This window comes from Tamandua tetradactyla, chromosome 9 (genome assembly GCF_023851605.1).
Source record: "Tamandua tetradactyla isolate mTamTet1 chromosome 9, mTamTet1.pri, whole genome shotgun sequence".
Classification (NCBI taxonomy): Eukaryota; Metazoa; Chordata; class Mammalia; order Pilosa; family Myrmecophagidae; genus Tamandua; species Tamandua tetradactyla.
In genome coordinates this window covers 92,001,158-92,145,336 of record NC_135335.1, presented here as the reverse complement: position 1 = coordinate 92,145,336, position 144,179 = coordinate 92,001,158, and the positions used below count along the sequence as shown (strand labels likewise).

Sequence of the window (144,179 nt, the reverse complement as noted above, 5' to 3'; positions counted from 1 at the left end):
CCATTGACTAAGATGTACAGTTTTCAGAATTTTTAATAATATAATTAGTGGAATGTATGATTGTGTACTTTCTCAAAGTCAGGGCTGTAAAATGGGAAAATAACAGTTTTTATTCCCCAACTAGAACATTTACTAGCTATATTTTTTCAGGCAACATAATTAATTATTTTACCTTTTTTCATTTCACATGCAAATTGGATATTATTAGTACTAACTATGTGAGCCTCTAATATACAAGGTAGCAATGAGTGTTACAGGCAGGGGTATAAGGAATCTTGCAAAGGAATTGTCGCTCCTTGCAGTAAGGAGTAATGATACCTCTGGGGTTTTAGTACTGGAAAATACATGTCCTACCTGAAGGCTTTCTAGTCCAATCGACTTCACAGAGAGTTCTATGACCCAATGGACAAAACCACAGCAGTGTGTATTCTGTGCTCTTCAGAATGACCTAAGAAGACTGGAGGGCCCTCTACAAGAAAGGCCATGCATTCAGAAACAAGAGCTATTTCAATCCACCTGAGTGAAATGTCTGAGGACCCAGACTGTCCTCCCCTGATCCTTCGGTACTAAACAAGAACCTAAGTAACTTCCAGCCATGGAGAAAGTAGAAACCTGAAATTGGCCTTACTGGATTTATATCATCCAAACAGAATGCAAATGTACCAGTTAGGAAAAGCTAACTGCTATAACAAATAGACCCAAAAATGTGTAATAACTAAACATAACAAAAATTTATGTCTTCCTCAGACCAGGACTGGGTGGGCAGACATGTCACCACACAATCACTCGGGGATCCAGATTGAAGTAGAAGTTGCTGTCTTCAACATGTGTCTTCCAAGGTTGCTGTAGACATTGTTTCTATTCCAACCAGCTGGGAGAAAGAAAAGCATGTGGAGGAGGTTTTAGGAGCCAGCCCTAGACTTAGCACACATCACTTCTGCTCACATTCCCTTTGCAGGACTGCAAGGGAGGCTGGGAAATGCAGTCTACCTGTGTGCCTAGGAAAAGAGAATATGAATTGGGGTGAGCAATGTGCTTGAAAATAATGTATGGAAAAATAAAAGTTATTTTTTCATACATGAATTTAGGTACTGAAAGTCATACTCACTACAACTGCATTTTTAAAAGACATGAAGAAAAATTCCAGATATTAATGGCAATAACCTATGCATAATGAATTGAGGGCAATTATCTTAAGGTAACAAGCCAAAAGCTTTCAGGACTATTCAGCCCAACTTATTGCTTTTTTATGGTGTTCCTAGCACACAGATTTAGGCAAAAACTCAATTTTATGGTGCTAAAATGCAGAATAAGTATAGATTCAACTAAATTTTATTGTACCTAGTATGTGATTGTCATTAACCTCTTTTCCATGAGAAAAAACTAATTGCTGATTATCTAGTACTTTGCATTTTCAAAAGCAAAAGCATCAATATTTTTCTAACGCTTTTCTCCTACTTAAAAAAAGACACCCATGGCTTCTGTTTTTAATAAAATGAAATAAAAGCTATCTTCAGTTTATGGTTTACATTTCTGTAGTCTCCTAATATGGATAAATACATCTCTTCCCAGGGCAGACCTTAAACAAAACAGTAATTCACCCCTCTCTTATCCACTTAAATTCTGATCTTTCTTATGAGAATCTAGTTTCCTTGGTATTGCAAAACTTGTTCTGAGACCCATATATGTCCTTCTCCTAGTTTATATTACCAAAGGATCCATAATAACAGCTATTAAGTTGAGAAAACTAATTTCAGTTAGAGTACTAGCAGAAAGGGCCAGCAGAGAAAACCTCAACCAGGTAATATAATTATATTTAGCTGTAAGTTTTAACTGAATCAAAAATTCAAGTTTTATTTTCTACTCAGAGGACTGATTGCTATGCTGGAAGTTTCACTTCAGTTAATAAGGGGATATCACAACAAGGAAGGAGGTCAAGGAGATATTTTAGACAAGTGAGTGATTACTTCTCTAAGAAAACAAACCAACAAAAACACGTGCATTTAAAACATTAGCAAACAAAATAGGTGACTAGAGGCCAGCACTGGTTTACAAAAGTAAATTAATTGTACAAACTAGTAAATTAACTAAACGTACTCTGATTCATCCCTTTTTCTTGCTAGGTTACTGGATTTGTAAAGCAAATGCCATAAACATAGCTAATCTTTGTTTCAAGAATATAACAAAATATCTCATGGATAGAATGGACTCTGTGGAATGTGGTCTGGATGTCAGTACAATTAAGGAGATTCATATCAATTAACTAATCTTATCTTAAGAGCAAAAATTAGCAAACAAATATCAGAAGTCTAAATTTGGCAACTGTTTGCTTTTGTAAGTAAAATTCTATTATAACACATCAATGTTCATTCATTTCTGCAATTGTCTATGGCTATTTTCATGCTAACTTGGCAGAGTAGATTAGTTGTGATAGAGACCCTGTAGTCCACAGACCAAAAATATTTACCATCTAGTCCTTTACAAAACAAATGGCTGATCCTGCTTTAAGAGAATTCATTAATATATTTATCCCAATAGGGTAAAGGCTGTCATGGAATATATCAAGAGGACTTTGCCCTTGATTTCAAGCTCTAAGAACAGAAACATGCTGGATGACAGAATCAAGATTAAAGGTAGCCTCAGAAAGTTGTAATCATGGCCAAAACCAACAATTTTGAATTATATGGAAAAAAACAAAGCGCTCAAAGTTAACTTTGTAAAATGAACATAAATATATGTTTATCAATAGTTCATGAGAAAAAACTTTGGAAAGTTAGAAGACTACAACTTAAAAATAAAACAACCTGGGCGGGCCGCGGTGGCTCAGCGGGCAAAGTGCTTGCCTGCCATGCCGGAGGACCTCGGTTCGATTCCCGGCCCCAGCCCATGTAAAAAACAAACAAACAAACAAAATACAATAAAACAAGAAAATGTTTAAAGATGTTTCCCTTTCTTCCTCCCTTCCTTCCTTCCATCCTTCCTTCCTTCTCTCTGTCTTTCCTTCCCTTCCTCCAAAAAAAAAAAAAAAAAAAAAAAAAAATAAAACAACCTGACCACTAAATAAGGCCAAAAAAAAAAAAAAAAAACTTATGCAATATCAACAGAAGCATAGTAGATTAAGAAAAAATTTCATTCAAAAATCCTTTCAGTGTCATTCTAACTAGAAACGCATGCATATTTAAATGCTCAGAAAAAAAAATACTAGAAAGATATTTGCCAAAATGTTTAAAGTTGTTCAATATGGGATTGGAGATTATAAATTATTTCTACTTTCTTCTTCCTATTTTTTTCCCTTTCAAAATATTTAACAGTGCATATGTATTACTAAGAACATATTAATTTCATAACATTTTCTAAATTTAATTGTAGTCTCCAGATTATAAAGGTAGTAGTAAGGGTACCAGTATAGTTCTGTGAGATGCCAGCTCCCCCGTTACTACTATATGATTCTGAACATTTGGTTTACCTCTCTGAGCCTTGTTTCCTCATCTACAAATTAAGGTTAATAATAGTACTTTGTATGTATTTTATAAGATTATGGTAAGGATTATATGAAGTAATATATGTAAAACAATGCCTGGAATTAATATATATATGTGTGTGTGTGTGTGTGTGTGTGTGTGTGTGTGTGTGTGTGTGTTAAATAAATAGGGATCTTATATATAATCCTGGTGAAACTACATCTGATCTGTAATGTTTCACTTTGTACACAACTCTTTAGGAAGATATTAACCAATTGTAATGTCTCTAATTGAGAATTACTATGTGAAATAAAACAAACTGGCTGCCTACACTGGCCTGCCAGGAGCAGCCCCCTTTTTCCAAGAAATGATGGGAACTTTGGGGCTTTCCAAGGAAACAGAACATATCTTGAAAAAGTTGCAATTTACGCAACAAATGAGCTGGGTTTGGTTCAGTAAAGATAACTTACCAGAAATTGACCATGATACTGTAATAGCCAATGCTTGACCATCCCCCACTTTGTAAGACCCTCCTTATAATAAGGAACTTAAATGTCAATCAGTGGTTGAAATTTCCCCTTTTGAAATCCCCTAATTGTCCTTATAAGTTAATACAACTTGCTAAGTATTTTGAGGTTCTTACTCCAGTTTGAGAGCTCCCCGTTAACTGTCCTCTTTTAATAAGCCCATTACATTGATTACTATTGGTGCTCAGTTTTCTTTTGAGGCTCCTGGTGTCAGAAGTGGGATCTGGAGAAGACCTTCCCCACTTCTGACAATTTCTGTGTTTGATGAGTGACCATGTGTCAGTAAACACAGGATCTTTGTGTCTGTTGCTCCCTCACCATCTGAAAAGTATGAGGTAAGTTTCTTCCCCGTTGGAGCTCTATTCTCTTTGCATTGAGCTCCTCTAATTTATAGTTAGGCTTGATTTTGGTTTGGTTTGGTTTGGTTTGGTTTGGGGTCCAGTCCGGATGTCTCCTTGGTGAGTACCTTGTTCTGACTTGTGGGGAGGTTTTGGTTCATTTAAAGGGAGCTGCTTTTCTGTTTGTGGGGAGGGTCTCTTTATAATTTTCATTTGTCAGAACCTTTGGTCAGACATGGGGTTTCTCAGTATGGCCCTAATTCATGTTTGTTTTTAATAAATGGGTAATTCTCACCAAAGATGACTTGAATTTGCAGTGCCCTCTTTGGGAAACATTTGAGGCAGCATTTAAGAGGTGCACTTGAAAAGGGAATTTCCTGAACTCCACAAAGGGAGTGGGGAGCATTTTTTATTGGTATTCATACATTTCTAAAAGACAAAGTGATTCTAAAATAGCCTCTCTGACAGATTTCTGAAAGCATCCAGAAGAAAAGCTGAAAAATATCGATTGTAGTCCCGCTACTCACCTTTTTCCACCTGATCCTCCAGAACCTGTAATTCAGCTGCCTCCAAAAATTAGATCATCTGCTGAGCATGATGCATGGGCCGAATTTGACCCATTATAAACAATTTTCTAGAACCCAAGAAAAATATAAGCCCAAGTAGACCTACCCTTAGGGACATATCATCTTATAAATTGACTCTTCCAGGCTCCACCTAAAGTATTCTCAATCAAGAAAGTTTTGAGATGTGCTTGCTGTTGTGACCAGTGAGTTTCAGATCTTAATGCATTAACTAAAACCTCAATTCCAAAATGGTTACATTACTTGGAAAAAGAGTTTAATTATTAGGCTTATCTAACTGCAATTTACCCATGGGAGTCCTCACACAGAAGTATAGAGGTTGACAGAGACCCATTATCTGCCAAGACAAAGACAAATTGCCACTATGTTTACATAATTGGGTAAATTTTGTTTTTCTGTGTTTTGCATTTTCATGTTTGTAAGAGTCAAATTGTTCAACTCAAGGTTAAAAGTTTAAATTGTAAGTTGTCATTGTGTTATATGTAGGTAATATATTTTATAACCTATGGTATTGCCAAAATAAGTTATACAATTCCTTGCAAGAACTTAGTTCAAATTGGCTTAAGGAAAAATGAGCACTAATTTAATGAAATAGTCCTTAAACTCAGGAGTTAAAGAAACCAAACTTTTAAAAGTTAAAATGTTCTTAAAAGTTAAACCAAATTTTTAAAAGAATTCAATTATACATATTCTAGATAAGTCTATGATAAGTGAGACTATATTGTTAGTTAAATTTGGGTTATCAGTGATAGAAATAATAAAAGCATACTTTTATTTTACTTTTACTTCTCTTATGTAATCCCCAAATATTCAGTGATTAGTGCAAGGTGTCACAAAAGCAGCATTATTAACATTATGTGACATTATGGACCTAACAATTCTGTGTCGTATGAAGCTGTCTTGTGCATTGCAGCATGTTTAGCAGCATCCCTGGCTTTCACCTACTAGATGCCAGTGGCACACACAATTCCCAGTCATGACAATCAAAAACGTTTCTGGACATTTCCAAATGTCCCCAGGAGACAAAATCCTCCTGTGCCGGTTTGAATCTATTATGTACCCCCAGAAAAGCCATGTTTTAGTCTTGATCCAATTTTGTGGGAGTAACCATTTCTTTCAATCCTAATTCAATACTGTAGATCATGAACTTCTGATTAGATTATCTCCACGAAGCTATGGTGCACCCAATTGTGTTTGTGACCTAAGATTAGATGGAGATGTGACTTCACCCATTCCAGGTGGGCTTTGATTGGTTTGCTGGAATCCTTTAAAAGACGAACCATTTTGGAGAGAGTCAGAAATGACGAGCTGACAGAAACTTCAGAGCAGAGCTGACAAGCAGAGAACAGAGACATGGATGTTTGGCGATGCTTGGAGCCCAGCAGAAGTCGCCATGAGATGTTAAGCAAGCCAGAACCTGAAGAGAGTCAAGGGAAGCCAGAAGATGAAAACCAACCCCAGAGAAGCAAAGTGAAGAACCCCTTGGAACAGAGGCTGAAAGTAATGAATCCCAGGAGCTAGAGACCAGCAGATTCCAGGCACGTGACTACCAGCTGACAGACATGTTTCTGACCCATCGGTCTTCATTGAATTAAGGTATCTTTCCCTACATGTGTTAGTTTCGACAATTTTATAGGCTTAGAACTGTAAAGTTGTAAACTTGTTAAATTCCCATTGAAAAAGCTGTTCCAGTTCGGGTATATCGTATTCCAACAGCTTGCAAACTAACACACCTCCCCACCCCATTCCAAAGTTAAGAATCATTGAATTAGTGCTATTTTAGTACTTATCAAACTGACTGTGATTAGTCTATTTATCTGTTTATTAGTTTATTTTAGACCATTAACAACTGTGAGGGAGAAATTATATTTTCTTTCTGAAGCCCAGTACCTAAGCCTGACACATAAGTAAATACCTATAAATATTTGCTGAAGAAATAAATGAATATATTTATCATATTGCTTTGAACACTATTTTGTTTACAAATCTTTGTCAACTTTCCTCTTCTTTTCCCCTGTGGATTGGGACCCTCTTGAGAACCAGGGGCCTTGTTTTATTCACATGTATGTTACATGACTCATGCACAAAGTGTCAATGTTTTTTCTTTTCATGATAAAATCAATCAGCACAAGAACTAGTCTTGTAAAGATTCAGTAGAATGGAAAGGTTCAAATCCAGGCTTTCGAGACAGTCGGAGGAGGAGGTGCATGTTTTCAAAAACACATAGATTTAAAAAAGAAGTAAATGGGAGCATTAAAAAACTGTTCACACAAAAAAGAAACTATTCACATCATAGATAACTGCCTGCATGTAAATGCTCCTGATTTGTTTTTTAATAAATCTACTTCCACCATTAGTAAACTAAACATAATACAACACATTAAAATGATGGAGCTAAAACTGCAAAATCATAGGACAACAGAGGAAGAGACATATTACCTATTTTAAGGTCCATATTAAAATGCACATAACCAGGAAGGACTAAGAGGACACTAGATCTTTATGACCCTTTGGAGTGGTCATTTTAATAATAAGGCAATAATTATTTCCAGGAAGATTATCAACATATAAGATGTTAATCATGAATAAAATTACTATTAAGCAGAAAAATACGTGTCTTTTATATTTTGGTTTTTACTAGGAAATATAATCCATTAAGAATTAATCAGTTAAAGAAAACTAACCAGTTACATTGAATTGCTTTTTATTTTCAAACATATTGATACAAAAGCAGCACATGTGCCTTGTAGAAAATTAAGAAAAAGTAATTAAATCAATCCTTCCTACTAAGGACCATCACTGCTAATCACCATAACGCCTATATTTCCTGGTTTTTATGCACACAAACACATATACACACACCTTTTTTATAACTGGACATCAAAATAAAATTGCATTTTACACTCTTCCTCAAAATGCTTTTTTCAGTAAGTGAACTTCACCTTCCCTTACAGTGAATTTTATCTCATCTAATACAGAGATTATAGTCAAAATAACACCTTCAACCCCAAATTATTACATAAATCTTGTTTAGCCATTCAAATATCAAATGTAGGACCAAACTTTGCCTTAGGTTGTAAGGTCCCTTGAATTTTTTGCAATCAATCACAATCTCCTTTTCAGAATATTAACTTTTTAAAGAACCCAGGTCAATTATCTCTTATAAGATGTCCCTGGATTCGTGTGATTGCCTTGCTAATCTCTAATTTAACTTGTTCATCTTTATTGTGTATTTCCTATAAATTGCACATTATATTAGAGATGAAATAAATTTGGCTTAAATATTTTGCCTACAATAAAGCATAAATAATGGAGAATACTGCATGTAGCATCATTTCAAAACTTAATAGCCGGTTAACCAACTTGGCAGTGCTAGCATTGGTTCTTTTTTTTTTTTTTTCTAACATGGGCAGGCATTGGGAGTAGAACCTGGGACTCTGACGTGGCAAGTGAGAATTCTGCCACTAAGCCACTGTCACACCACCCTAGCGTTGTTCTTATACTGAATTATTTTGGTTTTCCCCTCCATTGTACAGATAAGTTTTTCACATTTGTAATTAAAAAGTAATCCATGAGGTTTCCTATTAGCAATTAACCACTGACCAGCTTTCCATCAACCATTTAATTAATGATTTTGACACAAATTAATACTCCTTTCTTTGATCAATTAATATCATTTGGGTCTGTGATTTTTTTCTTTTCCTAATTGTAACACTCCTTCTGCATTTTCTAACTATCATTGTGCTATAAAATAGCACTTTTCCTCAAAAATTGGGATATTTGATTACCCTGTAGGTGAAAATATAAGCAAGGGAATTCTCATACACATCTGTGGGGAATGTTTGTACCACCCCTTTGGAAAACAACTTGGCATTCATTTTCTAGCCAAATTGAATATATACCAATCTATGACTTAGTATTTCCATTTTGGGGTGTAAGCATTTTCCACTTGAAATTAGAAGTCTATTTCTGTAAATTAGGTATTTTATAAGTAACCAAAAACTGTAGCAACCAAAAATTGCAAAGAGTTGAATGTCCAATTACAGTAGCATGAATAAATTGTCGAATATTCATATAATGGAATGGTACATCACAAAGAAAATGATATATTCAAATGCTGTAATACAAGTGACCCAGAAAACACTGTATTAAACAACAGAAGACAGATTAAAATAATTCCAACTGTATCATTCCAGCAATATTAAGTTCAAAGTAGGCAAAACAAGACTATTGTATAAAGATGTACACAGAAATTGTAAAAGTATGAAGAAAAAGTTATGATAACAACCAAGCCAAGTTAGTAGATGTCTTCATGGTAAAGAATAGCTTATAATTAGGGAGGAAACCACAGGCTGGATGAGCATGCTTCAGTACTGTCACTGTTCTATTATTTATCTAGGTTATACCAGTGTTTGTTTCATTAGTATTCATTAAATAGTACATATTTATTTTAATCAACTTTTTTGTAAGTTTTTGTTTCACAAGAAGAAAAGGAAAATGAGTGAGTGTAAAAATCAAATTTTAAGCATTAATAAGGGAAACAATACAGGATGCTGCTAAAAGGCACTGACACCTGCTTGCTTTATCTGATAATGTGTCAACACATGTATAATTGAGCTGCAGAAGATACGTATAAAGACCACTAAAACAAGCAAGAGACAAAGCATTTACAAAAGGCCTTGCACTCACAAAATGCAAAAAAGCAAATTGAAACATGATGGATGGAAAGTTTTCCATATGAACAAATATTATTTTAGACATTATCCATGATGCCCAATAGATGGGGGGAGCCAAAGGGTACAATGGCTGAGAAGCATAATAGTGAACTTACATGATATGTGATATATTTATATGATGGAATACGGTGTGGCTTCAAAAAGGAAGGATATTGAGAGGCACAAAATGAACTGAATAAACCCAACAATGTGTGGTGCAAAATAAGCCAAAAATAAAAGAACAAATATACCAATATCTCTTTCAGAAAATATTCATAAGAAATTTGGAGCCCAAATTGTAAGCCCTTATAGCGGCCAAACTTAGTATGAAGTTGAAAGTGTATTTCTAGATTCTGAGATACTGAGCTCTATATGTATCAGCTGGTATTTATTTCCCTGGAACTTTGAGTAGCTCTGTGACACCTAAGACCCAGAAATGGAATGCTGCATCCCTGAAAATTAGCCTAGCTATATACTATTAGTTAAAGTAACTGGAAAAGGAACAGATCTTAGAGATATAAATGAAGCCAATCTGGCTGGGATTAAAGTAAATCAGAATACAGGGTAAAAGATGGTAGCTTATTTACTTTAGACCTTCACCTATTGTATGAGACCAAAGATTTCTTATGTCTAAAACCTAAATTTTCTGTAACACAATCTAAATCAATCTATCTGGATAGCTCATTTAAACAACCTAAACTCATGGAGCACAGATGGAAATGAGGCCTTGTAATTCCATATGGCTTAATGTAATACCTGATACATCTCAGACAAGGTTGGGCTGATAATTTCAAAGTATTGGTTGAGTCCCCTGAGGGTCCAAATTAAAAAAATGGAACTTTCCCATCTGGGAAACCCCAGCATCCTCTCAACTATTGGGGACTCCCTAGAAAATGGGCCAAGCCCTTGAAATTGACACTTATCCTTAAGAAATGTATTTCTCTAGTGGAGAATACTACCTATAATTATGCCTGAGGCTTACTTCCAGGAAACCTCTTTGGTTGCTCAGATGTGGCCTCTCTCTCTCTAAGCCCAATTCTGCAAGGAAAAACATGACACTCTCCTCTAGGTGAAACATGACATTCAGGGCTGAAAATCTCCCTGACAACATGGGACATGACTCCCAAGGATGAATCTGGCCCTGGCACCATGGTATCAACAATGCCTTCCTAGCCAAAAAGGGGGAAAGAAGTGTAATAAAATAAGGCATCAGTGGTTAAGAGAGATCAAATGCAATCAAGAGGGTATTCTGGAGGCTAGACTTACATAAGCCTCAGTTAGATAGTCCTAATTGCCAGGGTTTGCTAATAACCAACTCCACTCCTGTTAACTCTTAAGAACACCCAGGGCTCAAACAGAGACTATGTAAAAAGTTTCATGCGCTAAGTTTGCTTTCCTGGAACCTACAACTTTTAGAGGATTCCTAGGCCAGATAAATCCTGAAACCCAGAGGGATAAGCCTCTCCAAGACTATCAATTAATTATATCCCCCTATCCTTAATGTCAATGCCCCTTCTCAACATGAAAAAGTCAGACTGGGAATTGCATAAATTTCCCTACAGATTGGGAGGAGGATCTAAGGAGAAGGAGGAGTTATAACAGAGAAAATAGGATTTTCAAATGGCACGACTGCTGAATCACTATATTGATATCTCTTCTGGCTACCAGTGTTTTGGAGCAGCTAGAAGGAAAATTATGGCTTCTTCTTTCTCTTTTTGTATATATATATATTATATTTCACAATAAAAAATGTTTAAAAATACATTCTAAAATATAACTGAAAATTAATATGGACATGAAACTATAAAATGAATAAAATCATAAAACATAAAAATCATAAAATCATGAAATGAATGTGCAATAAATATTGAAATTTTCAAAACATGGGGCTGCTGGTGAAATTCCAATGTCACTTTCAATAGTTGAAATAAATCTTATTTTACACAGAAAGCAGTAAACGTGCAGTAATTCATTACTCTTTTATATACTAAGACTTTCATTTTTTGACAGAAACAATCAAATAAGCAGCAAATTAGTATATTCAGCTTAAAAAGAAAATGTTCCATCATGTCACCACTGTTTAAAATTCAGTTTAAAATAAGTGTTTTCTTTCTCAACAATTCCACCAGGCTCAGGTATATAAGGCAAAAAGTTTGAAAGCATTCTGCTAGGCCCTCTAATTTCCCATGAAGCATTGCCCTTTCCTGGGAATGTTGTGTCACATCTGCTCCTACGATTTTCCTATGGTACCAGATGTTTGCAAACATTTCCACCTTCTTTTTTTTTTATCATGAAACGGTTCTATCTTCCTCCAACAAAATTTCATTTAAAACTCCTGTCAGTTGTACACAAAGTGAAGATTTCTATGTCTCCAAGTAAACTAAACTGTTGCAACCTATTTTGCCTTTGAAAGAAAACAACAAAGCAGTAAAGCATATATTATCAAATTTTTCAGATTTTTCAGATTATTCAAAGTACAAGAGGGTTACAATTTAAAAGTTTTAAATTCATTTGTATTTTTTTTTTTTTTTTTTTTTTTTTTTTTTAAAGAGAGAGGGAGGAAGGGAAGGAAAGACAGAGAAGGAAGGAAGGATGGAAGGAAGGAAGAAAGGGAAACATCTTTAAACATTTTCTTGTTTTATTATATTTTGTTTGTTTGTTTGTTTTTTACATGGGCTGGGGCCGGGAATCGAACCGGGGTCCTCCGGCATGGCAGGCAAGCACTCTTGCCCGCTGAGCCACCGCGGCCCACCCTCATTTGTATTTTTAAAAACAGGTATTCAAGATTGTATCTATGAGCAATGAAAATGGATTTAAAAATTACGTGTTCCAAAATTTTTAGTTTTGAAAGTATTATTCCATAATTAAGCAGTTATTAAAAGAAATTATTTCCTTATTCCAATGATGCCAACATCATCCAAAGCTAGATTTAAACTGCTTCTATAAAATTGCTTTCAAAAGATGTTTAAGGAAAACACAAAAGCCTGTTTATTTCATAAAAAGAACATTTTTTTTATTTATAACATTACTCAGTTTTATCATCAACAAAACTTCCAAACTTTGGTTCTGAATGTTGCTCTTACTTTAGAACAGATATGAATTTTACAACTAGTTAAAGGTTTCAACTACTGAGGATGGTTTGAAGCTCTGTGTACCTCAGAGAAGATCATATTCTTAAGTTTAATCCATTCCTCTGAATGTTGACCTATTGTAGGGTGGGACCTTGTGATTAGATTACTTCAATTGAGATGTGACCCACCTCATTCAAAGTGACTCTTAATCCTCTTACTTGAGGCCTTCATAAGAGGGTAAAAGAGAAAACAAAGGAAAAATTTCCAGAAAAATTGAGAGACAAGGACACAGCACTCAGAAATGGAGCCACTGAAGCCATGAAGCTGGGGGGAAAAAAACAGGAGAAAAGAGAGAGATAAGAAGATGTCACCATGTGCTTGGCCATGTGACAGAAAAGTTGAGAATTACTGTAGCCAGTGTTTGGGGAAAAGATATCCTCTTGCTGATGCCTTAATCTGGACATTTTTCACAGCCTTAGAACTGTGAATTTATAGGTTAATAAATCCCCATTTAAAAAGCTAATCCATTTCTGGTATATTGCATTTCATCAGCTTTAGCAAACTAAAACAGAGGGTATTCAAAGGAATATGATATGTGAATGTAGAAATGCAGCCACTATGGAAAAAGTGTAGTGGTTCCTCAAAATGTTAAACAAAGAATTACCTTATGACCCAGCAATTCCTCTTCTAGGTATATACCCAAAGAAACTGAAAACAAGGATTGAAACCAATACTGTATACCAATGTTCATAGCAGCTTTATTTGCAATAGCCAAAAGGTGGAAACAACCCAAATGTCCATCAACAGATGAATGGATTTTTTAAAATGTGGTGCATACACACAGTAGATTATTGTTCAGTCATAAGAAAATGAGATGTTCTGAGACAAGCCGCAACATGGATGAATCCTGAAAACATGCTGAGTGAAATAAGCAAGGCACATAAGGGCAAACGCAATATGATTTAACAAATATGAAGTATCTAAATGTAGATTAAAGTTTACCAGGGTTTGGGGGAAGAGGGGAAGTGAAGTTGTTGCTTGGTAGGTGTTTTGATTTGCTAAAGCTGTCAGAATGCAATATACCAGAAATGGATTGCCTTTTATAAAAGGGATTTATTAAGTTGCAAGTTATAATTCTAAGGCTGTGATAATTTACTCATTAAGGTGCCAGCAAGATGCTAACTTCTCAGAGGAAAGGCAACACCCAGGTCACCTCTGTCACCTGGGAAGGCACATGGCTGGCATCTGAGTTCCTTGCTCCCAATTTGTTGCTTTCAGCTTCTTATTCCAGTGGCTTTCTCCCCAGTGTCTGTTGGCCTTCAGTTTTCCCTGGAAAACCCTGAATTTCATCTCTTAGCTTCCCTTGGCTCTCTCCAGGTTCTTATTATTTCTCTGAGTCCTTGCTTAGCACCTGGGGTATACTGTCTGTCACCAAACATCTACACTCTCTGCTCTCTGTGTGGGCCCTTTTAAGGACTCCAATAAACTAATTGAGACCCACCTTGAATGGGCAGGGTCACGTCTCCATGGGGAAACAACCTAATCAAAATATCCCACTCTGCAATAGGTCTGCCCCCCACAAAATAGAATTAGGATTAAAAGAAGATGGCTGTTCTGGGGTACATAATAGTTCAAATCAGCACAGTGGGTATAGAGTATTTGTAAATGTTGGAGATATTTAAATAAAATTAATAATAATGAAACTATAATCAATACTTTTAATAAATTTTGAAAAAGGAATTCCAAAAGGAGTTATATCAACAAGAGAGTCATTAGAACATGTGTGTGTGTGCGTGTGTGTGAATTAAATTCCAGAAAGTTACAAATCTCTTTTTGAAGTGAAGAGACAAAACAACGTTATTCATCATTGGTGGTATAATCGGAAAAGAAGAAAGCTGTCAGAAAAATGGCTAAGAAGAAAACTGCCAAAATTTAAGAAATTTTCATAGACCAAGTGCAGGCTAGTATGAGGGTTTAGAATTCCTAGAACAGAAAGTGCACCCGCCCACCAACTCTTTTCCATAGACCTTCACAGAGTGGTCATGAAAAATATTGGAATTAGGCCAGGATCATTGAGAGAAACCTTAAGGCACTTTGGAATTTACGCTGATACAAAGCAGTCAGTCGATACCTACGTGTGGTAGAATAAAGACAGAAATGCTGAGAGCCCTGCCCCACCAAGACACAGGCATTCAGAATCTCATGAAATGTGAAAGCAGAGAAAGAGAAGTGGGAGAAAACTCTAAGTACTCTGACTTTATACGGATGTGTTAGTTTTCTGTGACTGCTATAACAAACTATCATAGCTTAAGTAGCTTAAAACAGCATAATTTATTTTCTTACAGTTCTGGAAGCCAGAAGTCCAAAATCAAGATGTCAGCAGTGCTGCACTCCCTTTGAAGGCAGCAGGGGAGAATGTGCTCCTTGCCTCTTCCAACTTCTAGTGGCTCAAGAATTCCTTGGCTTGTAACTATTTCACTCCAATCTCTGCCCCATGGACACATTACATCCCCCTATTCTGTCTCAAATGGTGTCTGTTTCTTTCTTATAAGGATACATATGACTGCAATTAGGGTCATCTAAATAATCCAGGATAAATTCCTTATCTCAAAACCCTTTACTTAATCACTTCTTTTACTTTATAAGGTGAAGGTCAAAGGGTCTGGGACTTAGGGCACAGACATATCTTTGGGGGGGCACCATTCAGCCCACTACAAGTAAGGAAGAGACTGTGATGATCTATGTATGGAGCATAAGTACAAGGGGCTTATCCATGACTGTAACTGAAAGCAATTCTCTAGTCACTTGGGGGCCTTAGTGAAACAAAAATAGTGATTAATTTTGACTGTGACGATGGGTTGAGAGATATCCCTCTAAGAGGCAGAAAAGCAGAGCTGGAAGAGAGCTTAACACAAAACAAGAGAATGGAAACAAATTATCTAGACCCTCATGTCACAATTCTTGCTAAAAAAAGAAAAGTTCTGGTCCCATACTCAAAACATTTGAAGCCTGCAGTGAAAGAAATCTAACTAAAAAAAAAACTAATCCTAAACCCGAGTCATATAGGGACTATATTGACTCATCTCCTCACATCCATGGCATGACAGAAGAAGTTGTGTGCCCTTTTCTGGGTGCAAACATTTTTTTTTACCTCATTTCTATTGTCCTATTACATACAATGTCAAACTGCGATTCAAAAAATGAGAAATGGAAAATAGAAAAAAATGTGACCCATTAACAAGAAAGGAAACAATCAATAAAATATGATCCAAAGATGGCCCAGGTAGTACAGTTATCAAAGAAAGACATTGAAATAATAATGATAAATATACTAGAGAACCTAATGGAAAATGTAGACAGCATGTGTGAACAAATGGGGAATTTCAGCCTAAAGATGAAGACTATAGAAAGGAGTCAGATGGAAATCCTAGAAATGAAAAATTAAATATCAGACGAAGAATTATTTTATGGGCTCATTAGCAGACCGAACACTACAGAGGAAAGAATTAATAAATTTGAAGACAATAGAAATTATCCAAACTAAAATACAAAGAAAAAAATTAAAGGGAGGGGGACCAGAGCATCCAAAAACTGTGAAACCGTATCAAATAGCTTAACATGTATGTAGTTGGAGTATCAGAACGAAAAGAAAGTACAAGGCAGGATAAATATGGGAAGACATAATGGCTAACAATTTTCTAAAATGGATGAAAAACATCAACCCACAGATCTAAGAAGCTCAGTGAAACACAAGAGTAAATACAAAGAACAGCCCATCTTGGACTAATATGGTCAACATGCAGAAATATGACAGAATGTTTTGAAACCAAAGAACAAAGATATGTCACATAAGGAATAATGACAAAAATGATGGTTATTATCAGCAAAAACTGAAGGGATGCAACAATGGTGTGGCATCTTTAAAATACTGAAGGAAAGGAAAATGGTTAATTCAGATTGCTACATCCAGCAAACATCCTTTAAAAATGAGGACAAAATAAAGACATGTATGGGCAGTAAAAAGCTGAAAGAATTTATCACATCTCAGGAGACCAGCACTATGAAAAAATATTTTGAAAGTTACTAATGTTCTATGTGTTTCTTTCAATCATTTCTCTCTTTCTGTTTCATTTGTGTAGATGCAATTGCTGCATCTTTAAAATCAGTCGTTATTTATTCTTCCTTGGGTAATATGTCGTTAATCCTACCTAGTGTGTTTCTCATTTCAGGTGTTGTCATTTTCACTTCTGGATATCCAATTTGGGTCTTTTTTATATCTTCCATGTATTTCCTTAACATGCTCAATCTTTACTCCAGCTTCTGAAGCATAGGGAATGGACTGTCACTGAATTGTATATTTTAAGATGGTTGATTTTATGTTATTTGAATTTAAACTGAGTTAAAAAATAAAAAGTTAAATTATCAGCTACAAAGAAGCAAGATATTAAGATTCATAAGGATGAGAAAAACCAATCAATTGGAACCAATTCAGATGTGACACAGAAGGTAGAATTGGCAGACAATGACATTAAAACAATTATTGCTTTCATCCTCATTAATATTTTCATCACCCTACAAAAACCTATACCTATTGAGTGTTGACTTCCATTTCCCTATTCCCCCAGCCCCTATAACCACCTATAGTAAATGGAGTTACATCCCCGCTGGGAAAAAACAAACAATTCTTTATTTTGATCCACAGTCTCATGGGAATGAGCCCACTGTAAATAGGACCTCTTGAAGATGCTATTTTTAGTTAAGGTGTGGCTCATCTGAAAGAGGATGGGCCTTAATCCAGATCACTGGAGGCTTTGTAAAGAGGACACAGATGTCAAAGAAGTAAGAAAGGAGTGGCCTTCACCATGTGATGGGAAGCAGAAATAATGTAAGGAACACCAAAGATTGCCAGCAGCCAGCACCAGAAAGCTACAAACTTTGGTAATAAAGCATTGCCTTGCTGATGCTGATTTTGGACCTCAAAATCATGAACAAAAAAATTCCAGTTGTTTAACCCAAAATCAATGGCTTAAACTGGTTTCTGTGATATTTTTGATGGTTGATTGGGGCAAACTAACACATCACTAATCTGTTTTTGTGTGTGTGTGTGTCTCTAATTATTTACCTATTCTGGATAGTTCATATAAATAGAGTCATACAATACATGACCTTTTTGTATGGCTTTTTTCAGTTAACATAATGTTTTCAAGGTCCATCCACATTGTAGCATGTATCACACCATTCTTTCTTATGGCTGAATAATTTTCCATTGTATGTATATACTGCATTTTGTTTGTCCGTTCATCGGTTGGTAAACAATTAGGTTGTTTTTGTCTTTTGGCTCTTGTAAACAGTACTGCTGTGAACATCTATGTGCAAGTATTTGTTTGAGTTCCTTATTTCAATTCTTTGGGGTATATAACTAGAAGTAGAGTTGCTGGGTTATATGGTAATTCTATGTTAAACTTACTTGTTATCTTCTGTTTTATTTTATTAAAACCGTTCTCCATATTGTGAGATTTGGACAAATTGGAACACTTGTACATTAGTGGTAGAAATGTAAATGTTGTAACCACTGTAGAAAAAACAGTTTGGAAGTTCCTCAAAAGTTTACCACATCAGCCTATCATGCTTCCAGTGTAGTTATAATGACCTGAATTGAAGGTGAGAAAGAAAACTCAGCAGATGGAAAGTACCTGAAGTCAACACATACTGGCCCCATCTGAGAGATGCAGGAACAAGTGTTCTTGGCCAGTAGCTATAGTTTGCCAATAATCTGCTGAGCACCCCATCAAAGAACACTTCGGGGTCAAATACACGTCAACAGTGGGTGGCCATTTTAAGAATATCATAACTTTCTTGAACAATTCACATAACATGAATGTAAAGTGCTTACTTGTTTCTTTCATCCCTCCCTAACCTCACTGAGAATAAATACACACTACTTTATTTATGCCTAACATGTCTCAGAAGCACATGCTTATTCTCCACTTTATTTTGCTTAAGAATAACTAGTCTTAATACTGCAAAACACATGTAATCATCATTTGAAACAAAATTATTATTATTAACACCCCTGGGGATCATTTTTATTTCAGAAACATCAATCTGTCATTTATCATGTACCAGTGACTCTTTCTGGGTCATGGGGGTATTGCAAAGGATAGAAGAGACCACCATCCTTACGCTGGCATGTGTTAGTGGGAACAGCACAGTTAAGAACCACTGCTTCTGTTTACGTGTGAATGGGTATGGATATGCATGTATGTGTACACTTCTGTGTACATGTGAATAGCTATACATGGACATGTGTGTTGCACACACATACATTTTTATTAGCCTAGTCCTGTTACTACAAAGCTACAAGCCTAACACCTAGAAGTATTTGAGTATTGAGGATACGGATGAACTACATTGCCATTTTCTAACACGTTGTGTTCCAGTGATGACACAATATGTGGGTCTGAGCACTGACTCTGCCATTTCCTATCTGTGGGTCTATGAACAAGTCACTTAATCTTGATGACTCTTACATTGCATATATGGTTTCTATTAGGATTTATTGAGGTAATGTGAGGAATGTAGTGGGTAAATTAGAAAATTAAACATAAATATCAAGACGTTTTCATGTTATTGCCCCTATTTGTGAATAAAATAGTAGTAATCTTTATATTGTTTTTTTTCATTAAATGTTCCTTTGGCACCCAAATGCCTAACTCTTTGTTGCATATACTTTCTCTTCTAGGCTTAGGTTTATATTTCTTTCTGTACCCAAAGCTACAGGTTAGCTTCTCCCCTTTCATTAGATATGAGACCATATGGAAATGGGAGTGAGGAATACACTGGATCAATGCATCATTTAGCTTCATTCAGTCCTATTTTTTTGTTTTCACCAATAAGAACCATCAAAATAAGAAAGATTTTTCTCAACCCTATGCTCACTCTACCTTCTCAATTTCCATTGCCTCATCCAATTTTTCCACATTCCCCTATCATATTCCTATTTGAACCACTTAAGTACACAATACCCTATGTGAAATTTTTTGCAACCCTAGGCTTTTGCCCCATCATTACAAAAAAAGACATGACTCTGTAAGTGCCACATAAATAAGAACAAGCAGAGAGATATTCTTTTGCTTTCAACAGCATTCACTTTGCAATGTGAGACTACAAATTAAGAAATTCATAAGTGCTCAAATTCACACTCTACCTTCTGCATTTTATTTGCTATGTTTGGTTAGGGACATTTAGGCACATTAGATTCCCCAAGTCAGTATAAATATTTGCTGTATTAGTGAATAAGCCAATTGATGTTTATGCTTTGTTGAAAGCAAAATATAAAATGTCTTTCATTTCCACTTTCAATTTTCCTTTAATTCCTTACTTAAGCCTTTACGTCTGGAAAAAGGAAAGCAATTGCGCTAAAAATGAACATTGAATTGCTAGTGTCATTTCTTTCCAATGTTAATAATAATATATTCAAATTATGCTGGTAAATACACTATGGAAGGCAATGTACCTGATGAGTTAGCATCACTGATAAAGAGAGAAATCAGATGGAGGAAGGGATGACTTGAAACTACGTAATATGAGTAGTGGTTGAAAGATCTATTGATGTTTACCCACAGAAAAGATTTTTTTCCCCAGTATATTGCATTTTTAAAACTTTTTTATTGTATACTATAACATATATACAAAGCAAAGAAATAACAAAGCATTAGTTTTCAAAGCACTCTTCAAAAAGTAGTTACAAGATAGATCCCACAGTTTGTTATGGACTACAATACAATCTTCTCATATTTTTCCTTCTAGCTGCTCCAGAATATGGGAGGCTAGAGGGTTTAAATGCTTTTTTATCATCACAAGTGACATTTTCCCCTTCTTTTCTTGTGAAAAATAGCATATATACAAAAAAAGCTATAAATGTCCAAGCACAGCACCACAATTAGTTATACAACATATTTCAGACATTGACATGGCTTACAATTTCACAATTTTAGGTTTTTACTTCTAGCTGATCTAAAATACTGGAGACTAAAAGAGATATCAATTTGATGATTCAGTATTCACACTCATTTGTTAAGTCCTATCTTCTATGTATAATTCCACCTTCACTTTGATCTTTCAATGCCTCTCTTTGGAGTTGTTTGGGCTATGACAATTCTAAATTTTTAATATTGGAAGGGTCTGTCACAAATTTGGGGTAGACAGATGGAACTATCTGATGTGCTGGAGAGGCTGGGATAGGTTTCAGGACTTGTCTGAACCAGGGACCCATCTAGAGGTTGTAGGTTTCTGGCAAGTTACTCTAGAGCGTGGAACCCTTCTGATATCTTATTGATTGTCCTAGGTGTTCTTTAGGATTGGCTAGAATGGTCCTGGTTGGGAGTTGGCAGGGTATGATAGGTAGCAAGGGCTACCTGAAGCTTGCTTAAGAGCAACACTCACAGTAGCCTTTTGACTCTGAACTCCTCTGCAACTGATACTTTATTAATTACACTTCTTTTCCCCCTTTTGGTCAGGATGGAATTGTTGATCCTATGGTGCCAGGTCTGGATTCATCCCTGGGAGTCCTCTCCCATGTCACCAGGAACATTTTCACCCCTGGATGTCATGTTCCCTGTAGGGGGGAGGGCAATGATTTCACTTCCAGAGTTGGGCTTAGAGAGACCGAGGCCACATCTGAGCAACAACAGATGTCCTCCAAGTTGTCTAAGCTTCTATGCTACCTACATAAGCATCACAAGAGTAAGCCTCATGGTCGAGGGAATGGCCTATTGATTTGGGTGTCCATAAAGTTTGAGACAGTATCAGGGGATTCACTGATGATAAGGTTTAATAATTCCGTAGTCTTTCTCCCCTCCCTCAGGGGACTTTGCTAAAACTGTTTGATTATCTGGTTAATATACTCTAGGATGTTTCCAGACATTACAATAATCTATACAGGATTAAAGGACCTCCTTTTCATTCTGTGCTTTCTGTGTTTCAGTTGTACAAATGAGCTATACAGATAGGTTAGATTAGATTATGCACTACAGAAAATTTCAGTTGCATATCAAATGTATCTTTCTTCCATTGGTCTCAAAGAGTATGTGTGGTTCTAAAATATAAACACTGTCTTCCTTACCCCTATGTCCAGAATTACTCTAACCCCAACCTGTCTGTCTTCATTCTTATCTCTAAATATAAGGTTATATATATAAAGCAGCCTTTCAAAATCCAGAAATAATAATCACCACTCAGGACTTAATGTGTCTGCTCTAAAAGCTTGCAATCTAGGCCCCTGTTTTCTTATAAGCATTTTCTAAAGGTAACCATACCACTGCTGTTTTTTTGTTTCTGGCTTATTTTGTCTCACCAAATATCCCACATGTTCATTCACATCCTGGTATGCCTCACATTGTTCATTTTTGTAGCAGCACAGCCTTCATTCATAAGTATACACCATTGTTCACCATTCTACTGCTCCATCAGTGCATCCTTCAGTCACCTGCATTCATCGGGCATCATGCAAGAGGGCCCAAAGTCCACAGTCCATCAACATTCTCAATTTTAGATAATTTCATTGTTCCCAAGAGAAGGAAAACCAATACATACACCCTCACCAAGTAAGAGATCTAAATGTCCTCTTAACTTTAGTCCCTCACCCCATTATTTACCTCTGTTGTTGCTGTGGTAGTGCTGATGGTTTGCTTTTGAACACAGCTCATAGCATGCAATAGCAGTTTTCCCCCTGTAGCCTGAACTTAAACACTCTTTATACAAGAATCATATCTTTGAGCAAGATGGCGGCTGAGCAATGTGCGCATTTTAGTTCGTCCTCCAGAACAACTACTAAATAACCAGAAACAGTACAGAACAGCTCCCGGAGCCACAATAGTGACCAGACACACAGCATACCCCAGTCTGGATCAGCTGGACCAGCTGCGAGTCTCCGGAACTGTGAGTTCCTAAAGCCGTGTTGGCCGGCGCCCGGCGCCCCTCCCCCACAGGCGACTTCCTGGAGGGAAAGGAAAGAGACTCTAACAGTAGCAGGGACTGAGTCCAACCAAACACCAATTGTGGCATTAATAAACACATTCTGACTACTAAAAATAGGCCCCCAGCTCAGGCGAAATTGGTTAAGGCAGAGGTCGCTTATTGGGCTTACTGAAAGGGGATGAAACAGGTTTTTGTGGCTGTTTCTACGGAGGCTTGGCTGCCTCTGGATTCAGCGGTGGGACTACTCAGGCTGCAACTGCCCCAGGAATAGGGAGAAACAGACTGCTTTCAGGGCATCTCCCACGTGTGCCTTTCCCAGGGAAGGGGTGAAGCTCAACTTAGGTGGAATCCCTCTTTCAAGGAATTCAGACCCCCGGGCTTGGCAATTTGAAGCCATTAAAACCAGCCTACGACCTCTCCTTTATCTCCACCATGCCTCCAGCAGGGAGAGGCTTCCAAAGTTAAAGGAGCCACAGATCTTTTGCTGATGGGACCCGCAGACAGACAAGTGCCACATACTGGGCAGGATAAGAAAAACAGAGCCCAGAGACTTCACAGGAAAGTCTTGCAACCTGCTGGGTCTCACCCTCAGGGAAAACTGATGCAAGAGACTCCTTCCCCCTGATAGGAGGCCAGTTTAGTCCAGGAAAACCCAGCTGGAGTCTTTAATACCTATGTAGACCCTCCTAAGGGTGGGGAGGGAAAAGTCACCTTACAAGCAGGACAAGAAAAAGAAAACAAGAACTGAAAAATTACCCTCTGTTAAACAAAACTTAAGCTAGAGGCCCAGAAAAAGCTGAACTGAAGGTCAAAGAACAGATAGACAACAAACTCATCTAGCAAGAAAACCCTAGGTAAGATAAGTGAAAGCAGTCTCCAGAATAAACTAATTAAGGTAATTAAATGTCTAGACACCAGCAAAAAATAACAAATCACACCAGGAAAATTGAAGATATGACCCAGTCAAAGGAAAAAAACCAATAGTTCAAATGAGATACAGGAGCTGAAACAACTGATTCAGAATATATGAACAGAAATGGAAAACCTCATCAAAAACCAAATCAATGAATTGAGGGAGGATATGAAGAAGGCAAGGAATGAACAAAAAGAAGAAACAGAAAGTCTGAAAAAACAAATCACAGAACTTATGGGAATGAAAGTTACAGTAGAAGAGATGAAAAAAAAATGGAAACCTACAATGGTAGATTTCAAGAGACAGAGGTTAAGACTAGTGAACTGGAGGATGGAACATCTGAAATCCAAAAAGAAACAGAAACTATAAGGAAAAGAATGGAAAAATATGAGCAGGGACTTAGGGAATTGAATGATGACATGAAGCACACAAATATACGTGCTGTGGGTGTCCCAGAAGGAGAAGAGAAGGGAAAAGGAGGATAAAAACTAATGGAAGAAATTATCACTGAAAATTTCCCAACTCTTATGAAAGACCTAAAATTACAGATCCAAGAAGTGCAGCGCACCCCAAAGAGAATAGATCCAAATAGACGTTCTCCAAGACACTTACTAGTCAGAATGTCAGAGGTCAAAGAGAAAGAGAGGATCTTCAAAGCAGCAAGAGGAAAGCAATCCATCACATACAAGGGAAATCCAATAAGACTATGTGTAGATATCAGCAGAAACCATGGAGGCAAGAAGATAGTGGGATGACATATTTAAATTACTAAAAGAGAAAAACCACCAACCAAGAATTCTATACCCAGCAAAATTGTCCTTCAAAAATGAGGGAGAAATTAAAACATTCTCAGACAAAAAATCAGTGAGAGAATTTATGACCATGAGACCAGCTCTGCAAGAAATACTAAAGGGAGCACTAGAGACAGATATGAAAAGACAGAAGAGAGAGGTATGGAGAAGAATGTAGAAAGAAGGAAAATTAGATATGATATAAATACAAAAGGCAAAATGGTAGAAGAAAGTACTACCCATACAGTAATGACACTAAATGTTAATGGATTGAACTCCCCAATCAAAAGACATAGACTGGCAGAATGGATTAAAAAACAGGATCCTTCTATATGCTGCCTACAGGAAACACATCTTAGACCCAAAGATAAACATAGGTTGAAAGTGAAAGGTTGGGAAAAGATATTCCATGCAAATAACAACCAGAAAACAGCAGGAGTAGCTATACTAATATCCAACAAATTAGACTTCAAATGTAAAACAGTTAAAAGAGACAAAGAAGGATACTATCTACTAATAAAGGAACAATTCAACATGAAGACATAACAGTCATAAATATTTATGCGCCAAACCAGAATGACCCAAAAAACGTGAGGTAAACACTGCAAATACTGAAAAGGGAAATAGAAACATCTACCATAATAGTTAGAGACTTCAATTCCCCACTCTCAACAATGGAAAGAACATCTAGACAGAGGAACAATAAAGAAATAGAAAATTTGAATATTACAATAAATGAGCTAGACTTAACAGACATTTATAGGACATTACATCCCACAACAGCAGGATACACCTTTTTCTCAAGTGCTCATGGATCATTCTCAAAGATAGACCATATTCTGGGTCACAAAGCAAGCCTCAACAAATTTTAAAAGATTGAAATCATACACAACACTTTCTCAGATCATAAAAGAATGAAGTTGGAAATCAATAATAGGCAGAGTGCCAGAAAATTCACAAATACATGGAGGCTAAACAACACACTCTTAAACAACCAGTGGGTCAAGGAAGAAATTACAAGAGAAATCAGTAAATATCTCGAGGTGAATGAAAATGAAAACACAACATATCAAAACTTACAGGATACATCAAAGGCAGTGCTAAGAGGGAAATTTATTGCCCTTAATGCCTATATCAAAAAAGAAGAAAGGGCAAAAATTCAGGAATTAGCTGTCCATTTGAAAGAACTGGAGAAAGAACAGCAAACTAACCCCAAAGCAAGCCAAAGGAAAGAAATAACAAATATTTGAGCAGAAATAAATGAAATTGAGAACATGAAAACAATAGAGAAAATCAATAGGACCAGAGGTTAGTTCTATGAGAAAATCAATAAGATTGATGGGTACTTAGCAAGATTGACAAAAAGAAGAAGAGAGAGGATGCAAATAAATAAGATTAGAAATGGAAGAGGAGACATAACCACTGACCTCACAGAAATAAAGGAGGTAAAAACAGGATACTATGAACAATTTTATGCTAATAAGTACAACAATGTAGATGCAACGTACAACTTCCTAGAAAGGTATGAACAACCAACTTTGACTCAAGAAGAGATAAATGACCTCAACAAACCAATCACAAGTAAAGAAATGGAATCAGTCATTAAAAAGTTTCCCAAAAAGAAAAGTCCAGGACCAGATGTCTTCACATGTGAATTCTACCAAACATTCCAGAAAGGATTAGTACCAACCCTGCTCAAACTCCTCAAAAAAACTGAAGCGGAGGGAAAATTACCTAATTCATTCTATGAAGCCAACATCACCCTCATACCAAAACCAGGCAAAGATATTACAAAAAAAGAAAACTACAGACCAATCTCTCTAATGAATATAGATGCAAAAATCCCCAACAAAATTCTAGCAAATCGAATCCAGCAACACATCATGACCAAGTAGGATTCATCCCAGGTATGCAAGGATGATTCAACATAAGAAAATCAATTAAAGTAATACACCATATCAACAAATCAAAGCAGAAAAATCACATGATCATCTCAATTGATGCAGAGAAGGCATCTGACAAGATTCAACATCCTTTCCTGTTGAAAACACTTCAAAGGATAGGAATACAAGGGAACGTCCTTAAAATGATAGAGGGAATATATGAAAAACCCACAGCTAATATCATCCTCAATGGGGAAAAACTGAAAACTTTCCCCCTAAGATCAGGAACAAGACAAGAATGTCCACTATCACCACTGCTATTAAACATTGTGTTGGAAGTTCTAGCCAGAGCAATTAGACAAGAAAAAGAAATACAGGGCATCAAAATTGGAAAGGAAGAAGTAAAACTATCACTGTTTGCAGATGATATGATACTATACATCGAAAACCCTAAAAAATCCACAGCAAAACTACTAGAGCTAATAAATGAGTACAACAAAGTGGCAGGTTACAAGATCAACATTCAAAAACCTGTAGTGTTTCTATACACCAGTAATGAACAATCTGAGGGGGAAGTCAAGGAATGAATTCCATTTACAATTGCAACTAAAAGAATAAAATACTTAGAAATAAATTTAACTAAAGAGACAAACGACCTATACAAAGAAAACTACAAGAAACTGTTAAAAGAAATCACAGAAGACCTAAATAGATGGAAGGGCATACCGTGTTCATGGATTGGAAGACTAAATATAGTTAAGATGTCAAGGCCACCGAAATTGATTTACAGATTCAATGCAATACCAATCGAAATCCCAACAACTTACTTTTCAGAAATTGAAAAACCAATAAGCAAATTTATCTGGAAGGGCAGGGTGCCCCGAATTGCTAAAAGTATCTTAAGGAAAAAAAACGAAGCTAGAGGTCTCACACTGCCTGACTTTAAGGCATATTATGAAGCCACAGTGGTCTAAACAGCATGGTACTGACATAAAGATAGATATACTGACCAATGGAATCGAATAGGGTGCTCAGATATAGACCATCTCATCTATGGACATGTGATCTTTGATAAGGCAGTCAAGTCAACTTACCTGGGATAGAACAGTCTCTTCAATAAATGGTGCCTAGAGAACTGGATATCCATATGCAAAAGAATGAAAGAGGACCCGTATCTCATACCCTGAACAAAAGTTAACTCAAAATGGATTAAAGATCTAAACATTAGGTCTAAGACCATAAAACAGTTAGAGGAAAATGTAGGGAGATATCTTATGAATCTTATAATTGAAGGTGTTTTTATAGACTTTACACCTAAAGCAAGGGCACTGAAGAAATAAATAAATAAATAAATAGGAGCTCCTCAAAATTAAACACTTTTGTGCATCAAAGAACTTCATCAAGAAAGTAAAACGACAGCCTACACAATGGGAGACAATATTTGGAAACGACATATCAGATAAAGGTCTAGTATCCAGAATTTATAAAGAGATTGTTCAACTCAACAACAAAAAGACAGCCAACCCAATTACAAAATGGGAAAAAAAACTTGAACAGACAGTTCCCAGAAGAGGAAATACAAATGGCCAAAAGGCACATGAAGAGATGCTCAACATCCCTGGCCATTAGAGAAATGCAAATCAAAACCACAATGAGATATCTTCTCACACCCACCAGAATGGCCATTATCAACAAAACAGAAAATGACAACTGCTGGAGAGGATGTGGAGAAAAAGGCACACTTATTCACTGTTGGTGGGAATGTCAAATGGTGCAACACTGTGGAAGGCAGTTTGGTGGTTCCTCAAAAAGCTGAATATAGAATTGCCCTATGACTCAGCAATACCACTGCTAGGTATCTACTCAGAGGACTTAAGGGCAAAGACACAAATGGACACTTGCACACCAATGTTTATAGCAGCATTATTTACAAGTGCAAAGAGATGGAAACAGCCAAAATGTCCATCAGCAGACAAGTGGCTAAACAAACTGTGGTATATACATATGATGGAATATTATGCAGCTTTAAGACAGAATAAACTTATGAAGTATGTAACAACATGGATGGACCATGAGAACATTATGCTGAGTGAGACTAGCCAAGAATTAAAGGACAAATACTGTATGGTCTCACTGATATGAACTCACATTAGTGAATAAAATTGGAATATTTCGTTGGTAACAGACCATCAGGAGATAGAAATAGGGTAAGATATTGGGTAATTGGAGCTGAAGGGATACAGACTGTGCAACAGGACTGGATACAAAAACTCGGAAATGGACAGCACAATACTACCTAACTGTAATATAATTATGTTAAAACGCTGAATGAAGCTGCATGTGAGAATGATAGAGGGAGGAGGGCTGGGGACATAAATGAAATCAGAAAGAAAGATAGATGTTAAAGATTGAGATGGTATAATCTAGGAATGCCTAGAGTGTATAAAAATAGTGAAATGTACAATGTACAAATTTTAAAAATGTTTTTGCATAAGGAAGAATAAAGGAATGTCATTATTGCAGGGTGCTGAAAATAGATGGTAATTAATATTTTAAAATGTCACCTATGTGTGAGACTAAAGCAAAAAGTGTTTATTTGTTACAAAATTTATATTTTACTAGAGCATTTTCTAATATAACTTATGTAGATAGTTTGATTGAACATCATAAGTACTTGGAATCTCAGGTAGGATATGAGATTTTGTTGGTTTGTCCAGAGTGATGCCCTGATGAATCCCAGAGTGATTTGATCAGTGAGTGGAAAAGTATTTGCAAGCCCCCTTTGGGGAATGGTGAGAGTGGGGAGAAATTTAACCTCCCCAAGTCGAATTCTTGGTATTCTCGCAAGCAGTGTGGACAACCAAAGTTGCAGGCTGAGTCCCCAGTTTTGGGGTTTGTTCATATGAAACTTAACCCCACAAAGGATAGGTCAAGTCCACTTAAAATTTAGGCCTAAGAGTCACCCCCAAGAGAGCCTCTTTTGTGGCTCAGATGTGGCCTCTCCCTCCAGCCAACATGACAAGCAGTCTCACCACCCTCCCCCTCTCTGCGTGGGATATGACTCCCAGGGGTGTGGACCTTCCTGGCAACATGGGACAGAGATCATTGAATGAGCTGAGACTCAGCATCAAGGGACTGAGAAAAACCCTAGAATGAGCTGAGAATTAACATCAAGGGATTGAGAGGACCTTCTTGACCAAAAGGGGGAAGAGTGAAATGAGACAAATTTCCAATGGCTGAGAGATTCCAAACAGAGTTGAGAGGTTATCTTGGATGTTATTCTTATGCATTAAGTAGATATCACCTTGTTGTTCAAGATGTAGTGGAGCTTATAAGTGAAGTTGCTTATAAGTGAAGCAAACTTCAGCTTATAGGTTTCTCACCAAATTGTACATTCTGTTTGCCAAGAATTCTCACACTAATGGGTTTCCATCACATCATGTCTATAAATGGGTGCACTTTACTGTTTGAATTTGTAACTCTGACAAATACTGGATATTTAAGTGTAAGTATCGTCTTCATTAGAAAATAGCAGAACCACTCTTGTCTTTTAGTGTATTTTTCAAGGGAAAAAGGAAAGAAATCAAGCAGTGGATCACAACATTTGTAGCACAAGATAACTGTTGTATATAAGCATCAAAAAGCTTAAGAATTTTTAAATACAAAAAAAATTAATTAATTAAAAAAAAAAGATGTAGTGGAGAGGCTGGAGGGAACTACCTGAAAATGTAGAGCTGTGTTCCAGTAGCCATGTTTCTTGATGCTGATTGAATAATGATATAGCTTTCACAATGTGACTTTGTGAATGTCAAAACCTTGTGTCTGATGCTCCTTTTATCTACCATATCAACAAAAGAGTAGAACATACGGAATAAAACTACATAATAGGGGGAACAAACGTTAAAATAAATTTAGTTTGTAATGCTAGTGGTAAATGAAAGCGAGGGGTAAGGGGTATGGTATGTATAACTTTTTTTCTCTATTATCCTTTTTTTTTTTCTGTTGTCTTATCTCTTTTTCTAAATCGATGCAAATGTTCTAAGAAATGATTAATGTGCAACTATGTGATGATATTAAGAATTACTGATTATATATTTAGAATGGAATATCTTATTGTTTTGTTTGTTGTTAATTTTTTTTAATTAATAAAAAATAAAAATTAAAAAAAGCCTGCCAGTGATAAGATTAAGCATAACTCATTGCAGAAGTCACTCGTCAGCTGATTACAATGCAATCAGCTATGGATTCAGCCGACGTAATCATGATTTCAGTCCATGAAATGTCCTCTTAGCAATAGATAGGCCAGTGCTTGCACAACCAGACAACCAGGCACAATCACCTGGCCAAGTTGACACATGAACCTAACCATGACAGTCTACCCCTTGTCAACTTGGAGCTATACATATCACCTTAAACCACATTTACTCTTTAAATAGAAAACAATAACAGATACATTTTTTCCTCGCCTAACAATACTCAACTGTCCTGCATACAACTGGATACACATAAAATCTTCCCAGAATAGGGTGCAAGTCCTTGGATAATATTCACTCTTAAATTTGATATCCTACAGCTTAAATTCTATAACATGAACAAAACAATGTTATAGTCCTCATTTCTGTAACTGATCACATAGTCATAGTTCATATTTATCACTACCTTCTTCCACTACCAATTCCATGTACCCTGTACCCTCAGCAAGCACTTAAGCTGACCATGGTTCGTTACCCGGTGGTGTGATCCAAACCTTCATTCCTGAAGTTTGGGAGCCATTGGTAGTCCTGTCTGGACTGGGTTGTTCCCATTTTCCATTGATTTTAATCACAGGGCATGTTGGTACTAAAAGGCGCCCTAGGGGATCTCCTATATTCCAGGAAAACTTCTCGGGAAAGATTTGGAGGAAGAATAACATATAAATTTGTGGTAGTGTAACAGGGCCCTCCCTCCAAAGGGACCTAGCCTTTCCCTCATTCAGGGGGCTCTGGGTCTCTAAACTGTCTCAAGTCTGGAAATTAAGGGGCCATGACTCTCTGTTTTTGTAATTCAAGCTAGGCTTCTGTTCACTTGACCTAGAATTCTTTTGCTTATACAGCTCAAACAAGAATTTAGTAGACTGCCCATCTACTGTACTTCCAGGTACCCTATGATCTACTAGTCAACATCGCAAGTCTCTGTGAGTCAGATTATTTTGATTATTTTGACTCTGCTTTGAGTCTGCTGTCCATTATGATAGCCACATCCACTTTGTCTTAGGGGATTAAGTGCTGCCACCTGGCTTCTCCCAACTTGGGATCTGATCATCCCTATTGTGTTTAAGTATTCCAGCTCAGTAAAAGTAAACTTGACCTACAGAGAAGGGCAGTTCTTTTCAGGGATGATAGAGCTAGTCTCACAACTTTATTTCTCACAGTTCTGGTAAAAGATGCATCCTCCAGACATTCCTGGGGTGTATGAACAGGCCCTCCATAATAAATCCACTCTAACATTCCAATCTCTGTAAGCCATTGGATCCCCTCATCTACGTTATACCAAGGCAGTTTTGGCATTTCAACCTCAGGTAATGACGGCCACCTTTTGATCCATGCTTCAGCCAACCATCCAAATAAACAGTTAATGACTTATCTAACCCCCTCAAGCTCTAACATCGAATGCAGAATCTCTGCTTAGTGGACACATATCAATAAATTCTACCTGATTCAGCTTTATATTCCTCCCACTATTATCCCACACCCTTAAAATCCGTTGCTATACATATTCCCCTGATTTCTGTCTATACAAATTAGAAAACTCATGTGGTTCTTTTGGAATATAATGTATCTCCTCATGGATGAAACTCTGTACCTCACCTATTAGGCCTGTTGGGACTTTAGTCTAGTTATAGCTCTGGAAGAAATGAGGGGTGGTGAGGGTGGGTCATGAAAAGAATTACAAGTATCTTCCAAAGTCAATTGCTTCAGGGCATTCCTTTGCACTTTCATCTGGTGAAACACGACTAATCACACTAGGGTTAATCCCTTCAGGTGGAGGTTGGGTAGCCAACTCCTCAGGGCAGGCTGGAGGTGGAATGGCTATGTCCTCAGGGCAGACTATTACAGGGTTATCTAGAGAAGACTCAGCATGACCTAGGGTTTCAATCTCTCCACCTACATCATTATCAATCTATGTGTCATTATTCCATTTTTCAGGATCCCATTCCTTTCTAATCAATGTCCACATTTTAATGGCAAATGCCATGCAAGATTGAGATTTCAGTTTATGTTGTAAAGTTCTACTCTAATAATAAGATTCTGAATATGATTTTTGGAGATCTCAAGTCTGCAGCTATAGGGAATAAGATTTTCTTTCAGGGCACTCATAGAAATGTTTACAACTATTATATGGCAAGTAAGCTTCTCATTTGAAGCCTTCATCTCATTCCTTTCCCTCATTAATGTATACAGCATATCTAACAATGACCAGCCAATATCTCTATATCACCTATTTCCACAAAACTCCATAAAGGTGTCAAAAACATTATTCCCCAGAGCCTGGCTTCATACAAGCAAAGCATTAGAAGAATCCGATGATGATATTTTGACTATCTTTTTTGCCATCTCACTGCATGGATTGGCAGTGTCATTCTGATAGTGGGAAATAGTGCCTTTGACTCCAGTCAGAGTAGAAAATCAATCATAAAAATCCATCTTTAAGATTCTGTTTTTTAAGAACCACTCCTGATACCAAGCTGTATTAGCTAGGGTTCTCTAGAGAAACAGAATCAGCAGGAGATATCCATAGATATAGAATTTATAAAAATGTCTCATGTAACTGTGGGAACAAAGAGTCCAAGATCTGTAGGGCAGGCCATAAACTGGTAGCTGATGAAGGTCCTCAACGAACTCTCAGAAGAGGCTGGCTGGACAACCATGGGAATGGAAGAGTCCAAAATCTGTAGGGCAGGCTATGAAGCTGGTGACTACAATGAAAGTTTAGGATGAACTTCACAGGAGAGGTTCACCAACTGAAACAGGAAGAGTGATGGTCTCTTCTGAATCCTCCTTAAAAGCCTTCCAGTCATGATATTAAGCATCACTCATTACAGAAGACTATCCCCTTAGCTGATTACAAATGCAATCACCTGTGGATATACCCAATGTAATCATGATTTAAGTCCATGAAATGTCATCATAGCTACAGAGAGGCCAGCACTTGCATGACCAGATGATTGGGCACCACCACCTGACCAAGCTGATACATGAATCTGACCATGACAAGTACTAGTGGCACCTTAATGATCATTATTCTTCCAATCCATGTACACAATATCCTTCCCCTTATTTAGGTCTTCTTTGATTTCTTTGAGCAATGCCTTGTCATTTTCTGTGAGAAGATCCTTTGCTTTCTTGGTTAAATTTCTTCCTAAATATTTGATTCTTTTAGTTGCTATTGTGAATGAATTATTTCATTTCTTCTTCCAATTTTTCATTGCTTGTGTATAGAAACACTGATTTATGGGTGTCGATCTTGTAACCCTCCACTTTGCTGAATACATTTATTGGTTTTAAGAGCTTTGCTGTGGATGTTTCAGGGTTTTCTGTGTACAGAATCATATCATCTGCAATAGTGACAGTTTAAATTCTTCCTTTCCAATTTGGAGGGCTTTTGTTTCTTTTTCTTACCTAATTGTTCTGGCAAGAACTTCCATTACAATGTTGAATAACAGTGGTGACAGCTGGCATTTTCACCATTTAGTAAGATGTTAGCTATGGATTTTTCCTATATGCCCTTAACCATGTTGAGGAAATTTCCTTCTATTCCTAGCATTCTGTTTTTATCAAGAAAGGGTATTGTATTTTGTCAAATGCATTTTCTGCAACAATTGAGTTGATCATGTGTTTTTCTTTTCTTCATTCTATTAATGGGGTGTATTTTCATATGTTGAGCCAACCTTGCATATCAGGAATAAATCTCACTTGATCATGGTGTATAATTTTTTTAATATGTTGTTGGATTTGGCTTGCTAGTATTTTATTGAGGATTTTTGTACCTATGTTCATAAGAGATGTTGGTTTGTAGTTTTATTTTCTTGTGGTATCTTTCTCTGGATATGGTATGAGGGTGATGCTGGCCTTGTAGAACGAGTTAGGGAGTGTTCTCTCCTCTTTAATTTTAGGGACAAGTTTGAGCTGAATTGGAATTAAATCTTCCTGGAATGTTTCATAGAATTCCCTCATGAAGTCATCTGGTCCTGGCCTTTTCTTTGCTGGGAAGTTTTTGATTACTCATTCAATCTCTTTACTAGAAATTGGTTTGATGAGATCTTCTACTTCTTCTTGAGTCAATGTAGGCAGTTTGTGTGCATCTAAGAATTTGTCCATTTCCTCTAGGTTATCTAATTCATTGGCATATAGCTATTCATTGTATCCTCTTATAGTCTTTTATATTACAGTGGAGTCACTGGTAATATCCCCCTTTTCATTTCTGGTTTTCATTATTTGTATCCTCTCTATTTTTTCTCTTTGTCACTATAGCTAAATTTGTCTCCATTTTTATAGATCTTATCAAAGACAAGTTTTGGTTTTGTTGATTTCCTCTATTTTTTTTCTACTCTGATCTTTGTTATTTCATTTCTTCTGCTCACTTTGGATTTAGTTGGTTCTTTTCTTGTTTCCTAGTTCTTCCAGATTTGAGGCTGTCTTTGATTCAAAGGCTTTCTCTTTTATCATGTGAACATTTTGAGCTATAAATTTCCCTCCCAGCACTGCCTTCACTGAATCCCAGAGGTTTTGATATGTTGTCTTTCATTTTCACTTGCCTCAAAGATATTTCATAATTTTGTTTCTCATTTTCTCTTCAACCCATTGATTGTTTAAGAGTATGTTGTTTAATTTGCACACATTTGTGAATTTTCCATTTCTGCCTTTCTAGCAATTTCTAGCTTGATTCCAGTGGGGTTGGACAATATATACTTGTATGATTTCAATATTTTGAGCCCATTGAAACATATTTTATGTCCAAACATATGCAGAATGATCCATTTGCACTTGAGAAGAATGTGCATTCTCTTTTCATTGGGTGCAGTGTTCTATATAAGTCTCTTAGATCTAGGTTTAGTTTATCATTCAAGTTCTGTACTTCTTACTGATCTTCTTACTAGAAGCTCTACCTATTATTGAGACTGGTATGTTAAATCCTCCTACTATTAATATTGAGCTGTCGTTAGTATGGCCACACCAGCTCTCTTTTGGTTACTACTCACATGGTAAATTTTTTCCCATCCTTTCACCCACACCCTACTTGTATATTTGACTCTAAGGTGAGTCTCCTACAGATAGGATATAATTGGGTCAAGCTTTTTAAATCCAATCTGCCAATCTCTGCCTTTTGACTGAAGAGTTTAATCCATTTAAAGTTACTATTGATAATATGGGATTTTCTTCAGTCGTCTTTTAATTTAGCCTTTGTAAGTCTTATATGTTTTTTGTCCCTCACTTCTGTTCAAACCTATTTTTTATATTTATTTGCTTTTTTGTGTGGTACCATTTTGAGTGCCTTCTCATTTCTACCTGGATATATTTGCCATGTGCTTTCTTTGTGGTTACCATGTGGTTAAAATTTAATATCTTAAATATACAGCAATCAACTTAACTTCCATAGCATGCAAATATACTTTTCCTATACCTCTCTATCCCCCCACCATTTTTTATTTGTTCCCACTAATATCTTTCTATATTATAAATCTAAAAACATAGGCTTATCATTATTTTTTGTGTATTTGCATTTTAGATCCTGTAGGAAATAAGAATTAGATTTACATACCAAACAATAAAATACTATACTGGAATATATCATTAATCAAATGGTTAGTTTTATGACTGGTCTTTATTTCTTTATGCTGCTTTGAGGCAATATCTAGTGTGCTTTCAATTCAGTCTGAAGAACTTTTAGCGTTGCTTACAGGGTAGGTCTTGTGGTGATGAATACCCTCAATTTTTGTTTATTTCAGTATGTCTTAATCTTTCCCTAGTTTTTGAAAGAGAGTTTCACCAGAAATAATATTCCTGGCTGGCAGTTGTTTTTCTTCAGCAATTTAAGTATTTCTACCCCCTTCCTTCTTGTTTCCAAGGTTTCAGTTGGGAAATCTGACCTGATTTTATTGGGGCTCCCTTGTATGTAACAAGTTGCTTTTCTCTTGCAACATTCTGAACTCTCTCCTTTTCCGTATTAGTTTGTTAAGCTGCTGGACAGCAATATACCAGAAATGGAATAGCTTTTAAAAAAGGAATTTAATAAGTTACAAGTTTGCAGTTCTAAGGCCAAGAGAATGTCCAAATCAGGGCAATAACAAGAGACTGCATTCTCTTAAGAAAGGCTGATGCTATCCAGAACACCTCTGTCAGCTGGGAAATAATGTGGCTGGCATCTGCTGGTCCCTTGCTCCTGGACTCCATTGCTTTCAGCCTCTGTTCCTCTGGAGGTTCCTCACTTTGCTTCTCTGGGGCTGACTTTCTTCTCTTGACTTTTCTTAGCTCTCTTCAGCTTCCAGCTTGCTTAACATCTCATGGTGACATCTGCTGGGCCCCAAGCATCTCCAAACATCTGTGTCTCTATTCTCTAAGTGTCAGCATCTGTGTCAGCTCTGTTCTGAAGTTTCTGTCAGCTCTCTCTCTGTCAGCTCTGAGGTTTCTTCAAAATATTCCTCCTTTTAAAGGACTAATCAAGACCCACCTTGAATGGGTGGAGTCACATTTCCATCTAATCAAAAAGTCACACCCATTATTAGGTTTGTTGCATCTCCACGGAGATAACTTAATCAAAAGTTTCCACCCTACAGTATTGAATCATGATTAAAAGAAACAGTTTTCCCTCAACAGTGGATCAGGATTAAAACATGGGGTAAATAGTACTTTAAAACTAGCACATTTGTCCTTTTCAATTGATAATTTTATCAATATATGATGCAGCATATTTTTCTTCTTTATCCTGGTTGTCATTCTCTGAGCTTCTTAGATGTACATACACCTTTTGTTAAATTTTGGAAGTTCTATGTCATTATTTATTTGACTATTCCTTCTGTTCCTTTGTATCTTTCTGCTTAGTTTCTACCATAATGTGCATATTTTTGCACTGATGGGGTCTGTAGCTCTCTTAGGCTATTTCTACTTTTGATATTTTTTTCTTCTGCTTCTCAGCCTTATAGATTTCAAATGTCTTGTCTTCAAGTTAACTAATACTTTCTGCCCATTCCAATCTGTTCTTGAATCCCTCCTGGGCATTTTTAAAATTTCAGTCATTGTGATTTTCAAATTTAGTAGTTCTGTTTGGTTCACTTTTAAAATTTCTATCTCTTTCCTAAGTTTTTCACACTGTTCATTCATTGTTTTCCTGATATTGATTAATTGGACTTTTCTTCATCTCCTTGAGCATTTTTATGAGCATTTTTAAAAAGTCTTTGGTATGTCCACATTCTCTTCTTCATTGGTGCATTCTGTATTTTTATCCTTTTCCTTTGGATGGGCCATCATTTCCTGTTTCTTTGTCATGTACTCTGTTGCATGTTGTTCATTTTAATATTTTCATACGTTAACGCTGATATTTACTCCCTGGGGTGACTGTTTTCCAGTTTTGTTATAACTGATGATAACACAAACATTTTCTTGACCTTCAACCCTCCTATTCAGAGTGTCTGCTCAACACAAATGGAGTGGACAGTCTTCCCTGTTTATCTGGTTTTTATTTTTTTTTTATTTTAGGGGAAGGCACTGTTATTGCCTTCATCTGAGCTTTTGCTTATTAATTGTTTTGGAGTTCCCCCATTTATAGGAGTTTGATTGTACCCTCTGCTTCTCAGAAGACAGACTCCCCTCTCTCAGGTATCTGAAGCAGGCAGGCCCCTGCCCCAGAATGTCTACCTTTCTATACCTTTATCAATTTTCATACCTTTTTGTTATCTCATGCTGCTTTTGCCTGGAAGGCAATTCTGGGAGGAGCGTCACCCCAGAGGGGACTTTCCCAAGTCAGTTTTCTCCAGCCAATACAGGGCCAGGGACCCATGAAGGGGGTGCAGACTGGCTTGAAAGTGCTCCAGGTATGGGATCAGGAAGGGCACCAATATCTTCTACAATGGTTCCCCAAAACTGAGCTATCCTGGCCTTTGCAGAGAACGCAGCCCTTCTGCTAACAGTTTCCCAGAGCCCTGAAAAAATGCTGCATCGTTAAATCTCTACACTTTCTTTCCCTGTCCAGGGAGGGTTGAAACAATGGCTGCCACCACCTCTGCTGGGGCAATTTGAAGCAGTAGCTGCCCTCAAAGCCAGAACCCAGTGATCTGAATTCACTAATCAAAAGCCATGATCAGCAATTAGCTGTTGCCCACTCCTGTTCTTGCAGAAAAGGACTTTTATGTCCTTTTATGACACCAGCAGCTAGCCAGGGACTGGACTCCTTAGTGGCCTGCATTGAGGATGAGGTTAGGTGTTGATAGCCACCACGTGGAAAAAGCAATTTACAGTTTTTTACCGTAATTTATCTGTCTCTAACTCCCCTTCTTCCATGGGCGCTATATAGTGTTCTTCTAGCCTCTAAGGTTTCAAAATAGTTGTTTCAGAGAGTTGCTGTCTGTTTAATAGCTGTTTTGATGGAAGGATGAGACCTGGAACTCCTTAACTCAGCCATCTTTCCTGGAAGTCTCACTTGATTCATATTCCAATTCATATTCCATATCAGAACTTAGAGGTTCTGAGAAGTCCTGAAGTAACCTGTTTAACTTTGCTTAATCCACTAAGCACCAAGATTATGTGGACTCAGATATCAAAGAAGTCAGTATATCTTTATAAGTTAAAATCCTACCAAAAATTCAAAATCTAATCAAAAGTGTAAAAGTTAAGATATTTTGAAATAGCTGGTTTTTGGCCATAGATTTCTTCTTCTTGAATATAGCAATATTGCCACCTTCTGGAAACAAAGGATAACACTGCCATGATTTTCAGAATTTGAGAACAATCTTATGTTAAGTATGAATTCATTTGGCAAATGAAATAAGACTTCATTGTTTTAGAATCCTTTATCTCAAAACCAAAAAAAAAAAAAATTAAAACTTTGAGCGTATGATATAATTGGTATTTATTACCTATAATCAAAAGGAACTAAATAACTATTAAAATATTTCAGAGAATGAAATTATAAGATTGCCCTTGAAAACTGAGTCAAATTACAGGCAAATTCTTAATTGACAAATCTTGCATTTTCCTAAATAAGATATATAAAATCTGTAAGAATACAGTCATAGGCCAAAGTATGTAGACAATAGAAAATGGCCTACAACACACCCTGGTGTATAATTGATATTGCTGTTGATGGCAAAAAGAAAAAATTAAATGTTCTCTTGTCAAATTACTATTTTAAATTTACTTTATTTCTATTAAAAAGAAAGACCTCATTAATCCCTTGGAATGGTTTTATTAGATCTAACTCTTGACAAGTTTTTTTTTTACATTTTTTATTGTGAATATAACATTTATACAAAAAAGCAATAAATTTCAAAGTAAATTGTAACAAGTAGTTATAGAAAAATTTCAGAGTTTGGTATGGGTTCCTGTTCCTCAATTTTAGGTTTTAACTTCTCGCTGATCCAAGACACTGGAGACTAAAAGTCATATTCATTTGTTAAATCATATCTTCTTCGTTATAACTCCTTTTCCTTTGATCCTTCTTCTCCCAGTCTTTAGTGAGATTATCTGGTCTATGTCCATGCTAACTTTTCATGCTGGAAAGGGATGTCAATAATATAGGATAGGGGGATGCAACTGTTGATGTTCTTCAAAATACGGACACCTCTAGGTTTCAGGACTTATCTAAACTAGGAACCATCTGGAGATTGTAGGTTTCTGGAAAGTAACTTTAGTGCCTGAAACTTTTATTGTATCTCAGATAGAGCCTTAGGGTTTCTTCAGGGGTGACAGGAATAGTTTTGGTTTAGGGTATGGCATACTGTGGTAATTAGCATTATCTAGCTGAAGCTTGCATAAGAGTAGCCTCCAGAATAGCCTCTCAACACTGTCTGAACTCTCTAAACCACTGATATCTTAATTTGTTACATTACTTTTCCCCATTTTGGTCAGGAAGGCATTGTTAATCCCATAGTGCCAGGGCCAGGCTCAGCCCTGGAAGTTGTGTCCCACATTGCCAGTGAGACTTTCACCTCTGGATGTTATGTCCCATGTAAGGAAGAGAATAATGGCTTTCCTTGCAGACTTGGGCTGAGAGAGAGAGAGAGGCCACATCTGAGCAACAAAGTGGTTTTCTAAAAGTAACTCAGGCGTAAGTATAGGTAGGCTTATTTTTCTGCTACATAAAGGAGCTTCATAAGAGCAAGCCTCAAGATCAAGGGATTGGCCTATTGACTGGGGAGTCCCCAATGTATCAGGGGTTTCCCCAGTGGTAAAGTTTAATAGTTCCATATTTTTTCTCCCATTGGACTTTGCCAATACTTTAAAAAATATCTGCTTAACATACACTGGGATGTATCAAATGTACACAGAATTACAAGTCATCATTCCCTTTCTGGGCTCCAAATACTTGGGTTGTTTAAATAATCTATCCAGCCAGGTTGAGTTAGATTACGTGCAACAGGAAAGTTAGGTTTTGGCAAAAATAAACCTCTCTTCCTTTGGTCTCATAGACTAGGTGAAATTATAAAATACAGATAATGTCCTCATTACCCGTGTATTCTGATTTACCTTAGTCACGACCCAATCAACTTCATTCTCATACCTAATTGAACCTTGATCTCCTTTTCTATTTCTTTAACAGTTGTCATTTGTGGCACTACTGACCTTGAGAACTGCTCCAAAGGGAAAAATAACTGTAAACGCATCATCACCAAATAGAAAATCTAAACCTCCCTTAACTTTTGTCCTCCCACCCCCAATTATTTACCCCTGGTATTGCTTTGGTACTCTTGAGTTAAGAGTTAAATATAAATATCAAGAGTCAAATGTAAATATAGACCATAGCAAGTAATAGTAGTATCCTCCATATTCCTCTATTATTGACTCTTTGTACACGGGTCATACCTTTGAAGTAGTCCATGCAAGAACATGTGTTAATTTGTGGTGTGGTGTTAAATAGTGGGATACATAGCTCTATACAACCCCTTTCAATCTGTTCACCTTCAATATGGCAACATTACTTATAAACCCACTAATGAACTGCCTTCACTTCTATCCATTCCCTTATATTCCAGTTCAACCTCATTAGACTGTTCACCTATCTCCAGCTTCTGTGTATCTCTAGGTTCCCTATGCTCTACTTTATAAGCTTCTGAGTCTACCTTTACCAAGGTCATAAGAGCAAATTGTAAGTATTTATCCTTTTGTGTCTGGCTTATTTCACTCAGTATTATGTCCTGAAGTTTCCTCCATGTTGTCATATGCTTCAGGAACACATTTCATCTTACATCTGCAAAATATTCCATTGTATGTATATACCACATTTTATCCACTCATCCATTGAAAGGCACTTGGATTGTTTCTATCTTCTGGCAATTGGGAATAATGCTGCTATGAACATCAGTGTGTAAATGTTTGTTTGTGTCACTGCTTTCAGCTATTCTGGTTATATACTGAGTAGTGTATAGGCGGGTCATAGGCCAACTCAATACTTGGTTTTCTAAGGAACCATCAAACTGTCTTCTATAGCAGCTGTCCTATTATACATGCCCACCAGCAGTGAATAAGTGTTCCAATTTCTCCACATCCTCTCTAACATTTGTAGTTTCCTACTTGTTTTTTTTTATTAATTAAAGAAAAAAAAGAAATTAACACAACATTTAGAAATCATTCCATTCTACATATGCAATCAGTAATTCTTAACATCATCACATAGATGCATGATCATCATTTCTTAGTACATTTGCATCGATCCAGGAAAAGAACTAGCAAAACAACAGAAAAAGATATAGAATGTTAATATAGAGAAAAAAATAAAAATAATAATAATAGTAAAAAAAAAGAAAAGGAAAAAGAAAAAAAAGACGAACAAACAAACAGACAAAAAAAACCTATAGCTCAGATGCAGCTTCATTCAGTGTTTTAACATGATTACTTTACAATTAGGTATTATTGTGCTGTCCATTTCTGAGTTTTTGTATCTAGTCCTGTTGCACAGTCTGTATCCCTTCAGCTCCAATTACCCATTATCTTACCCTGTTTCTAACTCCTGCTGAACTCTGTTACCAATGACATATTCCAAGTTTATTCTCAAATGTCGGTTCACATCAGTGAGACCATACAGTATTTGTCCTTTAGTTTTTGGCTAGACTCACTCAGCATAATGTTCTCTAGGTCCATCCATGTTATTATATGCTTCATAAGTTTATCCTGTCTTAAAGCTGCATAATATTCCATCGTATGTATATACCACAGTTTGTTTAGCCACTCATCTGTTGATGGACATTTTGGCTATTTCCATCTCTTTGCAATTGTAAATAACACTGCTATAAATATTGGTGTGCAAATGTCCATTTGTGTCTTTGCCCTTAAGTCCTTTGAGTAGATACCTAGCAATGGTATTGCTGGGTCGTATGGCAATTCTACATTCAGTTTTTTGAGGAACCGCCAAACTGCCTTCCACAGTGGTTGCACCATTTGACATTCCCACCAACAGTGGATAAGTGTGCCTCTTTCTCCGCATCCGCTCCAGCACTTGTCATTTTCTGTTTTGTTGATAATGGCCATTCTGGTGGGTGTGAGATGATATCTCATTGTGGTTTTGATTTGCATTTCTCTAATGGCCAGGGATGTTGAGCATCTCTTCATGTGCCTTTTGGCCATTTGTATTTCCTCTTCTGAGAGGTATCTGTTCAAGTCTTTTTCCCATTTTGTAATTGGGTTGGCTGTCTTTTTGTTGTTGAGTTGGACAATCTCTTTATAAATTCTGGATACTAGACCTTTATCTGATATGTCATTTCCAAATATTGTCTCCCATTGTGTAGGCTGTCTTTCTACTTTCTTGATGAAGTTCTTTGATGCACAAAAGTGTTTAATTTTGAGGAGCTCCCATTTATTTATTTCCTTCTTCAGTGCTCTTGCTTTAGGTTTAAGGTCCATAAAACCGCCTCCAATTGTAAGTTTCATAAGATATCTCCCTACATTTTCCTCTAACTGTTTTATTTTGTTAGACCTAATGTTTAGATCTTTGATCCATTTTGAGTTAACTTTTGTGTAGGGTGTGAGATATGGGTCTTCTTTCATTCTTTTGCATATGGATATCCAGTTCTCTAGGCACCATTTATTGAAGAGACTGTTCTGTCCCAGGTGAGTTGGCTTAACTGCCTTATCAAAGATCAAATGTCCATAGATGAGAGGGTCTATATCTGAGCACTCTATTCGATTCCATTGGTCGATATATCTATCTTTATGCCAATACCATGCTGTTTTGACCACTGTGGCTTCATAATATGCCTTAAAGTCAGGCAACGCGAGACCTCCAGCTTCGTTTTTTTTCCCCAAGATGTTTTTAGCAATTCGGGGCACCCTGCCCTTCCAGATAAATTTGCTTATTGGTTTTTCTATTTCTGAAAAATAAGTTGTTGGGATTTTGATTGGTATTGCATTGAATCTGTAAATCAATTTAGGTAGGATTGACATCTTAACTATATTTAGTCTTCCAATCCATGAACATGGTATGCCCTTCCATCTATTTAGGTCTTCTGTGATTTTTTTTAAACAGTTTTTTGTAGTTTTGTTTATATAGGTTTTTTGTCTCTTTAGTTAAATTTATTCCTAGGTATTTTATTCTTTTAGTTGCAATTGTAAATGGGATTTGTTTCTTGATTTCCCCCTCAGCTTGTTCATTGCTAGTGTATAGAAATGCTACAGATTTTTGAATGTTGATCTTGTAACCTGCTACTTTACTGTACTCATTTATTAGCTCTAGTAGTTTTGTTGTGGATTTTTCCAGGTTTTCGATGTATAGTATCATATCGTCTGCAAACATTGATAGTTTTACTTCTTCCTTTCCAATTTTGATGCCCTGTATTTCTTTTTCTTGTTTAATTGCTCTGGCTAGAACCCCCAACACGATGTTGAATAACAGTGGTGATAATGGACATCCTTGTCTTGTTCCTGATCTTAGGGGGAAAGTTTTCAATTTTTCCCCATTGAGGATGATATTAGCTGTGGGTTTTCATATATTCCCTGTATCATTTTAAGGAAGTTCCCTTGTATTCCTATCCTTTGAAGTGTTTTCAACAGGAAAGGATGTTGAATCTTGTCAAATGCCTTCTCTGCATCAATTGAGATAATCATGTGATTTTTCTGCTTTGATTTGTTGATATGATTGTATTACATTAATTGATTTTCTTATGTTGAACCATCCTTGCATACCGGGGATGAATCCTACTTGGTCATGATGTATAATTATTTTAATGTGTTGTTGGATACAATTTGCTAGAATTTTATTGAGGATTTTTGCATCCATATTCATTAGAGAGATTGGTCTGTAGTTTTCTTTTTTTGTAATATCTTTGCCTGATTTTGGTATGAGGGTGATGTTGACTTCATAGAATGAATTAGGTAGTTTTCCCTCCACTTTGATTTTTTTGAAGAGTTTGAGGAGAGTTGGTACTAATTCTTTCTGCAATGTTTGGTAGAATTCACATGTGAAGCCGTCTGGTCCTGGACTTTTCTTTTTAGGAAGCTTTTGAATGACTGATTCAATTTCTTTACTTCTGATTGGTTTGTTGAGGTTATCTATTTCTTCTTGAGTCAAAGTTTGTTGTTCATGTCTTTCCAGGAACCCGTCCATTTCCTCTAAATTGTTGTATTTATTAGCGTAAAGTTGTTCATAGTATCCTGTTATTACCTCCTTTATTTCTGTGAGGTCAGTAGTTATGTCTCCTCTTCCATTTCTGATCTTATTTATTTGCGTTCTCTCTCTTCTTCTTTTTGTCAATCTTGCTAAGGGCCCATCAATCTTATTGATTTTCTCATAGGACCAACTTCTGGTCTTATTGATTTTCTCTATTGTTTTCATGTTTTCAATTTCATTTATTTCTGCTCTGATCTTTGTTATTTCTTTCCTTTTGCTTGCTTTGGGATTAGTTTGCTGTTCTTTCTCCAGTTCTTCCAAGTGGACAGTTAATTCCTGCATTTTTTCCTTTTCTTCTTTTCTGATATAGGCATTTAGGGCAATAAATTTCCCTCTTAGCACTGCCTTTGCTGCATTCCATAAGTTTTGATATGTTGTGTTTTCATTTTCATTCGCCTCGAGGTATTTACTAATTTCTCTTGCAATTTGTTCTTTGACCCACTCATTGTTTAAGAATGTGTTGTTGAGCCTCCATGTATTTGTGAATTTTCTGGCACTCCGCCTATTATTGATTTCCAACTTCATTCCTTTATGATCTGAGAAAGTGTTGTGTATGATTTCAATCTTTTTAAATTTGTTGAGACTTGCTTTGTGACCCAGCATATGATCTATCTTTGAGAATGATCCATGAGCACTTGAGAAAAAGGTGTATCCTGCTGTTGTGGATGTAATGTCCTATAAATGTCTGTTAAGTCTAGCTCATTTATAGTAATATTCAGATTCTCTATTTCTTTATTGATCCTCTGTCTAGATGTTCTGTCCATTGATGAGAGTGGTGAATTGAAGTCTCCAACTACTATGGTATATGTATCTATTTCCCTTTTCAGTACATGCAGTGTATTCCTCACATATTTAGGGGCATTCCGGTTCGGTGCATAAATGTTTATGATTGTTATGTCTTCTTGTTTAATTGTTCCTTTTATTAGTAGATAGTGTCCTTCTTTGTCTCTTTTAACTGCTTTACATTTGAAGTCTAATTTGTTGGATATTAGTATAGCTACTCCTGCTGTTTTCTGGTTGTTATTTGCATGGAATATCTTTTCCCAACCTTTCACTTTCAACCTATGTTTATCTTTGGGTCTAAGATGTGTTTCCTGTAGACAGCATATAGAAGGATCCTGTTTTTTAATCCGTTCTGCCAGTCTATATCTTTTGATTGGGGAATTCAGTCCATTAACATTTAGTGTTATTACTGTTTGGATAATATTTTCCTCTACCATTTTGCCTTTTGTATTATATATATCATATCTGACTTTCCTTCTTTCTACACTCTTCTCCATACCTCTCTCTTCTGTCTTTTCGTATCTGACTCTAGTGCTCCCTTTAGTATTTCTTGCAGAGCTGGTCTCTTGGTCACAAATTCTCTCAGTGACTTTTTGTCTGAGAATGTTTTAATTTCTCCCTCATTTTTGAAGGACAATTTTGCTGGATATAGAAGTCTTGGTTGGCAGTTTTTCTCTTTTAGTAATTTAAATATATCATCCCACTGTCTTTTAGCTTCCATGGTTTCTGCTGAGATATCTACACGTAGTCTTATTGGGTTTCCCTTGTATGTGATGGATTGTTTTTCTCTTGCTGCTTTCAAGATCCTCTCTTTCTCTTTGACCTCTGACATTCTAACTAGTAAGTGTCTTGGAGAACATCTATTTGGGTCTATTCTCTTTGGGGTGCGCTGCACTTCTTGGATCTGTAATTTTAGGTCTTTCATAAGAGTTGGGAAATTTTCAGTGATAATTTCTTCCATTAGTTTTTCTCCTCCTTTTCCCTTCTCTTCTCCTTCTGGGACACCCACAACACGTATATTTGTGCACTTCATATTGTCCTTCAGTTCCCTGATCTCCCGTTCAAATTTTTCCATTCTTTTCCCTACAGTTTCTGTTTCTTTTTGGAATTCAGATGTTCCATCCTCCAAATCACTAATTCTATCTTCTGTCTCTTTAAATCTATCATTGTAGGTATCCATTGTTTTTTCCATCTTTTCTACTTTGTCCTTCACTTCCATAAGTTCTGTGATTTGTTTTTTCAGTTTTTCTATTTCTTCTTTTTGTTCAGCCCATGTCTTCTTCATGTCCTCCCTCAATTTATCGATTTTGTTTTGAAGAGGTTTTCCATTTCTCTTTGTATATTCAGCATTAGTTGTCTCAGCTCCTGTATTTCATTTGAACTATTGGTTTGTTCCTTTGACTGGGCCATATTTTCAATTTTCTAAGCGTGATCCATTATCTTCTGCTGGCATCTGGGCATTTAATCAGATTTCCCTGGGTGTTGGACCCAACAGGTTGAAAGATTTTTCTGTGAAATCTCTGGGTTTTGTTTTTCTTATCCTGCCCAGTAGGTGGCGCTCGTGGCACTCATTTGTCTGCGGGTCCCACCAGTAAAAGGTGCTGTGGGTCTTTTAACTTTGGAAAACTGTCGCCGTGGGGGGGTTTCGCCAGCCGAAGAGGCTTGCAGGAGTGCCAATCCGAATTTCCCAGCCGGCACGGGGATCCGAATGCGGGGAGGGTCGCCAGCCGCCGCAGCCCGGGAGAGCACCCATCCGAATCTCCCAGCTGGCCCGGGGCACCAAGCGTGGTGGGAGGGCACCAGCCGCCGCAGCCCGGGGGAGTGCACCGTTTCCAGCCGGACCGGGAAGCCACGTGTTTGGAAGGGACCCCGGTCACCATTCTCCGCGGCCTGGGGATCTCCGATCCAATTCTCCCAGCTGGTCCAGGGTCCACGCGTTGGGGGGGCGCCAGCCACCGCGGCTTGAGGGGACTGCCTGTCGAATTCTCCCAGCCAGCCTGGGAAGGAGGGAGGGAGGGATTCCGGCCGCCTGCCGCCCCAACCCGGGGAAGCCCGCGCCCCTCGGCGATCTCACCGGAGCGGGTTCTCCCAGCCAGTCAGCCATTCCAGAATGGGGTACACTGTCTTTTTTTTTTTTTTTTTTTTGGCGCCATTCTCGCTGTTCTCTTAAAGAAGCACCAGACAAAACTACGCTGTCTTCTTGATCTCTGTTGTGGCTCTGGGAGCTGTTCTGTATCATTTTTACTCCCCTAGTAGCTGTTCCGGAGGAGGAACTAAGACCCGCACGTCTTACTAGGCTGCCATCTTCTTCCAGCAGTCTCCTATTTGTTTAACAGTAGTTATTATTAGAGGTGAAGTGTCATTGCAGCCTCGATCTGCATTTCCATTTTTAGGTAATTTCTTCATGTGCTTTTTAGCCATTAGTATATGTTTTTCAGAAAAGTGACTATTCATTGTAAAATATATGCCAGATTATATACTTAGTATGGGAAAAAAAGAATGGGAAAGAGTTCATTAATATTTTATATTGATATTGTGTTGAAATACTGCTGTTCTGGATATTTGGATTAAATAAACATATTAAAATTCAAAAAAGAAATGGAAAAGTGTCTATTCATATCTGTTACCCATTTTATATTTAGGCAGTTTGCTCTTTTGTTGTTGAGTTGTATAATTTATGTACACAGGATATCAAGCCTTTATCCAGTATGTGATTTCCAAATATTTCCTCCCATTGAGTTGGCTGCCTCTTCACCTTTTTGACAAAGTCCTTTGCAGGGCAGAAGCATTTGATTTTGAGGAGTTTCCATCTATCTAACTTTTCTTTTATCGTGCTTTAGGTTTAAAATTTAAGAAGCTACCTCCTATTACTGTGTCTTGAAGATGTTTCCCTTTATTTTCTTCAAGAAGTTTTATGGTACTGGCTCTTATATTTAGGTCTTTGATCCACTTTGAGCTAATTTGTGTATAGGTGCAAGGTAAGGGCACTCTTTCATTCTTTTGGCTATTGATATCCATTTCTCCTATGACCATTTATTGAAAAGACTACTCTGTCCCAGTTCAGTGGATTTGGGGACCTTGTTAAACATCAATTGACCATGGATTTGGTAGTATATTGCCACACTCTCAATTTGATGCTATTAGTCAATACTTCTTTCTTTTTGCCAGCATCATACTGTTTTGACTATTGTGGCTTTATAATAAGCTCTAAAGTCAGTTTTAGTGCCCCCACTTTGTTCTTCTTTTTAGGATACTTTTAATCTATTCAAGGCCTCTTTCCCTTTCATATGAATTTTTTTTTTTTTTTTTTAACATGGGCAGGCACCAGTAATTGAACCCAGGTCTCTGGCTTGGTAGGTGAAAACTCTGTCACTGAGCCACCATGGTCTGCTCTCAGATGAATTTGATAAATAGTTTTTCCAAGACTTCAAGGTAGGTTGTTGGAGTTTTGATTGTTATTGCATTGACTTGTAGATCAATTTGGGTATAATTGACATCTTAATTTCATTTGTCCTTCCTATCCATAAGCAAGGAATGTCTGTCCACCTTTTTAGATTTTCTTTGCTTTCTTTTAGAATTTTTTGTAGTTTCTACATGTATACAGGAACTTTACATCCTTGGTTTATTCATAAATACTTGATTCTTTTAGTTGCTATTTTGAATGGAATTTTTTCCTTAATTGTCTTCTTCCTTTCTGATATAAATGCCTTTTATGTCTTTTTCCTACCTGAATCCTCTAGCTAGAACTTCTAATACAATGTTGAATAATAGTGCTGACAGAGGGCATCCTTGTTTTATTTCTATCTTAGGGGGAAGGGTTTCAGTCTTTCACCATTGAGTATGAAGGTGGCTTTGGGTTTTTCCTATAGGCCGTGTATCATATTGAAGAAGTTTCCTTCCATTCCTACCTTTTGAAAATTTATATCTGTATTTCCTTGTTGATCTTCTGTCTGGTTGCCCTATCTATAGATGGGAATGGTGTATTGAAGTCTCCCACTATTATTGTTGAAATGCTGAAATAATTACCTTCAGTTTTGTCAATGTTTGCCTCATGTACTTTGGAGTTCCTTCATTGGGATCACAAATATTTATGACTAGTATTTCTTCTTGGTGAATTCTCCCTTTTATCAAAAATGAAATTTCCTTCTTGTCTCTTATGTTGTCTTTACATTTAAAGTCTATTTTGTCTGATGTAGTTACACCTGCTTTCTTTTGGTTACAGCTTGCATCGAACATCTTTTTCCATCCTTTCATTTTCAATCTATCTGTGTCCTTGGGTCTGTGATGCATCTCTTGTAAGCAGCATATAGATGGAACATATATTTTAATCCCTTCTGCAAATCTTTATCTTTTTAATTGGTGAGTTTAGTCCATTAACATTCAAAGTTATTACTGCGAGTGCATTTCTTGATTCTACCATCTTATCTTTGTTTATTATTTTTCAAGTTTATATATTCTTTTCCATCTTTCTCTTTTTATCCTTTAAGTTACCCTTACTGGTACTCTTCAATTCTGTGCCCTTCTCCAGACCTCCCTCCACTGTCTTTTTTTTTTTTTTTACAGCTGATGGAACTCCTTTTAGTATTTCTTGTAGGGCCTGTCTCTTGTTGACAGGTCTCTCAGCCTTTGTCACTGTGTGAAAATTTTAATCTCTCCCTCACATTTGAAAGTCAATTTGGTTGGATAAAGAACTCTTGGCTGGAAGTCTTTCTCTGTCAGGATCTTAAAAAATATCACACCACTGCCTTCTCACCTCCATGTTGCCTGTTGAATAGCCCAAACTCAGTTTTATGTGGCTTCCCTTGTATATGGTGAGTTGCTTTTCTCTTGCCACCTTCAGGACTTTCTGCTTCTCATTAACATTTGACAGACTGATTAGTATGCGTCTCAGAGTAGGTCTGTTTGGATTTATTCTATTTGCGGTTTATTGGTTTTTCTTTGTTTGTTTCTGCTTTTGTTTTGATGTCTTTTATAAAAGGGCTGGGAAAATTTCCCCTGTTATCTCCTCAGCTACTCTTCCTAGACCTTTACTTTTCTCTTCTCCTGGGACACCAATGATTCTTATTCTTGTGTGCTTCATGTTGTCCATCACTTCCCTGAGATCTGATTCGATTAAAAATTTTCCTTTTTTTTTGCCATTTGTTCTTTTGTGTGTTCGAATTCAATTGTCCTGTCCTCTAGTTCATTTATTCTTTCTTCTGTCTCTTCAAATATGCTGCTTGGGTATCTCTAGTATATTTTTAATTTGGTCTATGTTATCTTTCATTTCTGTGAGATCTGCTGTATTCTATTTATTCTTTCAAATTCTTCTTTATGCTCTTATGTCTTCTTGATATCTTTTATGTCATTAGCCAACCTATTGAATTTACTTAGGAGATTGATATGAACATCTTTGACTATTTGTTACAGAGTCTGTGTCTTCTCTGGTGTTTTAATTTGGTCATTTGACTGGGCAATATATGCCTGCATCTTCACATTCTTTGTGACGTTCTGTTGGCTTTGACGCACTTGATTCCTTTGATAGGGTTATTTTGAAAATTGATATTCCTCAATCATCTGAGGTTTTGTATTTGGTAGGGTTTGAATTGAAGTTTTCCTTCTGTGCTTAGTTTGTCAGTAATTCCCCACCAAACAAAGGCCCAGACCTCATGCAAGGAATACATCTGTACTTGAGAATCTGTTTGAAGCTAGACAGATAGGCAGTTTGTTAGACTGCACTTCCCATTTCTTCCCAGCAAATGGTGCTCTTGGGCATCCACGTCCCATGAGACCTACCTCTCCCTGATGGCAGCAGGTGGGTGAGCTAGATGAAAACCTGGTGCAATTCTAGTCAGGTGCATTGGTCCTGGTGTGACCTGAAAGCTGCCAACCCCAAAGTTGGGGGATGGATAGTGTGCACCTAAGTACACCTCTGTATGTGGGTCTGATGGGTCTGGTGGCCCCAAGGCTCCTGCTTGGAATGACCTTGGTCTTTTGGACTGGGCATTTCAGCTACCCCATTACATAGATTACCTGGAAATGTCTTCTTGCTAGGCCTGGCACAGGCTTATGGGACATGACATGGCATGGTCCATGGGTATGCACTGCACGAGGGTGTAGAGCATGACTCAGGAGCATGAGGCTTGGGTGTGAGGTGGGATGCATGTGCATGGGGAGTTGTATCAGGGTACAGGGTGTGGGACAGGGCATTGGGAGTGATGTAGGTACACAGAGCATCGGCACAGGGCCAGCTTGGGGATTTTGTGTGGGGCATGGAGATCAAGGGAGTAGGGCATGGGACATGAAGCCTTGGGGGTGTGGGGAATGGCATGGAGATGCAGGGCATGAGGGTGTGGTGTGTGGTATGGGGCATAGTGGACAGGGGCATGAGGATGAGGGGCACTTCGGCATGTGGGGCATGGATGTAAGAACTAGGCATTGGCACAGGGTGTGGCTCAGGGGTGCAGGGTGGAGCACAGGGCACAGGGTTGTGGGGGTTCTGGGGCATGGGGTGGGGCATGGTGCATGGGTGGGGGTTACAGATGTGGCACAAGGTGTGGTATGGGGCACTGTGCACAAGGGCATGGGGTTGGCAGAATCATGGTACATGGCTCACGGCTGTGGGACACGTGGCATGGTGTGGGGTGGTTGATATTGCATAGGATGGGGCATAGTATAAGTGTTTGTGGTTTGACACGGAAGTAGGGGGGTGCTGGGGTTGTAGGGTGCAAGAGCCTGGTTCATGGGCATGGTGCTTAGGGGCACAAGGTATGGTTCCTGGCAGGACGTGGGTTGTATCTCGGGTGGGGCATGGAGCACAGGGACTTGGGGTACCAGTTGGGCAGGGCACAGCGGCGCCAGAGCTAGGTGGAATGAAGCATTGCACACAGGGTTGCTGTGGCATAGGTACACAGGGAGCAAGGAACAGCACGCTTTCCCTATCTGTGCACTCCTGAGGGCTCCAGCCCCCATATGGAAGGTGGAGTGGTAAGTTCTGTGCACTAGCTGGATGGTCTCCCTGAGCAGAGAAAGAAAATTTCTGACTTCCACATTCTCCAAGGGAGTGCCAAGCTGCAGAATTGAGGGAGTGGATCTTTCAAGCTAGGTGCAAGGACAGGCACTTTCCTGGGCACATTCTCTTTTCCTTGGTGGAATCATGATCAAGCCTACTCACACTGTTCTGTGTGTCCCAATTCCTCAGCCTTTTCCTCCAGGACCTCTTATATAGTATAGAAGACCCTCTCAGGGATTTCGCACCCTGGAATTGCTGTCCAGGTTGTTTTTCTGTCACTTCTATAGTTGTTGCATGGAGCAGGGAGAACTCAGCCTATTCTATTCTGCCATTTTCCTGGAAGTCCTTATGATATGTTCTTTTATGCTTTCTTAAGTACATGGGCTTTCATAGCAGATTGTTCTTATCAGACTGAACATAAAAAGTTATTTTGACAATGGTATTATCCTGAGCATCAAAAACTTATTAATGGAGCAAAACCTTTTATACAACTTTTTAGTTACTGTCAGTGTCCTTAATCCTTTAAAATATTATTGATTTAAACCCCTTACAAACCTTATGTGGCAGGTATTATTACTGTTTTTATTCATTTTACAATTCAGGAAATGCACGCATACAGAGTATAAGAAACTAAGTCACTCAGTGATAAAGTTAAGATCTTGTCATGGTCAGGTTCATGTGTCAACTTGCCAAGTGGTGGTACCTGTTTGTCTGGTTGGGCAAGTACTGGCCTGTCTGTTGCAATGAGGACATTTCATAGAATTTGATCATGATCACATCAGCTGCATCCACAGCTGATTCCATTTGTAATCAGCCAAAGGGAGAGTCTTCTGCAATGAGTGATGCTCAGTCTAATCACTGGAAGTCTTTTAAGGAGGATTCAGAAGAGACAGGCTTTCTTTCTGCTTCAGCTGGCGAGCCTCTCCTGTGGAGTTCCTCCAGACCCCCCATTGGAATCAACAGCTTCACAGCCTGCCCTGCGGATTTTGGACTCTGCATTCCCGTGGTCACGTGAGATACTTTTATAAATTTTATATGTGTGAGTGTCCCCTGTTCATTCTGTTTCTCTAGAGAACCCTAACTAATACAGATCTGAAGACAGATTACACTGGTTTCAAGGTCCATGAACTTAATGACTAAGTTGTACTGATTCTGACAACTTCCTAATACAGAGATTTTGAAAGAATAAGTAGCTATTAAAAGATAAAAAATTGACTTTATTGAGACTCTAACAAAGTTCAGACCTCATGTATAATGCAGATTTGCTAATGAGTTTTTCCAAGTATCAAAGAATATGAAGGCAAACAAATTTAATTTGCCATCACAAAAAAAGGGGAAAATTATCATACCATATAGCAAAAAATTAAATGATAATAATAACCATGGGAAAAAACGAGATTACAGGACAACTTTCCACAATATTTAATGAAGAGAAAACAATAAGTAAGTTTTGTACAGCCAACAAATCTAGGATAATATAATGTATATAAGACACAAGAGTTAAAACCACTAGGAGATTTGTTTTTATACAGATTATATAAGGTCCCAAAAGATTACTGCTGCAACAAAAAGACAAAAGATAAATTAAAATAGCATTTTATGCTACCAAAGAATAGTAGATAAAGCATAAGATAAACTTGACTTTAAGCCATCAATGAACAGAAGATGCAAAGAAATCAAAATTAACTAAATTCCAGAGAGCAACCAGTTCTTCTTTAAGCCACCAATGAACAGTAGATGCAAAGAAATCAAAATTAACTAAATTCCAGAGAGCAACCAGTTCTTCATAGCTAAGCAAAGAGTAATGCTGCTTTCATGGAGTCAGTTGACTATTCTGAGTATTGGTGTGTGAAACAGCAGACCTATCAATGACAAACAGATTTACTGGGAATAAAAAAAATACCACCTACATCTTAAGGCATAAAGGGTCACAAATGGAAGAATTCTAAAATGCCAAATGAATCCCTCAGTCCAATAATTCACCACAGGAAATTGGTATGCGGCAAAGGGTGAACGTGGAGAGCAGAAATTTTCTAACAGCTTCATTCAGTTCTTAGGTTTCACAGACCTGCTGGAATTAAACTAGAGGTGAATTTAAACTGACTGCACAGGCAATTAAACCCTTTTATACCTAATGAAGTCAAAGAAATCAATTCCTTGGTTGTGGCACAGGTTGAAAGTGAAAGGATGGTAACAATGTTCCATGTGGATATTAACCAAAAGAGAGCTGGAGTGTCTATGTTAATATCAGACAGAATAAACTTTACGTTCAAAATTGTTATAAGAGACAAACAAGGATAATATATATTAATAAAAATGTCAATCCATCAACAATTATAAACATTTATGCTCCTAAGAACAGAACTATAAGATACATGAAGCAAACTCTGATAGAATCAAAGGTAGAAATAGAAATTCTATAAAATAGCTGGAGATTTCAATATACCACTTGCAATAAGGGCTAGGACATCTACACAGATCAATAAGGGAATAGAAGACTTGAACAATATAATGAACCATCTAGATTTAGCAGATAAATACAGAACACTCCATTCAACAAGAATAGAATATACATTCTTTTCAAGTGTACAGAAATCGTTCTCTAGAATAGACTATATGTTAGGTCACAAAACAATTCTCAATAAAGTTAAAAAGGTAGAAATCGCATAACAGATCTTCCCTGACAACAGTGAAATAAAGGTAAATATTAATAACAGAAAGAAAGCTAGAAATTCCATAGATATTTGGAAATTAAACAACACACTCTTAAACAATCAATGAGCCAAAGAAGATATCACAAGGGAAAGCATAAAATTCTTAAAGGTGAATGAAAATGAAAGCAGAAAATTCCAAACTTTATGGAATGCAGCAATGAAAGTGCTCAGAGGGAAATTTGTAGCTGTTGATAGCTAAATTGAAAAAGAAGAAAGATGATTGTTCAAGATGGTGGCGTACGACAATTCAGAGCTCTGGCCCCCACAGAAGCTTTGAACAATGAGCAAGAACTGGAAGAAACATCTTTCCACGGCTCCAGAAAATAATTAAAGGATTGCAATAAAAGGATGAGTGCTTGTTCTAGATTGCTAGCTGCCAGAATGCAATATACTAGAAACAGAATGCCTTATAAAAGGGGAATTTAATAAGTTACTGGTTTACAACTCTAAGGTCGAGAAAATGTCCCAATTAAAACAAGTCTATAGAAATGTCCAATCTAAGGCATTTGGGGAAAGATACCTTGGTTCAAGAAGGCCGATGAAATTCAGGGTTTCTCTCTCAAGTGGAAGGGTACATGGTGAATACAGTCAGAGCTTCTTATCTGGAAAGGCACATGGTGAACATGGTCAGGGTTCTTCTCTCATCTGGAAGGGCACATGGCAAACACGGAGTCATCTGCTAGCTTCTCTTAGCTTCCTGTTTCATGAAGCTCCCCAGGAAGCATTTTTCTTCTTCATCTCTAAAGGTCACTGGCTGATGGACTCTGCTTCTCATGGCTATGTCGTTCTGCTCTGCTCTCTCTGAATCTCTTTCATTCTCCAAAATGTTTCCTCTATTATAGGACTCCAGAAATTTATCAAGAACCACCCAAATGGGTGGAGACATTATGTTGTCACCTAATCCAGTTTAACAACCACTCTTGATTAAATCACATCTCCAGGGAGATGATCTGATTAGTTTCAAATATGCAGTATTGATAGGGATTATTCTGCCTTTATGAAATGTAATTTAGATTAAAACATGACTTTTCTAGGGAACATACATCCTTTCAAATCAGCACAGTGCTGAATCAATTTTAAAAATGACTTTAAAATAGTAGGATCTCCTGTAGCACTGGACTGGCCACTCCACAACCCTTGACTATTTTTGTGCAAATCCAGCCCATGCTCCCACTGCAGATCTCTGATCCTTGTTCTGGAGGGAGCAGATAACCCTGTGTGTCTGTCCATTGGGAGCATTTTTGTCTGGTCCAATCTGTCTAGTGGTTGCCTTAGGCAACTTGCCATCCCAGAACTTACCCATGTGTAAACGGCAGCTCACAGACTTCTACAGAATGTTACTGGAGAGCTGTCAAGTTGTGCAGTCTGGATCAAAGGATAGTAGATTGTATGATATAGAGTATAGTGCCCGGGGCCACGAAGAAAGTGTTCCTGCCCAGGACCATGAAGAAAGTGTTCCTAGGGAAGAGGGCACATTTGGAACTGTGTAAACAGAGAAATTCCTATGGCTACATGTGCATGTCCAAGACAAGATGCAAGTGCAGAAAAGACCAGGAAGGCCTCAAACTATTTTCTAAATTCAATGTATGGATAAGCCTTGAGAAGAGCTCTTGCACAGGTCAATCTGCTAAGACTGAGAAGGGTATTTTCCATTTTCCTTCTTTTCTTTTAGTTCCTGACATTCAAGGAAAGCTCTATCATAAGCATAACATAGAAGCTCAAGTAACAGATGCTTCAAAGTCTAAATTCTAGTGATAACACATTAAAATATCAAAATGTCTAGGTTCCAAAAAAAGATCACAAAACTTACTAAGAAACAGGAATTGATGCCTCTGGTATTAGAAACAATCAATGAGGAAGATCTCGGATACCAGAGAACAGCTTATAAAAAATGGTCCTAAATATGCTCAAAGAGGTATTGGAAAACTTCGACAAAGAACTTAAGGAAATCAAGAAAACAACAGATGAACACAAAGAGAACATCAAAAGAGAACTGAAAATTATGAAATGAAACCAAGCAGAGCTGAAGTCCACAGTATCAGAAATTAAAAATTCTCTAAAGGGGTTCACCCACAGATTGGAGAAAGCAGAAAAATCAGTGAACTTGAAGATAAGGTAATTAAAATCATCCAGTCTGAGACGCAGAAGGCATAAAGAGTGAAGAAAAGTGAACAGAGCCTGAGGAACTTTGGGATACCATCAAGTGAACCAATATATGCCTTGTGGGAGTCTTAGAAGGAAAAGAAAGAGAGGAAGGGGCAGGGAATATTCAAAGAAATAATGACTGAAAATTTTCCAAATTTGAAGAAAGACATGGATATACACATCCAAGATGATTAACAAACTCCAAGCAGGATAAGCCTAAATAAACCCACACTACAGCACATTATAATCAAACTATCAAATGCCAAAGATCAAGAGAGAATTCTGAGAGCCACAAGAGAGAGACAACATGTCATGTCATGTACAAAGGACCCTCAATAAAATTGTGTCAATTTATCATCAGAAAACATGGAGGCAAAAATGTAGTGAGATGACATATTTAAATGTTGAAAACAAAAATTGTCAACTAAGAATTATATATCCACTAAAACTGATTTTCAGAAATGAGAGAACTTAAGACAGTCCCAGATAAACAAAACAGGGAGTTCATCAACACTAGACTAACCCTATCACATATGCTGAGTTCTGCAGATTGAAAGGAAAGAATAGTAGACAATAAATCAAAACTGTATGAAGAAATAAAGATCTCTGATAAGGGTAACAAAAAGGGTAAATCAAAATGCCAGCATTATTGTAATTTTGGCTTGTAATTCCACTTTCTACTCCCTACAGGATCTATAAGGCAAATGAGTAAAATGTAATGAGAAATGAGTGGTTTTGACTCATAATGCATGATCATGTAATCTGTGACAATAACTACATTAATGTGGGGGGTATAGGAACATAGTTTTTGTATACCATTGATGTCAAGTCAGAATTAAAGCAAAGGAGATTATTATGAATTTAGGAGGGGTTTTGTCTTAGAGCCATATACTCCAGAAAAATGTTCTTAAATGTGCCAGTTTGAAACTATTATGCACCCCAGAAAAGCCATATTTTGATTTGATCCAATCTTGTGGGGCCAGACTTATTATTTAGGGTGGAAAGTTTTTATTGGGTTATTTCAAGGTAGATTTAATTCATACAATTGTCATTGTGGCCTTTGATTAGATAGAGATATAACTCCACCCATTCAAGGTGGGTCTTGATTAGTTCACTGAATTCCTTTAAAAGAGGAAACATTTTGGAGAAACCTCAGATGCAGATGCAGACAGACCTTTGGAAATGCAGAAGCCCCAGGAGACATAGTCACTTGAGGGCTGATAGAGATGTAAATATTTGAAGTTGCTTGGAGTGCTGACAAAGAAAGCAGATGCTTAGACATGAAAATCTGGAGATGCAAAGCCGAAGGGACATCACCGTGTACCTTCCATGAGATTCTAAGCAAGCCAGAACCCAGAATTGTGTCTTGGAGCAGCTAAGTGAAGGCCCACAGCTGCTTAGAAAAGAAGCCACTGGAATCAGAAGCTGGAAGCAATGGAACTGGGAACAAGGAGCCACAGATGCTGACCACATACTTTCCCGTGTGATGGAGGAAATTTGGATACCCATCAAGATATCTTTCTCTGGATGCCTTAGTTTGGGCATATTTAAGGCCTTAGAACTATAAACTTGCAACTTAATTCCCTTACTAAAGGCTATTACAGTTCTGGCATATAGCATTATGGCAGCATTTAGCAAACTAATGCATTAAACTTAATCCATTCCTGTGATGTGAACTCATGTAAGTAGGACCTTTTGATGAGGTTACCTTCAGTTAAGGTGTGGCCTAAGTGAATCAGGATGGGTCTTATTCCTTGCAGAAAAGCCAAGGACAAAAGATCACTGTCAGCCAGCCACAGAATGCAGAGTCTTCTTGGAGAAAGCATTGCCTTAATAATAGCTTGATTTTGGACTTCTAGCCTGAAAACCATAAAATAAGTTCCCACTGTTTAGGCCAATCTATTGCACAGTATTTGTTTTGGAAGGCAGGAAACTAAAACAGGATGTTAAATATAAACCTATGGTAACTACAAAGAAAATATCAGGGCATGTGTAAGTTCATAGAGATAGAAATTAGAGCATAGCTTACCAAGGGCAGCAGGCAGGGACAATGGGGAATTAATGCATAATAGTGTAGGATTTTTTGGGGGGTGATGGGACAGTTCTTGTAAAGAAATGTAGTAAGTGTATGGCAACAATGAGAGTGTGATCAATCCCACTTCATATGGGTTGAGATGTGAAAATTTACATTGAATATATTTCCCCACAATAAAAAAAGAATTAAAGAATGAGCAACTAAATAGACAACAACAATTAAAGGCAATGTATCATTCTCGATGGGATCTAACAAGGAAGGAGAGAAGGCTAAAAGGGGCATTATTGGGGCATATAAAAATAATTGAAATAAGTTCAATTTTATATCAATGTTAAATTTCTGGGACCTGACAACTGCACTTAAAGTGAATACATAAGTGAATATCCTTGTTCTTAGGAAATGTATAAAAGAGTATTAAGTATTCAAGGCACATAATGTAAACAACCTACATCCAAGGGTTCAGAAGATGGTTTGCTACATAGATGGGTACATAGAAATTGACAATGATAGATTGATAGAGAGAGAGAGACGATAAACCAAATACAGCAAAATGTTAAAAATTGGTGGATCTGGGTGTCTGGGGGTGGGATGAGTATATATTGGCATTCCCTGGATTTTTTTTTTTTTGTAACCATCTTGAAAGTTTGAAAGTATTTCAAAACAAAAAGTTCAAGGTGAAAAAAAAGTATTGGCAGAAGCAGAAGCCTAAGACAAGGGATAATAGTTGGGAAAAGCAACAGGTAGACTAAAAAGTTTGGGATGAAGGGGTTGGAAAAGGAGATGCATGGGGAAATAATGTCTTTTACAAGCTCCCATGTATACCTAGTAATTGAGAAGTTCGGGTACATGCTCAGGGTAGACACATGGTCAAAAAATGTCTGGGAAGGCTCTAAGCTTTCTCCTCTGACTAACCTTCAGGCTGTAAGTAGGAAGTGAAGGCTAAGTCAGAGTATTATATGCCCTGTCTAAGCTGTTGAAGAAGTGTTCCAACATAGAGCCAGATCAGCAAAGAAAACTGAAAGGTTTTTTTCTTTTCTTTCTTTGGCTCTGGGCTTTTAAAGAAACTATGAAAATACTGTGTGACCACTAAGATCACAGAATACAGACTTCAGTGGCCACATACAAGAAATACAGACTTTACATAAATAATGTAGAAAGTCACTGAACAACTACCCATTAGTAACATCAACAAATGCTGGGAGGAGAGAGAATGAATTCCAGAATTTCCACATTTTAACATACAAAATGTCTGATTTACATATAAAGAAACAAGAAAGCACAGTGCAGTCCCAGGAGAAAAACAGAAACTGTATTTGAGAAGGCCCAGGAACTGCACTTACTAAGCAAAGATTTTAAACCAAAATCATGGATAAAGAACTAAGGAAATAAAAATAATGATATCACACCAAATAGAGAATAAATAGTAGAAACAAAAAATAGTAGAAAATACAAAAAAAAGAGAAACAAACAGAAATTCTACATCTTCAAGTATAACTGAAATAATAGTTTCTTATAGGGTTTCAAGCAAGCAGAAGAATCAGCAAACTTGAATACAATAAACTGGAATTATCTTATTTGTGGAACAGAAAAAGAAAAGAATGAAGAAAATGAGCAGCCAAAAAGACCCATGGGGCACTATCATGCACACCAAATATGCATAATGAAAGCCAAAGGTGGAGTGAAGAGAAAGGAGCAAAAATGATTTTTAAAGGAATAATGGTCTCAAAACTCTCAAATTTTGAAAGACATGAACCAATATTTCCAGGAAGCTGACAAACTCAAGCAAGATAAATTCAAAGAGATCCACGCCAGACACACTAAAGTCAAATTGGCAAAAGACAAAGACAAAGAGAGAATATTGAAAGAAACAAGAGCCAAGTGGTTTACCATGTGCAGGGGATATTCAATAAGATTTACAGGTAATTTTTCTATAGAAACCAAAAAAACCAGAGATAGTGGATGACACATTTAAAGTGCTAAAAGAAAAAAAATAATTTGTTAACCAAGAATTCTACATCTGGAAAAATAATGCCTTGAAAATGAAGGAGAAATTAAGACACGGACAAATAGACAAAAATAGAAGGAGTTCACACTAGTAGATCTACCCTACAAAAAATGTGACAAACCGTTCTTCAGGCTGAAATGAATAGATGCCAGTCAGAAATTTGAAGCAACATGAAGAAATAAAGAACATCTAGAGAGATCCCTAGATAAATATAAGAACTAGTATTATTACATTTTGTTAGGTTTGTAACTCATTTCCTGTATGATTTAAAAGACAAATGCATAAATAATAGATATAAATCAGTGTTAATAGGCACACAGTGTGTAAAGTTGTCATTTGTGACAATAACAACATAAAGAAGGCAGGATATAGCTGTAAAGGAGCTGAGTTTTTAAGGTGATATTACTTCAGATTTGATTGTTACAAAGTTACGCTATTAATTATAAATCCCAGGGTAACCACTAACTAAAAAATAAACAAGTTGGAAACCAAAATGGTACACTATAAAAAAGTAATCACAAAATAAAGACAGTTGTGGATGAATTCAGGAACCAAAAAGATTTAAGATATTGTTGGGGATTGCATCATGTCCCCCTCAAAGGCCAAGTTCAGGTCCCAACCCTTGATCCTATGGGTATGATCTTATTTGTAAATAAGACCTTTAAAGATGTTACTACTTAAGGTGTGCCTAAAGTGAATGAAGGTGGCTCATTCCATATTCAATATGGCTGAAGTCCTTATAAGCAAAGGAAATTGGGCATGGAAGTAGAATACACTACTATGTGCACTGCCACATAATGGAGGAGTCAAGGAACACCAAAGATTGCCAGTCAACCTGAAGAGTCTGACCAGGAGTAACCAAGCCTTGTAGACTCTGAAACTGTGAGGCAATACATTCTTATTGTTAAGCTAACTTATTGTATGGTATTTGTTTCAGCAGGTGGGAAATGAAAACAAATGTAAATAAATTATACTCTTCAATTAAAAGGCAGAGATTGGTAGAATGGTTTTTAAACAATATGATGCAACTATACACTTTCCACATTATACCCACGTTAGATCCAAAGACAAATAAGTTGAAAGATGGAAGATGATTTCCTTTGTTTTAAATAAAAGAGACCTGGGATAGCTATATTAACATTAGACAAGACAGACTTTCAGGCAATAATTATTACAAAGGACAAAGAATATAGAAAGAGAACTACTTCCCAAGTCATTTTACAAGGTCAGCGTGTTGATATCAAAACCTGACAAAGATCTTTATAAAAAAAGATTATGGGGGAGTGCAAGGGTAGCTCGGTGGTAGAATTCTAGCCTGCCATGCAGGAGACCCAGGTTCAATTCCCATTCTATGCACTTTCCAAAAAAAAAACAAGTGAAACAAACAAGGAAACCAAACAAACAAAAATTCAACAAATGGTGCTGCAATAATGGGATACTCATAGGGAAAACTAACGAAATGCAACCCTGCCATACAGCATACTAAAAAAAAAAAAGATTATAGAACAATATTCATCAAAAACATTGCAGCAACTCAGGGGATGGGATCCCCTCCCTTAGGAAAAAAAGAATGAATGAAGCCTTAAGCACACAGCAGCCTGTATGACCAGAGTAGAGATGTGAAATGTCTCCCCCACAATCACTGTTGGTAAGCAACTCTTGCAAGACTCTGATGAACCAAATTTCACTAGAGTCTGCTGAAACACCATTGTAACCAAATCTCAAGGGACGCTGTTAAACTTTATAAGCTTCTCCCTTGGCACACCTCCTCCATTTTGGTTTTGTGTGGAGTGCTGGCTTCCATTTCCCAACTGGACCTCACTGGTAAGAATTTTCTCCTGTTAAAAATTAATGTGTGGTGAGGGCAAGGTAGGAGCCAGGTCAAGATGGCGGCTTAACAAGGTGTACATTTTAGTTCGTCCTCCAGAACAACTACTAAATAACCAGAAACAGTACAGAACAGCTCCTGGGGCCATGTCAGTGACTGGACACACAGCGTACCCCAGTCTGGACCAGCTGGACCGGCTGCGAGCCCCCACAGAACCGTGAGTTCCCCAAGCTGCGGTGGCAGGCGCCCCTCCCCCACAGGCTGCTTCCCAGAGGGGAAAGGAACTTTACCAGCAGCAGGGACTGAGCACAATTAAATGCCAATTGTGGAATTAATTAACAATTCTGACTACTAAAAATAGGCCCCCAGCTTAGGTGAACCTGGTCAAAGTGGAGGTTGCTCATTTTTGCCCCAGCACCAAGGGGGCAGGGCTGACGGAAAAAGGGGGAAAAAAAAAGAAGGAAACAGACGTTTTTGTGGCTGTGTTTCTACAAAGGCTTGACTGCCTTTGGATATAGCGGCAGGACTTCTCAGGCTGCAACTGCCCCTGGCATAGGCAGAAGTGAGCCCTTTTGGGGGCTTGTCTGGAGCCTGTGCCTTCTCCAGGGGAGGGGTGAAGCCCAACTTGAGGGTGGAATTCCTCCCTCAAGGAATTCAGACACCAGGGCTTAGTAATGTGAAGCCATTAAAACCAGCCTACAACCTCTCCTCTGTCTCCACCACGCCCCCAGCAGGGAGAGTCCACCAAAGTTAAAGGTACCACATCATCTTATGCTGGTGGGACCTGCAGGCAGACAAGCACCACATACTGGGCAGGATAAGAAAATCAAAGTCCAGAGACTTCACAGGAAAGTCTTTCAACCTGCTGGGTCTCACCCTCAGGGAAAACCGATGCAGGTGACTCTTTCCTCCTGATAGGAGGCCAGTTTGGTCTTGGAAAATCCAGCTGGGGTCTATAATATCTAAGTAGACCCTCCTAAGGGTAGGGGGGAAAAGGCACCATACAGGCAGGGCAAGAAACAAGAAAACAAGAACTGAAAAATTCTCCTCTGTTAAACAAAACTTAAGCTAGAGGTCCAGATAAAGCTGAACCGAATGTCAAAGAACAGATAGACAACAAATTCACCCAGCAAGAAAACCCTAGGTAAAAGAAGTGAAAGCAATCTCCAGAATAAACTAATTAAGGTAATTAAATGGCTAGATGCCAGCAAAAAATAACCAATCACACTAGGAAAATTGAAGATATGGTCCAATCAAAGGAACAAACCAACAATTCAAATGAGATACAGGGGCTGAAACAATTAATTCAGAATATACGAACAGACATGGGAAACCTCATCAAAAACCAAATCAATGAATTAAGGGAGGACATAAAGAAGGCAAGGAATGAAGAAAAAGAAGAAATTGAAAGTCTGAAAAAACAAATCACAGAACTTATGGGAATTAAAGGCGTAGAAGAGATGAAAAAAAACAATGGAAACCTACCATGTTAGATTTTGAGAGACAGAACACAGGATTAGTGAACTGGGGGATAGGACATCTGAAATCTGGCAAGAAAAAGAAAATATAGGGAAAAAAAATGGAAAAATATGAGCAGAGTCTCAGGGAATTAAAAGACAATATGAAGCACACAAATATACGTGTTGTGGGTATCCCAGAAGGAGAACAGAAGGGAAAAGGAGGAGAAAAACTAACGGAGGAAATTATCACAGAAAATTTCCCAACTCTTATGAAAGACTTAAAATTACAGCTCCAAGAAGTGTAGCATACCCCAAAGAGAATAGATCCAAATAGACATACTCCAAGACATTTACTAATCATAATGTCAGAGGTCAAAGAGAAAGAGAGGATCCTGAAAGCAGCAAGAGAAAAGCAACCCATCACTTACAAGGGAAACCCAATAAGACTTTGCACAGATCTCTCAGCAGAAACCATGGAAGCAAGAAGACAGTGGGATGATATATTTAAATTACTAAAAGAGAAAAACTGCCAACCAAGAATTCTATATCCAGCAAAACTGTCCTTCAAAAATGAAGGAGAAATTAAAACATTTTCAGACAAAAAATCACTGAGAGAATTTGTGACCAAGAGACCAGCTCTGCAAGAAATATTAAAGGGAGCACTAGAGATAGATATGAAGACAGGAGAGAGAGGTGTGGAGAACAATGTAGAAAGGAAGACTATGAGTAAAGGTAAAAAGAAGGAAAATTAGATATGACATATAAAATCCAGAAGGCAAAATAGTAGAAGTACTACCCATGTAGTAATAACACTGAATGTTAATGGATGGATTAAAAAACAGGACCCATCTATATGCTGTCTCTACTCAAAGGACATGAGGTCAAGGACACAAATGGACATTTACTCACCAATGTTTATAGTGGTATTATTTACAATTACCAAGAGAAGGAAGCAGCCAAAATGTCCATCAACAGACAGTTGGGCTAAACAAACTGTGGCATTTACATAAGATGGAATATTATGCAGCTGTAAGACAGAATGAACTTATGAAGTATGTAACAACATGAATAGACCTTAAGGACATTATGCTGAGTGTGACTAGCCAGAAACAAAAGGACAAATACTGTATGGTCTCACTGATATGAACTGACATTAGTGAATAAACTTGGAGTATTTCATTGGTAACAGAGACCATCAGGAGATAGAAATAGGGTAAGATATGGGGTAATTGGAGCTGAAGGGATACAGATTGTGCAACAGGACTGAATATAAAAAGTCAGAAATGGACAGCCCAATATTACCTATCTGTAATACAATCATGCTAAAACACTGAATGAAGCTGCATATGAGAATGATAGAGGGAGGAGGGCTGGGGCATAAATGAAATCACAAAGAAAGATGATAAAGATTGAGATGGTATAATCTAGGAATGCCTAGTGTATAATGATAGTGACTAAATGTACAAATTTAAAAAATGTTTTTGCATGAGGAAGGACAAAAGAATGTCATTATTGCATTGTGCTGAATATAGATGGTAAATAATATTTTAAAATTTCAACTTATGTGTGAGACTAAAGCAAAAAAATGTTTATTTGTTACAAATTTATACTTTGACTAGTGCATCTCCTAATATGACTTATGTTGATAGTTGGTTGAACACCTTAAGTACATGGAACTTTGTATAGGACATGAGATTTTGTTGGTTTGTCCAGGTGATGGCCCTGATGAATCCCAGAGTGATTTGATCAGTGAGTGGAAAATTATTTGCAAAGTCCCCTTCAGGGAAGGGTGAGAATGGGGGAAAACTCAACTTCCCCAAGTTGAATTCTTGATATTCTCATAAGCAGTGTAGGCAACCAAAGCTATAGGCTAAGCCCCCAGTCTTGGGGTTTGTTCATATGAAACTTAACCCCACAGGGGATAGGTCAAGCCTACTTAAAATTAGGCCTAAGAGTCACCCCCAATAGAACCTCTTTTGTTGCTCAGATGTGGCCTCTCTCTCCAGCCAACACAGCAAGCAAACTCACCACCCTCCCCCTGTCTATGTGGGACATGACTCTCAGGGGTGTGGATCTTCCTGGCCACGTGGGACAGAAATCCCAGAATGAGCTGAAATTCAGCATCAAGGGATTGAGAAAAACTCTAGAATGAGCTGAGACCCAGCATCAAGGGATTGAGAAAACCTTCCCAACCAAAAGGGGGAAGAGTGAAATGAGACAAAGTGTCAATGGCTGAGAGATTCCAAACAGAGTTGAGAGGTTATCCTGGAGGTTATTCTTATGCATTAAGTAGATATCACCTTGTTATTCAAGATGTAACGGAGAGGCTGAAAGGAGCTGCCTGAAAATGTAGAGCTGTGTTCCAGTAGCCATGTTTCTTGATGATGATTGCATAATGATATAGCTTTCACAATGTGACTGTGTGATTGTGAAAACCTTGTGTCTGATGCTCCTTTTATCTACCTTGTTAACAGATGAGTAGAACATATGGAATAAAAATAAATAATAGGGGGAACAAATGTTAATATAAATTTAGTTTGAAATGCTAGTGATCAATGAAAGGGAGGGGTATGGAGTACGGTATGTAAAATTTTTTTTCTGTTTTTATTTTTCTGTTGTCTTTTTATTTCTTTTTCTGAATTGATGCAAATGTTCTGGGAAATGATGATGATGATGAATATGCAACTATGTGATGATGTGAACTGTTGAGTGTATGTGTTGGTAATGTTTGTGGTTCTTTCTTATAAGTTTTTTTAATTAATAAAAATTTTTTTAAAAATTAATGGGTAATTTTCTGTTTGGCATGTTCTTTGGTCTCAGGGTTTGGTTGGGGTGGAACAACCATAAATTCAAAAATTCTAAACAGACTCTCCCTTTTCCTCTTTCCTTCCCTTCCTTTTCAGAAAAATTTAGTCCTAAAGCTATTAGGTGGAGCAAAGCAAGGTGGGCATCCATGAGGAGGGGACCTTGACATGGAGTTTCAGGGTCCAAGAGGGCTACGGAGGGTGTCAATATGGACAATAGCTAATCATGAAGTGTTAGAGCCCAAGAGAGGTGAATATAACTTCCAAAGTGGGGATGGCATGGGACAGTATATCAGAGTCCAACCTGGATAAGAAAGGTGACAATGCAAAGGGAAGGGTGAGTGAGAGGATTCCAGAATCCAAAACAAATTTGAAAATAGGCAAAGCCTTCAAAAGATACTAAAAGATGAAGATATATTTACTAATGGTCAAAAACACAGAAAGGGGTGTTCAGCATCATTAATCCTCAGGTATATACAAATTAAAACACAATTACAAAGCTTAACAATACCAACTGTTGGAGGGATATGGAATAACTTGAATTATCACTTATTTTTAGTGGGAATGTAAAATGACACAACTGTTTGGAAAAACATTTGACAGTTTTTAATAAAGTTAAATATACCTATCTTTTGACACAGCAATTCTACTCTTAGGTATTTACCCAATATAAATGAAAGTAGAGGTCCACAAAAGGATCTGTAGAAGAATGCTCATAGCAACTTTATTCATCACAATCCAAAATTAGAAACAACACAAATATCCATTAGGAGGTGAATGATGAATATATTTTGATATAGTCAGTCATACAATAAATACTATTCAGCAATAAAAATGGAATTATAATATAGGCACTGTAAATCTCAGAAACATCAAATAACACTATCCTTTATGATTTCATTTACATGGAATTCAAAGATAGGCTAAACTAATTTACAATGACAAAATGAGAATGGTGGTTCTTGGGTGAGGGAGGTTCAGGATTGATTGAAAAGGGATTGGAAGAACTTTCTGAGGGTAATGAAAATCTCCTTTATCACAATTTTTGTCATAATTACATAGGTGTATACTTTTTCCAAAACTCATCAAATTATTCACATAACATCTGTGCATTTTATCATTTTATGGGGTGTAAATATACCTTAGCAAATGAAAGGGGGGCTTGTTGCTTGCTGGAATAGAGATTTCAAGTGAGAGAGAAAGTAGAAATATAACTGGAAAAGTAGATGAAAGATTGGCCAAGCTGATGGTGTTGGGATAGACATTTCAATCTTTATCCCAGAGATAATGATAAGCAATTAAAAGTTTCTCAGAGGAATGACATCAATCTCATGGTTTAGGAAAATTAGTCTGACAGTAAAATAGACCATTACATATTTTTTCTTATCATTAAGTAAAACAAATATTCCTTTATGCTTATTTTAATTGCAACTGGAATACTGAATAACTCAATAGATTAAACAAGGACTTCCATGATTTCTACAAAGTGACAGGTAGCCTAAGACCATTACAAAATAATATCCATTTACTAATAAACACATGTTGCTCTTAACACAACATAGAAAAAGCACATTTACTTTTCAATAGTGGAGACAGTGTTTGACTGATGGAAACTTGACACTTAATTTTCATAATACCAGCTAAACATAACTGTAAAATAGCTATCAGATGTAAGGATAATCAAAGAAGAGAATGGCATTGAAAAATTCATAAAACTTAGGGCTTTTAGTGCTTTAGGTGAGTCCTACACACATAAGCAGTTACTTGCCCAGATGCTAACATCCAGTTTTTCATAAAGTCAAGCCTAAAATTCAAGGTAGACATAATTATCTTCACTCTGTACATAAGGAAACTGAAACTCAAAAATTAAGAGACTTGCCCTGGCCATATAGCTAAGAAATTGGCAGTCAGAATTTGAATTAGGTTATTCTCAACTCCAGAGGTTGTACACATACACTGCTTTATTTCCTCCCTAGTAATTACTGATATAACACTGATGAGGATTTAGTGAGCCAAAATAGAGGCCAGAAATACTGATTTCTTAGTTAGTCACTGAAATGGCTTGTAGGTGGCTTATTGGCTTAGGTATGGGGTTTTCAGATTCTACATCTAATGTCCTTTCACTAGTCACACCATGAAATTGACTTGGTTTATTAAAGAATTCTACTTAACTTCTCTGTGTCTTAACTTCTTCATCTACAAAATGGGGATAATACCACCAACCTTGCAGGGCTTTTCTAAGATTTAAAGTTTATTTAATATAAAGTATTTTGAAAGTTGCCTGACAGGTTAGAATTTAGTCCCAGCTCCAATAATGAAAGACACTGTAAATTTTGCAGCATCCCCATAATTTGTATTTTTGAAAATGTCCTCTTACTCCCTACAGTGTTAAGCAGCAAAAAATCTAAAATGTAAAGGACCCATGGACTTGTCAAAGACAGCAAGAAAGTGCAGACCCCATTAATTCATATAATATGCCACAAACAGTCATGAGGGGAAAGAACTTCAAGACATGCAGCAATCCAAATACAAGTGAGACTGGGAAAAGACCACTAAAAATGAATTAATATAAAAGAGATCCAAGTTTCATAGTATATAGTATGAAAAAAAAAAAGATTTGAGCCATTGCAGAAAATTAAAAACTGAAAATAAATCTAAATTGTAAATTATAAATACTGGAATGTACTATAAAAAAGGACACAAGGAAATAATTTTAATCTGGTGACTTAGGGCTTAATTTTAAAATATGTCAATTTTCCATTTTCTCCATTAATCAAGATAATACTTTCTTTAATTATAACACTGGAAAGCTGAAAGAGCTGTGTTATACCCTATGTTGTAAACCACTGTTCCATTATAATTTGGGATTATTAGAAATAATGCCTTACCATAGTAAAATCACAAGTATCTAAGTGAACATTCTAACGTGTGATGCTACATGTCCACAGGTTTTCCTCAAAGTCCTCCTAACCCCTAACTCACCAGGAAAAATTCAAGCTCATTAATAAAAAGGCCATGATAGTAACGGCACTCACCTAAAAGAGATAATATACAAATATATGTATAATGTTACAAACTTTCTGTCATATGATAGGAACTAGCCTCTGGAATGCCTCATGGAATAGGATCTGGCTTTAGCACCTGATGGGCTTTCAAACTTATTTTAAAATAGCAGGGATTTCAGGAAAAGTTATTTTCACTTAAGTAATATTCAATGATATAAACTTGTTTCCTACTATTTCAGAAAAAAACAGAGGTTGCATTGTCATAATATTAAATGCAATTTCAATTACTATTTCAGTCTTTCAACAGTGTATTTATTATAAATAGATAAAAATATCTTTCCTGCATACCAATTCTAGACCTTTGGAAAGACACTATGGAAAGAAAGCTTAGCAAATTCGCTATTCTCCAATAGGGCAATCTTTGAACCAAAAAGAATAAAACATAAACAATGAGCGATGCATAAAACCAATTTTTCTAGAATTTAATGTTTTAAAATAGAAAATATAAAAGTTATCAAAAAAATTTAAAGGTTAATTTAGGGGGTAAATGCTAGTGCTTAAACTCTTTTCTTATAATTGATTTAAGGTAAAAATAAAAAATAATATGGAAAATGGATTAGCTACAGTTGTCCAACATAAAACCCACCTGCAAAAAGGCAGGACAAAGTGAGCCGACCTGAGAAAATATTCACATCATGACATTAATAAAAAACTTCAAATGCTTTCAGTTCCCAAGGTCCAAAAGAAAGATCATCTTGCATGCTTAGATTCTACTTCTTCAAGAATCCACTCAATACCATTCAGAAAACCAGTTAGAGTTTCAGCCTCTGTATCCTGGACCTATAAACAGAAAAGAAAGAATGTTGTCAGTAAGAAACTGAGTTCAAGCCCTTATGAGATTAGAAGAGATTCTTCTAGATATTAAGAATAGAATTTTAAAAATCTCAATAAGCTTTAGGCAAGTCACTAAAGTTTTACCTTCCATAGCTTAGATTAAAAATATGAACTTCTCTTATGTCTTATGATTTTTACCAATATGAGACTTGTTACTGATCTTGGAACTTGGCTTTGGAAATGGGAGAAGCAACAAAATTCCATGACTTGCTTGAATTATATTCGGGGAAAAAAATTCCTCCAAAGGATCCACTTTGAAAATGAAGGTATATTTGGATGAACAAAGCTAGTCAGTTGATAAACGTGACATAATGTTGCAAAAAATGTGTCTTCGAGTCTATCACTCCTAACAGTAAAGCTAAAAAACTCCCACCACTCATGAGCATACGCCTTTATCAAGAGCTTTCAAAAGAGCCTCTGGTGCTCCAAGGGAAAGATGGGGAACAGGAAGAAAATCCTCTTTTTCAAAGTATTTCCAATTTTAATTTTTCTTTACCTTTTTTACCCACAGACTTTCATGTAAGATTTCATTTGAAGAAAGGATTCCATAAACAAAGTCTGGAAAGCAAGAAACCCTAAGATGGGATCTATATTTTTGATAGCCCTTAATACACAGTACATTAATGTGGAAAAGTCCATGTTAGTGGCATAAAAAAAAAATCCATAAATGCTATTTCACTTTTTCCATACAGAACAGGCAAGAGGGAGCAAGTGATCACATGATAATTATTGATATCAATCAAATATCTCCCACCACTTAAGCATTAAAACTGACTTTAGAATGCTATTTTATTAAAGTGAGGATGAATAGAATTTTTAAAAATATAAAATAGAGTAAAAATAAAATGAAGTTCAAGATTTTTCTCTTCAGAGATGTTATGATCTTACCATCCATGGGTGGTTTAGAAGATTCAAATGCAGTTCATGGGCCAAATAAAAACAGGGCATTCTTTTTACATCCGCTTGAGAAATACAAGATAAAACTAGCATTGGTCTTCCTGAAGATCCAAAAGCTGGATCTGTCATTGCCATTATATGAGAAAATTCATCTTGCCATTCATGTCCTAAGGAAATCAAAGCCTTGATTTAGATTAGTTGTAATGATTAAAAAAGAAAAACAAAATGAAACAAAAAACACTGAGGAATCAAGGAAACAAATAAATTACCAGGATCTCTACATATCAAACTGCCTCAACTGCTGTGTTCAATCATTGATCTGTCCTAAAATCAAATTAAGTAGTTTTGTAAAGGTAATATTTCAAATGGCTAGAGTGGGAAAAATACAGAGTACCATTCAGATGTCTGCATAGTTCAAAAGCAAAATTGCTTTGGCTTAAGCATGTTCCTCTCACAAATCTATAGTTGTCACTATCCCTTATTTCAAAGGCTTTCATTTCAGAAATTTATAATAAATCTCAGCACTATGAAGTTTGAGAGCACTGGGATTATGTGGTATACATTTGTTTCCATTTATAATCCCCAATTTTCTTCCCCCCTTTTTACTTCCACACTCTTTTTCTCTCTCTTTAGTGTTATATTCCATACCCTTAATAATGAGTAATAATGTAAAAAGAAGTTTTTCATTGCTCTTTTAGGTAAGTAGCCCAATGTCCTGATTCATTAAACAAGCATATATTAAGTGCTTTTGATATGTCTAAAATAAATGGCATAGAAAAACTCACAGGCATTGGAGTCACGTGTTTGTGTGACTATACCTTATAAATTCAAACTTGTCATGAAAGGGAAGGAACCTGAAGCAGGGCTTCCATGCACTCAGGCCATGCAATGCCCTGAGAAAAATAAATACATAAATAATAGGGGAGATAAGGGTAAAAAAATGGGTAGACTGAAATACTATGGGTCAATGAGAGGGAGAGATAAGAGGTATGGGATGGATGAATTATTTTTTTTTCTTTTTATTTCTTTTTCTGGAGTAATGCAAATGTTCCAAAATGATCATGATGATGAATACACAAGTATGTGATGATACTGGACTGTATGTGAAGATAAGTCAATAAAAATATTTTAAAAAAGGATAAACTGAAGTCACATCACTGAGGCCTTGAGTGCCAGGGCCTTTCCTCACTTGGTTGTGCAATCATCAACACTCTTAACTTTAGAAAATTTCCATTGCTCCAAAGAGAAAAATAACCGATAAACATACCCTCACCAAATAGAAAATCCAAATCTCCCCTTAATTCTTGTCCTTCCCCTCCAATTATTTACTCCTGGTATTGCTGTGGTACTGTTTGATGTCTCCCTGTTAAAAGTAGCTCATAGCATGCAACAGTAGTTTCCCCCCTATACTCCAGTATTATAAACTTTTTGTGCAAGATTCATACCTTTGAAGTAGTTCTTGCCAGAACTTTTTTATATTTGTAGTGTTAATTGGTCTATATAACCTCTTTTAATCATGTTCACCTTCAATATGGCAAAATTACTTATAAACCCAGTAATGAGCTGCCTGCCTTATGGTTTTCTCCATGAACAATTTTGAACTGTGTTTTATTGGATCCAGAATTCTGTTATTACCTGTTAGACTCAAACATTTTGTCATATTTAAATTAGGTTTGTCTCCTAATTATTGACTTGTAATAGTTCTTTACATGTCCTAAATACAAGTTCTTTAACAGACTGTGGTTTGTGAATACTTTCGTCCAGGTTGCCAGTCTTATGATTCTAACAGTTTTCTTGAACAGATTTTAATTTTGATGTACAAATTATCAATTCTTTTATGATTTGATGTTTTTGTGTCTGAAGAAATCTTTGCAAAACCCAAAGTAAAAGAGACTTTCTCCTATGTTTTCTTCTAGAAGTTTTATGTTATAGCTCTCTCTAGTACATCTATGATGGATTTTGAGTTAATTTTTGTATATGGTATAAGGTAAGGGTCAAGGTTCTTTTGCATATATATTACCACTTGTTCTAGCACTATTTGTTGGATAGATTATCCTTTTACTGTTGAATTACGTTGGCATATTTGCTGAAAAACAATCGACCATATATGTTTGTTTCTACTTCTAGATTTACCATTCTGATTGATCTTTATATCTATTCCTATGCCAGTACTACACTGACTTCATTAGTGTAGCTTTACAGTTAGTTCTATAATTAGATAGTACAAATGCTTCAACTTTGTTTTTCTTTTTTCAAACTAGTTTTAGCTATTTTGTAGCCTGAATTTCCATTTAAATTTTAGAATCACCTTATGAAACTCTACAAAATAGGCCTAAGGAGGAATTCTGAAATGATGCTGAACCTACAGATATAATTGTTAAAAACTGACATCTTAACAATATTGAGTCTCTTAATCCATGAACATGGTAGATGTGCTATATCAATAGAAAACTAACAAATATCTAGTGTAATTATTAATATGTGGGTTTAAACCTACCATATACCCTGTCCCATCTGGCCTTTGTACATTTTTCCCTCCTTTCTTGCCTTCATTTAGATTGAGTTTTTTAATGATTGCTTTTTATCCCTACTACTGGTTTATGTAGTTATACCTCTGTTACACTGTTTTTAGTGAGTGATCTAGGATTTTAAATATGTGTTTTTGACTTATAACAGTCTAGGCTCAAATAATAATATAACATTTTATATATGGAAGAACTTTCAAATACACTTTCATTTCCTACCTTCCATGCTGTGTTCTATAATTATATTTTACTTAAAAATGTTGTATGGCTATAATATATTGTTACAATATTTTCTTTCTTAATTTTACAGAGATTAAAGTTAGAAAAAAAATATTTTTTATTTAGCTATATTGTTTCTATCCCAGGGCTCTTCATTTCTTTTCTTTTTTTTTTATTAATTAAAAAAAATTAACTAATACAACATTTAGAAATCATTCCATTCTACATATCTTCATTTCTTTTTATAAATTCAGATTTCCGTCTGATATCATATTCTCTACCTGAAGAAGTTCCTTTAATACCTCTTCTACGTCTATTGGCAAAACATTTTCTCAGCTTTGGTTTGTCTGGAAAAGTCTTAATTTTACCTTCATTTTTGAAATATATTTTTGCTGAATTATAAGATTTTTTTCTTTGTAGTACTTTAAAGATTTCTCCTCCTTTGTTTTCAAACTTGCAGCAGGTCTGTTAGGACCTCTACTATCATTCTTTTCTTTTTTTCTCTAAGTATAATGTTTCATTCTTTTCTCTGGATGCCTTCAAGATATTCTCTTTATCACTGGTTTGCATAAGTGGACTATGACGTGCCTACATCTATTTTTTTTTTTTTTGTATTTATCATGTTTAGGATTCTCAGAGCATCTTGGATCTGTGGTTCATTGTTTTTTAGTAATTTTGAAATAACTTTGGTCATTATCTAATCAAAAATTTCTTCTTACCCATTTACTCTCACTTCACCTTTTGGCTTCCAATTATAATTAAGTTAAACCAGAGATCAACATACTATGTTCTGAGAGACAGCCATCTATTTTCATAAACAAAGTCCAACTGAAAAAAATACATGCTTATTAATATACATATTTTCTTGGTCTGCTTTTACAGTGTAACAGCAAAGATGAGTAGTTGTGACAGAGATTATATGGTCTACAAGACTTCCTCCATGCTTTTCCCGAACCCTCAGAGAATATTGGTATTGCTTATTACTGGGTACAAGGCTCCTGGTAGGGACAAGGATATTTCTTACTTGCTCCAGTCTCAGTCTGAGGCAAACCCTGTCCACTCAGTGTCACTAGTGGGGGCTTTCATAGTGTCCCTTCTCTTCTCCAGTGTGACTGCTGAAACCTTCCTTATATTGGTGGGAAGGTGCAAATTTCCTGCTTTTCCTCCAGAGTCAGCAAACCCTAATTTGTATCAGTGCAGAATTCTTGCAAAAGCAGGATTCCTTCCTCAGGAACAGATAGCCCTTGCTTCTTCCCTTCTCCAACAGTAATTTTCCTGTGTTTTGAAGCCTGGAGCCAGGGAGCTGAAGAGTTGCTTACCCACCCACAGAAGCAGAGAGCACTGGCTTCAGATGAAAAAAGAAACTGAAAACAGGAAAATGTCATGCCCATTCCCCACTGGCAGTTGATTATCACATGCATGCCTGTACCACCCAGGAGACCACTTAGAGGTCTCCTTCCCTACTACTATTCTTTCTCAAGAGTACTCAAGTAGAGGCAGTGGGTAAGCGCAGATGCATGCAGATTCTCCTCCTGTCTTGTGTGTTTTTTTTTTTTTTTCTGTTTGTTTTATATGGGATACAGGGGGCAGACCGGAAAACGCGATAAAAGTAAGGGTTACATGTTTTAGTTCCTAACTGTTCTCTTAGCACTTAATACAGTGCCTGGCCTTAGAAGGAACTCAACAAGTAGTTGTTTATTTTGCTTCTAATTTTTCTTTTTATAGCTAGCCCCATAACAATAGAAAGCAATTTGCGTTTTATTCTTTTGAAAAATTTTCCCATATTTTCAAAGTATCGTTGTTTCCATGCCTAATAGGTCATAGGCAAAATAAACTCAGTGGAATTCAAACCAGTGTATTACATATGAAGAACATGTATATACATATATACATATATCTATTATAGTTAATTATACTATAGTTATATTAGAGTTACCTCTACTCACAAAGTATTTAAAGAAATAGAAATTACAATACTGGCTTGTGGCCAAACAATATTTAGATTTCAAACCTATAGGGTAATTATTCAGAATATCTGGAGAGTGTTCTTAGCTAATCTACTTAATTAAGGTAAACACTCCACGAAACTTACCTCTTTATCATTTTGACAATTAAAACCAAGAGAAAAAGGTCAAACTTTTCTGCATAAATTACTTGAATAGAACAAGAAGCAAACAACATCAACACAAAAAATGCAGAAGCATACAATAAAGATAATGTTAGGCAGAACCCTTTCCCCCATGATGTGACCAACCCCTAGCAAATATTCCAAGAAACTTCCCCCACCCATGATTTCCAGGAAACCCACCGAGCCCACCCCAGCTCACGCTCTCTTGCCCACTGGCTGCTGTAATATTGAGATAGGCTCCCCTTACCCAACATCTGCCCTTTGCCAGTTGCAACCCTACATGACTACAGTGGCATTTAAATTTTAAACCTTGCCAATGAAAAGCTGCCAACTTTTGCTTAGCCCTCCACTTCTAAACCAACCAATGAGAACATGCCAATTTCCTTCATCCAAACTAGACAATGAAAATCCACCACTTTCCTCTCCCTATTTCCAGCCAACCATCCTACATAACCTGTACCCCTTCCCCTGCTCGGGGCTGTCACCATCTTGGACTTCAGCCGGCCTACGCATAGCCTAGCAATAAAGCTCCTTTGATCCAGTTTTGGTCTCTTCTCCTCCCTCTTGGTCAAAAACACCTATCAGATAATGGACAGTTTTAGTGTCAAACTTCGTTATACATCAGAACTCCTTGGATGTTAATATAAAGCAGATGTCAAAGATACAACTCAAAAAGTATGAATCACAATCTACAAAGATAAGAATAAGCAGCTGTATGTTTAATGAGCTTCCCAGGTTATCCTAATATACAAGATTTGAGAACCTGCTACTAACAATAATGATCATAGCATGACACTGATATAATTAACCATCACATTCTTAAGAAATTATAATCAAGAAGTAAGGATTTAACAAATGATTATGAATACTGAATCATTATATAGATTTTTCTTTTTACCCTCTAGTGTTTTAGAATAGCCAGAAGGAAATAACTGAAATGCTGAACTATAATCCAGTTGCCTTGATCTTTATTTTTTTGGAGGGGGGTACATGGTCTAAAAATTGAATCCGGGTCTCCAACATGAAAGGCAAGTATTCTACCATTGAACCACCTTGCACCCTGCCTTGATCTTTGATAATGACTGTATAACTGTCCAGCTTTCATCTTGTAACTCTGTGATTGTAAGAAGCTGGTGACTAACCCTCACTTTTATTCACATTATCCATTTTTTTCTTCACTTTAGAAAGTTATAATCACGAGGGCAACCCTCTAATGCTAATGCAGGAACTTGAATTCAGCTTAGAACTAACCACTGACTTGAGTCTAGAAAAGTTCCATTCCTTTACATTTGTTTGTAAATTGTTTCTGCCTATACTTGTTATGAAGATGGGAATAACCACATCTCCATCCTTCCTGTTTGTACTTGTTATAGCGATGGTAATGACTCCATCTCCCCTTGTTTGAATCCATAAAAATGTGATCTCCTTAGAATCCATAAAGACCTTGTATTCTTTAACCTTGTCTCCTTATGGAAACCGTTTTAGGCCAGCAGGCCATCTGATCTCTTGCTTTAAACTCTTTCTCTCTCCAAAATCCCAGTGTCTCAGGAATTGGTCACTTGACTGCATCAGATAAAGAACTCACTACTTTGTATCATTAACAAAACCACAGTAAAGACTAAAATGTATTTTCTTATTTGTTTTGAAAACAAAGAAACAATATTGCTTTCTAAAAGAAAATTAAAAAAAAAAGAAAAGATGAGAATACTCACTTTTATGGGCTTCAGCATTTGCAACATAGATAAATCCATCCACAACTTCACATACTTTCTGAATTTGTGGAATCACACTGTATCGACTTCCTTGTTGATCATCCCCTTCATTCTGTAGACTGAATATCTTGTTAACTGCACTTGTGTGCTCTTCCCTTGCTCTATCTCTTTCCTTTCTATAAGAAAAGTATAAATACAGAACATAAACAGACACTAAACAGGCTCCACCCCCCTAATATGACCCAGTCCTGATAGTTCAGGCAGGCCACCAAATAAGTAACCTTACCTGGTAGTTGAATATAATATCAGGATGTTGAATTTATGTTGGTTGCCCAACTGAAAACTGACACCTGATCCAATACCTAAAGGAGAAAAAGTATACTATCAATACAAGTCATTAATAAAGACAAAAAAGATCAGACTGAAAATACTCAGTGAAAACAAAAAGAGCAAATAAAAATACCCTTCTATGACAAATTATATCTATTTGGAATAGAATGCAATGTGTGTGTTAAAGAAAAGGTGCTGTATACAATTTTAATTCACATGAAAATTAAAAATATGAATGGAGACAAAGAAATTAAAATTATGGAGACCAAAGAATTGCCTGGCTTTTAGGATTTTTTTTTTATATCACCATCACTAACACTGTACCAGTGGGAGCTGAATCCTGGCAGCTACTAGTATTCATCCTCAAAACGAAGACTTATTTTCTTATTATGTTTCACCTTAATTTTATAATTCATGTATATACATTCAATAAAATGCCTTTTTTACCTCTGAAAAGATGGTTTTAAATTGAAGGGGAGTCACCAATAGTACCTTAGAAAGTTGAAGAAATAAAGCAGATACTGAAATTTAGAATTAGACAGACTTTGGTTAGAATCTTGACTTCACTACTTAACTAGCCATGTTTTTGTGAGCCTCAGTTCTGACATCTAAAAAAATAGAAATAATACATACTTCTTAGGGTTGCTATGAGGATTAAATCAGATAATATATGTAAAACTCCTAGTACAATGACTGGTAAATAACAGGTGCTAAAAATCAGCTTCTTACTACTTAAATTTAAAACTTCCAACACTCTTTGTTCTTTCTTAATTTCTTCCCTCCTTTGGCTTTGTTAATACTCAGGGAACCTTTTTCCCCTTACTTCCTCGACAGACCCTTCCATGCTTCATGGCTCCATTTCTTTTTGCTGTATAAATGTCCCCTTAGATTTCTCTATTTCTCTCCATTCTTAGTCCAAACTGCCATGATCTCTCACCTTGACTTTTGCAACCACTTCTAATAAGTCTCCTATATTCACTCTTGCTCCCTATTATCCATTTTTCTGACAGCAGGAGAGAGAATGCCCAAAAATACCTATCTACTGTATGTGTCTTCCCTTCTTAAAGTCCTTCAAAACCACTGCTCTTGATATAAAGAAACAAAACCTTAATATTATCTGGTCCTACTCAGCTTATTAGAGACAATGTCAGACTTTCACACCCTAAACCCTGCATTATAAAAAAATCTAGTTGTTTAAATATACCATACCATGGCCATCCGTATCACCACCCCAGTAACAAACATATAGAGATCTCAGTTGCTGAGAAAGTCACCATCCCAGGCCAAGTAACCCTAGTCCTCTGGCCACTAGATCTTGTGCAAAAACATTCATAAAAGATCATAGAAATAAAATTTACCATGCCTCTGATCCTTGTTTTCGTGAGCTTAATTCCAAGAGATTACCCTCTCAACATGTCTTTTCTCAGCCCAAAATGGTCCCCATTCTGTTATATACTTCCATACCAATGACCCAATCTTCCATTCTTTCCTGACACTGCAAGGTCTGAAGCATAATTAGATGTACATCTTTTAGCAATCATTCCAGCTACTGTCTGGAGAATGGAACTTCCATTTCATAGTCAGCAAATCTTCTCATATCCTCAACCGCTTCATAAAGTGTTCTTTCTATCTATGATTTTACCTGAAAAATGGCCTGGCTAGGATGTGGCTTCTCTTGCAGCAAACTCTCCAGCAGAAAAATTGTTTATTCTCTTATATCTCAGGTAATGAGGCAGGATTAGTGTTTTCTTTACCCTACAATCTTCTCAAAAAACTCCATTTCTCTGAAAACACAACATTCAGCTACAACACTATCTCTCCTTGACATTGTCACTTATGAATCTCCTTTTGACCATCTCCTTCCTAAACATTCCCTGAAGATTTCAGCACTTGGCCAAAATCTTACTTTCCATCCTAGGGAGCTTCCAAATCCATATGGACCCCATACAACACTCCATCTCTATTTCTTACCCAGATCTTGCTCTTGATATCTGGATCCATAAAGTGATCCCTAAAGTCATTCACTGAAAGTGATCCATAAAGTCATTCATTTATTCACCAACTATATTTTGAGAGTCTAATATGTACCTGGCACCACAGATCCAACTAAGAACAAAGCTGACAAGATTCCTGCCCTCATGAAATTTCCATTCAAATGGATTTTTTTAGTAGGCATCTCTTCTTGGATATCCCACAGATTTGAGGAAGAGAACATATTTCAAAAAGTGGCTTTCATTCTCCCTATACTAATTGCAAACCTTTCACTAACACCCAAAAAAAAGTTTCTCTTCACCCTCCTGTGTTTCCTAATCCTAATAAATGACACTATCATCCAACATGAAACCCAAACCTAAAACCTAGAGTCATCCTTATTACTGCCAATGCACATTCAATCAATTTTATATCCACAGCATTCATTCTCTCCTCTCCATTGCCACTAACGTGGAGATGCTATTCAATGTTTATGACAAAAATGTATTCTATACAATGGCTCTTCATAGGTCTCCTTGCCTTTAATCCCTTTACTCAGTAGCCAGAGTAATCTTTCTAAAATGTAATCCTGATCACTTCACTCTTGCTTAAAATCCTTCAGTCTTTCTCAAATGTTTAAGAATGGTATAAATTATCTTTCTTGCCACAAAGAGTTACCTCAAATTTGTCATGCACCTCCTGATCCTTACACTTTTGGAAATGTAGTTCTCACAGCCTAGAATACATTTTTAAGGCTTACTGCTACTCATCTTAATGGCTTATGTGAGACATCAAGTTCACTATGGAGCCTTCTTGGACACCTACTTTTCTACCCAGTAAGTAAATATATCATATTCTAATTACTTGTATTCTTGCCTGCCTCCTAACCTTAACCAGGGGTCTTTAGTGCAGACAAATATTTTTTTGTTATTGCTTTAAATCTCTGTATCCCTAGTGTCAATTAGCTATTCTCAATAAGTGAATAAATAAACTGGACTATATTATTATTTACATTCTATTATACACCCTATTTTGAAAATTAAGATGATGATATAGCTGTTTATTGAAATGCCAATATATATCAAAGTTCTTTCTTTGAGTGATTTTCTAATAACCTTCTTTAAAAAAATACAGTAAATGTGATATCCCCTATATAACATCCTGTAAAACATGATTTACTTTCATTTAATCTTAAATTATAGATTATACAAATGTGAGGAATGAGTAAGATTACCTTATTTGCTTATTAATTATAAGTAAATTAATTCTTTCAGTCCATTGGGATCTAGGGGATTCCCATCCACCAAATTACTATATTTTATTACACCAAAATTAATTAATTTAAAATGAATTACTTTTTGTTCAACATTAGTATCAAGCTCAAAGTATCTGAATTATTATGTACTATAGATTAATATGAAAATTACCATCAATTTGCCTTTGAGGCAAACCAGCCGTTGGGCAAAGTTCCTCGGAAGACATCAAGCTCAACACCAAAGATGTATTCAATTCTTCCAAACCTGGTCCAAACATAGCAAATCGTGGTTCATTCTGAATGATCAGTGAGTGCAAAAAAGAGGTGACAGCTCCATACATAGGACGGCTGGACTTCGAGGACTTTCTTGTATGTGGACAACACATTTTATAGCTGTATAAAATTGTCATAATTAGAAAATTAACCAAAAAAACCACTTATGTATACAATTATTCATTCAACAATTTAATTTACTGAGTACCTGCTAGACACGAAAGATACAATGATTATATAGTCCCAATCCTCAAGACGCATAGTGGAGGACAGAAAGATACCATTATAATATGTATGTTAAGTGACATGATAGTGAAAAGCACAAAGCACTGTGGGGATGGTCCAGAAGGTAAAGATGTCTTTCAAAGAAAGTGGCAACTTACTTTCTAATCTTTCATTTAGATTTAGATGATCTCATGGAACACTTGATCTAACACTTGTTTCAATGGCTAAAACTTCCTGCATGGAACACTGGTTCTCATCTTAGGGAGATTTATATATTCCCAGGGAATATTTACCAATGTCTAGAAAGCTTTTTAGTTTTTATATCAGGGAAGGGGGTGGGTACTACTAGTATCTACTAGATAGAGGCCAGGGATGCTGCAAAAACATCCTATAATGCACATGAAAGCCTCCTCCAACAAAGCATTATCCAGACCAAAATATGAATGCCAAGACTGAGAAACCCTCCACTAAATATAAACTGTACAGATAGTTAGCATAAGAATCCCTACAAAAAATAAAATTATTAAGACCATCAATATAACCAAGTTTATTAGGTATTCCTACTAATGGCTTAAAATTTCAAAGTTCAGAGATTGTTAAATATACAGGGAGACTCTACTGTTCCTTATGGATAACCTAACAAACCAAGAATCATGTGAAAGAAACACTTTAGTTTCTTTCAATAGCTATAACTCTTTAAACTAGCAATGTCCGTATTTTATCAAAAGTTAAAAGGAAGTTACTCAAATCAAACTAGAACCAAAATTATCTTTGGTTTTTTGGAGACAGAAAAAGGGTAGAGAATGGGTTGATGATACTTAAGGTACACGAATTTTAATAAAGCCAACTGTAACTGTTTGGAAATGGATAGAGGTAATGGTAGCACAATACTGCAGGTATAATTAATGGTGCTAAATGAGAATATGGTTGAAAGGGGAAGTCTGGGGTTATGTGTATGTCATAAAAAGGAAACCTAAAAGATAAAACATGAGACTGCAACCTAGCAAAAACTGCAGTGGATGATGACTGGGGTTAATTGTTCAAATATAAGAAACAAATATGGGTGGGCCACGGTGGCTCAGCAGGCAAGAATGCTTGCCTGCCATGCCAGAGGACCTGGGTTCGATTCCCGGTGCCTGCCCATGTAAAACAATAAAAAAAATAAAAAAAATACGAGAAAGTTTTTATGTGAAGTAGAGCAAATATGTCACTATTACAAGGTGTTAATAATAAGGTAGCATATGGGAAAAATACAATCAATGTGAACTAAGGACTATAATTAACAGTAATATTGTAATATTCTTTCATCAACTCTAACAAATGTACTATACAAAGCAAAGCATCAATAATAGGGAGTATAAAGGGTATGGGTTTTTTTTTTTTGTAGCAATGAAATTGTTCTCAAGTTGATTGTGGTGGTAAATGTACAACTTTGTGATTGTATCAAGAGCCACTGATGGCTCACTTTGGATGGGTTGTATGGTGTATGGATAACTTTAAAAATAATAATAAATAGAACTTCTGGGAAGATGGCGGAGTAGGCTGGGCTGACTTCACCCAAGCACTGTGAAACAACAAGAATAGGGTCAAAAATAAATAAATAAACAACAGACTCTGTAGGTGAAGCAGAGACTGGGATGGAAAGAGGGCGTGAGTGTCTTTGGGACAGACGGGGGGGGGTGGTGTGGGGGGGGCATAGGTCCCAAGTGAGCAGTGAATTCCTGTGCTCTGGCCAGCTCATTCAGCAGGTTTGTGAGGCCTTTCCTCATGGCACCTTAGCAAGGAGTTCCTGCAGGGAGCCTAGAGGATGGTGGACTTGCTTCCTGGTGGATGGGAACCACTAGTTCAGTACATGGTACCTGCTCCCCACCCCTGAGGAAGGCAGACATGGGAGCATGGTTTGGGCAAAGACCAGGGGGTCTACTCCCAGGAGGAGGGGAGATGTAGAACAGAGCAGCAGGGTTTTTTTTTTTTTTTTTCTCTCTGGTGCATTGGCTGGGATTTTAACCCAGATCTCCCAAAAGACAAGTCAGCTTTCTACTGTGGAACCACCTATGCACCTTTTTCTGCCTAGTTTTGAACAGACCCTCAAGTACTATATTTTCCTTTTTATTTTTTTCTTCTTTTCTTTCTTTGGTGTGGACCAGGATTCAAACCTGGGTTTCCCGTGTCACAGAACCAAAGTGTTCTGGTGCTGAACCACACATGCATCTTTACTGCTTGGCTTGTAATAGATCCCCAAGTAGAACTGCACCCCTATATGAGATCCCAGCCTTGGTTTGGTGGGAAGTCACTGACAAACCAAGTGCAAAAGGGGAGTGTTTTAGTTTGCTAGCTGCTGGAATGCAACACACCAGAAACAGATTGGCTTTTAATAAAAGGAGATTTATTTTATTAGTTCTTCAGAGGAAAGGCAGCTAACTTTCATCTGAGATTCTTTCTTATGTGGTAATGCTCAGAGTGATCTCTGCTGGCCTTCTCTCTAGGCCTCTGGGTTCCAACAACTTTCCCTGGGGTGATTTCTTTCTGCATCTCTAAAGGCCTGGGCTGAGCTGTGAGTGCTGAGATGAGGTATGCTGAGCTACTTGGGCTGTGCTATGTTGAGCTCTCTCATTTAAGCACCAGCCAATTAACTCAAACATCATTCATTGCAGCAGGCACACCTCTTAGCAGACTGCAGATGTAATGACCAACAGATGAGGTTCACGAACCATTGGCTCATGTCCACAGCAACATAACTAGGCATGTTTACCTGGTCAAGTTGACAACTGAATCTAACTACCTCATGTCCACCCCTTGTCAACTTAGCAACTACATGCATCATCTAAAACAGGTGCAAAAAATTCTCTTCTGGCTGTGGACCCGGGAATCTCAAAACAAGTTACCTAATGCCAATATGCAAAGGAGGGCAGTCACAGGATCCCTAGGGAGAAACTGGAAGGAAAACCTGCAGGCAAACACCATTGGATTTCAAAGTCTGAAAGTCATTTATCCTTCGGTTTTAGAAAGTGGCAGCCCCACCCTTTCCAAGGGCCTCTGCAGTGGCCTCTTTCCAAACCAATCTCGGGGAACCATGAGGAGACCACCTTTTTCTCGGCTCCACTCTCTTCAAGCATCAGGGCCACCCCTAGGCTCTCTGCCATTTCCAGGGCACATGCTCAACCCCTCCATGTGGTGGCAGCCAGGCTCTCCCCAGTCTGCTAAAGAGCATGCAGTACCTTCTCCAAGGCCTGAGGCTGCACGATTCTTCCACTGCGATGAGGTGTGAGACTCATCCTCACCATTCAGTGTAAACTCACCCTCTCCATGTATATGGGTGGGTCCACTCTCCTGGCCAAGGTTTCTTGGCTTCAGACCCAAGCTTCCATGGTTCTCTCACTCTGCAAACTCCAATTTTTCCCTTTTGGGTTCACCTCTGTCCAGGTTGGCACTGGTTCCATTTACACCAACAGTCTCTTCAAGCACTCCAGGACTTCTCCATCATTCTTTTCACAGTTCCTCCAAAATCTTTCCTTTAGCTATCCAAAAAACCATTCCAACATATTTGGTATTTGTAAACTGCAACAGCACCCCACTCCTGGTACCAAATCTGTTCTAGTTTGCTAGCTGACGGGATAGATTGGCTTTCAATAAAAAGGGATTTATTTCATTAGTTTTTCAGAGGAAAGGCAGCTAACTTTCATCTGAGGTTCTTTCTTACGTGGGAAGGCTCAGAGTGATGTCTGCTGGGCTTCTCTCTAGGCCTCTGGGTTCCAACAACTTTCCCTGGAGTAATTTCTTTCTGCATCTCCAAAGACCTGGGCTGAGCTGTGAGTGCTGAGATGAGGTATGCTGAGCTGCTTGGGCTGTGTTATGTTGAGCTCTCTCATTTAAGCACCAGCCAATTAACTCAAACATCATTCATTGCAGCAGGCACACCTCTTAGCAGACTGCAGATGTAATGACCAACAGATGAGGTTCACGAACCATTGGCTCATGTCCACAGCAACATAACTAGGCATGTTCACCTGGCCAAGTTGACAACTGAATCTAACTACCACAGCAACCTTCAATGTAAACCCAAGTAAATACGAAATTTATATGAGTGAAGGAAACAAACTTGCAAAATAACCTTATTAAGATAATCAAAAGTTCAGGATATAACAGAAAATCACAAAGCACATGACCATCCAGGCAGAAATGGCCTAGATAAATGTCAAATCAAAACACTGCAGGGGACACAAAATATGGAACAATTACTTAAGGATATTTACAAAGAAGTAAAGGCTATCAAGAAGACACTAGACGCTTAAAAAGCAAAGATCAAATAGGAAAATAGCAGATCTCAAAGAGATGAAAGATACTGTAGACCAAATTAAAAATACACGAAAGACACACAATAGCAGATGTGAAGAAGTAGAAGAAAAAATAAGCAAACTAGAAGACAGAACAACTGAACTTGAGAGCACAAAAGAACAAATAGCAAGAAAGATGGAAAAAATGGAAGTGGATCTCAGGGAAATGACAACAACAAAAGGCACACGAATACAAGAATCATTGGTGTTCCAAAATGAGAAAAGAAAAGGGTTGGAAAGGTTAGTAGAAGAGCTAATCAGAGAAAGCTTCCCAACCCTTTTAAAAGATATAAACATGCAATTCAAACAGGCTGAATGAACCCCAAACAGAATAAATCCAGCTAGGCCTACCCTAAGACACATAGTAATCAGACTGACAAATGTTGAAGAGAAGCAGAAAGTCCTGAAAGCTCCATGAGAAAAATGATCTACTACATACAAGGGATATCACTTAAGTATGAGTTCAGACTACTCAATAGGAGGCAAGAAGGCAGTGCTATTATATATTTACAATCCTGAATGAGAAAGGCTTCCAGACACGAATTATTTATCCAGCCAAATTACCCTTTAAGGTACAGGGAGAGATTAAAATCTTCAAAGACAAACAGAGAATAAGAGATCTAGTCAACAAGAGGTATGCCCTACAAGAAATATCAAAAGGAGTTCTGTCAGTTGAAAAAAAACAGACAGGAGAGGAAGGTCTGAAGGAGGGCACAGAATTAGAGTACAAGTAATTCAAAGGATAAAAAGAGAAAAAAGGAAAAGAATATACAGATATGACGAAAAATAAAGGATAAAATAGTAGATTCAAGAACTGCTTTTACAGTAAAAATTTTGAAGGATACTGGACTAAACTCACCAATTAAAAGATACAGATTGGCAGAATGGATAAGACATGATCCATCTAAGTACTGTTTAGAAGAGACACACCTTAGACCCAAGAATACAAATAAACTGAAAGTGAAAGGACGGAAGATGTTCCACGCAAGCTGTAACCAGAAGAAAGGTGGAGTAGCTACACTAACATCAGATAAAAGGTTTTAAATGTGAAGACGCCAATAGAGACAAAGAAGAACACTACATTTTAATAAGAGGGACAGTTCCCCAAGAAGAAACAGCAAACATAAATATTAATGTTCTCAATCAAGGAGCTCCAAACTACATTAGCAAACACTGGCAAAACTGAAGAGAGCTATACATGCTTCAACATTAACAGTGGGAGACATCAATATATCACTCTACTCCATAGACAGTACAACCAGACATAGGATCACTAAGGGAACAGAAAACTTAATGTGATAAATGAATTAGACCTAATAGACATATATAGATTGTTACACCACAAAACACCAGGATAAACATTTTTCTCCAGTGCTCATGGATTGTTTTCCAAGATAGATAATATGCTGGGACACAAAACTGTCTTTATAAGTTTAATATGACTGAAATTATCCAAAGCACTTTATGACCAAAATGGAATGAACCTGGAAATTTACTAACCACTAAAGAAATAGAATTTTCACAAATATATGGAGATTAAACAACATACTCTTAAATAATCAGTGAGTCAAAGAAGAAATGACTAGAAAAATAATTAAAAATCTGGAGATGAATGAAAATGAGAATATAATATATAAGAACTATGGTAAGTGTCAAAGGCAGTGCTAAGAGAGAAATATATTGCCCTAAATGCCTACATTAAAAAAAGAAGAATGGGGCGGGCCGCGGTGGCTCAGCGGGCAAAGTGCTTGCCTGCTATGCCGGAGGACCTCGGTTCGATTCCCGGCCCCAGCCCATGTAACAAAAACGGAGAAACAGAATACAATAAAACAAGAAAATGTTTAAAGATGTTTCCCTTTCTTCCTTCCTTCCTTCTATCCTTCCTTCCTTCTCTCTGTCTTTCCTTTAAAAAAAAAAAAAAAAAAAAAAAAAAGAAGAATGAGAAAATAATCAAACAAAAAATAAAAATAAAAAAGAATGAGAAAAAAATCAAGGACTTAACTGTTTATCTGAAAAAAATAGAGAATTCCAATTCTTCCCAAAGTAAACAGAAGAAGAAAAATAACAAAGATTAAAGCAGAAATAAACAAACTGGAGAATAAAATAACAACAGAAAGTATCAACGGCAAAAAAGTTGATTCTTTAAGGAAATCAATAAAATTGATGGACCCCTGGCTAGTCTGACAAAGAAAAAAAGAGAAAGGATGCAGATAAACAAAATCAGGAATAAAGGGAGTCATTACCATGGGTCCTGAACAAATATAAAAAAATCATAGGAGACTACTATGAACAACTATAAGCCACAAACTAGAAAATTTAGATGAAATGGACAAATTCCTAGAAATATACAAACAATCTACACTGACTTGGAAGAAACAGGATATCTCCACAAACCAACTACCAGTAAAGAAATTCAATCAGTCACCAAAAAACTTCCTACAAAGAAAAGTCCAGGACCAGATGGCTTCACAGGGAATTTTATCAAACATTCCAAAAAGAAATAACACCAATCCTGCTCAAACTTTTTCAAATAATTGAGGAAAAAGAAACACTACCTAACTAATTTTAAGAAGCTAAGATCACTATAATATCAAAACCAGATAAAGATGCTACAAGAACAGAAGACTAAAGACCAATCTTCCTAATGAAGACAGATGCAAAAATTCTAGGAGGAAGGTGCGCAGGCCCCGAGAAGGGTGGTGGCAGCGGCGGTGGCGAGCGGAGCGGCTGCCGGGGGCCATGTGGACCGGCAGCCGCCGGCCGCAACTACTAGGTGAACTGAAACAGTGCAGAACAGCTCCCGGGGCCACATCAGGGAACGGACACACAGCATACTCCAGTCTGGACTGGCTAGTCTGACTGCGAGACTCGGCTGCGGTGAGATCCCCGAGCGGCGCGCGATTTCCCGAGCAGCGGCAGCTGTGGCGGCCGGAGCTTCTCCCTCCCTCCTTCCCGGGCCAGCTGAGAGTCTCAGAGAGGCAAGTTTCACAAGCCGAGGTGGCTGGCGCCCCTCTTTTGCGGGCTTCCTGGTCCGGCTGCGAGTCTCGGATCAGAGGGCTACCCAAGCCGCGGTGACCCTTCCCCTCGGGCGGCTTCCTGGTCCGGTGGGGAATTCCACAGGCCGCGGCGGCCAGTGACCGATGCCCCTCCCCGCGGGCGACTTCCTGGTCCAGTGGTGAATTCCCCGGGCCCGCTGCGGCCGGCGACCAGCCACAGGGTCCCCTCAAGCCGCGGCGGCTGACGCCCACACCACGCGCGGCCCCCCGAACCAACGGAGAGAATTGGATCGGAAATCCCCAGGCCACGGAGATCGGTGACCGGGGGAATCCCTTCCAAACACGTGAGACAAACATGTGCCACGAGCGCCACCTACTGGGCAGGATAAGAAAAACAGAACCCAGAGATTTCACAGAAAAATCTTTCAACCTTGTTGGGTTTGACACCCAGGGAAATCTGACTAAATGTCCAGACGCCAGCAGCAGAAGATAACGGTCCACGCTCAGAAGATTGAGAATATGGCCCAGTCAAAGGAACAAACCAATAGTTCAAATGAGATACAAGAGCTGAGACAACTAATGCTGAATATACGAACAGAAATGGAAAACATCTTCAAAAATGAAATCGATAAATTGAGGGAGGACATGAAAAATACATGGGCTGAACATAAAGAAGAAATAGAAAAACTGAAAAACAAATCACAGAACTTATGGAAGTGAAGGATAAAGTAGAAAAGATGGAAAAAACAATGGATACCTACAATGATAGATTTAAAGAGACAGAAGATAGAATAAGTGATTTGGAGGATGGAACATCTGAATTCCAAAAAGAAACAGAAACTATCGGGAAAAGAATGGAAAAATTTGAACAGGGGATCAGGGAACTCAAGGACAATATGAACCGCACAAATATACGTGTTGTGGGTGTCCCAGAAGGAGAAGAGAAGGGAAAAGGAGGAGAAAAACTAATGGAAGAAATTTTCACTGAAAATTTCCCAACTCTTATGAAAGACCTAAAATTACAGATCCAAGAAGTGCAGCGCACCCCAAAGAGAATAGACCCAAATAGATGTTCTCCAAGACACTTACTAGTTAGAATGTCAGAGGTCAAAGAGAAAGAGAGGATCTTGAAAGCAGCAAGAGAAAAACAATCCATCATATACAAGGGAAACCCAATAAGACTATCTGCAGATTTCTCAGCAGAAACCATGGAAGCTAGAAGACAGTGGGATAATATATTTAAATTACTAAAAGAGAAAAACTGCCAACCAAGACTCCTATATTCAGCAAAATTGTCCTTCAAAAATGAAGGAGAAATTAAAACATTCTCAGACAAAAAGTCACTGAGAGAATTTGTGACCAAGAGACCAGCTCTGCAAGAAATACTAAAGGGAGTACTAGAGTCAGATACGAAAAGACAGAAGAGAGAGGTATGGAGAAGAGTGTAGAAAGAAGGAAAATCAGATATGATATATATAATACAAAAGGCAAAATGTTAGAGGAAAATATTATCCAAACAGTAATAACACTAAATGTTAATGGACTGAATTCCCCAATCAAAAGACATAGATTGGCAGAATGGATTAAAAAACAGGATCCTTCTATATGCTGTCTACAGGAAACACATCTTAGACCCAAAGATAAACATAGGTTGAAAATGAGAGGTTGGGAAAAGATATTTCATGCAAATAACAACCAGAAAAGAGCAGGAGTGGCTATACCAATATCCAACAAATTAGACTTCAAATGTAAAACAGTTAAAAGAGACAAAGAAGGGCACTATATACTAATAAAAGGAACAATTAAACAAAAAGACATAACAATCATAAATATTTACGCACCGAACCAGAATGCCCCAAAATACGTGAGGAATACACTGCAAACACTGAAAAGGGAAATAGACTCATATACCATAATAGTTGGAGACTTCAATTCACCACTCTCATCAATGGACAGAACATCTAGACAGAGGATCAATAAAGAAACAGAGAATCTGAATATTACTATAAATGAGCTAGACTTAACAGACATTAATAGGACATTACATCCCACAACAGCAGGATACACCTTTTTCTCAAGTGCTCATGGATCATTCTCAAAGATAGACCATATGCTGGGTCACAAAGCAAGTCTTAACAAATTTAAAAAGATTGAAATCATACACAACACTTTCTTGGATCATAAAGGAATGAAGTTGGAAATCAATAATAGGCGGAGTGCCAGAAAATTCACAAACATGTGGAGGTTCAACAACACACTCCTAAACAACGAGTGGGTCAAAGAAGAAATTGCTAGAGAAATTGCCTATGAAATGAAAATGAAAACACAACATATCAAAACTTATTGGACGCAGCAAAGGCAGTGCTAAGAGGGAAATTTATTGCCCTAAATGCCTATATCAGAAAAGAAAAGGCAAAAATGCAGGAATTAACTGTCCACTTGGAAGAACTGGAGAAAGAACAGCAAACTAATCCCAAAGCAAGCAAAAGGAAAGAAATAACAAAGATTAGAGCAGAAATAAATGAAATTGAAAACATGAAAACAATAGAGAAAATCAATAAGGCCAGAAGTTGGTTCTATGAGAAAATTAATAAGATTGATGGGCCCTTAGCAAGATTGACAAAAAGAAGAAGAGAGAGGATGCAAATAAATAAGATCAGAAATGGAAGAGGAGACATAACTACTGACCTCACAGAAACAAAGGAGGTAATAACAGGATACTATGAACAACTTTACGCTAATAAATACAACAATTTAGAGGAAATGGACGGGTTCCTGGAAAGACATGAACAACCAACTTTGACTCAAGAAGACATAGATGACCTCAACAAACCAATCACAAGTAAAGAAATTGAATTAGTCATTCAAAAGCTTCCTAAAAAGAAAAGTCCAGGACTAGACGGCTTCACATCTGAATTCTATCAAACATTCCAGAAAGAATTAGTACCAACTCTCCTCAAACTCTTCAAAAAAATCGAAGCGGAGGGAAAACTACCTAATTCATTCTATGAAGCCAACATCACCCTCATACCAAAACCAGGCAAAGATATTACAAAAAAAGAAAACTACAGGCCAATCTCTCTAATGAATATAGATGCAAAAATCCTCAATAAAATTCTAGCAAATCGTATCCAACAACACATTAAAAGAATTATACATCATGACCAAGTAGGATTCATCCCCGGTATGCAAGGATGGTTCAACATAAGAAAATCAATTAATGTAATACACCATATCAACAAATCAAAGCAGAAAAATCACATGATCATCTCAATTGATGCAGAGAAGGCATTTGACAAGATTCAACATCCTTTCCTGTTGAAAACACTTCAAAGGATAGGAATACAAGGGAACTTCCTTAAAATGATACAGGGAATATATGAAAAACCCACAGCTAACATCATCCTCAATGGGGAAAAATTGAAAACTTTCCCCCTAAGATCAGGAACAAGACAAGGATGTCCACTATCACCACTATTATTCAACATTGTGTTGGAGGTTCTAGCCAGAGCAATTAGACAAGAAAAAGAAATACAAGGCATCAAAATTGGAAAGGAAGAAGTAAAACTATCACTGTTTGCAGACGATATGATACTATACATCGAAAACCCGGAAAAATCCACAACAAAACTACTAGAGCTAATAAATGAGTACAGCAAAATAGCAGGTTACAAGATCAACATTCAAAAATCTGTAGCATTTCTATAACCTAGCAATGAACAAGCGAAGGGGGAAATCAAGAAACGAATCCCATTTACAACTGCAACTAAAAGAATAAAATACCTAGGAATAAATTTAACTAAAGAGACAAAAACCTATATAAAGAAAACTACAAAAAACTGCTAAAAGAAATCACAGAAGACCTAAATAGATGGAAGGGCATACCATGTTCATGGATTGGAAGACTAAATATAGTTAAGATGTCAATCCTACCTAAATTGATTTACAGATTCAATGCAATACCAATCAAAATCCCAACAACTTATTTTTCAGAAATAGAAAAACCAATAAGCAAATTTATCTGGAAGGGCAGGGTGCCCCAAATTGCTAAAAACATTTTGAGGAAAAAAAACGAAGCTGGAGGTCTTGCACTGCCTGACTTTAAGGCATATTATGAAGCCACAGTCATCAAAACAGCATGGTATTGGCATAAAGATAGATATATCGACCAATGGAATCGAATAGAGTGCTCAGATATAGACCCTCTCAACTATGGACATTTGATCTTTGATAAGGCAGTCAAGCCAACTCACCTGGGACAGAACAGTCTCTTCAATAAATGGTGCCTAGAGAACTGGATATCCATATGCAAAAGAATGAAAGAAGACCCATATCTCACACCCTACACAAAAGTTAACTCAAAATGGATCAAAGATCTAAACATTAGGTCTAACAACATAAAACAGTTAGAGGAAAATGTAGGGAGATATCTTATGAATCTTACAATTGGAGGCAGTTTTATGGACCTTAAACCTAAAGCAAGAGCACTGAAGAAGGAAATAAATAAATGGGAGCTCCTCAAAATTAAACACTTTTGTGCATCAAAGAACTTCATCAAGAAAGTAGAAAGACAGCCTACACAATGGGAAACAATATTTGGAAATGACATATCAGATAAAGGTCTAGTATCCACAATTTATAAAGAGATTGTTCAACCCAACAACAAAAAGACAGCCAACCCAATTACAAAATGGGAAAAAGACTTGAATAGACACCTCTCAGAGGAGGAAATACAAATGGCCAAAAGGCACATGAAGAGATGCTCAATGTCCCTGGCCATTAGAGAAATGCAAATCAAAACCACAATGAGATATCATCTCACACCCACCAGAATGGCCATCATGAGCAAAACAGAAAATGACAAGTGCTGGAGAGGATGCGGTGAAAGAGGCACACTTATCCACTGTTGGTGGGAATGTCAAATGGTGCAACCACTGTGGAAGGCAGTTTGGCGGTTCCTCAAAAAGCTGAATATAGAATTGCCATACGACCCAGCAATACCATTGCTGGGTATCTACTCAAAGGAATTAAGGGCAAAAACTCAAACGGACATTTGCACACCAATGTTTTTAACAGCACTATTTACAATTGCAAAGAGATGGAAACAGCCAAAATGTCCATCAACAGACGAGTGGCTAAACAAACTGTGGTATATACATACGATGGAATATTATGCAGCTTTAAGACAGGATAAAATTATGAAGCATGTAATAACATGGATGGACCTAGAGAACATTATGCTGAGTGAGTCTAGCCAAAAACTAAAAGACAAATACTGTATGGTCCCAATGATGTGAATCGACATTCGAGAATAAACTTAGAATATGTCATTGGTAACAGAGTTCAGCAGGAGTTAGAAGCAGGGTAAGATAATGGGTAATCGGAGCTGATGGCATACAGACTGTGCAACAGGACTAGATACAAAAACTCAAAAATGGACAGCACAATAATACCTAATTGTAAAGTAATCATGTTAAGACACTGAATGAAGCTGCATCCGAGCTATAGGTTTTTGTTTTGTTTTGTTTTGTTTTGTTCTTACTATTATTACTTTTATTTTTTTCTCTATATTAACATTCTATATCTTTTTCAGTTGTGTTGCTAGTTCTTCTAAACCGATGCAAATGTACTAAGAAACGATGATCATGTATCTATGTGATGATGTTAAGAATTACTGATTGCGTATGTAGAATGGTATGATTTCTAAATGTTGGGTTAATTTCTTTTTTTCCGTTAATTAATAAAAAAAAAATTCTCAACAGAATAATAGCAAATTAAATCCAATGACACATTAAAAGAATTATATACTAGGACCAAGTGGGGTTTACATCAGGAATGCAGGGGTGGTTCAACATAAGAAAATTAATCAATGTAGTATAGCACATTAACAAATCAAAAGAAATTTCTCAATTGAGGCTAAGAAAGTACTCAAAAAATTCAGCATCATTTTCTGATAAAGACACTTCAAAAGGTAGGAACTGAAGGAACCTTCCTCAATCTCATAAAGGGCATATATGAAAAAACCACAGCCAGCATCATACTTAATGGTGAGAGACCGAAAGCATTGCTCTAGGATAAGGAAAGAAACAAGGCTGCCTACAGTCACCACTACTATTCAACACTGTGCTAGAAATCCTAGGTAGAGCAATTAGGCAGGTTAAAGAAATAAAAGGCATCCAAAGTGGAAATAAAGAAGTAAAACTTTCATTATTTGCAAACGACATGATCCTATACTTGGAAAACTCTGAGAAATCCACGACAAAGCTACTTGAGCCAATAAACATTCAGCAAAGTGGAAGGATACAAGATTAATTTACAAAAATCACTGATGTTTCTATACACAGGTAATGCCTTAACTGAGGAGACATAAATTATCCATTCAAAATAGAAACCAAAAGAATCAAGTACTTAGGAATAAGCTTAACCAAGGATGTCAAGGACTTACGCAAAGAAAAAATACTGCTAAAAGAAATCAAAGACCTAAATAGATGGAAAGACATTCCATGCTAATAGGTAGGAAAGCTGAATGCCATTAAAATGTCAATTATACTCAAACTGATTTAGAGATTAAGTATAATACCAATAAAAATTCCAACAACCTACTTTGAAGACTTGGAAAACTACTTATCAAATTTATTTGGAAGGGAATAGCACTTCAAATAGCTTAAAGAGATCCTAAAAAAGAAGAACAAAGTGGGAGTACTATTACTTTCTGACTTTAAAGCTTACTATAAAGCCACAGTGCTCAAGCATGGTACAGGCACAAAGACAGAAGTATGGACCAATGGAATTGAATTGAGAGTAGAGAGACAGACCACAAAATCTATAGTCAAATAATCTTCTATAAGACCCCCAAATCCACTGGGGATTTACTGGGACAGAAAAGTCTTTCAGTAAATAGGCATAGGAGAACTTGATATCAATAGTCAAATGAATGGAAAAGGATGCCTACCTTACATCCAATACAAAAATTAATTTGAAATGGATTAAAGACTTAAATAGAAAGAGCCAGTACCATAAAACTATTTGAAGAAAATAAAGGAAAACATCTTCAAGACATGGTAATAGGAGATAGCTTCTTAAACTTTACACCCAAAACATAATCAATGAAAGAGAAAATTGATAAATGGGTATGTCTCAAAATCAAAAGCTCCTGTGCCTCAAAGGTCCTTGTCATAAAGGTGAGAGGCAATCAACTCAATGGGAGAAAATACTTGGAAACCACATACTGGATAAAGGTTTGTTATCCTGTGGACATAAAGAAATTGTACAACTCAACAACAACAGAAAAAAAACCCAATTACAAAATGGGCAAAGGATATGAATAAACATTTTTGTGAAGAGCAATTACAAATGGTTAAAAAGCACATAAAGAGATATAAGGGAAATGCAAATCATGACTACAACGACACATCACACTTATAAGAACAGAAAACTACAGATTTTGGAGAAAATGGAGAAATTGGAACATACACACTGCTGGTGGATAGGTATAATGGTAATGCTATGGAAGACAGTTTGGCGGTTCCTTAGATAATTAAGTACCATGTTGCCCTATGACCCAGCATTACCAATGCTTGGTATATACCCAGAACTGAAAGCAGTGACACAAACAGACGTTTGCACACCAATGTTCAGAACAGCACATTTCACAACTGTCAAAGGATGGAAACAATCCAAGTATCCATAAACAGATGAGTGGATAAACAAAATGTGGTATATACATATAATGAATTATGCAGCAGTAAGATGAAATGAGATCCTGAAGCATAAGACAAAATGGATGAAATCTGAGGATCTAACGCTGAGTGAAATAAGCCCAGATACAAAAGGATATATACTGTAAGATTTTGCTATTATGATTCTAACAAAGGTAATCCCAAAGGTTTTACACTGTGGGATATGGGGGACCTACAGGCACACAGAAGTTAGAGATGGTGGAAAGGTTACCCAATGAAGTGGAACTTATATGTAAGGAATGGATAGAAGTTATGGTACCTAATTAGTGTAAGACTATCATAATGAAGGCGAGTATGATTGAAAGAAATGTATAGTGGGCCATGCATCCCACTGATTAACTCAACAATTATAAATAAGTTCTCTCATGAAATCCTTCAAAGGTGTGATCTTGAGCAAAGAGTCAATAATAGAGAGTTATAAGGGGAAAACTAATATTGATCCTATGGCCTATAGATAACAGGAAGACAGCAATAGTACCACAGCAATAGGGGAGGTTTTGATTTGATAATTGGTGAGGCTGTGTTTATTGGTTCTTGCTCTCTTTGAACCAGTGAAAATTGTCTAAAATTGAGAGTGATGATGATTGTACAACCAAGTGAGGACATTGTAAGACACTGTTTATTCTGGACACTATCCATGATGTCCAATGGATGGAGAGAGACGAAGGGTACAATGACTGAGAAGCCAAAAGATATGTATATATATGTGTGTATACATATTGTGCGGCTACAAAAAGGAACAATATCATGAGGTATGAATGAACTGCATGAACTTTGGCGAAAATGTGCCCTGCAAAATAAACCAGAAACTACAGAACAAACATGCTATAGTTTCTTTCAGAAAATACTTATAAGAAAATTGGAGCCTAGATTGTAAGCTCTTATGGCAGGTATTTCAGTTTGTAAGGTGCCGGAATGCTATATACCATAAACAGAATGTTTTTTTTTTTTAAAAAAGGAAATTTATTAAAGTATAAGAATAGAGTTCTAAGACTGTGAAAATGTCCAAATTAAGGCAAGTCTATGAAAATGTCCAAATTAAGTGTTCTAGTTTGCTAGTTTACAGTTCTAAGGCCAAGAAAATGTCCCAATTACAACAAGTCTATAGAAATGTCCAATCAAAGGCATCCAGGGAAAGATACCTTGGTTCAAGGCCAATGAAGTTCAGGGTTTCTCTCTCAGCTGAGGGGCACATGGCAAACACACTCAGAATTTCTCTCTCATCTGGAAAGGCAGATGGTGAACAAGGTTGGGGTCCCTCTCTCATCTGGAAGGGCACATGGTGAATACAGCATCATCTGCTAGCTTCTTCTACTGGCTTCATGCTTCATGCCTCCCCAGGAGGCATTTTCTTTCATCTCCAAAGGTCGATGGCTGGTGGACTCTGCTTCGAGGTGCTGCAGCATTCTCTGCTCTCTCCAAATCTCTTTCATTCTCTAATTTGTTTCCTCTTTTATAGGACTCCAGAAACTTATCAAGACCCACCCAAATGGGTGGAGACATGTCATCACCTAATCCAGCTTAACAACCACTCTTGATTAAATCACATCCCCAGGGGGATGATCTGATTACAGTTTCAAACATACAGTATTGACTAGGGATTATTCTGCCTTTATGAAATGGGATTTAAACTAAAACATGGCTTTTCCAGGGGACATACATCCTTTCAAACCAGCACACTAAGGCATCCACAGAAAGATATCTTGGTTCAAGAAGGCCAATGACATTCAGGGTTTCTCTCTCAGCTGTAAAGGCACATGGCAATGTCTGCTAGCTTTCTCTCCAGGCTTCTTCAACTGCTTCTCCAGGGCACATTTTCTTTCTGTATCTCCAACCATCTTTGGATGTGTGGGCTCTGCTGGCTCTCTAGCTTTTTTCAAGATGGTTCCCTCTTAAAGGACTTCAGTAAGCAATTCCACCTTGAACAGGTGGAGAGACATCTCCATGGAAATCATTTAATCAAAAGTTACCACCCACAACTGGGTGCATCACATCTCTATGGAAGGAATAAAAAAGATCCCATTCAGCAAAACTGAATGAGGATTAAAGAACGTGGCTTTTCTGGGGTACACAACAGATTCAAACTGGCACATTTTATCCTTTGGAGCCCCAAAAGACATGTTCTTTCTAAATGCAAAATACAATCATTCCATCACAGTATCACAAAGCCTTAAACCATTTTAGTAACAATACAAAATCAGACACAGTACAAAATCTCATCAAAATCAGCTACAGGCATGATGTCCTAAGGTAAAATTTTCCTCTGATTCTGGACCTGTAAAACTCAGAACAAGTTATATGCTGCCAATATACAAAGCAGGGACAGATATAGAAATATTCCCATTTCTATAAGGAGAAATTGGAAGAAATATAGAGGTCACTGGGCCCAAACACTTATGAAAATGTGCAGGGCAAAGTCCATTAGATTTCAAAGTCTGAAAGTCATTTATCCCCAGGGTTTAGAAAGCAGCAGACCCATCCTTTCCAAGGGCCTATACAGTGGCCTGGCTGTCTCCAAATGCTGGGATGAAAATTGTAATCCTGAAGGACATTGGAGAGACCATCTTTTCCTTGGCTCCATCCTCTCCATGCATTGGGGCTGCACCGAGGCTCTCCACCATCTCTGGGGCACATGCTCAACTCCCTCAGAACTATGTGATGGCAGCAAGGCTCTCCCCAATTCCCAAGAAATGTACTCCACCCTCTCCAGGGCTTGAGGCATTGAAACTCCTGCCCCCTGTCTTCCGGGAAAATTCAACCTCTCCAGGTGCATGGGTGGGTCTACTCTCCTGGCCTGAGGTTTCCTGGCTTCAGACCTTAGCTTCCATTGTTCTACCTGTAAAGTTATTTTTCCTTCAATGTGTCCCTTTTCTGTCCCTTTTATCAGACTGGTAGTGGTTCTGTTTATAGAGATCCCACAACACTTTTGTTGGCTTTCTATGCAGTATGCTGGGATCATGCCCATCAAACAAAAGGACTTTCCACATATCCTTTCTGGATAACTTCATTTTAAATCCTTGCTTGTCCTGTAATGGCTGACCACTCCCATGTTTGGTTAAGTCCTCACGTAGATTATCATCCTCTGGGGCCTTCCTTTCTGGAAGCCAAGAATTTTCCAGACCATCAGTTTCTGGTTCCTCTATACCCAAGAGTTCAGTTTTCAGCTTATCTCTTTCCTGTCGCATTTCACTATAAACTGCAAGGAGAAAGCAGGCCACACTTTCCACATTTAATTTGAAAATCCTTCTGCTAAATATCCAGGTTTATGACTTAAAATCTGCCTTCCATTCAAAACTAGTAATCAATTTTGCCAGATTATCTGCCATTTTAAAACAAGAGTCACTTTCTTTCCAGTCTGCAATAACATGTGCATCATTTGTCTAAGGCCTTATCAAAGGTATCTTTAGAATCAACATTTCTATCAAGAGTCTCTTCAAAGTGTTCTAGGCCTTCTCTATCAAGATCTTTTCAACTCTCCCAGAATCTTTCCCTTATCCTTTTGAAAAATGATTCCAACATGTGTGGTATTTGCAAACCACAGCATCCCACTTCTCTGGTACCAATACCTGTTTTAATTTGTAAGCTGCAAGAATGCAATATTCCAGAAATGGAACGGCTTTTTTTAAAAAAGGGAATTTATTAAGTTGCAAGTTTTCAGTTCTAAGGCTGTGAAAATGTCCACATTAAAGCAAGTCTCTAAAAATGTCTAAACTAAGGCAGCCAAGGAAAAATACTTTGGCTCAAGAAGGCTGATGACATTTGCAGTTTCTCTCTCAACTGTAAAGGCACATGGCAATGTCTACTAGCTTTCATCAACTGCTTCTCCAGGGTGCATTTTCATTCTGTATTTCCTACTATCTCTGGCTGTGTGGGCTCTGTTGGCTCACTAGTTTCTTCCAAAGTGGTTCCCTCTTAAAGGGCTCCAGCAAGCAATCCCACCTTGAATGGGTAGAGACACATCTCCATGGAAACCATCTGATCAAAAGTTACCATTCACAATTGGGTGGGTCACATCTCCATAGAAACATAAAATGATCCCACCCAGCAATACTAAGTGAGGATTAAAGAACCTGGTTTTTCTGAGGTACACAACAGATTCAAACCAGCACATAGCCATACTTATTCCGAAGTTGTAAGTGTATTTCTAGATTCTGAGACACTGATGAGCTATACGTGTATAAGCTGATATTTTTCTGGAAACTTAAGAATCTCTGTGACACCTCAGATTCAGAGCTAGAGTTCTGCAGCTCTGAAAGTTAGCACTTCTACATACAATAACAGTAAAGTAACCAAAAGAGATCAAGCTTCAATTACAGATAAAAATGAAGCCAATCTGGTTGGGACTAATGTAAATCAGAATACAGGGCAAAAGATGATAATGTATGAACTCTAGAGCTCCACCTACTGCATGAGGCCAAAGGCAGAGAGTTTTATTGTGTCTAGAACCTAAATTTTCTATAACACACATGCTAAATCAATCTGTCTGGAGAGTTCATTTAAACAATCCAAACACATGAAGCCAGAACAGGAATAAGGCCTTGTAATTCTGTATCGCTTAATGTAATAGCCAAAGATATCCCAGATGATAGTGGGCTGATAATTACAAAGTATTGGTAGAATCCCTTGAGGCACTGGAGAAAAAATATGGAAATACTAAATTTTCCCATTTGGGAAACCCCTGGTATTCTCTCAAACATCAGGGACTCCCAATGAGGCTTGCTATCATTAAAAGTATTTATACAGCAGAAAAGCGAAGACCACATATTATTATGCCTATAGTTGCTTCCAGGAAACCTCTTTGGTTGCTCAGATGTGGTCTCTCTCTCTCTCTCTCTCTAAGCCCACCATTGCAAGGAAAATCATTCCACTCCCCCTATTTTGAACATGACATTCAGGGATGAACATCTCTGGCTTGGCACCATAGGATCATCGATGCCTTCCAGACTAAAAGGGGGAAAAGAAATGTAACAAAATATGGTATCAGTAGCTTAGAAAGTTCAAAGGGAGTCAAGAAGCTATTCTAAGATTACTCTTAGCAAACTTCAGCTAGACATTTTTCACAGCCATGGCTTGCCATACCCCAACTAACATCATTCCTGTTAATCCTAAAAAACTCTAGAACTTTAACTGAGACGCTACAAAGTTTCATATACTAAGCTTACTTTCCTGAAACCTACAGCCTCCAGAGGGTTCTTAAGCCAGACAAATTCTAGGAGGGTTCACCCTCTCCAAGAATATCAACTAATTTCATCCCCCTATCCTATACTGCTGATACTCTTTTTCAACATGAAATAGTTAGCATGGGCAGACTACAAAGACCCCTACTGATTGTGAGTAGGTTCAAAGGAGGAGAAGTTATAACAGAGAAGATAGGATTTAACAAACAAGTATGACTGCTTAATCACCATATTTCTTTTAGTTTCCAGTGTTTCAAAGCAGCTAGAAAGAAGGAAAAACCTGAAAATGGGGAATGGTAGCCCATACCAAACTTGGAAATTTGTTCCGTGATTACTTGTTAAATGTACTTTGAAATTATGGCTTTTTTTTTAATATATATGTTGTATTTCAAAATTAAAAATGTCTAAAAAATCAAAATAAATAAATAAAACCTAAAGTCCTTTAGCTAAATTCAAGTTGGTTAATAGAGGGGCTAACATAAAGGTAGATCTGGTCAAGTTTTAACCCCTTATTTAGTTGTATAAGCCACTTATAGTCTGAACTTTAGTTTCTTCATCTGCAATATTAGAGCAATACGAACCAATCCACACTTGTAAGGATTAGAAAGAGTTTATATAATTGCAAATGGTGGCATTGAGGATTACTATTATTCCCTGGGGAAAATCTGTTTCCAAAGCATCAGATACACCTGATGATATGTTTGGCTGTGGGGTGTCAAAGGATATGTACCTGGCATTTGTTGAGATTATATATAACGCACCATGTACATTTTAATCAAGTAGTTTCCCAAGACTTCATGTAATGGCAATAAGGAACGATGTAAGGACATATGAATAAGAAAAGGTTCTGAATAATCTAAATAAAATAAAAAAAAATCCTGTATGTAGCTACTGAATGTAGCACAGCAAAACAATTCTTACCGAAAGCATAAATTTTTTTTAGTTTTATTTGCAATGCCTCAAATTTGGGGTCCTTAATAAAGGAGGTTATAATCAGACCCAGTGACATTATATATCTTTAAGAGAGTATGATGCCCTTAGGCAAATCATGTACCCTCTCTTAATCTCAACTCAACAATCATGAAACAAGAATATCTCCCTGTTGCTGAGGGTTAAATGAGGAAATATTTTTAAGCATCCCTCATAGAACCTAATATACTGCAGGTACTCAATAATGTTAACTCTCTCTCATCTACATGTGATTAGAAAATGTCAGTGCTTCGGGTGATAACAAAATCTTATTTCCCAGAGCCTAGAGAATGATTTTCTTCCTGCCAAGGAACTGCTGTCAGATTTCTGGTCATTCCTTTCATGAATATAGAAAAAGTAGTTACTATTAAACAAAAGGACAAATGCTCCAAAGATAATGAAAATTATAAGTATTTTACTCCTTGCCATCTGTGCTGCTACATGTTACAAGATGGAAGGATCCTATGAAGGAAGTCATTTAACTCAAACCACAATCTTTGTACGAGGCCACGGGAAGACCCCAAATCCATGAAACTAATTAGTAGTAGCGTTGGAATTAATTTAGACTATTGACTTACTATAGTAAAATTTAATGTCTCCTTTTTGTTTCCTAAAAACTAGATACTTACACTGCCATGTAGTCAAAAAACGCACCACCAGTGACTTCAGATATAGGCTTTTTTAAGATTTCTAAATCCGGAAGAGACTTCCAGTCAACAGAATTCCAAGAAGGGAGATCCCGCAACAGGAAGTATCTCCACAAAATTGGATCTCGTACAGTTTCATGCCAATAATGATTTGTACTTCCCAACTGACAAAGATCATGGGGTGAAAGAAATGATAAAATATATAGCTGTACATCAATCTGAAACAAAAAGAGACAAGGGGTAGAAAAACAGGATGAATAATTTACCCTGGAAAACTGTGGTTAAGATACATTTCAAAACTAATAAAGGGTCAAGTGAATAGTTGGTCTTTTAAATAATTAAATCCATCAATCTGCAGTTGTCTTCCTGCCATGAGGAGGGAATGATTAGGAACATAATTTCTGACACACTGAAACATTTCTGAAAAATCAACCACTGCCTGTTACTTTTTCAAACAAAATAACCAGGCCCTTTCATTTTCCCTCATGTCTATTTTCATACACCATTTACTTGAATTAATTAGTTAAGGTAGAATAAAGGGTCTCAAGAGGTCACATTTCTGATTTTTGTAGATCAAACTATGCCATTTCTGTTCTTCAAAATAATCAATTAAACTGTTTCAAATAACCTCTGAAAGGGGGACAACTTTGAAGCTATTCTAAACCTGCAGATTTCAACTCCTGATGGTCGTCAGGAGGTATCAATAAATCCAGATGAGATAAATAATTGACAATTCGTCTTTCACATGTATAATCCATGCGTCCTGTTGTATCCTGAGGCACGTGTTAACATATTTATTTTCAATTAAGAAGCAGTTCTGTTACCAAATATACAGTAACTGATAACGATAATAGCCGAAAGTCCTCAAAAGTGTTTTGGGTGACACCCCGCCCCCTACCCCCGCAGTGTTTTTATATACTGCGCCTAAAATGAAAGATACTGAGAACAGAGATGAAGGATGCTTTCCAAGATAACCTGGTCTTGGAAAGGCCTGGAATGGCCTCATTTCCTTAACCTCTAGTCCCCTGTGCCTGTTTTTCGTGATAGGAACCCTGAAGATAATCTGGCTAGTCACGACTGCGCCCCCGGAACGTGAGTTTATCTGCGACCTCCGGCCTCTGGCTGCGGAGCATCAGGGAACAACGCCACCGCGTTTCTGGTCAACAGTTGCTTCTAAGGATGACAGGGACAGACCAGTCACAGGCAGGGGCGCGGGGAGAGAGCTTCCAGGCCTCCCGGGGGACCGCCCCCTCCCGGCCGCCCCCGGCGGCCCTCCGGGCGGGTGCCTGATGCTCACCGGCAGCCGCATCAGGATACTGGTCTCCTCATCCGCCTCCTCCCCGGAGGCCGCCGGCACCGTCCTTTCCTTGCCCACCGACTGCCAGAAGTTTCTCCAACCACTAAGGATGGCCGCCTCGAGACGACCCCAGTCGCTGTGGGGCGGCGGTGGAGAGCAGCTTCGGCTGCGCAACTCACTGCCCTCCATGGCCGCCTGCGCCGCGCGTGACGCCACTGCAGGTGACGCCACGTGCCCGCCTCCCGCCTCGGGTCCGCCTGCCGCCTCGGCTCCGCCTGCCGCCTCGGGTCCGCCTCCCGCCTCGGGTCCGCCTCCCGCCTCTGGTTCCCCTGCCGCCTCGGGTCCCCCTGCCGCCTCGGGTCCGCCTCCCGCCTCGGGTCCGCCTGCCACCTCGGGTCCGCCTGCCACCTCGGGTCCGCCTCCCGCCTCGGGCCCGCCTCCCGCCTCTGGTTCCCCTGCCGCCTCGGGTCCGCCTCCCGCCTCGGGTCCGCCTTCCGCCTCTGGTTCCCCTGCCGCCTCGGGTCCGCCTCCCGCCTCGGGTCCGCCTGCCACCTCGGGTCCGTCTCCCGCCTCGGGCCCGCCTCCCGCCTCTGGTTCCCCTGCCGCCTCGGGTCCGCCTCCCGCCTCGGGTCCGCCTGCCACCTCGGGTCCGCCTCCCTCCTCGGGTCCCCTAGTTTGAGGTTCCGCATGCTGCCTTCGGTTCTGAATCACTGTCCTTCTCACTTCTGGCCTCAACCTCAGTCACGCTAACTGCATCCGTGGCTATAAAATCTGCCTTTTATAGTTTCTAACTTCAATCAAGTCGTTCCATTAGGGATCTTTTTCCACTTTTCGTGCTTATTCAGTAGGTAGCTGTCTTCCACCATTTTGGGCTTAATTACCACTTGCTGTTTGGAGGGTATTTTTCCCATCTCTAAAAAACCGCTTGTTTTCCTGGGAATTAGCAACAACTGGACTAGAGAGGCGGTCAGAAGCCCAATTATAAAGGATTTTATGCCAAAATGAGTCTGGAACCAATATATAAAAAACACAAGTTCACTTAATTGGTGAGCATTATGTGTCTCATAAAAGGGCACCAAAATGCAATTTAGAATAAGAGAGTCCAGATACAGTATTATTGAAATCCCACTAATAGGTTTCTGTCTATTAAATATTAAAACAGATGTCCATTCTATTCGCTTTGTAAATCCCTGCTTTGAGAAGGACTTCAAGAAACTACGAAGATCAGAAATCACATTAAGGTAATTTATTATGTGGAACTAGGTATGGCCTCTGTAAGAGGAAGCACACATAATTTAACTAGCACTCCGTGTTGATCAGTTTCAAATAGATTATTCTAATCCAGAGAACACTGCTCCAAACCTAGATCTCGGTTGCTTAAAGAAATACTTCAGTATAATGTCACATTACTTTAAATATCATATAATTCAAACCCTCTAAGATAATAAGAGCAAGAGAGCATTATCTGTATTTCATGCAATAAGAAAAATACACCTTAATCAAAATAATCCAGTGTGTTTTTTTGTATTTTTTTTTTGTATGCTGTATGGTGGGGTTACATTTCATTCTTTTTCCATGTGAGTATCCCATTATTGCAGCACCATTTGTTGACTTTTTTTTTTTTTTGATTGGTTTTTTGTTTGCTTGTTTAGTTTTTTGGGAAAGTGCATAGGCCAGGAATTGAACCCAGATCTCCCACGGGGCAGGTGAGAATTCTACCACTGTACTACCCTCACACACCCCCAATCCAGTGGTTTTAAAATTCCTTTCTCAAGAATGGATGTATATCTCTGCAATGCCTGGTTTAAACTCATTTTTAACAATTGCTTACAATATCCAGGACATGCAATCATCCATTCTCTTTGTGAAGATAGTCAAATATGGAAAAATCTAGATTTCACAGTAAACCTCTGCCCACCAGTTTTATTACTTCAATTGTCAAAATATTATCTAATCTGCTGCATATATTTGTAACTGTTGCCTCTTATCTGCCTTAACATGCCCTAACATATCCAGACATCTCTCGTTCTTGCAAGCCTTGCTATTCTAACCCCCTGCCTAGCAACTCCTGAGCATATATCGCACCACCTTTTCACCTCTTCTTCATTAGACCATGTACACTCCTCACCTCACCACCCATTATAATATTCAACACACCTCCTAACCAATCCACATCCTATACGACACCATACCAGCTGCCCATCAAAGTTTCTTCACCCCTAACTAACTCCCCCTCACCAACCCTATATATTCTTTGTGTTTCCTCCTGTCGGGGTCTTAGCCTGTAAGCCTTGCCAGCCAGCTAAGTCCCGCGAGCCCTATGCAATAAATTACTACTATTATTCTTTAGTCTCAGTTTATTGTGCTCGTGCGCCCTCCAAACCTTCGAGCCCCGTGGTCTCGGCTGATGCCGCTCTCCAGCCAAACCACATCCGAGGACGAGACCCCAGTGCGGTCGGGCTAGGCAAGCCCCAAGCCGCAATAATCCAAATCACCTGTTTAAAAATTAATCCCATTTTACCTTTAAGTCTTCAAAATAGAAAATAGGGTAGAGTCAGCATCCTTAAAAACTATCAGTCTTTCAGGGCCATGATAGGGTATAGGGAGCATATAAACTTTGTGTATCAAATATTTAAATATACACACATTTAAGACACAGACATGCATCTCAGCACACGGTAGAGTGTTTAATGCTTAATAATGGACACAATGTTTATCGGCTTGAATTTATTCTCCAAAAGTAAATAAATATCTGAGGGTCTAAATGTCAAATAACAGAAATCTGAAAAAGCCTGATATCTAAAGATCTATGAGATCAGAATTTAAACTTTCATTGTTTTTCTTGTATGTCATTGCTAGGAGCCAGTAACCAATTAATTTGTTCTCCTCCTTCTCTAGGTAGTGATTGATTTCAGAGCAAAAAAGAACTAGCACACACAAGAAAAAAATCAGCTCCAGTATGAATTACTGAAATTGCTCTCCTATCTCTTACAAAGACATGTAAATATTTAAGTGAATGAATTAGAATACTTTTTTATCTGTATAATGGAAAGATTTTAACATATGTAAAGAAGAGTGAATAAACAGCAATATACCCATGATCTGAGATTATTTATTTAAAGTCACCAGAGATTTTCATCTCCTGAAAAATACTTTTTTTAATTTTGTTTAAATCTGATGCAACAAGGTTCACCAATTCCATTTGGTTGACATTTATCCCTAAAACTTTTGTTCTAGAGGTCCCCTACTTTACTTTCAGCTGAAATTTGTTATATTTCTTGATGGCATCTCCATGTCTTTTATGTGTTTTTATCCCAGGTTTGATCAAATTCAGGTTTGTTTTGTAAAGTACTTCATAAGTGGTATGACTACTTCAGTTGAGAGCCACAACTCTATTTCTCTTTTTCTAATGTTCAGATTGATTAATGGCTTCAAACAGCCTGATCCACTTATCAAATTCCCATTAGCTTTTCACCTCAAGGATTTAGTAATCACCAATGAATATTGCTTTACGAGTTGTAATATGTTAGTATTCTTATTCTGTAATTTCTTTTATTAGCTCAATAAAAGAAAAACTTCCCCTCATCTACCATTTATTTGATTGCCCTGCCTCAGACCTAGAATCAGTCAGGTCTCCAGGGAGCCCTTGTTCATTTTAATGGAAAATGGTATTTGGTCTTTATTTAGAAATAAATAATGGCCTCTATATAAAGGGGAAAAAAAGAATTCATACTGATAGTTCTCATTCAAATTTAGAATTATAGAACTTTTATTTAACTTTGATTTCATATTTGTCTTTCTTCTTACACTGAAAATGCTTATTCTTATTTATATTAACATAGTTATTAACAATTTAATTAGTTTAGGGATTCTTTATCATTCTTTTTGTCCTTGTTTTACTTCTCACTAAAGATATGCAGGCAAATTAGTGTGCTTTAAAGATACTTGAAACATTTTTGTGTATTTGAGCAACCAGCTTGATAAGTGATACAGCTCGTTTCATTTTGCCTTTCCTTTCATGGGCTTGCTTTTTTTTCCTGTTAACTCTTGTTTTATAATAATGTAAAAAATGTACATATCATTACATAAGTACAAAATTCAGGATAGCTTCCATCCTGGTCCTCAATCTGGTTCCCTTTCTCCCTCCCTTTTAAGTAATCATTATTAAATTTTTTATTACACTTTGTTTTCTTTGTGCTTTAATATATGCAAATATGGTAATACACACACAGGTATACATATGCATACCCTATTATTTAATAGTACTATTTTTAAAAATTAGTTATTTTAATGTTGGTAAATTATGCATAACATAAAAATCATTTAAATCATTCTAAGTGGGTAATTCTTTGGCATTCAGTACATTGATAATACTGTATTACTTTCATCATAATCTATTTGCAGACTATTTTCATCATCCTAAACTGAAACTCCCACTCATTTAGCAATAATAACCCATCCTTCCACCTGCTACCCCTGGTAACCACTCTTCTGCTTTCTGGCTCTATGAATTTGCTTATTCTAAGTGTTTCATATAAAAGAAATCATACACTATTTGTTCTTTTGTGTCTGGCTTATTTCTTTCAACTTGATGTCTTCAGGATTCATCCATGTTGTAGCATGTACCAGCACTTCACTTATTTTTATGGCTGAATAGTCTTCCATTGTGTACCTATACCACATTTTGCTTATCCATTCATCTGTTAATGGGTTGTTAACAAATGTTGCCATGTGCACTGGCATACAAATAGCCGAGTCTCTACTTTCAAATATATTGGGTATATACCTAGAAGTGGAATTGCCGGATCATATAGTAATTCTATGTTTAATTTTCTGAGGGACTGCACCAAAAGTTTACATTACTTTACATTCCAGCCAACAATGTTGAAGAGTTTATATTTCTTCTCATCCTCAGTAATACTTGTTACCTTCAGTTTTTTTAATAGTAGCTAACCTAGTGAGTATTTCATTGTAGTTTTAATTTACGTTTCTCTAGTGGCTACTAGTGAGGCTGAGCATCTTTTCATATACTTATTGGCCATTTGAATGGCATCTCTGGAGAAATGTCTATTCAAATCCTTGGCCCATTTAAAAAGTTTTGATAAAGTTCTTTAACTATTCTGGATATTAAACCCTTATCAGATACATGGTTCCCAAATATTTTTTCCTATTCTGTAGGCTGACTTTTCACTTTCTTGCTAATGTACTTTGAAGCATAAAATTTTTAAATTTTGATTAAGTCCCACTTACCTAATTTTTCTTTTTTTTTTTTTTTGCTTGTGTTTTTGGTGTGAAATCTAAAAATCCGTTGCCTACTATAAGGTCCTGAAGCTATTTCTCTTAATAGCTACATACTACTCAATCATAAGGATGCATCATGGTTTAGAATAACCTATTTTAAAATAGGGTTATATCTAATATTTAGATGACTCATCTTTCATTAAATGCCTCTGACTTGTTAATTAACTGTAACCAAAAGGTAACAAAGGCCAAGTCAGTCAAACCACCTGGTAAATGTAGAAGTTGCCATAGGTTGGGTATATTATATATATTTGGAAGCTGGGGCTGAAAACCTTTTGTAAATTGTAGGTTTCTTCTGGCTTGCCCCCCAAAAACATTTGAGAGGCCTAGGCAGTCCATGATTTGTTTTTCTCTTAAGTCTGCTTCCCATAAAACATGGCAAGCACCACTTGAACTAAGGAAAGGGCAGTGAATGAGTGCTTACTGGCCAGAACAAGAGTTTGTCAAAACAATTGTTATGGCTGATGAGCATTTATATTAGTCAGTATGCTAAATGAGGTATGCCAATCACAGAAGTAGACATTAAGGAAAATAATAATAGTAATAGCTAATTCTTTTGAGGTCTTATTAAATGCTAGGCACTGAACTAAGTAAGCATTTTTGAATATTAACTCACATTTAATCAATAATCTGGGAAATAGGTATTATTATTCTTATATTAAATAGCAGGATATTAAAGCACAGAGAGGTTAAGTAACTTACATAATCACATAGCTAGGAAATGGCAGGTCCTCTGGTTTCAGGGCCACATTTCTAATCACTACACTACTCTGAAAATTATTAGGATCAGAAGATAATTACATCTAAAAGCTAGTAACAATCATCTGAGAAAATAAAAGTTTTTATTCTGACACTATACCCAGATGCAAAGAAAACATAAAACAAAAAAATACAGGAATATGATTTTATTTTTTTTTAAATATGTATATGGTCCAAAACATTTTACATGGAAATTTTCACTAGAAGGAAGAAAACAAAAACACAGTAACTACCAGATGAACACATAATGCATTCTTTAAGTTTGGATATATTAAATATATTTTAACACAACACTTCCATAATATGTTATCTCATATTATGTTAAGGATAATATAAGGAAGTGATACTGGATAAGTACAGAATCTTGGATTCTGTGACAGAAGGGAGAATCCTTATTAGAGACAGGAAAGGAGGCCTGGAAATTAGAGGGAAAACAAAGTGAAAAGCAATCCAAAACTAGGATGTCAAGGGGCTGTGGTCTTTTTTAATACATTAAAATGAATTTGGGAATGCCTTTCAAGACAGCTCAGAGAATTCTGTGGACATCAGAGAATTCACAATGGACTGTAAAGATGAGGAATGTAACTTTATTGTGAGTTTCTAGCCATGGACTCTCACCTCACTCTACCATATGCAAAGGAATAAGGAAAAGCTTTTAATCATGGTCTGTACCTTAATCAGTCTCAAACAATTCACAATCCCCAGAAACCCTATAAATGCAGTCAAGTAGACAGACCTTTAAGTCTCAAAACCTATTTAACAAGAGAAAAATTCATACTTGGAAAGAACTATACAGATCTGCAGACTGTGAAAAGTCTTTTAACAGAGTTTTAAATTTTAGTAACCATCAGAATATGAAAACTGCAGAGAAACTCTAAGTGTAACAAATACAACAAAGCCTTTAGGTATGGCTTACCTATTAGTAAAGCCACATTGGAGAGAAACTGTTTAAATGTAACCAAACTGAAAATATTTTAAGTAGTGACTCATTCTTTAATTCAGTGTCAGAACTTCCAAAAGAAAGAAAAATTTATGAACGCACTGAACATGCAAGGCAATTAACTAAGGTGGTGGAATTTGGGGACAAAAATGTTGAAGAAGAAGAGAGATACTCAGAGGTACCTTCCCAGCCATCCTAAATAAAATAGCACCCCACTTCTGCATCACACTAGCACTTTACCTTGCTTTATTATTATTCATAGCACTCATCACTTAAAATACAACAACTTATTTCTTAAAATTCTTACTTTCTAACTTCCTCCATTATATCACAAGCTCCAAAAGTGGGCTGTTTTACAAAGCTGTATCCTCGATGCTAGGAGAAAATCTAGCAGTAGACACAAACCAAATAGTTGTTGAATGAATGAACTTTAGTACTTTCCTTATATGGGGTATTTGCTCTTGAGGTAACTGCATTCTAAATGAAATGACATTCACTTAACAGGCTTTTAGCACATATAAAAATGTGTTACTTCAATTGTTTTAAACTATGCCACAGTAAAAAGCATTATAGACTGTAATGGTGTACAAGTTATTCTCCAGTTGTGTGTGGGATGTAAAAGTTGTAGAAAAAGCACCCAGTAATACCCTTGTAATTGTGCCAACCAGTCAAGACACATGACTGGTTCACAAGGGTTATGAAGGCAAAATGGAAGCCCCCAGCTTCAGAAGAAAACTTTTTTTGCTTTCTCAGACTTGGTGTTTAAATAATACTTTGCACAGCTAAGGACTGCACATATCCCTATTTGCCTTGTCAACCATTGGTATAGAGGGCATGGCAGTTTGGAATCTAATAGCAGCAATCCTTTTGTACAAAGTTTGGCACTTAGACTCATGCTTCTTATTAATTCAAAAAACATTTCTAAGTGCCTACTATGTATTATGCACTGTGTTAAGCTCTTAGGATAAAATAAAGATGAATTTTTAAAATACCGAGTTCACAAACTCGGATGGGAGTGCATGAGAAGGGAGGGTTAAGGGAGCAGAAGCAAAGTATCATCTAATTTGACTAAAAATGGTGGGGAAAAAACCTTATGGACCCAATATCACCAGAACAGAATCTTAAGGTTAAGTAGGTACTCACTTGGCCCCAAAGAATACAAAGCATTCCAGGCTGAAGTAATTAAGTCTACATAGGTATAGCAGATGAGAACACAAAGCATATCTGGGGAAGGAACTGGAAGTGCTTGAGATTAACACTGATGCTCCAAAGAGTGTGGGGTAGAGTGCAGCCTATGGTTTAAAAAACGTAATAAAATAATTTAAAGTTTTATATTCAGAAAGCACAAAAGACCAGCTAAAAAGCTAAGTTAAATACACATCTTAACTGTGTAAGAATAAGCAAGGGGATGGGGCAGAAATAGAGAGATTTGCCTCTTGCCCAAGAGGTTTATCAGAATTTTTATGTGTATCAAAATAGAGCATGGGTTTTAAATGTTTGAGGAACACTGGACTAGAACATAAGATTACTGTAGTGATAAGTGTAGAAAGGTAGGCAGGAACCAGATTACAATACTCTGCCTTGCCCTGCTCTGGAAGATTCAAAAGAGAAAATCTGAAGCAGAAATAATTTTATATGAGATGATGAGCTTTTAGGACATACTGAATTTAAAATTACAATGAGATGTCTGTCTAAGTGAATATACAGACAGTTAGAAATAAGGTTAAGGGACCAGGAGAGAAGCTGGGATTCAAATTACAGGTTTGGGAGTCAACCTATTATAGGTGGTAGATGAAACCATGGCTAGGAATGATATTGCATAAGAAGGGTATTTAGAGTAAGTAAAAGAAAAAAGAGAAAATGGAAGGGGGGGCAGGGAGAAAAAGGACAGGACTCTAAGAAAGTATAATATCTAAAGCGTAGGCAGAAAAATGGAAGCCACAAGGAAAATGAGGGAGACAACAGAGATGAAATCTATAGCACTTGTAGATACCAGCCTTCAATGGGAAGCTGGCCAACTCTTTTCCACTAAAAAGAGAAAAAGCTGGTAAACAGAAGTTGACCAACTCATAGTCTCAATTTTCTATTTCTCAACTATGATAGGAAGAAGGTACATACACTGGGGATGGGATTGGATTTGGATTAACCAGGGTCTGGTTTGGATTAATGACAGTGGGAGAAGAGAAAGAGTCCAACCTAGTAACAAACAAAAGGCTTACATTGAGGACTCTACCAAAGCTGAAGGGCAGCATATACTCAAGCAGAATTTAGCATCCCAGAAAACATGGATGGCAGGATTATTTCAATGGTGAAGGCTTGCAGAACAATTAGGCTGCAAGGAAAAAAGGGATTTGAGGGCACTGTCAAATGAGTGGTGCATACAATGCCCCATTCAGATGAGGTTGGGTAGAGAAGGAAGAAAACCTGAAAAGGGATAATAGTTTAGGAGAAAGGAGGGCAATTGATATAAGGAGGCTGTGGGAAGCTAAAGAAAGGAAATAAAGGAGAAAAAAAATCTATAAAAATAAGGAGGTAAAAGAACAGGAAAGATGAGAATTGTCATCAATTAATAGGATGCTGAAAATTAAGATTTCAGAAATAGAAAGTCAGGATGGCGACATGTAAGGTATGGCCACAGGAGTAAATTGCTAGAATGTGATAAAGTTACTGGGACAGACGTTGTGGAACTTGGCAGAGAAGGCCACAGACAGCTCATCCCCTCAATATGACAACAGGAGTTGAGGTAGACAGAAACACTTTGAGCAAGATATCAAGTTAGACCCTCTGGCCCTTATCACTCACTCCTAGTATTCAAAGCAAAAAATACTAAAATTTCATTACAATATGAAAAGATGTGCCCTAAAGGCATTTGAGCTATGGTAGATTAACCTAACTTGGTTTTATCTTCACTAAACATTTAATAAACCGTGATTTTCTTTTAAACAAAATAAGAAAATAATTTTAAAATTTAATAAAATGCTTAATAAAGTAATAAAGTATATTTTAATATGCCATTAGTAATTTGTAGCAAAATAAACACCCATGATTCTTTGCAAAATTAAATGGGATCTGAGTATTAGTCAATTTTCATTTTGCCTATTTTTAGATCCACAGGATATACTCAAAGCAATGAGGTGATGATTTTAATCTCTAAAGCATGGCAAACTTCAATTTAGGCAGATTGCAAAGAATCTAGTAGAAAAAACCTTCTTAAAGTTAAATTGTGTTCCTCATTATAATTTACAGGATATTTTTAAATTCAGGATAAATTAGAACAACACATGCCATTTTAAACATTGAAGAATCACTCCTTCATAAATTCAAGAACATATCATTAAAAATGGGTGAGGGCTCTTTGTGCTGGTTTGAATCTGTTATGTATCCCAGAAAAGCCTATGTTCTTTGACTCTATCCCTGTGGGTGCAGACCTATTGTGGGTGGGACTATTTCCTTAGGTTGTTTCCATGGATATATGACCCACCCAATTAACAGTGGATCTTAATCCCTTATTGGAGTCCTTTGTGAGAGTATAAAAGAAGAATGAAACTCAGAGAGCTCAGAGAAGAGATGAAATCCAGAGAAAAGCCTCCAGAGAGGGAGACATTGAAACTAACCCAGGAGACAAGGACCAGCAGATGTCACCATGTGCCTTCCCACATGACACAGGAATCCCAGATGCCATCAACCTTTCCTCAGAGAATGTATCCTCTTGTTGATGCCGTAATTTGGACATTTTCACAGCCTTAGAACTATAAATTTGTAACCTAATAAATCCCCATTGTTAAAAGCCAACCCATTTCTGGAATATTGCATTCCGGCCGCTTTAGCAAACCAAAGCACTCTTTAAAAAGGTAACCACACCAGATATCTTTATGTAGTATAATGTTCTTAAATTTAGGATCAAACGTCTTTATTTTTTTTAGAACTTTTCCATTTCATGGGTCTTTGGTTTGTTGTGGTTTTTTTTTTTACCTGTTGGAAAAGGACTAGATGAACTTACTATTTATAGCAATGCTGAAAGAAGTTTAAAATTTGTTTTGCATTTGTTGTATTCCATTCCTGCTCTTTCAGGGGTCCTTCACATACAGACACATACTTTTTCAAAATTTTTTCTCCTACTTCTCGGAAGTCCAAGGGTTCTTTGTGTGTAGTACAGCTTGCTCCAGACATATCAATATCCACTTCATGACTTTCTGACTGCTGATCTGCACAATGCTTCAATCCCCAGTAGCACATTTCTCCACTGTACATCATAGCCAGCAAATGGATGTCACTAAATATTCCTGGGAAAGTCATTTAGGTTGAGAGATCAGAATTTAAAAGTTTTAAAAGAAACCTGGTTATTAAAATTCTAATAATTCCTTTTATGTCACTTAGCATTTTTCCTGCTACTGTTCTAACAGTAACATTTACAAGATCACTAATACAATCAAATTTATTGCCATTTGACACATTATCTCTATTTAAATATAAATGAAAGAGGTACATCCCAAAAACAAAAAGATTGTCAGAAGATTTTTTTTTTTCTAAAAACCTTCTAGGGCAGAATGTTCTTAACCCTTTTTGGGGTCCTCTTTGGGACTTCTCTGAGAATCTTATCTCATCTATGGACTGCTCTCAGAACATAAATCCAAAATTCTACATGTAATTTCAGAGGATTCATATATTTCCTGAATTTCCTTCATGGACAAAACTTTTATTATTGAGTATGCTCTGGGATCAATGATGTAGCTATCTCATACACACCAAACACTTTCCTGAATTTGGAGTATTCCAGGAAACTAAAGAAATGGTAAATATCCCTTCAGATAAAGCCCCAAATTACTTTTAGATTCATCATAGCTATAGCAACTCTAAGGTTTATATTATAGTTTTGGCTACTCCACTAAGATAACATTAAATCTACTCTCAATGTTAGACATTTGTTAAATTTGGATTTGCAAGGTCTGTTTTTAAAAAACTATTAGCCTAAGGTCATATTACCCACCCTTACAATTCATTTGAACTGTCGCTAAGAAGTACCCTACTTCGTTATTTCAAAAGAGAAAAAAAACCCTATTAAAAATAGCTAAAGAATATTAGAATATTATTGTAATGTCACCCAGTTTTCTGTATGAGTGTCATAAATTCATACAATGATGGGGGAGGAAGAGGAAAGAGCACCAACAGCTGACATGAGGAACCTCCCAAAGTGGAACTGAGCTGTAACAAAGAGGAAACCCTCATCAACTTTCTCAGCAATTGCTAAATTTAGGGAAAAGAAATCTGCCTTTGACCTTAAGTACTCAATTGATCTTAACCTAAAAAGAAATTCTTAACTCAATTTCCTTACTTTCCTCCATGGCTATCTCATTATGTAAGGAAACATGTTGGATTTAGGATTATACTGTTATTCATAATAACAATTTATCCCTGTTAGTGCTTTTTAATTTAGTGCCAGATAGTAATATTAACACATTATCTTATCTAGACCTCATAACAGGCCTATCAGGTAATATTTATTATCATTTTTCCATCATTGAAATGAAGTCTCAATGAGATTAAAGAACTTGCCCAAGATCACAAGCCAATAAAGGAAAAATCTAAGGACTCCAAGGCCTGTATTCTTATGTACTATTATACTCTATGAGTTAACTTTGTCAATAAAACGTTCTAAAGGGATCTAAAATAATTTAGGATTTATTGTTGTGTCTGTGGTACCTATAAAATGTTTTATTGTCACTGAGTTTCAGATTCAATTTAAGTATAGCTTTAGGTGGGTTCTTTTGGTCTATTTATAGTTAATTTGCATATTAGAAAAAAAGATAGCGATAACCTCAGTAAGATATAGATACTATAGCAAACAGACTAGCTAGAAAAATATCAAAATTTACTGGAGATGGTACTTCGGGTATTTGTGTGACATCTGAGACTAAGAGCTAGAGTTCTGCAGCTATGCAACTCAGCATTACCCCATACAGCAACCGTTAAAAACACTGAAAAAGTGATTAGACTTCAGTTGGAGACATAAGTGAAGATGATCCAGGTAGGACCAAGGAAAAGCAGACTAAAGGATAAAGGAAGATACTAACTGCATTTTAGAACTTCAACTTCTGTGTGAGACCAAAGGAAGAGATGTTTATTTGGTAAAAAACTTCTATTTTTCCATAGCACACAATCTAATCTAACTTGTATGGTCAGCTTATTTGAACATTATAATTACATGGAACCTTGAATAGGGAGTGAGATCTTTATGGTTTGTACAGGTCAGTGAGATGCCCTGATACATCCCACAGTGATCTGGACAGAAGTTGAAAAATATCTGCAAAGTCTCCTTGAGGAACTGGGAAAAAGTGAAAATATTAAACATCCCATCTTGGGAAGACCTGATATTTGGAGACTGCCAATTTGATGGGCCAGGCCCACAATCTTGGGGCTTATGAAACTTATTCCTGCAAAGGAGAAGCTAAGCCTACTTATGATTATGAGTCACCCCCAGAGAACCTCTTTTGTTGCTCAGATGTGGCCTCCCTCTCTAAGCCAACTCCACAGGTGAGCTCACTGCTCTCTCCCCTCCATGGGACATGACTCCCAAGGGTGTAAATCTCCCTGGCAACATGGGGCATGACTTATAGGGATGAGCCTGGGCCTGACATAATGGAATGAGAAAGCATTCTTGGCCAAAAGGGGGAAGAGAAATAAAGTTTCCCCCAAAAGGGGAAAGAGAAATAAAGAGAAAGAAATAAAATAAAATAAAGTTTCAGTGGCTGGGAGATTTCAAATAGAGTCCAGAGCCATTCTGGAGGTTACTGTTATGCAGTATATAGATATCCCATTCCAGTTTTTGGTGTATTGGAGTGGCTAGTGGGAAATACCTGAAACTGTTGAACTGTAATCCAATAGCCTTGTTTCTTGAAGATGACTGAATAACTATGCAGCTTTTAAGGTGTAACCATGTGATTACGAAAACCTTGTGACTGACACTCACTTTATCCATGTATGGACAGTAAGTAAGAAAAAAACACAAAAAATAAATAAACAATAGTGAGGAGGGGGGTATGGGATGTCTTGCATGCTCTTTTTCACTTTTATATTCTTATTTTTAGTCTTTTCAGAGTAATGAAAATCAACTGTGATGATGAATGCACAGGTAGCTATACAACAATACTGTGAACCACTCACTGGCTGTATAATCTGGATGACTGTATGGTATGTGAATATATATCTCAATAAAATAGCATTAAAAAAAGGGGCTGGAGAAGCTAAGCCCAACTCTGCAAGTAAAATCATTACCCTCCCCCCCCCCCCCCCCCCCCCCCCCCCCAGCTATGTGGGAAATAACAATCAGGGATGTAAGTCTCCCTGACAATGTGGGACATGACTTCCAGGGATGAGCCTGGCCCTGGCACCATGGGATCAGTAATGCCTATATGACCAAAAAGGGGGAAAGAAATGTAGCAAAATAGTGTATCAGTCGCTAAGAGACTTCAAATACAGTCAAGAAGCTATTCTGGAAGTTACTCTTATGTAATGTTCAGCTAGATATTGCCTAATTGCCATGGTATGCCAAACCCCAACCAACGGTATTCCTGTAAACCCTAAAGAATACCCAGAGCTTAATCTGAGACTCTATAAACATTTCATTCACTAAGTTTATTTTTCAGAAACATATAACCTCCAGATGGTTCCTAGGCCAGATAAGTCCTGAAACCCAGAGTCACCAGTCTCTCCAAGAGCATAAATCAGTTGCATCCCCTACCTGATAATGTCAAGACCCCTTTACAACAGAAGTTAAAATGGTCATTGCCTGAATATCCCTAAAGAGTGGGAGAAGGATCAATGGAGAAGGAGGAGTTTTATCAGATAGGATTTAACAAATGAGTTAGGATCTACCAAATCATTATATTGACATTTCTTTTTAGTTTCCAATGTCTCAGAACAGCTAGAAGGAAACTCCTGAAATGGTAGAACTGTTATCCATACCATACTTTAAAATTTGTTCTAAAACTACTTGTTAAAATGTACTTTGAAATTGGGCAGTGCAACAGTGGCTCAGAGGCAGAATTCTCGCTTGCCATGCCAGAGACCAGGTTTGATACCCAGAACCTACCTATGCCAAAAAAAAGGGAAAGTGCACTTTGAAATTTATTGCTTTATTTTCTGTGTTATATTTCATAACAAAAAATGTTCAAAAATATATTAGAGAAGAAAAAAATGGATGCAGTATTAGATACTATTCAGACTGCAGTAACTCGCTCCATACTGATTAAAACAGATGACAAAGGTAAGTGTTTTCCCTCTCCACATGTACCTCTAAAACCCAAATGATATTCTATATCTAATTCCTAAAAGCTTTAAGTGCATCAACATTTGCAGCAGAAAGAAAAGTCCCCATCCAATATTCATTCTCCCCTTCTTTCTTAGTAAAGAAACTTGATTTTTATTTGGGATGACAATGTATCATGTAAAATACCCTACTCCCCAGATTCCCCTATAGATAGGTGAAACCATCTGATTACTTAAAAGGCACCAAAATATAGGTAAAGTGATGTAGGAAACCTCCGAGAAGGCTGCTCTTTAACCTCATCCCTGTAGCCTGAAACATGGGTGAGATGGAAGGAGCATCAGGACCATCTTGGGGTACTGAAAATGAAAGCCATATCCTTAATAAGAATGCCCTATGCTGTACAACTCCAGGAAGTATCCTTTACACTGTATTCTATATAAAACGTCTTCCTCTGAAACTGAGGGATTTTTGTTCTAAAGATGGTAGAAGAAAAAGATAGGATGTTATAGAGCTATCATACCACCTCTGGACCTTTTCAGTGTGAAAGTGTGAAGTGCTATAAATGTTTACCTCGTTTAAAGGTTACTTCCAGTCTGTTAAAAGTAGTCAAACCTATTTCTGTTTAAAAATACTGATAGAGGCTATGTGAGGCTGCAAAATAAGCAAAGTTATATGATACATAAGTCTCCCAAAATCACTAACCAGAAAAGATAAGCAATATTTTTCTATATTATATAAAAGTAGTTTAATCTTTGATATTTTGAATGACCTTTTTTATGTCTACAATCTCATTTAAAATTTGTTTAAATATAGTGAAATCTAGCAAACCTACTATAATCTTGAAAATACTTTAAAAACTTCAAAGAGATCATATTACCTTCACTCAGTAATTTAGCTGTTTCTAGATCTTGGAAAGAAACTCCTTCATTTAACTGGATAGGACACCGATAATTTAGCATCTGCAGCAAATAAGTGATCCCATCAACAAGGTGCTAAATGAAAATCAGAGCCAAAGAAGTGAAATTATTACATGGAGAGCTGCAGAAACTTCAAATGTTAATTTCCCATCTTTTAGCCAAGAGAAAACAGACTGATTCTTAGACATATTTGATGGTTGTTATATTTCAGTAATATAAAGAACTACCATGCTGAGAATTTTTAATATATTTCTGCTCCTCTCCCAAACCTGAATGCTCATTATTAATATATCTGGTAATAGAACATTAACCAAGAACACAGCTTGAAATGATAAATACGATAAAGATGTGTTCAATAACAATTTATTAAAAATTGGTATATACTGATTTATTATAATTTAGAAACACTAAGATTAACATTTACATCTGAAAAGTATGACCTCCACTACCAATCCCATCTAAACCATGAATAAATTTAATTTCATTTAGAATTCTTAGTGACATAATGTAAGACATGGGTCTTTAGATTTAATGATTTCTCAAAGGAGTCAAGACAGTTTAGAGGGCCATGAATTTATAGGAATAGGATTGTGAGGGTTATTTAGGAGTGACGTGATGATAGAGATGGGCTCACAACCAAGGTTGTTTTCTTTGGGTCAAAAAATATACAAGAATATAATTTATCTCATATTTTAAAAAATTAAGTTCCAGAACTAAATAAGCATACCGAACTTCCCAGTTTACAAAGGGTTTTCCTATGTTATCTTATTTAATCTTCTCAACAATCCCAATTTATTTAAGATTACACAGCTAGTCAAAAGAAGACTTGGAACTAAAACCCAGACCCTTTAATTCCACTACTCTTTTTTTCCACCACAGAACAGCTTTATGAAACCTAACAACCAAAAAAATATGAGGAAAGTATGTCTTTTTACCTTTTTAAGCAACCCAGATTTTCTCGTGAGCCACTCTCTCCTTTTGGTCAGAGAATGACAATACATATAGAGTAGGGCTCCTCGTCTCCAAGAGAGACATTCTAGTAGCTCGTCCCCAAGCAAACTGCAGTGCTGAAACATAGCAAACCCAGAGCTAAGAAAACGAGAAACTTCACATTTGTAAAAACCAAAGTTAAGTTTCAAAAAACTCAAGCAATTAAAAACACCCCCAATTACAAAATGTTCCCTTCATTTTGCTACTTACACAGGAGTGCCTTAGTTTGAATTAGGAATTAGAGATCTATTGCTATGTGAGAATTAAAACAAGAATTACCTCCCATTTACAAAGATAATTTATTTTACAAAATAATTTTAAAATATTCAGTACCAAATTCTTCTAATATATCTTTAATATAAGTAGTTTGCATGCTAATTAAAAGATAACCTTTCAGAAATATATGTTAGAAACATGTTTCTTAACAAGATCTTATGTATTTCATTATTGCTGGGATAAAATAATGAAAAGCTTCACATAAGAAAAATGATAGTAAATCATATTATTTTTAAACATGTATTCTATTTATTAAAAAAATATTTACTAAGTTTGCATATGTGGTATGATCCTGAGGTTGGGAATAAGCAGTGAATAAAGAAAGCCTCTGTTCTCAAGAAGCTCAGGTTCTAGTTCTTTAAAATAAACGAAAAGGCAACCTGTACCTAGAATGTGATTTAAAGTAACTTCTTAATATGTGATTTAAAGGCATAAACTGATTAAGTATAACTTATGCAAGATTTCATACACACCACTTTTTAAGTTTTTTATTAGAGAAGTTGTAGGTTTATAGAAAAATCATGCAGAAAGTACTGAGTTCCCACATACCCCCCTCACATGTGCAGTTTCCCTATTAATACTTTGCAATAGTATGGTATCATTGTTACAACTGATAAAACAATATTATGATTATGCATTAACTATAGTCCATAATTTACATGAGGGTTTACTGTAGTATAATATTGTTGTTGTTTTAAAAAAAATTTTATCCTAGTTAAAAAGAAAAAAAAATATATATATATATCCTAAAATGTCCACTTTTACACACATTCAAATATATATTCAGTCGTGCTAAATACTGTCACAATGTCATGCTATTATCACCATCATTCATTAACAAAACTTATCCATCATTTCAAACAGAAACTCTTTACCAATTATGCGTTAACTTCTCATTCCCTGCCCCTAACTCTGGCCAGTAGTAACTTTTATTTCAGTTTGTGACTCTATAAATTTGCTTATTCTAATATTTCATATCAGTGAGATCAGGTAACATTTGTCCTTTTATAACTAGCTCATTTCACTCAACATGATGTTTTCAAGATTCATCCATGTTGTGGTATGTATCAGAAATTCATTCCATTTTACAAACTGAATAACAGTTCATTGTACATACATACTACATTTTGTTTATCCATTCATCTGTTAATGGACACTTGGATTGCTTCTATCTTTTAGCAATTGTGAATAATGCTGCTATGAACATTGGTATGCAAATATCTGTTCAAATCCTGCTTTCAATTCTTTTGAGTATATACCAGAAGTGGGTTTGCCAAGTTATCTGGTAATTCTATACTTAACTTGCTAAGGAACCACCAAGCTGTTTGGTACAGCAGCAAGCACTATTTTTTATTCCCACCAACAATGAAGGAGTGTTACTATTTCTCCACATTATCTCCATCACCTGTTATTTTCTATTTTTAAAATAGTAGCCGTTCTAGTGGGAGTGAAATTGTATCTCATTGTTGTTCTGATTTGCATTATCCTAATGGCTAATGCTGAACATCTTTATCTTCTCATGTGCATAATTATCCATTAGTATATCTTCTTTGGACAAATATCTATTCAAGTCTTTCACCAAATTAATAATTGGGTAGTTTGTCTTTTTATAGTTGAATTATAGGACTTTATATTTTTTGGATAAACCCTTGTTGGATATGTGGTTTCCAAATATTTTCTCCCATTCTGTAGGTTGTAATTTTACTTTCATAATGCAGTCATAGGACATTTTTTCTTAAACACATGTAGCCTCATACTCTACATATAGCTTTATAGCCTTACATTTAGCATTATATCAATATATAGCATTATATTCTTTCTGTGTGCCTTGAAAGAAAATCTTTAGTATACTGCAGACTTGAAATGTCGGAAAACCAAATGACGGTTTCATTGTGCAAGTGGCTGAATTACAATATGAATTCCCAAAGTCCCAACTTGCAGGGTATCTGCTATTAAAGTGAGGGCATTGACTGGAAAGAAAAGAGATCCTGGAAATTGAAATAAGGACATATGGGTTGATAATAATAATGGTGGGGATACTGGAACCCTGAATTCTGCTGAATCTTTGACAGATAAACTTGTAACGGTCTGCCCTAAGGAATCAAGTCACCCAATCTCCAATGTACCTGGAGGAATCAGGCATCCAATCTCCACCTGAAAAGACTAACCCTGCTGTGCCTGATAAACCTATAACCACCTCTCCTCAAGAAACAGGCCATTTTCATGGCCTTAGCACTATAAACTTGCAACTTAATAAATTCCCTTTTTAAAAAGCCATTCCATTTCTGGAATGTCACATTTTGACAGCTTCTGTAAACCAAAACATCATATAAAGACCAACTAACAAAGTCGGCCCTTGGTTGGTGTCTGGGAACTGAGATTCCATGAGAGTTCCCAGCATTAACTGATGAGTGGATCACTGTACTTAAACTATGCTTACAAACAATATAATTTATGCTGATCAACTGTTTTTCTTCTGGAAGTCTGGAATTTGGGGACATGCCAGGCAGGGGTGGGAACTGAATTTCTAATGGGCTTCCCTACTTGGAAACATTTCACTTGTTGTCACAACCTGTTTCTGGGGGAATCAAGTGTGTCCTGCATGACTCTACTGGAGAGAATGCTTAGAAGCAGTGCCTGTTTTTCTCTGCATTTTGCCCCATGTGCCCTGAGAACCTTTACTAACTGAACTGGGCGTCTCTTGCTATAATACAAATTACAGTCTTGAATACAACTAGATGCTCGGTTGCATAAGTTCCTCCTAGCAAATTACTAAACCTAAGGGTGGGCTTGAGACCTCCCAACACAGGGCTCTTAAAATTTCTCACTCAATTTCCTATATACCCTCTTTCTTATCCATTAGCTAAAAAAGAACGCCAAGGATCTAGATAAGGGTGGCACCACAGGATGAAGGGTGCCTCATCTGCTGATTACTGCATAGGGCAGACCCCACTCTTCATTCTCCAACCTGCAGCAAACTATGTTATGAGCAAAAAAATGAGCCCTTACTGTGTTGAATCATGTGAATTTGGGGATCTTTTTTTTTTTTCACAGTTAGCCTCTCCTGACAAATACTTAGAGCAAAGAAAATGTCTAGGTAGCGATAGCCAACAGCTGGTAAAAGGTGAGAAATTATTTTCTTGAAAGAACATCCAAAGACAGATAAGCAATTTGGAATCATCTAGAGATAGCAGTAGAAAACATGTGAAAAGATTTTCAAAGACAGAATAGATAAACTATTAGAGAATTGAGAAGAAAACCTTGGGGAGTGCCTATGCTTACAGAATGGGAAAGAGGAAAGCTGCAAGAGAAAGAGAAAGAATGGGATTTTTCAGAGATGAAGGAGAAAGAGGAACAATCAAGTCCCCAGAGGGATGTGGTGATTAACGATAAAAAGGCAATAAATGTCCAGGAACATGAAAAACATAAAAAGGACAACACATGTGGTAATTAGGCTACTAGTGACTTTTATGAAACAGGTATCAGCAAAATTATAAGGAGCAGAAATAGCAAATCTGTATTTAGAAAATGATTAGGTACTGCAATTACAATTTCATCATGAAAATATTCTGAAACATATTTGGTAAAATATGATACTTCAGTTGTGACATGAGTCTAAAGTGTTCGAGTCTCACATCTTCCTCCTTCAATCTTAATTCAAAACAGGGGCAAAGATACAATCAAGAAGAAAAAAAAAACTACACAATAAAGAGAAGAACAGCAAGAATAAGCAGCATTACACTAGAATTCACAGGAATGTAAAACTTACTTTAGGGTGCTTATTTTCTTTAACTAAAATTTCTGGTTCTGAAAGAAAACTGATCAATTCTTTTACTTTCTGTGAAGAAGAGTCTTCAGGAAAATCTTCATCAACTAGCTTGTTCTCCTCAAAATACGTCATATCCAAAATAGCCTGAAGAAATAGGGAAAAAAAGTTATATCCAGGTGGTCATGGTGGCTCAGCAGGCAAAGTTCTCGCCTGCCATGCCAGAGACCCAGGTTCGATTCCCAGTGCCTGCCCATGTAGAAAAAAAAAAAAAAAGTTATGTCCATAAATGATTTAAACTCAACAGGGTAATTCTCAGTTTAACCTTACATATATAAATACTACTACCACAGCATTTAAATTTGAAAAGTAGGCAAAATGTCCAGCTGATAAGCATGATTTCAAAGAAACTTTACCGAAAACTTCATAGGCATTTTATTAATTCTGAAATCATCTCACTTTCTTCAAAAAATAAGAAATTTGTTTTAACATAAATGAAGTATATAAACTATAACTACAAAAAGTATAATTATCATATTCTTTGCTATTTACACATAAACATTCCATGAGCGTTTATATACTTATTCTATATACTTGCTATATCAAATTAAATTCATGACCTCAAGTTTTGTATACTGAATCTTGAAAGGGTAAATTTGCTTTTCCAAATATACAGTCGGTCACTGGAGGTTCCCTGAAACCCAGTAGAGGTGGCCTACACCAATATAATGCAGTTCATACATTAAGTCCTAAATTCCTAAAACACAAAAGTAATTGCACTTTTCAAGCACCCTGAGACTATTTGTGTTGATTTGAAACTATTATGTACCATACAGAAAAGCCATGTTCTTTTAATCCTGATCCAATATTGTAGGGTGTCACCATTTGATTAAGATGTTTCCATGGAGATTGTGGGTGTGACCTTTTGATTAGAAGGAGATACATCTCCACAGATTCAAGGTGGGTCTTTAGTTTACTGGAGTCTTCAAGAGAGGTCAGAGAGAAAACAGTTCAGAGCTGAGACAGACACAGAAAATAGGAGATGGAGACAGAAAGCCTGCGGGCTAAGCGTGGACTCACAGAAATAGCCAGAACCTGAAGAGAAGAAATCTCCAGTCCTGGGAGATGCTAACAGCTGAAGCCCAGACTTTTGCCTCTGAGCAGCTAAGTGAGGATCCACAGACACTTGGAGAGGAAGCCACTGGCATCAGAAGCTGAAAGCAACAGAACCATGAACAAGGACCAGCAGACGCCAGCCTCGTGTCTTCCTGTGTGAAAGACATCAGCCTTTCTCAAGTCAAGGTATTGTTTTCTGGATGCATTAGCTTGGACATTCTTAAGGCCTTAGAACTATAAACTTGCAAATTAATAAATTCCCTTTATAAAAGCCAACCCATTTTGGTATACTGTATTCTTTCAGCATTAACAAACCAGAGGCTGAAAGTATAGTTGCTGTAGGCTCATTCAACTATGACATTTGAACCATCTTTATGTAACTCCTAACAGAAAGCACAATGCAAGGCACATAACTGTTGCAAATATTGACTATACAATCTGAATATGTACCCTGGAAGCTTAACTAAGTTTATTCAACTTTCTGTAATTACTACATCTTATTCTCTCTTAGCAATTAGCAATTAGTTCAGTGACATTTGAAAGCTACTCTATCAGCTATAATGTGTTATATACTAATGTTAATTACTTTAATAAAATTGCATTTCTTTACGTAAGCTTGCCTCAGCAGAGTTTGAGAAAATCAAAATTGGTCTTGTCCACACAGAGGCCTGAATTTCAAAGAAAGAAAAAGAAAAAAGGAGGAACAGCAAAATCTTTGGGCCCTACATGATTTAGCAAGAGTAGTCATACTGAAAAGCCCAAGGAAATGTGAATTTCAGGGGGTAAAAATAGGCAGGATACCTAGAGTCCCCCACAGAATAACCTTCAAGGGCTTGGAAATTGCACACACTGGTGTTTTGTTTAGTTATCTAAAAAGGGAAGCAATTCTTTCATCAGCAAGTTTTTCCTTGACCTTTCTTATCAACGTATCTAACATATCTTTCTTCTTTTCATACAGTTTTACGTCTATATTCATTACACATACAGGTTTTGAACAAAATTAAAAACTTTAATTATACCTAAAACTTGAAGTCAATCACTAAATTAACAGTCTAATCCCATAAAATGCTCAGACCATATCTATTTCAGTACCTGTGTGTAAAGTTCTAGAAGATTGGATGGATTTGAACATTCTTTGTCTTCTCCACAAAGGAGTTTCAATTTTTCTAGAGCTGTGGAGGCCCGAATTAAAAAGTGATCTGTAAGGCATAAAAACATGACACTTGTTTCACATAGGTAGATCCAGAGGCTGACACCAAAAAAAGTTATTTGTCTTTATGTTCTTTAAATGATGCAAATAATTTTATGTTATGGCATCAGAGAATCAGCATGTAGTAATGATACCTTATATAAAACATGGAGCATATAATAGTGCATAATCCTAATATATAAATTTGTCATGGAAATTTTTCATGGAAAGCAAAAGATTGAAAACTTTCTAAGCTTACCTTTGCCACTTCTTAAATTTATTGTACATTTCCATAATGCTTCTTTTATGACATGTGGTAGACTGAATCATGTACCCCAAAAGACATGTTCTTATTCCTAGTCTGTGTTCCTGTTGTGGGGAGCCCATTTGTAAATAAGATCTTTTGAAGACATCGTTAAGATATGGCCAAATTGAATCAGATTGTGCCTTAAACCTTATTACTGGAGAAGCCATAGCCAGAGAAAGCTACAGGAGGAGACTAAGGACACATCGCTATGTGATGAAAGACTACCATCACCAGAATGCTATCAACTCTGGGCAAAAGTATGGCCTTGCGGATATCCTAATTTGGGACTTCCAGCCATCAAAATTGTGACACAGTAAATGCTTGTTATTTAAGCCAACCCATTGTGTGGTACTTGTCATAGTGGCTCTGGCAAACTAAGACATGTTGACTTACTAAAAATGTTTAAAATAACAATTCTATAACCTCTACTGGAATAGTACAAATAATATACACATATCTAAAGAAGGGGCTTCCACTAAAAATGCATGATTTCAATGTAAAATATTTTTCAAAATAGCAAGACTGACAAATCAAGAGCCTCATAAAATGTTCAGTCATTCTGAATATTTGTATTTATTAGTATTACAACAATGTAATGCACAGAGGTTATTTTATCCCTTCAAAACCTCAAAATAGAACAAATTATCTCATTCCTTCAAAACCTGGAATAAAAAGAACAAAATATTTCTGCTGTGTCCGCTAATAACAGCTTCACCTCCCTCTCTTTATTGTTTTCTAACTTTTTCCAATTCTCTAACTTCATATTCTCTTTGTTTCTTTCATGGTTTTATCTTTCCTTCCAACTTTTTCCTCCCTAACCTATGAAGTACCTACACCAAGGTGCTTCCCACCCTTCTGCATTATCTCTTACAGTCAAATTTAGATATGCCCACTCCTGTGACGCTAAGTTCCCCAATTCTGTCCCTCTGTGCTTCACTCCTGAAATATATACCTTTTCGCATCACTAGCCAATGGACAGATAATGTGGTATCTGGTGCAGCCCCAGTTGATCCAGTCTCAGCAATAATATAAATTAAAAAAACTGTTCAGTCTGGCAATCATATGATGACCTTAAGTCTTCCCAGGTGAGGTGGTCTAACTTCTACCTAGACCGGACTCTGATTGCTGTAAGGTCCACTATTCACCTGAATTGAAAGCAACTGTGTCTTTAGCACTGTTTTCCCATCCCTTCTCAGCCCAGAGGTATCACCAACAGAAATAAAGATTCTATTGTGAACTGAAACAGTATTCATGGCATTCCTCTATATTTCTTCAGAGATTGTATTGATATTTTCATCTTAATTTAGAGGATTATTTTAAATGTAAATGCTTGTTCTGAACTCACTAAACAATTGCTAAGGGGATAAATTCATCTCACATTAATTCAATTAACATAATAACTGCGTGAAGGGAAGTAATGTAGTTCACACTTTAGAAAAAAGGCTGTAACAATGTAATATTTTTACTAGAATTATTCAGTGAAAAATAATGATTTACTAAACAAAGACTTCAATAAGTATAGTAGAAAAGTGATCCTTAGGTACTTTTTCCTGGAAAAAAATCCCTCCCATATCAGAATTCCATATAATATATTATGATTGTACATTGCAAAATAATCCATTATGAGCAATTAATCATCACTGAAATCAAACTTATTAAAGTATTATCAGCAAGATTTTCTTATTTTATGAAGTTGATTAAAATGTGTTTGCATTTATTTGAATTGAACTTGGTATTCTTTTACCACAATACAAAAATAATACAGATTCAAAAATTTTCCATTAATATAGCAACTCTTTATTTTACGCTATAAAGATCCACAGTTCCTATTTTAGTCTTCAAATTAAGTACAACACAGCCAGACATTATTGCTTCCAAGAAAGCTCTTCTTTATTTTTCTGGCAAATAATTCACTTACCACAAACCAAAAAAGAGGTCGGCTTCAGTGTGGCCTATGTATGGATCTTTGGAGAAGGCACTCCTAAGAAAACATAATCCGGCAAAGACTTTTCACTGACACTAGAGCATGTCATCATAGCCCCTATTCAATAAAATCACCAAATTAAGTTGCTGGGGAAAAGTCCCACTACAATTTTCCCTGTGAGTCTGATGACATTAAGTCATTCCACAAGATTTAAAAAACTTCTGTAGTAAACGCTCAAAATTCAAAAAGAAGGAATGCAGAACTCATAGGCAGCTGAGAGATAATGAAGGGAACACTGAACTTAAAATTAAAGGATCAAGGGAATTATTTAAGCCATTTTCCTTAAGAAGCTAGTTTTCCAGACGAAGTGTTCTAATACTTAAAGGGCTCTTGTGAGAATTAAGACATGTATGTGAAAGAATCGTCTAAATTACACAAACATAAAGCTCTTTAGAATTCTGTTTACAATTGAGCTTAGAATCCAAAATTGCAATGAAAAAAGTGCAATTGTTATACATGTCTAGTTATCTTGACGCTTTACACAATTACTGAATGCAAAACAATCATTACATATTTGTGTCCTATCATTCAGTTTTTTGTTTGTTTTTAATTTTGAAATATTTATTGATTTGCATATTGATTTGATGATACTGGTGGAGCTAGTCAAAAACTATTTTCAAAAATGAAATTATTTGCTAAAAATAACACAATTATGTGGGTGGGCCACAGTGGCTCAGCAGGCAAGAACGCTTGCCTGGAATGCCAGAGGACCCGGGTTCGATTCCTGATGCCTGCCTATGTATTAAAAAAAACAAACAAACAATTATATATTAAAATCAAAATCTTTCTATTGATAATATGAAAATTAAAAAAATTAATTTGCAGAATAATTATTCTTGGTATACATTTGCATGCATAATCAGTTTTTAGCCACATCTGTTTCAAATGTGTTAGTCAGTGGCATTTTTCTGAGAAATGCATATATATATATTTTTTTTTTATTTTTTTAAACATGACAAACACAAACATTCTTACCATACAATCATTCCATTCTACATATATAATCAGTAATTCACAATATCATCACATAGTTGTATATTCATCATCATGATCTTTTCTTAGAACATTTGTATCAATTCAGAAAAATAAAAAGAAAACAGAAAAAAAATTCATACATACCATACCCCTTATCCCTCCCTTTCAATGATCACTAACATGTCAATTTACTAAATTTATTTTAACATCTGTTCCCCCTATTATTTATTTTTAATCTGTATGTTTTACTCGTCTGTTGAAAAGGTAGATAAAAGGAGCATCAGACACAAGGTTTTCGCAATCACAGTCACATTGTGAAAGCTATATCATTATACAATCATCTTCAAGAAACATGGCTACTGGAACACAGCTCTACATTTTCATTCCTAATATAACTTATGTAGATAGTTTGATCGAATGCCATAAGTACTTGGAATCTCAGGTAGGACATGAGATTTTGTTGGTTTGTCCAGAGTGATGCCCCGATGAATCCCAGAGTGATTCGATCAGTGAGTGGAAAAGTATTTGCAAAGCCCCCTTCGGGGAATGGTGAGCGGGGAGAAATTCAACTTTCCTAAGTTGAATTCTTGATATTCTCACAAGCAGTGTGGGCAACCAAAGCTATAGGCTGAGTCCCCAGTCTTGGGGTTTGCTCATATGAAACTTAACCCCACAAAGGATAGGTCAAGTCTACTTAAAATTTCGGCCTAAGAGTCACCCCCAAGAGAGCCTCTTTTGTTGCTCAGATGTGGCCTCTCTCTCCAGCCAACATGATAAGCAGTCTCACCACCCTCCCCTCTCTGCGTGGGACATGACTCCCAGGGGTGTGGACCTTCCTGGCAACATGGGACAGAGATTCTGGAATGAGCTGAGACTCAGCATCAAAGGATTGAGAAAAACCCTAGAATGAGCTGAGAATTAACATCAAGGGATTGAGAGAACCTTTTCGACCAAAAGGGGGAAGAGTGAAATGAGACTAAATGTCAATGGCTGAGAGATTCCAAACAGAGCTGAGAGATTATCCTGGAGGTTATTCTTATGCATTAAGTAGATATCACCTTGTTGTTCAAGATGTAGCCGAGAGACTGGAGGGAACCGCCTGAAAATGTAGAGCTGTGTTCCAGTAGCCATATTTCTTGATGATGATTGAACAATGATATAGCTTTCACAGTGTGACTCTGTGATTGTGAAAACCTTGTGTTTGATGCTCCTTTTATCTACCATATCAACAGAAGAGTAGAACATATGGAATAAAAATAAATAATAGGGGGAACAAATGTTAAAATAAATTTAGTTTGAAATCCTAGTGATAAATGAAAGCAAGGGGTAAGGGGTATGTTAGGTATAATCTTTTTTTTCTCTGTTATCGTTTTATTTCTTTTTCTGTTATCTTTTTATTTCTTTTTCTAAATCAATGCAAATGTTCTAAGAAATAATGACTATGCAACTATGTGATGATATTAAGAACTACTGATTATATATGTAGAATGGAATGATATCTTAACGTATTGTTTGTTGTTAATTTTTTTTTAATTAATAAAAAAAAAGAAAGAAACATGGCTACTGGAACACAGCTCTACATTTTCAGGCAGTTCCCTCCAGCATCTCCATTACACCTTATCTAAAAAGGTGATATTTATTTAATGTGTAAGAATAACCTCCAGGATAACCTCTTGAATTTGGAATCTCTCAGCCATCGACACTTTATTTTGTCTCATTTCTATCTTCTCCCTTTTGGTAGAGAAGGTTTTCTCAATTCCCTGATGCTCAGTCCCAGCTCATTCTAGGATTTCTGTCTCACCTTGCCAGGAAAGTCCACACCCTTGGGAGTCATGTCCCATGAAGAGAGGGAGAAGGCAGTGAGTTTGCTAGTCGTGTTGGCTGAGAGAGAGAGAGAGAGAGAGAGAGAGAGACCACATCTGAGCAACAGAAGAGGTTCTTCTGGGGGTGACTCTAAGGCCTAATTTTAAGTAGGCTTAGCCTATTCTTTGCAAGGTTAAGTTTCATATGAACAAACCCAAAGATTGGAGGCTCCGTCTATTGCTTTGGTTGTCCCCACTGCTTGTGAGAATATCAAGAATTCTCCACTTGCGGAAGTTGAATTTTCCCCCTTCCTACCCATTCTCCCAAGGAGACTGTAAATACTTTTTTATTCACTGTTCAAATCACAATGAGATTTATCGGGGCATCACTCTGCTATCCTACAGTTTTAACCACTCCGTTAAATTTTCATGTGAATCTTTCTCCAGACTCTACCCTTTTCCCAGTCCCTACTAATACGGTTAAAGTGGAGCAGTACAGATTTGGCGCAGATGTAAGCGCTTTTCATGGGTTATTAAAATGGGTTTTCTACGAAAACGCTTCAGCTTTAGGCAATCCGAGTTCTAGGGGATAGCCAATCCTCGGTGCAGCGGGGATCAGAAGCGCAAGACCTTTGTCGGCTCCGACCTGGGGATACCGCCTCCTCAGACCACAGGCCACAGCCTGCGGCGCCTAAAGCCATCAAGTGCCAGCACCAAAACTGCCGCCTGTCCCGCCCGCCTCTCTCCCTCGGCTCTCTCACCATCTTCGCCCGCGGCTTCGCTAAGTTGCTGTACGTGGGCCTGAGCCAGATCCCCGAGCTCCTCCACTCGCATTACCACACTGAAACCTGTGGCCGCCATGGCCACAACAGGCGGGCGCGTCCCAGTCACGTGGTCACGCCGACCGTCAGTCACCCGATCCCGGAGCCCAGGCCGGAACGGGTGAAGTTCACCGGATGGGAGGGAGGAGACGCCTGCTCCGGAGGAGGGAAAGCCCAGGCCGACGGAGGACTTTCCGAGTTGTTTGACTCCTCCGGGACCCCTGGTTCTCGGAGCTAATTTCGACTTGGTTGGAGACCGTAGGGGCGGGGCGTCGCGGCGGGGCTCGCCCCTCTCCCGCCCCTCCTCTGAACCAATCGAGAGCCGCCCAGGCCCCCGCTGGTCCAATGGGAAACTAGTTCTGTCCGAGAGTCTTCGGGAAGAGAGCGTGGCCGCAGTTGGCTGGCGGGAGGGCGTTCTCGCGCTGCGTAGTCCGGCTGCCAATCAACAACGGTGGTCCTGAAGGCACACTGGAAGGTCTAGAAAGAGAGCCCTTAGCTTTGTCCCTGTGATGATGAGAGTGACTAAAATAAAAGGTTAAATCATGGGTCCAAAACAGAAGGCCAGGCGGCTCTCTTAAAACAGCCAAGTCTCGGAGATATCACTGTGCATCTGGATGTTAAGCTCCAAACTCTAGTTGAAGTTCCTAGTATATGTGTCATTTTTCTAAATCTTTTAACAGCCGGACTTTATTTCTGATCTCTCTTGGTTAGCTCACATTTAAAGTACTTTAATCGTGTCGTGTCCAGCGGTACCAATTTCTATTGGTACAAAAGAAATCAGCTACAAAATGATTTCTATTGCCAGACATCCCGAAATCTTCCGTTAAAGTGCTCAACCGGGTATTGCAAAACACTTAGTCAATTCTAACTTCCACTTTGCAGCCCCTATTTTCTTACGGCGGCTTATTCGTTATTCATTTCTTGTGGAAGAGAGCAGTTTGTTGTTTTTAATTAATACAAAACACTAACAGTAGGGAGAGTATTCTTATTTATAAGTTATTGACCACAGTGACTTTCTAACTGAACTTAACACCCAATTTCTTTCCTATTCAAATCCTATTATTAATTCTTTCCTCAGTGTGTAATGCAGTACCTGGTACACCATAAGTACTCAGAATATGTTTATTAACGGGACTAAAACGGCATGTTATCTTGTCAATATATTGCTATCTTTAGAATCAGGAAACTGAAGGCTGAGAAGGTTGTAAAGAATCAAAACTCTTAATAAGCATTTCCCACCTTGAAATACCAGACCTCACTAAATATATACTCTAAATAAAATGTACAATTCCAATGATTCGTTAAATGATTCATTCAATTATCATGGTCTTACTTTCAGCAGGAAAAATACTTAACCCTGGGAAATATTGCTAAATTGATATTTCTGGTGTTTATCTTTATAAAAAAGTTAGAGTTGGACAGAAACTGAGAGCATGTAGTGCTGCCTCTTATTTCCAGAAGAATCTGGGAAAATATGACTTTCCAAACCTTAGCATACATGATTCTATGACTTGTCCTAGGTCACACCATGGTTAGGACCTGTAGAAAGCTGTCTCACCACAGAGAAAAATACTAATAATCAGCCCTCAACAGAACACACTAGAGAAAGTGCTTAAAGCCAGAGAAACCCTGCTCAAAAACGGGGGGCGGGGGGGGGGGATAGTTTTTCTCCATTTGCATAGTTATTTTTACTTTATGAATAGAACAAATTAAAAATATGCTAGTTAAAAAAATTCAAAGAAATTAATAGCATCACTATCAATCCACTAAACATTAGCTTCTAAAACAAATAATTGATCCAATTTGTATCATTTTTCTTCCCCTTGATTTAGAATGGATAAATCCAGTTAAGCAGAGATCAATTTCTCAGAGAAATTTATAAGAAATGAAATGTATTTTTTAAAATAAAATTTCTCAATTGTTTTTTAATTACTGGTACTTACATTCATTTGGAATCGTCACCTTATTGCTTTGTATTTTTCTGTGAATATCTTATTTCTTCATATAAATTTTTCAACTCCCTATGAACAGGGTCTGAGTTGTTGTTTTAGTATTAGTTGCTACTGGTGATTTGCACATAGTAGAACTTCATTAAATATCTGCTCCCCTTTTCACTTAACTATTATTAGGACAGGCACTATGATAATAGAATAGAGTAATAAATAATATAAATCTGATCCATGTCCTCTTGGAGCTTATTATCTAGTGAGAGTAGACAGAGACATAATAATCACAGTAATGAATGCATAATTTGAAATTGTAGAAAGAGCTATGAAGGAAAAATAAAGGGTTATGATTTGATTCGAGGGTTCAAGGAAGGCTTCTCTGAGGAAATGACATTAGCACCCAGCAGATGAATAAAAATTAACCAGGTACAGAAAAACCAATCAGTAGAGAAAAATCTGTACTGTAATTTTAACAAGAAAAATTTGGTATAAAGAATTATTAATGATAACAGGATTGGTGTAACAATGGATTGGCTAGTAAAAAGTTGGAAAACACTAAAGAATAGAGGAATAGCAGATATAAGGAGCAGCATTTACCCCTGAGCCTAAGATCCAGACCTATAGAGGTGAGCTCGTTGCCTTTGATCATTGGGTGGCAGAGTAATTACTGTGGTCCATACCAGCTATTCTAGTTTACTAGCTGCCGGAATGCAACACACCAGACACAGAGTGGCTTTTAATAAAAGGGGATTTATTTTGTTAGTGCTTCAGAGGAAAGGCAGCTAACTTTCATCTGAGGTTCTTTCTTAAGTGGGAAGGCTCAGGGTAATCTCTGCTGGGCTTCTCTCCAGGCCTCTGGTTTCTAACAACTTTCCCGGAGGTGATTCCTTTCTGCATCTCCAAAGGCCTGGGCTGAGCTGCAAGTGCTGAGATGAGGTGTGCGGAGTTGCTTGGGCTGTGGTTCTGCTCTCTCATTTAAGCACCAGCCAATTAAGTCAAACATCATTCATTGCAGCAGGCACGCATCCTAGCCGACTGCAGTGTAATTAGCAACAGATGAGGTTCACGTACCATTGGCTCATGTCCGCAGCAACAAAACAAGGTGTCTTTACCTGGCCAAGTTGACAACTAAATCTAACTACCACACATTAAGGCTGTTGTCACAGAAAACTGCTGGCTACTGAGTGCTGCTGGCTGCCATGAACTGCAGGAATCGGGTATCAGAGAAGTTGCCCATGCTGTAAGGAGCCAAGTGTCAGAGAAGTTGCATGTGTTGCAAGAGCCAAACCAAGAAAGGACACAGAACCAGGAAGAAAACCTCTGGTTTCCTGTAAGTTCTCTCTAGCTTTCTCTACTGACAAACCTTAATGCTGTGCCAACTGGCAAAGGAAAAATATTTAAAGGGCTCAAATCTATTTTCACAGAACAGAAAAAGAGGAAGAATTTGAAGTTGAGATAAATAGAAAACTGGCACAGTGAGGAGGAAGATATCATGCATAGTGAGTAGCTTATGAGGTCAGAAAGAACTTGGTAGTTTTGAGGAATAAAAGAATGATGTAGTGCTTGGTGTGAGGGGGAAAGTGGAACATGTAAAGATTATACCTTTAGGTACGTGCCTGCCTTACAACATCAAATGGGCCCCAAAGCCTTGCTGTGAGTCTCTATTCACCAAGTCTATATTAATTGGCCCTCTCTTATGGCCATAGCTAATTTATTCAATTAGGCTGTCATTACTTCAATATTTAATAAGCACCTATATGTCATACACATATTATAACAAGTAATGAACAAGGTAGGTCTGCCTTCATTGAGATAGCCCTAAGAGTACATGGTTAGACAGATCCAGAGGTAAATATCTGATATAATCCAAGCCAATCAGACTCTTTGTGGTGATAAATCGAAACTTTGAACAGAAAAGCAAAGAGAAGAGGCTAATCACATTAATATCAGTCCCCCAAAGAGAGAAATCCACCGGCTGCTGCTCAGTTTCCTGGGGGAGAACTTGGATTCTTCTCCATAAATCTCGGTTGCTCAACTCTTCCTAGAATCGCCTGTATTGATAATCAGAGTCTGTTTCGGTTGCTTGCAACCAAAAGAATATAATATAGTATGGGTATAGGTTAGTCGAGGCAGAGCATGCAGAGCCTTTGATGCCATGTTAAAGAAGGAAACTTATTGTGCCAGTTTGAAAGGATGTATGTACACTAGAAAAGCCATGTTTTAATCCTAATCTCATTTTGTAAAGGCAGCCGTTTCTTCTAATCCCTATTCAGCATTGTATGTTTGAAACTTTAATTAGATCATCTCCCCGGAGATGTGACTCAATCAAGAGTGGTTGTTAAACTGGAGAAGGTGGAGATGTGTCTCCACCTATTCTAGGTGGGTCTTGATTACTTTACTGGAATCCTGTAAAAAAAAAGGAAACATGGAGAAAGAAAGAGATTCAGAGACTGCAGGAGAAGGATTACACAGAATGCTGTAGAACCATGAAGCAGAGAGTCCACTGGCCAGCAACTTTTGGAGATGAAGAAGGAAAATGCCTCCCAGGGAGCTGGAGAGGAAGCTAGCAGATGACGCAATGTTCGCCATGTGCCCTTCCAGCCAAGAGAGAAGCCCTGACTATGTTCACCATGTGCCTTTCCACTTGAGAGAGAAACCCTGAATTTCATCAGCCTTCTTGAACCAGCCTTCTGGATGCCTTAGATTGGACATTTCTATAGACTTGCTTTAATTGGGACATTTTCTCAGCCTTAGAACTGTAAATTAGCAACCTATTAAATTCCCCCTTTTAAAAGCCATTACATTTCTGGTATATTGCATTCCAGCAACTCGCAAACTAGAACACTGATGAAGTATTTTAATCAAGGAAGTTACATGATTATCTTCAATTTTAGTGACATCAACCCTGGCTGCTATAAGGAGAATGGAATGATGGAGCTGTGAAAGAGAAGTGGGTAGTTCAGCTAGAAACAATATCTCTGGATAATAAAGTAATTCATACTAGAGTGGGGACAGTGTAAATGAAAATGAGTGAATCATTTAATACACTACAGAGATAGGAGTTGGTGATGGCATTAGATGTGAGAACTGAAGGAGAAAGAAGTATCAAGGATGACTTCCAGGTTTCTGATAAGAGCAACTTGGTTGATTGAGATGATATTTACTGATTCATATAGTTCTAGAAGTGCCTACTGGTAAGGGAGAGCAAAACGTCAGTCTTATTGATTGAAATCCGGAGGTCTATATGTAAACCTAAGCCAAATAAAACTTTTATTCAATATAACATTTTACAGGTTCATTCATTTAGAAAAGCAATTTTTAAATTTATCTATTTATTTATTTATTTGCATTTATAAACAGGGAAGGGGCGGCAAGAGAGAGATGGAGAGAATTCCCTTGCAGTCATAAGGAAAATCAAAAACTATTCTGGGTGAAAGGTCTGTAAAATTAAAGACATGATGAAGGGGTCTTGAATAAAAGAGTTTACTACATAATATAAGCTCTAGATTGAAGTCATTCGAGAACAGAACAGAAAAGCTGTTGTGTCATTTAGGTTTTCTACATCTCATTTTATTTCATAAGAAACTTTTTTTCTCCTACTTTGGGATAATTTATCATCTTTCTTACTCTGTTGAAAACCTTATTTTACTATAGTATTTTTAATGATATCTCTATCATCTACAAGATATATCTTCCAGTTAAATTACTTCTAATAAGCTTGCACTATTGCTGCAATATCAGATAATAAGTACTGTGCTTTGTCTGGAATGTGACATTTAAAGAAAGAGTATATATTTAGAAGTTCAATGGAATCTTAGAAATTCTAACCCAAACTAACAGGACACATTGAAAACATTACAAAAATTGCTATTTAACTTGAAGAGATTGTATTGAAAGCTGTACTTTGATTTATATTATCAATTTTAAAAAAATCTCTATGTATGTTCCAACCCAGCTCTCAGAGGGTTTGGATCAGGGCAGCTCGAAGAACAAAGATCACACTAGGCGGAGAGTCAGACATGATTTTTAATTGGGACTTTTGAGTAGAAGAGCAGCTTCCATGGTGGCAACTGACCATGGAAAACAAAGGTTAGTGTTCCGCAAAGGGGGCAGTGGGAGTGTAAAGGCTTATAAGTGTTTAGGCAAGGGCGTAAGAACAGAGTTTCAGCTGGGTCTTGTGACACAGGGGTTTGTTATCAACAGTGATCAAGGGAGGGGAGTATCAATGCTTTATTTACTATTACCATCTATACATTCTTTTAACCTCCCCAACCCACCCCCTCCCCCCAAGAGTTTTGATGATCTCTAATGTCTATTCTAGTCATGTAGTCAGCTACATGAAATTACCTCTCTCAGTATGGGGGGGGGGGGAATCCCAGCCTTGGATCCCCAAAATACATTAGCAGAAACACTTAAATCTGGGAATGGAAAATGGTGCAGCTATAGCAGTTCCTCAAAAACCTAAATACAGAATTTTCTATATGACCTAGAAATTCCACTCCTAGGTATATATTCAAGGACAGATACTCATACACAAATGAACACAATATCATTCACAATAGCTGAAAGGTGGAAACAACCCAAGTGTCCATCTACAGGTTAATAGATAAACAAATGTGGTACATACATACAGTGGACTATTATTTGACCATAAGAAGAATGAACTTCTGAGACATGCTGAAACAAGGATGAACCTTGAAAAGATCATACTTAGTGAAATTAAGCAAGGCATATAAGGCAAAATACTATATGATTTCACTTAATGAAATATCTAGAAATAGCAAACTCCATAGACCAAAAAAAATAGATTAGAGGTTACCAGGAAAGGGGAATAAAGGAAGAGGAAGTTGATGTTTGGTGGGTACATGTTCTAGTTTGCTAGCTGCTGGAATGCAACACACCAGAGATGGATTGGCTTTCAATAAAAGGGGATTTATTTTGTTAATTATAGTTCTTCAGATGAAAGGCAGATAACTTTCAACTGAGATTCTTTCTTACATGGGAAGGCACAGGGCAATCTCTGCTGGCCTTCTCTCCAGGCCCCTAGGTTCCAACATCTTTCCCCAGGGTGATTCCTTTCTGTAGCGCCAAAGGCCTGGGCTGAGCTGCGAGTGCCGAGATAAGGTATGCTGAGCGGCTTGGGCTCTGCTGCGTTGAGCGCTCTCATTTAAGCACCAGCCAATTAAATCAAACATCATTCATTGCAGCAGGTACACCTCCTAGCTGACTGTGGATGTAATCAGCAGATGAGGTTCACATGCTATTAGCTCATGTCCACAGGAATAGAACTAGGAACCTTCACCTGGTCAAGTTGACACCTGAATCTAACTACCACAGTACAGAATGCAAATTTTAGAAATTTTAAATGCAATTAATAATTTTAAAAATCATTAAAGCATATTAACACAAAACAGGAATTTCAAAATTTAACCATACCAGCTTCTTAATTTCCTGAAGAACTTATGTTAAGAAAAAGCACTGTATTACATAGAATAATGTTGTCTACAAGTATCAGAAAATCCAAGTACACTTGTGTTTGGGGCATGGAACTTTCAGTGCTAAACTGGAATAGTTTCAAGCAATGCAGGACAATTGGTCATCATAGTTCTATTATTCTAAAAGAAGAGAATAGATATTGTCCACTTCTGCCACAATCATTCAGGGCTCTTTTATTGTAATAGAGAAAATCTGACCCATAATGGCTTAACATAAAGAGATAATCTCTTGTAACTGAAAAACAGAGGTCTCAAAGGTCTCAAGTTATTAGTACTGGGTCTCTCACCAACTGCCTACTCTCCTGCCTCTCTTTGGCTGTCCCCTAATGTGGCAAACAGGTAGCATCAGCTTACAACCTCACAATACATCAAGAAAGAAGATTCTTATTCCTAATTGTTTGAGTTTGCTAAAGCTGCCAGAATACAATATACCAGAAATGGATTGGCTTTTATAAAGGGGACTTATTCAGTTACAAATTACAATTGTAAGGCCATGAAAATATCCAAATGAGGCATTAATAAGGGGATAACTTCACTCAAGAAAGGTCAATCGCATCCAGGGTTTCTCTGTCACATAGGAATGCACATGATTATGTCCGTTGGCCTTCTCTTCTGGCTTCTGGTTTCAAATGGCTCTTTCAGTTTCTGGTGTCCCCATGGGCATTTCCTTCTGCATCTCTAAACATCTCAGTCTGTGTCTGCTCTCTGTGTGTTTTCTGTATTTTATTCTCTTTATAGAGGACTCTAATAAAAGGATTAAGACCTATCTTGATTTAGGTGGGTCCATCTTCATGGACACAACCTAAGCAAAAGGTCTCACCCACAATTGTGTGCATCACATTTCCATGGAAACAATCTAAT

The 144,179-nt window shown here is 37.2% G+C and overlaps 2 protein-coding genes and 1 long non-coding RNA gene across 12 annotated transcripts; 1 reads left to right on the top strand and 2 right to left on the bottom strand.

Moving 5' to 3' along the window:
* Nucleotides 1–68,370: 68,370 nt before the first annotated feature.
* FBXO4 (F-box protein 4) lies at nucleotides 68,371–106,700 on the bottom strand. Its single transcript, XM_077117074.1, has 7 exons — nucleotides 106,469–106,700; nucleotides 105,154–105,389; nucleotides 82,984–83,204; nucleotides 79,542–79,617; nucleotides 79,256–79,431; nucleotides 72,663–72,838; nucleotides 68,371–71,720 (listed from the first exon to the last, which is right to left on the bottom strand). Exons 1-7 carry the CDS (start codon nucleotides 106,655–106,657, stop codon nucleotides 71,631–71,633), a joined length of 1,164 nt encoding a protein of 387 aa, XP_076973189.1. The 5' UTR covers nucleotides 106,658–106,700; the 3' UTR covers nucleotides 68,371–71,630.
* A 24-nt stretch (nucleotides 106,701–106,724) lies between these two features.
* LOC143647264 (uncharacterized) lies at nucleotides 106,725–109,587 on the top strand. Of its 10 annotated transcripts, none has more exons than XR_013157949.1 (5): nucleotides 107,074–107,097; nucleotides 107,253–107,316; nucleotides 107,413–107,514; nucleotides 107,631–107,709; nucleotides 109,367–109,587. It is a non-coding gene; the product is annotated as an uncharacterized LOC143647264 (long non-coding RNA). The 10 variants fall into 10 exon arrangements; XR_013157941.1 differs by having other exon boundaries at nucleotides 107,077–107,097; nucleotides 107,253–107,312; XR_013157942.1 differs by lacking the exons at nucleotides 107,074–107,097; nucleotides 107,253–107,316 and adding an exon at nucleotides 106,725–106,773.
* Nucleotides 109,588–117,348: 7,761 nt separating this feature from the next.
* On the bottom strand, nucleotides 117,349–136,165 carry RIMOC1 (RAB7A interacting MON1-CCZ1 complex subunit 1). Its single transcript, XM_077117073.1, has 6 exons — nucleotides 135,818–136,165; nucleotides 129,892–129,998; nucleotides 127,687–127,830; nucleotides 123,587–123,718; nucleotides 122,612–122,726; nucleotides 117,349–117,751 (listed from the first exon to the last, which is right to left on the bottom strand). The coding sequence occupies exons 1-6, from the start codon at nucleotides 135,915–135,917 to the stop codon at nucleotides 117,468–117,470; spliced, it is 882 nt and encodes a 293-aa protein (XP_076973188.1). The 5' UTR covers nucleotides 135,918–136,165; the 3' UTR covers nucleotides 117,349–117,467.
* Nucleotides 136,166–144,179: the final 8,014 nt, after the last annotated feature.

Excerpts from the sequence above, each read along its gene's own strand:
- FBXO4 (XM_077117074.1), bottom strand. The coding sequence starts at position 106,657 with ATGGAGGGCAGTGAGTTGCGCAGCCGAAGCTGCTCTCCACCGCCGCCC. Across the intron at positions 105,390-106,468 it reads GTATCCTGATGCGGCTGCCG|ATTGATGTACAGCTATATAT; the intron begins GTGAGCATCAGG and ends TTTTTGTTTCAG. Across the intron at positions 79,432-79,541 it reads ATATTATATTCAACTACCAG|AAAGGAAAGAGATAGAGCAA; the intron begins GTAAGGTTACTT and ends CTTTTCTTATAG.
- RIMOC1 (XM_077117073.1), bottom strand. The coding sequence starts at position 135,917 with ATGGCGGCCACAGGTTTCAGTGTGGTAATGCGAGTGGAGGAGCTCGGG. Across the intron at positions 127,831-129,891 it reads TTCTAGAACTTTACACACAG|GCTATTTTGGATATGACGTA; the intron begins GTACTGAAATAG and ends CTATTTCTTCAG. Across the intron at positions 123,719-127,686 it reads AAGAAAATAAGCACCCTAAA|CACTGCAGTTTGCTTGGGGA; the intron begins GTAAGTTTTACA and ends GCTATGTTTCAG.